This window comes from Ovis aries, chromosome 5 (genome assembly GCF_016772045.2).
Source record: "Ovis aries strain OAR_USU_Benz2616 breed Rambouillet chromosome 5, ARS-UI_Ramb_v3.0, whole genome shotgun sequence".
Taxonomy (NCBI): domain Eukaryota; kingdom Metazoa; phylum Chordata; class Mammalia; order Artiodactyla; family Bovidae; genus Ovis; species Ovis aries.
The window spans coordinates 44,961,766-45,087,147 of NC_056058.1; the positions used below are offsets into that span (position 1 = coordinate 44,961,766).

The 125,382-nt window shown below is 42.5% G+C and overlaps 2 protein-coding genes and 1 non-coding gene across 11 annotated transcripts; 2 read left to right on the forward strand and 1 right to left on the reverse strand.

The window, feature by feature from the left end:
* The first annotated feature begins 33,989 nt into the window (after nt 1–33,989).
* Nucleotides 33,990–52,425, forward strand: FBXL21P (F-box and leucine rich repeat protein 21). Of its 9 annotated transcripts, none has more exons than XM_042249343.2 (6): nt 33,990–34,092; nt 40,029–40,124; nt 40,661–42,843; nt 43,298–43,420; nt 49,446–49,617; nt 50,280–52,425. In XM_042249343.2, exons 3-6 carry the CDS (start codon nt 42,478–42,480, stop codon nt 50,918–50,920), a joined length of 1,302 nt encoding a protein of 433 aa, XP_042105277.1. In that variant the 5' UTR covers nt 33,990–34,092; nt 40,029–40,124; nt 40,661–42,477; the 3' UTR covers nt 50,921–52,425.
* A 1,177-nt stretch (nt 52,426–53,602) lies between these two features.
* LECT2 (leukocyte cell derived chemotaxin 2) lies at nt 53,603–67,004 on the reverse strand. Its single transcript, XM_004008813.6, has 4 exons — nt 66,743–67,004; nt 64,716–64,812; nt 62,999–63,144; nt 53,603–55,126 (listed from the first exon to the last, which is right to left on the reverse strand). The coding sequence occupies exons 1-4, from the start codon at nt 66,786–66,788 to the stop codon at nt 54,960–54,962; spliced, it is 456 nt and encodes a 151-aa protein (XP_004008862.1). The 5' UTR covers nt 66,789–67,004; the 3' UTR covers nt 53,603–54,959.
* Nucleotides 67,005–89,503: 22,499 nt separating this feature from the next.
* TRNAW-CCA (transfer RNA tryptophan (anticodon CCA)) lies at nt 89,504–89,575 on the forward strand. Its single transcript has one exon. It is a non-coding gene; the product is annotated as a tRNA-Trp (tRNA).
* The last annotated feature ends 35,807 nt before the right edge of the window (nt 89,576–125,382 follow it).

Genomic DNA, 125,382 nt, shown 5'->3' on the forward strand with positions numbered 1-125,382 from the left:
TATTGAAAACCTATTATATCCTGGACATTGTTGTAGGCCTTAGGGATAAAGCAGTGAGCAAAACAAAGTGCATGATTTTGGGAAGCCTACATTCTAGAAAGCAGAGAAAGACAACAAATGAATAGCTTGGTAATAGTCAGGTGGTCTTGACTACCTTGAACATCAAAAGCAGGTGAGGAAACAATGAGTGGTAGGGAGTGGGAGCTATGTTTTCAAATTTAAAATTGGAATATAATTGACTTACTATGTTGTGTTAGTTTCTGCTATACAACAGCACGAATCAGTATGTATGCACGCATCGCCTCCCTCTTGAGCCTCGCTCCCGCCGCCCCCCGTCCCAGCCCTCTCGGTCGTCACGGGGCAGCGAGCTGAGCCCTCTGTGCTCTGCAGCTGCGCCCCGCTGGCTATGAGTTATACACATGGTAGCGTACATGCATACATCAGCGCTGCGCTCTCAATTCACCCCATCCTCTCCTTCCTGCCCCGTGCCCACAAGTCCATGCTCTGTGTCTGCGTAGGGAGCTGTGTTCTTCAAGGTGGAGAATGACTTCGTATCAAATCTCTGATACAGTGATTAGAGTAGAGGCTGAAAGAAAGTGGGTGAGCGAGAATAGAAAGTTCGCAGGTCCTGAGGATAGCGTGTGTCTACCATGCAGGAGGAACAGCATAGAGGATAGTGTTTCTATAGCAGAATGATTGACGAAAAAAACGGAAATGGGGTCAGAGAGAGCGCCAGAAGGCAAATCACAAACAGCTTGATTGGCAGCAAGGAGGACTTAAGCGTTTACTAGAAATAAAGTTGGCACTATTGGAGAGCTTTGAGCAGAGGAATAACGTGATTTTACCTATATTTTAGACCGTGAAGAATAACTGCTGCCTGGAGAATAGCTGGGACCAAGAGTGGAAGACTTGATTAGCCTTTAGAATTAGGTCTGCAAGGCTGCTATTGACCAAAGTGATATTAATAGTGGTAGATATATCAGAATTTGGATGTATTTTTTAAATAGAGGCAGTAGATTGTGCTGGTCACTGGCTAAATGATGAGAGAGAAGGAGAAAAGTCATTCAGTTCAGTGCAGTTCAGTCGCTCAGTCGTGTCTGACTCTTTGTGACCCTGTGAATCACAGCACGCCAGGCCTCCCTGTCCATCACCAACTCCCGGAGTTCACTCAGGCTCACGTCCATCAAGTCAGTGATGCCATCCAGCCATCTCATCCTCTGTCGTCCCCTTCTCCTCCTGCCCCCAATCCCTCCCAGCATACCACCTTAGCGGCATGCAAAAATAATCATTAATTTCATCTACATTTACGGGGTTCATGTGAGCTTGCCTGAACAGCTCTGCTGATCTTTGGGCTCACTTATACACCTGCAGGTTTGCAGTAGTAGGTTAATCTAGATTGGGCCCAGCTTCCACATACCTGAGACGATTGGGATAGCCCCATGGGAATGGTCTTCTCATAGTAGTGGAAGATGTGCAGGAATAAGCCCAATGCTTACTTTCTTCTAAGCCTCTCTTTGCATCACTCCTGCCTACATGCCAGCGCCAGAGCAAGTCATATGGCTGATCAATGAGCAAAGCAGGACACCTTGTCCATAGTGAGAGGACATGTTGCAGTTACTGGCAAAGAGGGTGGATGTGGGGAGCAGGGAGGACCTAGGCCAAATGATGCAATCCAACACAAGAGAAAAGCAATCAACGTTTGTATGTTTATCTTGCACCCACCAACTACCAAATCCTCTTGTTAGTTTGAATGATTTTCAATGTATTCTCTTGGCTTTTTTTCCCTGAATCGATGTTTTCATTTGAAAATAATAATCCTTTTGTCCAGGGATAGCAAATTTTTCTTAAATATCCAGTTAGTAAATATTTCAAACTTTGCAAGCCATCTGGTCTCTATCCCAGCTCTTCAACTCTGTTGCCTATAGCAGGAAAATAGAGATATTACATATTTATATTAACAGTTGTGGCTTTGTCCTAATAAAAATTTATTTAAAAATAAACAAGTGATGAGCTCATTTGCTGACCCCTGCTGCTCCAATCAATTTCTTTAGAATACTATGTCTGATTTCTTTTTGTTGTTATTTTATAACTAGGATCAGGAAATGCCATTGTGATCATAGCAAGTCTTGCGGGCGTTCCCTTTACTGGTAATGCTTTCAGTGTTTCTTATTTAAATATCATGTTAGCTATTGATTTCTTCATAAAGAATTTGAATTTCTAGTTTATAAGTTTTTATTAGAAATGATCACTCAGGAATGCATTTGAGTCAGTGCTAATGAGACGGATGAACCTAGAGCCCATTTTACAGGGTAAGGTAAGTCAGAAAGAGAAAAGCAAGTATCATATTTTAACACATAAATATGGAATCTAGAAAGATGGTACTGATGGACCTATTTGTAAGGTAGCAATGGAGATACAAACATAGAGAAAAAAACTTGTGGACGTGGGGTGGAAAGGAGAGGGTGGGACGAATGGAGAGAGGAGCATGGAAGCATATACGCTACCATCTGTATAACAGAGAGCCGGCGGGACTTGCTGTATGACTCAGGGAACTCAGACCAGGGCTCTGTGACAACCTAGAGGGGCGGGATAAGGCGGAAGGTGGGAGGGGGGTTCAAGAAGGAAGGGGTATATGTATAGCTGTGGCTGATTCATGTTGGTATCTGGCAGAAACCAACACAATATTGTAAAGCGATTATTTTTTCAATTAAAAATAAATAAATTTTTAAAAATGAAATCATAGAAAAAGAAAAAAAAAGAAATGATCACTCAGTTTTATCCAGTGTGTTTTTAAATTTCCTATCCAGATCACGAATTTTATTTCTTATCTTTTATTCATGTGCTAAATTATTTTAATAGATTACCAAATGTTGAATCATTCTTACAGTCCTTGAGTGAATTCTATTTGGTCATACTACATTACCTTTTAATACATTGCTGGCCAATTGGCTATTCCTTTTTTTGAATTTTTAATTTGTAATGCACACTGGGAGGTTTTCCTAGGCTCAAACAGCCAGCTAAATGTAGGCTCAACTAAACATTCAGACTCACAAGCCTATCCTAGCTCACACTTAGTACCTAACGTCTCTGAAGGGTAGCAGGTGGACATAATTTGCAGGAGGGCAGCGTTAGTCACTGTTCTCAGTGGGAGCTGTCATCCAGGAGTTGTTCCTTTAGCCTTCCATATGAGATAGTTCAGATGTGAAGAAGCAAGATTCCCAAGGGTAGGGGATAGGATGAGAGTGGCTTAAAGGCTTTGTACTCCCATAGAAGCCGATATCTCTTGGGAGAGATCCCTGGGGGAGTTTCCAAGCCCCCTGCATTCAGGGGACCCCAAGGCTGTGATGTCCCAGGAGGAATTTATAGTTCGTTGGTAGTCCTCCCCATCCATACACGCAGTTGATATTTTACCTTCATCTAGGGTTCAGGGAAATAGAACCACAAAGTTAATGGAAAGGCCAAATTCTCTTTCCATAGGGGAAAATGGTTGTGTTAATACATTACCTACATTACCACATCCATTAGCAAATTCTTAATGTTTCCTTTTTTTGTGCTTTCTTTTTCAGGTTTTGGTCAGGGTTATGCTATCCTCTGGTGGCTCAGAAAGTAAAGCGTCTGTCTACAGTGCGGGAGACCTGGGATCAATCCCTGGGTCGGGAAGATCCGCTGGAGAAGGAAATGGCAATCCACTCCAGTACTATTGCCTGGAAAACCCCATGGACAGAGGAGCCTGATAGGTTACAGTTCATGGGGTCGCAAAGAGTGGGACACGACTGAGTGACTTCACTTTCACTTTCATGCTATCCTCAGCTTCCCAGGGGGGAAAGTGGCAAAGAATCCACCTGCCAGTGCAGGAGATCCAAGAAGTGCGGGCTCAGTCCCTGGGCTGGAAAGGTCCCCGGGAGAAGGAGATGGCAACCCACTCCAGTATTCTTGCCTGGGAAATTCCACAGCCAGAGGAGCCTGGTGGGCTACAATCCATGTGGGTCGCAAAGAGTTGGTCATGGCCAAGCGACTAACACACGCATACTATCCTCATAAAGTGCATTGGGAAGCTTTCCATCTTTCTCTATACTTTCAAAGAGTTTAACTAGTATGAGAATTTTGAGTGTTCCATCATGCCTCATGGAAAGCAAGGGATTTTTCTTGTTCATTTCCAAAAACCTAGTGACAACAGTGCCTGCCTGCATGCATGCTAAGTCGCTTCAGCCCTGTCTGACTCTTTGAGACCCTATGGACTGTAGCCTACCAGGCTCCTCTGTCCATGAAATTCTCCAGGTAAGAATACTGGAGTGGGTTGCTATGTCCTTCTCCAGGGGATCTTCCAGACCCAGGAATCAAACCTGATTCTCCTGCATTTCCTGCATTGGCAGGCAGGTTCTTTACCACTAACTCTACCCAGGAAGCCCAACAACATTGCGTAGGACACAGCAATTAGACTATTTGCTGTCCTTTCCATACTACTCAGAGAGGGGTCCACAGCATTTTTCTAGGTTGCTGTCCTAATTTAATCGGAAACTTTCACAGTATCCAGAGCCCTTCATGTCCTACAAATGAAGAAGGAGAATGTCTTCAAATTTCTTGCAGGAGGAGCCCACTTAGGTGGCACCAACCTTGACTTCCAATTTGAGGAGAACCTGGGAGAAGCTTCTGCTGGCAGCTCGTGCCATTGCTGCCTTTGAAAGTCCTGCTGAGGTCGTGCCATATCCTCCAGGATGACTGGCCAGCAGGCTGTGCTGAAGTTTGTTGCAGCCACGGGGAACCACTCCTATTGCTGGCTGCTTCTCTCCTGGATCTTCACTAACCAGATCCAGACAGCCTTCTGCAAATTGCAGATCCTGGTGGTTACTGATCCCAGGGTTGTCTGATTTAACCTGCCCAACGTTGCTGTGGACAGAGCAGACTCTGAGCCCTGTGGATGTGGCCGTGCAGCACGTGGGCAAGGGCATTATTCACTCCATGGCTCTGCTATAGTGGATGCCGGCTTAGGAAGGTCTGCGCCTGCGTGGCCTCATCTCTCCTCAGCACCCGCCAAAGGTCACACCTGCTCTCCTTCTACGGAGACCTTGAAAAGATGGCACAGGAGGAGTAAGCTACAGTTGCAAAAGCTGTGCCCAAGGAGAAACTTCAGGGTGAGCCTACTGTTTCAGCTCCTGAATTAATGGCCCCTGAACCAGAAGCAGCAAGCTGTGCTGCAGCCTCAGGCGTCCTCTGCTGTATTTCGCGATTCACTGCTGAGGAGGAGCCAGCCCACCTCCCAGGACCACACTGCAGCTAGTTGGTAGGGACATCTTAAGCTCTTCTTCCATAGATTCTCAAACAGAAAATGCAAGTAAGTTTGATGGAAAACAAACCATTTCTTTTTTTAAAAATTGCTGAATTAAATTGTCCCAAGAACTTGTCCATAAAATCTGGTTCTGATGACTTTTGGAGGTTTACACTTTGGCATTTTCTGTTTTTTAGCTTCTTAGTGCTCTATTAGGCTTTTCACAGATTGATTTTTTTTTTTTAATTGTGCATTTTCCTAGAAGATGATCCAAGGTTTGCGCTAACGAAGTAGTGATACTGTGCATGTTGCCCACATTTTCTCTCTGAGGAAACGTGTAAGAAATTTGTATAGTTGCTTATTTTCAGAGAATCAAGTTATGCTTTTATTTCTCAATACTGTGTATGATTTTTCTTATGGTTCTAATTTCGCTTTTTTGCTTCTTTGTAAGTTATTACTGCCTTTACTAATTCCTTCTCCTCACATGATTTAGATTTATTTTATTGTTCCTCTTCGAGCTCCTTGAGTCACACGTTTGCTTCATTTCTTAAACAATGAATAGCTCTGATTACTGAGCACACCCATATGGAAGACACTTGCCCCATGTTTTACTTCATTATCTCACTGAATCCTCATAACACCTGTAAGGCCTCCTAAGTCTTCACAAGGCCTCCTAAGTCTTTAGCATAGTGGTTATGACTGTGGACTTGAGCTACAGTTGCTGCCGTGTGTAACTTGTGACATGACTTCTCTATGCTCCGATTTCTTCATCTGTAAAATGGGAAAATTACATAGTCTACATTATAGGCCTGTTATGGGAGAGAAATAAATGTGTACACATAAAGCCCCTAGGACAATGCCTGACACGTCATTTTCATTGTGGAAGTAGCTGATCTTATTATCTTCAAATAATAAGGAATTGAAGCTTTAGGAAGTTAACTTGCCAGGATCCCATAACTGTCACTAGATAAGAAGCCACTCTTTTGAACACAGTCTGAGCAGCCTTTGTAGACTTGGGGGTATAGGTTGCTCATTCTCATTAATTTCTTAATAGTTTACAATTGCAGTTTTGGTTTCTTCCTTGATGAAGTTTCTACTGGTTTTTCCTCTGTATGAAACCTTTTTGTTTCTACTTATCTATGTGATCTTCATCCTTGGAACTCATAAATTTCACCAGAATTTGTCTAGTTCTGGCTATTTTTTATTCCTGACCAGTACATACTCCATTTGACCTTTAGATCATAATCTTTCTTCCAGTTAATATCTTTTCTATTTTTTTTGATCCCCAATCTTTTTCTCCTCCTATAATTCCTATTGTACATATTTTGAAATGTCTTAAACTTACTTTTCATGCCTTTGTTTTCCCCTTAACTTTCTCATCATTGCTTTTACTCCTGGTTTCTGGGGGGAACTTTTGGATTGGTACTTTAATTCTCAATTCAATTATCTGCAGAATCCAATCTGTTGTTTAGCTGCCTTTATTGAGGGCTTTTTTCCTTACCAGTGAGTATCTTAATTTAAAATTTTCAATGTGCATTTCAAAAAGTATATAATAAGCTCATGAAGCTCCTTATGTACCATTTTTATAAAAATGCTTAATTAAAAATTCCAGCCAAATGTTCATTCCCTTTAAAGTTCTCCTGCCCTGGATACAGCCATCCAGCTTCTCTTCCTCCAAAATCTGACACGTATTGCCAAACCCTAAAACAGATTTTTGGTTCAGGCCCCCCCCCCCCATACCTTACTTCAGCATCTTTCCATCTTCTTTTTTAATCTTTAGTAAAGGTTTTAATCTTAGTGTAACATCTACAACACACTTGTGAATATAGTACAGAAAGTTTTCATATACCCTGTAACAGGTTTCCCTGGCTATTAACACCTTACATATGGATATGGTACATTTGTTATGATTGATGAACCAATACTGATACATTATTATTAACTGAAGTCCTCACCTTATTCACATTTTCTTGGTTTTTCCTTTATGTCCTTGTTCTGATCCTACCCAGGACATCACATTACATTTAGTCGTTAATGTCTCTTTAGGTTCTCTTTGGCTGTGACAGTTTCTCAGACTTTCCTTGTTTTCGACGACTTTGACAGTTTTTTTGTATCATTCTTTTTTTTTTTCTTAATTGGGGTATAATTGATTTACAATGTTTTATTAGTTTCAGATGTACATCAAAGCGAATTTGTTAAACATATAAACATATCCACTCTTTTTAAGATTGTTTCCCCATACAAGCCATTACAGAGTATTGAGTAGAATTCCCTGTGCTATACAGTAGGTCCTTATTAGTTATCTGTTTTATATCTGTTTATAGCAGTGTGTGTGTCGGAGAAGGCAGTGGCACCCCACTCCAGTACTCTTGCCTGGAGAACCCCATGGACAGAGGAGCCTGTTGGGCTGCAGTCCATGGGGTCGCTAAGAGTCGGACACGACCGAGAGGCTTCGCTTTCACTTTTCACTTTCATGCATTGGAGAAGGAAATGGCGACCCACTCCAGTGCTCTTGCCTGGAGAATCCCAGGGACGGGGGAGCCTGGCGGGCTGCCGTCTACGGGGTCACACAGGGTCGGGCACGACTGAAGCGACTCAGCAGCAGCAGCATGTAGTGTGTATGTGTCAGAGAACTGATCAGGTATTTTGTAGACTGTCCATTAGGTAAGATTAGCCTGATGTTTTTCTCATGATTAAACTGAAGCTGTGTTTGGGAGGAAGACCACAGAAGTGTTATTTCTGTCGCATCACATGAAAGTACATGCATCAGTATGGCTTGTCCCTCTGATGTTGACCTGATCATCTGGTTGAGGTAGCATTTTTCAGGTTCCTAGTATTGATTATTCTTTTCTCCTTTCCCCATACTGTACTCTTGGGAAGGAAGTCATCATACATAGTCTACACATAAGGAACAGGGAGCTATGTGCCATTTCCTTGAGGGCTGAGTATTTACATAAGTTATTTGGGGTTCTCCTGCTTGGGAGATTATCTACTTTTGCTTTATGATTATCCCAAAGCCTTTGACTGTGTGGATCACAACAAACTGTGGAAAATTCTTCAAGAGATGAGAATACCAGACCACCTTACCTGCCTCCTGAGAAATCTGTATGCAAGTCAAGAAGCAACAGAACTGAACATGGAACAACAGAGTGGTTCCAAATTGGGAAAGGGGTACATCAAGGCTGTATATTGTCACCCTGCTTATTTAACTTACATGCAGAGTACATCATGAGAAATGCTGGGCTGGATGAAGCACAAGCTGGAATCAAGATTGCCAGGAGAAATACCAATAACCTCAGAGATGCACCACCCTTACGGCAGAAAGTGAAGAAGAGCTGAAGAGCCTCTTGATGAAAGTGAAAGAGGAGTGAAAAACCTGGCTTAAAATTCAACATTCAAAAAATGAAGGTCATAACATCTAGTCCCATCACTTCATGGAAAATAGATGGGAAAACAATGGAAACAGTGAGAGACTATTTTCTTGGGCTCCAAAATCATTGCAGATGGTGACTGTAGCCATGAAATGAAAAGATGCTTGCTCCTTGGAAGAAAATCTATGAACAACCTAGACAGCATATAAAAAAGCAGAGACATTACTTTGACAACAAGGGTCCATCTAGTCAAAGCTATGGTTTTTCCAGTAGTCATGTATGGGTGTGAGAGTTGGACTGTGAAGAAAGCTGAGCATCGAAGAATTGATGCTTTTGACCTGTGGCATTGGAGAAGACTTGAGAGTCCGCTGGACTACAAGGAGATCAAAACAGTCCATCCTAAAGGAAATCAGTCCTGAGTATTCATTGGAAGGATTATGCTGAAGCTGAAGCTCTAATACTTTGGCCACTTGATGCAAAGAACTGATTCATTGGAAAAGACCCTGATGCTTGGAAAGAGTGAAGGCAGGAGGAGAAGGGGACGATAGAAGATGAGGTGGTTGGATGGCATCACTGACTCAATGGACATGAGTTTGAGCAAGCTCTGGGAGTTGGTGATTGTCAGGGAAGCCTGGCGTGCTGCAGTCCATGGTGTCACAAAGTCAGACACAACTGAGCAACTGAAATGAACTGCATGGGAGATTTGTCTCCTCATTTATTTATATTAGTACAAACTCATGAAATTAATTTTACCCTTTGGGTTACAATCCAATATGACTTTATTTTGTTGCTCAGATTATTTCAGCTTGAGCCACTTGGGAGCTATTTCTTTTCTTGGTCATACCACATGGCATGCAGGATCTTCCCTGACCAGGGAATCAAACCCATTGCCCCTGTACTGGAAGTGTGAAGTCTTAACCACTGGACCACCAGGGAAGTCCCGGGAGCTGTTTAAATTGTCCTCTGTGTCCCTTTGGGCGGCATCATTGTGTTTTTGTTTTGGTTTGTATTTTTGATTACTGTATTACTTTCTGGCACTATAAGATATTCCAAGCTTATATTATCTATTTTTTCCTCAATCCTAGAGTCAGCCATTTCTCCAAAGAGAGTTGATACCTTTTATTGGGGGATGGCATTTGAAAGCAAGATTGAAGCAAACTAGCTGTATTCATTGCTGCTGGGTTTTTTTTTTTTCTTTTCCATCATGCACTTATATTTTTATCTGTAAGAATTGTTATATATTGTTTCCTTCCCCTAAGAGCCTGGTCTTACTTTATCGATAAGAATTATTAAAAATGCATACACAGGAAACAGAGGAGGGAAAAGTTCTCTTATGAAGTGCTTTCCATTCAGGGTTATTTGCTCTGATTGTTTCATTTAAACCACTGAGTGTTTTAATATATCTGGTAATTTTTTGCTCTGCTGATGCATATGTTGTATGCATCAGTTATTCAGAAAGATAATCAGGAGGGGTAGCTGAGATGGGTCCCAACAGGCACTATGTAAGCCAATGTCATTTCTTTCTGTCCTTAACAAAAATAGAAGACAGCTGTAGATGTATACTTTTTCTTTAGTGGCTTAGTGACTGAATGGTTTGTTCAGGACAGGAATGGTGCTGTGAGCTGAGCTGCTTGGGTGAAATGTCATCTTAGCTCAAGAGCAAAGTCTCCTTCTTGTCTTGGAAGTTGGACATTACCTGACACAGAGCCTCCCTCTAGGTGACATCTCTGCCATCAGTGACCTCACAGAGTCTCCCTCCACCCAGAGGACAAGCCCTTGTCCTCAGCAGCCTCAAGGATGCAGATTTTAAGCGAGGTTACTAGATTCTACTCCCCTTGGTCTCTAGCACCTGCTCTGGGTACTTTAGGTAAAAATACTCAAAAAAAAAAAAAAAAAGAACTTTATCCCTTCTCACTCCTTTTCAGTAACCTGCTCTAGCTCAAGCTCCCTGAGAGGGTATGATGGCAATCCTTTCACTTACCCCAGGTGAACAGCCTCTCATGGCGGGATGCCTGACTAGCTTTCCCTTACTCCAATCCTACCTGGACCATTCCAACTGAAAACTGATAAAACGACAAGGTTGGTATATTAGTTACTAACTGCTTGTTGTTCAGTCGCTCAGTCGTGTCCTATTCTTTGTGACACCATGGACTGCAGCATGTCCATGGGGCTTCCCTGTCCTTCACCATCTCCCGCAGTTTGCTCAGACTCATGTCCATTGAGTCAGTGATGCCATCCAACCATCTCATCCTCTTTCATCTCCTTCTCCTCCTGCCTTCAATCCTTCCAAGCATCAGGGTCTTTTCCAATGAATCAGTTCTTCGCATCAAATGGCCAAAGTATTGGAGCTTCAGCTTCAGCATCAGTCCTTCCAATGAATATTCAGGACTGATTTCCTTTAGGATGGAATGGTTTGATCTCCTTGCAGTCCAGCAGACTCTCAAGAGTCTTCTCCAACGCCACAGGTCAAAAGCATCAGTTCTTCGATGCTTAGCCTTCTTTATGGCCCAACTCTCACACCCAAAACCAGACTGACTGCTGTATAACAAATTACTCCAAAACTTACCAGCTTAAAAATACACATGTTTATTATCTCATAGTTTCTTCCAGGAATCAGGAATGGCTTAGCTGGGTCCCCTACTTCAAGATCTCTCACAAGATTGCAGTCAAGTGTCAACAAAGTCTGTGTGGCCTCATCCAAAAGCTCAGTTTTGGCGGGGAAGGACCTGCTTTCAAGCCCACATGGTTTGGGCAGGAATCAATTCCTCAGGGGTGGCTGGACTGAGGACTTCGATTCCTCTCTTGGTGAAGGCTGTCAGTTCCTTGTCACAAGGGTCTCCCTAATATAAGACCCATTGTCACCAAAGTGGTCTATAGAGAGCATCTGCTATCAGGAGTCACAATCTGTTATAACCTAATCACAGAAATGATACCCTCACTAGGTCCAGCCCCTGCTCAAGGGGAAGGGGTTACACAAGAACATGAATACCAGGAGATGGGGATCCTTCGGGCTATCTTAGAAGCTGGCCTATCACATGTAAGGATGGGGCCCTCCTCCAGTCTCCAGTTGGGTTACATGATTTTTTCTCTGGTATAGTCGGGTTGATTCTGTGGGATGCTAGGAAAGAACACACATAAGACAAGCGGGCATAAAGCATTGTCTTCGTCCTGGGCTCCATGAGCTCGCTTTTTTATGTGCTGAGTTTGAGATTATGGAAAGAGCTTCTGGTGAAAATGGTCATCCTGTTGTTTGCTTGATGGTAATTCTTTTAACATTTCCTATAAGCCAGCTGTTAAGTTAGATATTCTGTGTATACTCTCTTAAAACATCACACCGGTTGCTTGAGGAAGGCATTGCTAAGTGGAATGTGGGCTTCAGAAAGCTGAGAAATAGGGAATGGTGGTAAGTTCCCAATGTCTGAGCATCCTGACACCCTAAGCAGCTCCCTGCTAGCCCCAGGGCTGGCTGACTCTTCTTAAAGGGAACAGGGCTCTGTGTAGTAACACTTTCGGATTGCAGTCGAGTCCACTTCCTGTGCACCCCTCCCATCTGTTAACTCTGTCTAATTGGCCTCATATGTCAACGATTGCCTCCGTTTCAGCTTCCACCTCTCTATCTGGCTCCCTGATGATGGAATGCATCAAGATGACAGTCTCAGTTCCTGACTCAGCCCCCTTATAGTCACGGCAAGCCCTGCTCCTCCTCCATGACTCCTGACAGGTCTCAGAAGCTCGGCTCACTCAGAGGGCTGGTTTCTCACTATCTACTCCATAACCCGCCAGGTTACTTAGACCTCCTGGGTAACTCAGCTAGTGAGAGGCAGAGCCAGGCTTCAACCCACACTCTTTGTACCATCTCATTCCATTTCTCAGGTTGACCATTAAAGTAAACGGATAGTTCAAACTCCAGCACTGTTTGTCTTGTTCTCTCCATAGTCTGTGTGCATGCTCAGTCACTGCAGTCGTGTCCGACTCTTTGCAACCCCGTGGACTGCAGCCTGCCAGGCTCCTCTGTCCTTGGGATTCTCCAGGCAAGAATACTGGAGTGGGTTGCCGTGCCCTCCTCGGGGAGATCTTCTGGACCCAAAGCAAAGAAACAGAGTCACCTTGCTGCTCATGATGCTGCCTGAGAGGTAGACTGGAGATCCAGTGAAGGACCTTTAAAAGTTCTCAGTGACAGTGTGGATCTCTAATAGCCAGTGATCGTCAGTTCAGTCATTCCCACGGGGTTTCACTTTGGCTCAAAGACTGCAGAAATTGCTGAATAGAGTATCATCTTAGTTAAAAAGGGTTACATGATATTATGAAGTTTTGCTACTAACTAATGGTCCTTTTAGATAAGGTATTGTTTTATTCATTCCAACTCATTCTTATTATCCTTGGGGTCTGAGAAGGGCTGGGATCAGAGTGTGGAGAGGGTCCTTTCTTAGGCTTGCTCCCCTGGGAATGTTTGATTCAGTTGAATACTCCCTTTTTCTGAAGGCTTGCTCCTCTCTCGGGCCCAGTGACAGCACATGCTCGTAACTGTCTCCTATTTCCTGCATGAGTCCTCAGTGTCCTTCACGGGCTCCTGCGGCCTGTCCAGCCTCTCTGTACTGGGTTGTCCCAGCACTCAGTTCTGGGCTCTCAGCTCTTTTCTGCGTGACTTAGCTGCTCTCCCTCAGGCCTAGCTTTATCCCATCCACATTGCTGGTTACTCTCAATTGTATCTCCAGCACTGACAGCTTCAGTGAGCCATACACTTGTGTTTTAAGTGTAATATATTTAAAGATGTCTAGATTGTGTTTCCCTCTGGATAATTATATCACCATTTCCCACAATCCCTTGGCCATACCAATGTGACTGGAAAGAATTTTTATATCCTTCAACATATTAGAATTCTGCATATAGGAAGAAGAGTTCATGTCCCCTACCCCATCTCTGCTATCTGGGCTGTGATGCTTGTTTCCAAGGGCAAGGAAAGAGTGGACCAGGATGAGTGAAACTTGGAATCCCATTTCTTCTGGGTGGAAGGGCTTGTTGGGGAAAGAAGAGGCAGATAATGAAAGGTTTTATTCAGCCTACTTTGGAGGCTAAGAGAGGAGATTATCACCCATCTGGTCCTTATGCCAAACTGGCTGATGGGAAGCAGACGGTGGACAAGCGTATCAGGGTAAAATCAGTGCTGCGGCATAGCCAGGCAGAGACAGCGGTGGGAGGTAGCTCTCTATAGCTACCCTCAGTTCCCATGTGACGAGAATGGGACTCAGAAATGCCCACATGTTACCAAAGTGTCCATGGATTATGGCTGGGTAGAGAGCTAGTAAACACGGTCCGTCTAGTCAAAGCTACGGTTTTTCCAGTAGTCATGTATGGATGTGAGAGTTAGACCATAAAGAAAGCGGAATGCCGAAGAATTGATGCTTTCAAATTGTGGTGCTAGAGAAGACTCTTGAGAGTCCCTTGGACTACAAGGAGATCAAACCAGTCAATCCTAAAAGGAAATAAATCCTGAATATTCATTGGAAGAACTGATGCTGAAGCTGAAGCTCCAATACTTTGGCTATCTGATGTGAAGAGATGACTCACTGGAAAAGTCCCTGCTGCTGGGAAAGATTGGGGACAAGAGGAGAAGGAGGCAACACAGGGTGAAATGGTTAGATAGCATCACTGACTCAATGGACATGAGTTTGAGCAAACTTTGGGAGGCAGTGGAGGACAGAGGAGCCTGGCATGCTGCAGTTCATGGAGTCTCAGAGTTGGACATGACTTAGCGACTGAACACCATCCATCCATAGGGCCACAGTGTGCATTTGGGTCAGGAGCTAGGCAGGTACCCAGAGGGCCTTACAGAGCCAGCTGACCAGAGGCTGAATCAGCCAGGGAGTCCCAGAGCCTTTACTGAGCTCTCACCAGCCCCTGGCCAACCAGTGTCAGCAGTGAACGCCAGCAGGGCGAGCAGTGACCAGGGCCATACAAACAAGGTCCCCTGCTGTGGAGTCCAGAGGTGGCAGAAGACACCGCAAGGTGCAAAGACTCCTCCTAGGCACAGCTGAATGTGCATCGTGGGTACCCACCACCTTGAGGGAGAGAGCAGTGTTGGGGTAGAAAGATGAGAGATTGAATCTGTTTAAATTCTTCCCTCAGTGGAAGAAGACCAGAACCAGGCTGACCCTAGTTCTGTTCCTCAGCCTGTCCCCATCCCACAGTGAGTGAGGAATCTTGAGGAAGATCTAAGAGGCCATGATTTCTTTGCACTTGTGAGTTATATTTAATGGAATGAAAAATGTCCTCAACTCTTAAGTCTGACTGTTAGACATCTAACAAGTATCTTAGGCTAACGTTGCCTAAATTTAATTCTTGACCCCCGTCTAAAAATAACCTGGCCCACTCCCCAGTGTCCCTAGCTCCATCAGTGACAGTAACATACCCCCATGAGTTTAAGGATCACCATTGATTTCTCCGTTCCCCTGGCCCCTCACATCTAATCCATCAGTAAGTCCTGCCATCTCTTCATCCAGGCATATCCTAAACCCATTTTTTTTTTCTTTTCCACCATAATTATTATCTCTGCAAAGGTTATTTCAATGTCTTCCCCTCTGTCCTCATTCCTGAAGGTGCCTCCTGCCCATATGATGCATTGTGTGTGATAGAAAAAGATACCCCTTTCTCCAAGTGAATGTAGCCCCAAGCTGGACACAAGGCTTAGTGAATGGTGCAAAAGCTGGATTTCAACCCCACCCAGCTACTCTGCCTGCCTTCCTTGCATAGGATCCAACCTACATGAACAGTACCAGCAGCTCTTCTCACTCCTGAACTTCTCCCCATCATCCATACCCACCAGCAGCCAGAGTGATCTTTAAAAAACATGAATCAGATATCACTGCTCTGCAAACCCTCCATGTCTTACCCAAGCCCTTAGCACAGAACTTCAGCTTCCCACCCCTGTCACCTCTTGACCTACAGTGTCCTGTGTGCTGGAACCCCTGCTTCCCTCTCCAGCTTCATCATACTCCCTCAGAGTCACTCTCTCTTTTCCGTCCAGCACGATGCCAGAGCGTTCTCTGTGCTCCTGCTGTTCCCTCACCCTGGAAAATGCAGCCTGGCTCCTGTTTGTCATCCAGGTTCAAACTCAAATGTCACCTCCTCAGTAAGAATTTCTCTAAATGCCCCTATTTACACCACCCTCCTCCCACACCCTCTATCATATTACCTGTTTTGTTTCCTTGAGAGGATTTACCAACATCTGGTCCCATCACTTCATGGGAAATAGATGGGGAAACAGTGTCAGACTTAATTTTTTTGGGCTCCAAAATCACTGCAGATGGTGACTGCAGCCATGAAATTAAAAGATGCCTATGCCTTTGAAGGAAAGTTATGACCAACCTAGATAGTATATTCAAAAGCAGAGACATTACTTTGCCAACAAAGGTCCGTCTAGTCAAGGCTATGGTTTTTCCAGTAGTCATGAATGGATGTGAGAGTTGGACTGTGAAGAAAGCTGAGCGCCGAAGAATTGATGCTTTTGAACTGTGGTGTTGGAGAAGACTCTTGAGAGTCCCTTGAACTGCAAGGAGATCCAACCAGTCCATTCTGAAGGAGATCAGCCCTGGGATTTCTTTGGAAGGAATGATGCTAAAGCTGAAACTCCAGTACTTTGGCCACCTCATGCGAAGAGTTGACTCATTGGAAAAGACTCTGATGCTGGGAGGGATTGGGGGCAGGAGGAGAAGGGGATGACAGAGGATGAGATGGCTGGTTGGCATCACGGACTCTATGGACATGAGTCTGAGTGAACTCCGGGAGATGATGATGGACAGGGAGGCCTGGCATGCTGCGATTCATGGGGTCGCAAAGAGTTAGACACGAACTCTTTTTTTTTTTTTTTTTAGGTTTTTTTTTTTTTTTTTTAGTTTTTTATTTTTTAAATTTTAAAATCTTTAATTCTTACATGCATTCCCAAACATGAACCCCCCTCCCACCTCCCTCCCCATAACATCTTTCTGGGTCATCCCCATGCACCAGCCCCAAGCATGCTGCATCCTGCGTCAGACATAGACTGGCGATTCAATTCACATGATAGTATACATGTTAGAATGTCATTCTCCCAAATCATCCCACCCTCTCCCTCTCCCTCTGAGTCCAAAAGTCCGTTATACACATCTGTGTCTCTTTCCCTGTCTTGCATACAGGGTCGTCATTGCCATCTTCCTAAATTCCATATACATGTGTTAGTATACTGTATTGGTGTTTTTCTTTCTGGCTTACTTCACTCTGTATAATCGGCTCCAGTTTCATCCATCTCATCAGAACTGATTCAAATGAATTCTTTTTAACGGCTGAGTAATACTCCATTGTGTATATGTACCACAGCTTTCTTATCCATTCATCTGCTGATGGACATCTAGGTTGTTTCCATGTCCTGGCTATTATAAACAGTGCTGCGATGAACATTGGGGTACATGTGTCTCTTTCAGTTCTGGTTTCCTCGGTGTGTATGCCCAGAAGTGGGATTGCTGGGTCATAAGGTAGTTCTATTTGCAATTTTTTAAGGAATCTCCACACTGTTCTCCATAGTGGCTGTACTAGTTTGCATTCCCACCAACAGTGTAGGAGGGTTCCCTTTTCTCCACACCCTCTCCAGCATTTATTGCTTGCAGATTTTTGGATCGCAGCCATTCTGACTGGTGTGAAGTGGTACCTCATTGTGGTTTTGATTTGCATTTCTCTAATAATGAGTGATGTTGAGCATCTTTTCATGTGTTTGTTAGCCATCCGTATGTCTTCTTTGGAGAAATGTCTATTTAGTTCTTTGGCCCATTTTTTGATTGGGTCGTTTATTTTTCTGGAGTTGAGCTGCATAAGTTGCTTGTATATTTTTGAGATTAGTTGTTTGTCAGTTGCTTCATTGGCTATTATTTTCTCCCATTCAGAAGGCTGTCTTTTCACCTTGCTTATATTTCCCTTTGTTGTGCAGAAGCTTTTAATTTTAATTAGATCCCATTTGTTTATTTTTGCTTTTATTTCCAGCATTCTGGGAGGTGGATCATAGAGGATCCTGCTGTGATTTATGTCTGAGAGTGTTTTGCCTATGTTCTCCTCTAGGAGTTTTATAGTTTCTGATCTTACATTTAGATCTTTAATCCATTTTGAGTTTATTTTTGTAGACACGAACTCTTTAGAACTCAGGTAGAGCGACTGAACTGAACTGAACTGAAAAAATCATCTTTTTAATGTTTTCATTTGTGTCCCCTCTCTCTGTCTCTCAAGAATAAAGGTTCCGAAAGCAGGAACCATTTTTGTCTGGTCTCCCTTCATTTTCAGTCTTGAAGAATGAATAGCACGTATTTGTTGAATGAACACTTAAAGAATGAATGGTGAAGATGCATGTGGTGCTATTGTAGATGTTTCATAAAAAGACTGCACTTGGATCGGCAAAGTGTTTTAGTGTTTCTCTGGGAGACAGTGATGTGGCCCTACGCACATACAGATGGAAGAATAAGACAAGAAATCAGTGAGTGATTTGCTGGACAGTGAACCATGCACTCATGTTATAAATTTCTCAGTAATATGGCGGATTGATATCAGTGACATCGTTGAATCTTTTTTTAAAAAATGTATTTATTTATTGGCTGTGCTGTCTTTGTTGCTGTGTGCAGGCTTTCTCTAGTTGCGGAGGGTGGGGGTTACTCTACACTGTGGCACATGGATTTCTCACTGTGGTGGTCTCTCTTGTTTCAGAGCACAGGCTCTAGGGTGCTGGCTCAGTAGCTGTGCCCCCCAGCTCTAGCGTACAAGAGTTTCAGTAGTTGTGGCTCATGGGCGTAGTTGCCCCTCTGCATGTGGAATATTCCTGGAGCAGGGATCAAACCCATGTCCCCTGCATTGGCAGGCGGATTCTTAACCACTGGATTATTGGGGATGTCCCACCAATGGTGAATCTTAACAAAAGTCATACTTAAGTAAAGTTCTATCAGTGTTTTAAAAGTTCTAGGAATAATTATAATAATGTACTCCGCTTGGAATATAAAACCTTTGATGAAAACTTTTGTTGTCTAGATTACCATATGAGTTAAGGGAAAGCTTTCTTACCTAAAGAAAAATTTATTTGAACAAACAATTCACATATTATATTCTATTTTGCCAATTTGATGAGGGTGAGAATGAAATCTCTCCCCCCTTCCTTTTAACTGTCTATATAACATGGTAAAAGATGCCCTTAGTTCTGTGCTTATGATACTAAGAAATCTTGGTGGGTATTGTCTTTCATTACTGAATTTAAAACTAGAGAAGAGCAAGTTTTAAAGTATCTGGGTACTTTTACAATGTCATGCAAAACATTCTCCTGGTGATCATCTTATTTTCTGACTCTGAAACTTTTTTTTTTCGTTATTTGTCTTCATCCTGTTTGTGGTTTAAAAAGTTTGATCACAAAGAATGATATAACATACACTAAACAATAATTCAAATAGAGTAATCTTAACATCTATTCATCATCAAGTGTTCAAGTTTTCTAAAACATTATTTATCGTGTTACTAAATCCAGGAACTGGCCACTTTCACACAGTTTACAGTCCTTGTAACTGAATATTACTCCTTGTGACTACTTATGTTGTGATCAGTTCATGGAACTACTACAGTTACGGCATTTATCAAGAGTCAGCATCTTCTGTTACCTCATTTGCTCCTAAGGTTCAATCCTCCACAGATGAGCTGTGGCCTGAGTCCTGACTTGACTCACAACTTCTTCTGTTCAATGTAGGAAACACCGTAGTTGCATAACACGCTAGGTTTCATGGTGTTTATTGAGATTACGGTATGATACTAGTCATTAATACATACTCAGTTGAACAGTATAAAAAACAATTAACTTGTGCTTGAGACCCACTCTCCTTTTCTTCTTCTTTCCTCTTTCTCCTCCTTATTGCCTGCTTTCCTTCCTCCTTCCATATGTCTGCCATGCATTAAGCCCGGTGTGAGGCAACTCCACATGAACGCATTCATAAAATACCCTATTCTGTGCCTGGAGCACGGAAGATATTCCATAGGCAAAAGAATAGAATCAAGTACATGGTTTTTGCTTTTGATCCTGACGTTACTGAATCTTTTATTTGGTCTTAACCTGGACAGAAATCAATTAGTCTATACTCGCGTATCCTATCACAGAATCTTTGGTAAATGGTCCTCCATACTTCGCTTAAATAAATGAATTTTGCCGTGATTTGGTATGGTATGCATAAAGACCTGACCTATCGTTTAGGAAGTGCTGAATAACTCACAAGACAGAGCATATAAAGCACAGAGCAGTAGAAAATGTGTTGGAATGGAAATCAATGGATCCGATTTCAAGTCTAAATTTTGTCCCCAGTGTCCTCTGTAACCTTTAGGGAATCACTCCCTCTGTGTAAACCTCACTTTCCCCATCTGAAAAATTAGAAGATATATTACTCAGGACTCTTTTAATAAAAAGTGACAGAAATCCAGATAAAGCTAATTCAGGCGAAAAAAAGAAATTTCCAAGTCAAACATCTTCAGGCACGGCTGAGTCCAGGAACCAAACGGCATTACTGGAACCCTGTCTTCCTCTCTGCCCTGCTTGTCTCTGTATTAGCCTCACCTCTCCTCCCGCAGGTGGACTTCCACTGTGGACTCAAGGGAAGGGGCCACCGTAACCTCAGGCTTGTGCCATCCCAGCTTACTCACTCTAGAGGAAAGGACACGTTTCCCAAGACCTGTATCCCAATCTGAGGAAACTGGAGACTGGGTCTGCTTTAGTTCTGTGGCTATCCTTTGGCCCTCTTTCTGTTGCTGAGGGAGTAGCTATTATCATCTTCCATGTGTAGATACCGTGTCTACCACTGAAATTGGCTTGGTGTGGGATCTTCTTGGCTGCCACCCTGATGTCTGTTTTCTGGCCCCAGAAAATAACTGGAAAGACGAGGGATAGCACTAGTGTGTGCTCTGCACTCAGCCTTTCCAGACAATCTGTTTCTCCAAGTCTTGTCTTTGCTAGATTAGGAGACACCGAGCCAGAGAGCCTTTAAAGTAAAACCTTTTCACCTTGAAAGTAAAACTATTGCCCATTTACTTTGCACGTCTCTCCATCCTGCCCTCGTGGATGAGAGCAAGTTTGATTGCTTACTAGGAGGGTTTCTATTGCCCAAGGAGATGAGTGAAGTGCAAGTCACTCAGTCATGCCCGACTCTTTGTGACCCCGTGGGCTATAGCCTGCTTGGTTCCTCTGTCCATGGGATTCTCCAGACAAGAATACCGGAGTGGGTAGCCATTTCCTTCTCCAGGGGATCTTCCCAACCGAGGGATCAAACCCAGGTCTCCTGCTTTGCAGGCAGATTCCTTACCATATGAGCCACCAGCCCAAAGTGAAATGACTAGATTGCAATGAAATCTAGGCTGAAACTCATACCCGCCTTCTCCCATCCAGTGCCCACTTCATACCACCATGCTTCTTTGCTCATATTGATTTACCTCGTGGTGGCTGGGGTCCTGGGCTTCTCTAGTTTGGAGGCAGATGACAAATAGTTCCTTCTAGGCCCAACTTGAAAATTGTATTAGCTTTTATGACTTGTATTCCTAGAAAACAGGCATCTTTGGAGCATCCTGGCTGTCAAGCTCAATCAGGTAGCATTGCTTTTGACTAAGAAGATGTCCAGAATGACTGTGTTGAATTATGGGAGGTTTTGCAAGTCATATACAAGCACACATTAATCGAGGCATGAAATGTGCACTGAGAGGCCCACATGACTTCTAAGTTCCTCCAGAAATCTGTGCATATATGATTTAAAGCTGCAGGAGTTTCTTTCAGACTTCAGACCCATGTGACAGAGTTTTTTTCAAAGTTTAGAGCAGCTACCTGCTGGAGATGCTTGGGGTGTAGGGGTTGTGGGTGTCCAGCCTACTAGACTCTATCTCCAGGGCACTGTCAGTCAAAGCCCTGACCCCCCAACACAGAGGTCTGGCTCTCTGATTCCTGGAACTTCACCACTGGCACTTTATTCATTTGGTTTCTGGCTTTGATCTCTCCAAAAGGACGTGTAATAACTTTGGAAGAGGCAACTTGTTTAAGCTGTCATCGGAGGCTTTCCTGTGTGCTAGCTTGAAAGCAAGAAGAGTGAGTGTTCTGGGTATCAGAAGAGGGCATTTAAGGTGCTAGAAGCATGCTCTTAGGAAACCAGGGTGCCAAAGCCACATTCTAAACATTCGGCAGCTTTGTAGGGGCTCAGTCTCATAAAGAACACTTGTCTTTATGTTGTAAGTGTGGTTAACACACAGCGTATGTGTCACTCACACTTTGACCTCAGAAAAGCACTTTTGGTTAAGAAAAAAGTGCCAAGAGTGAACCCCACTTCCTTTTCAGAGGCTTCTCTCAGCAATCTGCTCAACTGTGATGTGCTGAGTAGACAGGAAGAGCCAAGGAAAATCAACTGAGGTCACTGGCTGGCCCAGGGTTAGCACGACACTCTATTGATAGTCTAAGTGTCAGTTCACTTTTTCTTATGCTAATGAGCAAGGCAACAATAGACTTTCTAAGGCTTAAACGACATATTGTAAATGTCAGACTGCTGCTGGGGCTTTTCTTGCATTTTTTGTTCCATTACAAAGGTGTCAAAACCAGTGAGATCTTGAATCCATTAAGCCTTCCTCTGCTGCCTGATTTTTAAAGTGATGTATAAGTACATGTAATTATGGTACTCTTTTTTAAAAAAACACATTTTAAGCTGTTACAATGAAAGGTATTACTTAACACTTAATTTCTAAGAGATATAAAATGTATAATGATTATATGCTATCCTAAGGCTAGAATGAGAAGTTCTATCTGTAATTCTGTAGTGGTATTCATCCTACTTTTCCTGGAGCAGGAGTGGGGGAGTGGTAGTGCCAAGCTGTACCAGCCTATCTCTATATAGGCTTTCTCTGTCCATCCATCCATTCACCCATCCATTTTCTATCTATTCGAATGATTTTGTGAGATGACAAGACATTCATTTACTCATCCCCTTTACAATTGCTCATTGAGTACTTGCTACCTGCCAGGCACTATTCTGAGTAGTGAGGATACAGCAGTGAATGAAACAGACAGTCCTGCCTGCCTGGAGCTTACATTCTAGTGGGAACAATAGATAAGAAAAACGTATTTGTGGTTGTTGTTATTGTTCAGTGGCTAAGTTGTGTCCAGCTCTTTGCAACCCATGGACTGCAGCACGCCAGGCTTCCCTGTCCTTCTGTTAGGGGAAACACACTGACTGAAACCGCCCACCCTGGCCAGGCACCCTAGTAACCATTTGTGTGAGTTATTTTATGACAGGAGGTCCTAGGAAGGAATGCTGAACTAACAAGCCATCACCAACCAAAAGAGTTCAAGAAAGCTCAAAAGGACACACCGCATGTCCGACCAGCTCCCAGAATCCTTCTCACTGGCATCCATCTTGGCTGAGCAATGGGTGCACCGCCAGAAAGGACTCTGAGTCAGAATGATTGGCTAAAGACAACCCAGAAACGAATCCCATCACCATAAAACCTGAGACCCTGAGCCACGTGGTAGAGCAGTCCTCCTGGTTCCTTTACCCTATGGCTCTCTTCCTGGCACCTTTCCCAATAAAGTCTCTTGTTTCATCAGCACATGTGTCTCCTCAGACAATTCATTTCCCAGTGCTAGACAAGAGCCCACTCTTGAGCCCTGGGAGGTGGTCCTCTTCCTGCAATACTGCACTATCTCCTGGAGTTTGCTCAAATTCGTGTCCATTGAGTCAGTGATGATATCTAACTATCTCATCCTCTGCCACACTCTGTAGTATATGATATAGTGGTTAGTACTAAGGAGAAAATGAAGCAAATGACATTTGAGTAAAGCCCTGGGCTTTCCTAGTAGCTCAAATGGTAAAGAATCTGCCTGCAACGTGGGAGTTCAGTTCAGTTCAGTCACTCAGTCGTGTCCGACTCTTTGTGAGCCCATGAACCGCAGCACGCCAGGCCTCCCTGTCCATCACCAACTCCTGGAGTTCACCCAAACCTATGTGCATTGAGTCGGTGATGCCATCCAGTCATCTCATCCTCTTTCGTCCCCTTCTCTTCCTGCCCTCAATCTCTCCCAGCATGAGGGTCTTTTCAAAAGAGTCAGCTCTTCACATCAGGTGCCCAAATTATTGGAATTTCAGCTTCAACATCAGTCCTTCCAATGAACACCTGGGACTGATCTCCTTTAGGATGGACTGGTTGGATCTCCTTGCAGTCCAAGGGACTCTCAACAGTCTTCTCCAACACCACAGTTCAAAAGCATCAATTCTTTGGTGCTCAGTTTTCTTTATAGTCCAACTCTCACATCCATACATGACCACAGGAAAAACCATAGCCTTAACTAGACGGACCTTTGTTGACAAAGTAATGTCTCTGCTTTTGGGAGACCTGGGTTCAATCCCTGGATCGGGGAGATCCCCTGGAGAAGGGCATGGCAACCCTCTCCAGTATTCTTGCCTGGAGAATTCCATGGACAGATGAGCCTGGCAGGCTACAGACCATGGGGTCACAAAGAGTTTGACATGACTGAGCAACTAACATTTTCATTTTCTGAAGGAGAAGAGGGAGTAAGCCTTGTAGATATCTATGGAAAGAGCATTCCAGGTAGAGGGGAAAGTGAATAGTGAAGGCTTGAGGCAAGAGTATTCTTACAAGATTTGAGGAACAGAGACTAGAGTGAAGGATGGAGGGAGGAGGAAGTAGAAGATGAAGTCAAGGGGATGGGGTAGCAGAGGACAGATGGCAGGGAGGGTTCTTAGGTCCTTAGGTCCTTATAAGGACTATGTTTTACTCTGAGGGGAAGGACACCACTGGTGAGTTTCAAGCAGAGGACTGACATGAGTTGACATCCTTACAGGAGTCCTCTGGCCCTCTGCATTTAGAATACATTGTAGGACCAGGAGTGGAGGCAGGGAGGCAAATGGGAGGCCACCAAACACTCCAGGTGAGATGGTAGTGGCTTGGACCAGAGTTGTGACAGTCAGGGTGGGGAGAGGTATTCAGATTCTGGACATGTTTTGAAGTTAGAGCTGAAATTTGCTGACATATTTTACATAAAATGTGAAAGACTGGGGCCTGTGAAACTAAAAGCATGGTATTGCTATTTAATGAGATAGGAAAACAGCAAGAGAAACATGTTTTTAAGAAGAGAATCTAGAAGTCACCTTGGATGCAAGTTTGAGATGACTATTGTAAATCCAGCAGAAGCCAAAGGGGGAACTGGATATAAAAGTCTGGAGTTCAAGAGAGAGGGGAGGACTCAAGGTCTAGATTTGGGAATCAATAACATATAGACTGAGCTTAAAACCAGGAGGAGTGATGTCACCAAGAGAATGAGCATAAGTAGAGAAAGAAGTGCTCCTAGAACTGAGCTGAGCCAGGGCACCTCTGCTGTCAAGAGGTTGAGGTAATGGGAGAGTGCGCAGCCAAGGAGAGGGGTTGTCAGAGCAATCAGGTTTAGAAAGCCAGAGACTGCATCCAGACTCTGTGTTGTGGAATAGGAGATAATTAAACAGTGTATTCAAACAGGTATGTTCAATGTAGCACTATTTACAATAGCTAGGACATGGAAGCAACCTAGATGTCCATCAACAGAGGAATAGATAAAGAAGTTGTGGTACATATATACAGTGGAATATTACTCAGCCATAGAAAGGAACACAGCTGAGTCAGTTCTCATGAAGTAGCTGAACAAAGAGCTTGTTATACGGAATGAAGAAAGTCAGAAAGAGAAAAACAGATACCTTGTATTAATGCATATATATGGAATCTAGAAAAATGGTACTGATGAACTTTTGCAGGGCAGAAGTAGAGATGCAGACATAGAGAAGAGACTTTGGACCCAGCAGGGGAAGGAGAGGATGCGACGAACTGAGAGAGAAGAATTGAAACATATACACTGTGCTCAGTTGCTCAGTCGTGTCCGACTTTTTGCGACCCCATGATCTGTAGCCCACCAGGCTCCTCTGTCCATGGGATTCTTCAGGCAAGAATACTGGAGTGGGTTGCCATTTCCTTCTCCAACATATACATTACCATATGTAAAATAGATAGCTAATGAAAAGTTCTTGTATAACACAGGAGTTCAACGTGATACATGGAGAGCCTGGAGGAGTGAGATGGGGTTGGGGGCAGGGGGATTCAAGAGGGAGAGGCCGTATGTGTACTTATGACCTGATGCACATTGTACAGAAGAAGCCAACACGACACTATAAAGCATTTACCCTCCAAGTAAAAATGAATGTGTATAAATGTGTAAAAATAAAATAGTGTACTCAAAAAAAAAATCTTTATATGTTACTGTCCTATATCTAGAAAAGTGTCTGTGACTTGGGTTGAGGGTAGAAGAAACCAAAGCTAAAAGAACAGGCCGATGTGATGATTTCTGGTCAGAGAAAACCGATGCCTTCCCATCATTATTCCTACTTTGCAAGAGGCTGTACATCAAAGTTTAAAATTTGAAGCATTTGGTATAAAAACTATTTGGGGATATTTTTTTCCCTGACATAATTCAGAAGTAAAATTATTATAATTCTCAACATATTTCTATGGAATATTAGCCAAAAGAATCTAAATTAAATTTAGGCTTCTTGGAAATAGATTTTATACAGCTTCCAGAATATGGGGGAATCTGAGTTTGTGCAAAGGAATTTTTACTCAAATCCATGATCTTTTATGAATAATGTTCTAGCTCTGTATTGAGAATAGCTAGGAAAAGTGCTAGGGATGGCATGAATATCATAGGAGAAATGCTGTGGTTCATTAATTAATGTTTTTAGCGTAATTCTCTAGGTAGTTAATTCAAGGAAATGTAGCTAAATTTTACGTGAGTCAGTGACATAATTGCACATCATGACTGTCACTTGTCAAAGGGAACCTATGTATGGCATGCTACAAGCTTGATGTTAGTTATTTTTTTCTGGATTCAAAATGAAACTCCTGCTCCAAAGGGAATACATCAATATATTGACTTGGTTTGACTTGGAGTTTGACTTGGTCCCTGTCTGAAGCACCCATGGAAGTTTTCTGCTAAAAAGAATGAGTCACTTTCAGGATATGACTCAACAGTCATTTGCTCTTAATGAAACACCCTTCATTCAGTAGTAGATGGTGTAGAGATTTTCCTTTCAAAGGTTTGAAAAGTTCCCTAAAGGCAAGAAGTTGTGATTGATGTTGATAAAGGAAAGTGAGTAACCAAATTTTCTCTGAAGAGAAATCTTCTTTTATTAAAGGTAAGGGCAAAAATACTCAGTAAGGATTTGGGGATCTAAAATACACTTTTTTACTATGATTCAGCCCAAACTGAATACATGCTCTGTGAATCATCATTAAAGGAAGAAAATAGCTCCAGCTCACACATGTGATCTGCTTCCCCCTTCTGGAGGAAAATCATTGCCCCTAAGCCCAAAGCTTTGTGCATTCTCAAAAGCTTCATGCATTCTCAAGACTCTTCCTCAAAGCCCAACTCTCGGTTGGGTACCCACACCATGCCATGTGCTGGGTATGTATGGGGTCCGGAAAGAGGTGTCACTTGGATTTTTTTTTTCACTTTGATTCTTATTCAACATGTTTTGCATACCTCATCCTATGTTTATAAAGCTCAAATAAGACTACTCATTTGAAAGAGTCAAAGCTGTAACACTCTCTCTAAATGTTGAGCTTTGCAATTTTACTCAACACAGGGAGTTCACACAGGGAAATATAAAAGCCAGACATGCTGTGCTTGGTTTTAATTTCTGCTGAGGTAATACTTTCATTAACACCACCGTCTAGGAGACGCGGTGGTAGGTGTGTGATGTAAGCACTAGTGGACATTATGGTTGACACTGGCCAGTGTTGTACAGGTGACTGTGTGGCTCAGTTTTGTTTTTTTTAATTTTACCTATTCATTTATTAACTCCAGTACTTTGGCCACCTCATGCGAAGAGTTGACTCATTGGAAAAGACTCTGATGCTGGGAGGGATTGGGGGCAGGAGGAGAAGGGGACGACAGAGGATGAGATGGCTGGATGGCATCACCGACTCGATGAGTTTGAGTGAACTGCGGGAGTCGGTGATGGACAGGGAGGCCTGGAGTGCTGCAGTTCATGGGGTCGCCAAGAGTCAGACACGACTGAGCGATTGAACTGAACTGATTCCTTTATTTATGGCTGTACTGGATCTGTGTTGCTGCGTGCAGGCTGTCTCCAGCTGTGGCGAGTGGGGACACTCTTTGTTGTGGTGTGTGGGTTTCTTATTCTTGCGGCTTCTTTGTCGCTGAGCGCGGGCTCGAGGTGCAGTTGTGGGGCACACAGGTTTAGTTGCCCCACGTCATGTGGAATCTTCCTAGACCAGGCATTGAACCCATGTCCCCAGCATTGGCAGGCAGATTCTGAGCCACCGGACCACCAGGGAGACCCCCCTCACTTTGTTCTCGCTCTGTTGCCATTGCTGTTGATTGGCAAACTCTGTTGATGTCTCTGAGCCTGTGTTTACAGTGTCTCCTCAATACCTTGTAATAAAGATCTATCCTATTTCTGTTTGCTTATTTATTGGTGTGTTTGCTGCCAGTCTACTGCTATCCTGTAATATTTAAAATATTATTTCCCTTAAATATTATAGTATCTTTTCCATTTCGTCTGACAGTTGTAATCAACTGGCAATACAGTGCATCCTTTATGATAATGAATAATAATTATTAAAAACAAAACCTACTTTGGAGCATTTACTTTATAAAGCCAGTACATCAAATTAAACTATTGTGTATTTAATTTCCAATCTTAAGACTTGGCATTTTTCAAAGATTTTAAATTGCCGTAGTAAAACATAATAAAGAGGAAATTTTAACACATTGAAAGCACTTGCTGTTTTTTACAAGGAAAATATTTTAGTATTAAATTTTTCCTCTAATTAAAAAGCTAAGAAATTTTCATTCTTGCTAATGACTACTTTTTGAAAGGCGTTTAAAGATAGCTGATCACCAGGACAGCTATAAAACATGACCTACTAACCTACTTTTATCACATGATTTGAAATGACTGACCTTGTTTCTCTCTATAATCCCAGATTTGTGTGGACAGTCAAATTAATAATATACATTTTGCCTTTCAGGGATGACTACAGAAAATTATCTATAAATTAACTATTTCTATGAAATGTTTAGTTAAACATAGCAATAAATCAGTGTCCTTTTAAAATAAAGTGTATTTGCAGAATCATTTACAAATTTATGTTACAGCTTTTAAAACTAGCTAATCTATGTTACAGCTTTTAAAATCAGTTGGAACAGGTAATTCAATGTTACAGAAAATTATCTTTAAAAATTACAAATTTATGTTAAGCTTTTAAAACAAGGTAATTTATGTTACAGCTTTTCAAACCAGTTGGAACACACACTTCAATGGTACATTTTATTTTAAAGACTTTTCACTATAAAAACTTGACTTAGAAAAGCATTAGTGAAAAGGAAAAGGTTAAAATCATTTTTCTTCTCTGTTTTAAGAAATGATAAGTTCAGATCCACAAGATGGTACAAAACAAGGCTACCTTACATGAGACAGAACACAGTGTTTATGGAATCTTGAGCTCCACACAATCCCCTTGATTTTATTCACTTTTCAAAACAGGATAGTGGCTTTGAATCAGTATTGTCAGGGATGACTAGCCCTGACCCACTTAGAAATGGTCATTTCATAATTCCCTCTCTTTTCAGGGGCTTCATACTGTGTCTGAAAACACTGAAAACAGCAGCAAGTTCTTTCACATTCAGAGACACACTAGCTGGCATTTCTGACTTTAAAATGAAAACCCTTAATTTTTGCTTTACTGATTTTATATTTACTAATTTCCTTTGGGGAAAGCTTAATTTAAAGGAATATGAAGCAAAAGCAAAATGTCTTAACTTGTTTAGAATATAGATTATATTTAAATATTAAACACCAAACTCTTTTTAAAATTAATTAATTTATTTTAATTGGAGGCTAATTACTTTACAATATTGCAGTGGTTTTTGCCGTATGTTGACATGAATCAGCCATGGGTGTACATGTGTTCCTCCTCCTGAAACCCTCTCTCACCTCCCTTCCCATCTCATCCCTCAGGGTGATCCCAATGCTCCAGCTCTGAGCACCCTGTATCATGCACCAAATTCTTAAAGGCAGAATAGATCTTCAGAGTATAATTATATTGGTTTAGCGTTCAATTGGGACAAACAATAAACGGCCTTTATGACATGATTGTCTATGTAGAAAATCCAGTGGAATGTACTAGATGCCAATGGAGGCTTCTAGAACTAAAAATGATTTGAGCCAGTTTGCTCCCTGGTGGCTCAGACAGTAAAGAATCGGCCTGCATTGCAGGAGACCTGGGTACGATCCCTGGGTTGGGAAGATCCGCTGGAGAAGGGAATGTCTACCCACTCCAGCATTCTGGCCTGGAGAATTCCATGGACAGAGGAGCCTGGTGGGCTACAGTCCATGGGGTCACAATGAGTCTGCCATGATTAAGCGACAAAGCACAGCACAGCAAGATACAAGATCAATGTACAAAAGTCACTTATGTTTCTATATATTTGCAATAAATGATTAGCAATTAAAACATAAAAAGAAATACTGTTTACACCAACATTGTAAAAACTATAAATACCTAGCGTGTGTGTCGCTCACTCAGTCATGTCTGATTCTTTGTGTCCCCATGGACTGTAGATGCTAGGCTCCTCTGCCTGTGGAATTTTCCAGGAAAGAATATTGGGGTGGGTTGCCATTTACTCCTCCAGGGGATCTTGCTGACCCGGGGATCAAACTCGCGTCTCTTGCATCTCCTGCACTGGGCAGTTGGATTCTTTACCACTGTATCACCTGGGAAGCCGAAAGATTAGAAGGCTAAGGATTTGTGCATGCTCAGTTGCCTAGTCGTATCCAACTCTTTGCCACGCCATGGACTGTAGACCCCTAGACTCCTCTAAAATACCTAGAGTATCTCTGGGGAAAAAAAAAAAGTGTGCAACACCTGTACAAAAACTCAAACATTGCTGAGAGAAATTAAAGAGGACCTAAATAAATGAAAGCTATATTATGTTCATCAGTTTGAAGACTTGATATTTTAAAGTTATCAATTCTCCCTACACTGATTTCTAGATTCAAGGCAATCTCTAGCAAGATCCCATCAAGACTTGTGTTTTTTTTTGTAGATATTGACAAACTGGATCTAAAATGCAAATAGAAATGCAAAGAATATCAAATAGTCATAATAAAGCCTGGATGGGAGGGGAGTTTGGGGGAGAATGGATACCTGTATATGTATGGCTGAGTCCCTTCACTGTTTACCTGAAACTATCACAACATTGTTAACTGACTATACCCCAATACAAAATAAAATGTTAAACAAACAAACAAACCAATAAAACAAAATAGCCAATATGGCCTTGAAAGAACAAGTTGGAGGGCTAAAATTACCTGATTTTAATAATTATTACAAAGTTACAGAAACAAGGCAGTGTGATATTGGCATAAAGATGGGAAAATATATCAATTAAACAAAATAGAGACTCTTAGACCACATATACATGAACAACTGATCTTCTGCAAAGACGCAGAGGCAATTCAGTGGAGAAAAGCAACAATCTCTTCAAAAGCTAGACATGAAGTAATTGGATATGCATACACAAAAAAGTGAACTTGGATTCATACACAAAAGTTAACTCAAATGAATCATAAACCTACATGTAAAATCTAAAATTATAAACCATATAGGAGAAAATCTTTGTGAACTTGGCTTAGGCAAAAATTTCTTACATGGACATCATGATCCACAAAAGGTCAAATTGATAAATCAGACTTCATCGAAATGAAAACTTCTGCTCTTCAAAAGGAGAGTAGAAAGACAACTCACATACAGACTAGAAAACAAAAAGGTTGTAAGTCATATGTCTGATAGGGGATTTGTACGCAGAATGTATAAAGAATTCTCAAAATTCAGTGAGAAAACAGACAACCCAATTAAAAGTAGGCAAGATTTTAACAGACACATAACCAAAAAAGTTGTACAGATGGCAAATAAACACACGAAGAAATGTTCAACAGCATTATTCACTAGGGAAATGTAAATTAAAACTGTATTGTGATACCTCTAGATACCTATTAGATTAAAAAGTGAGGGTGAGGATGTGGAGGAAATGGAGCTGTAACACACTTCTGGTGGGAATATAAAATAGCCTTGTTGGAAAAGACTGGCAATCTTCTTTAGAAGTTAGTTCAGTTCAGTCACCCAACTCAGTCGCCCAGTTCAGTCGTGTCTAACTCTTTGCGACCCCATGGACTGCAGCACGCCAGGCTTCCCTGTCCATCACCAACTCCTGGAGCTTGCTCAAACTCATGTCCATTGAGTTGGTGATGCCATCCAACCATCTCATTCTCTGTCTTCCCCTTTTCCTCCCACCTTCAATCTTTCCCAGCATCAGGGTCTTTTCCAATGAGCTGGCTCTTTGAATCAGGTGGCCACAATATTAGAGCTTCAGCTTCAGCATCAGTCCTTCCAATGAATATTCAGAACTGATTTCCTTTAGGATTGACTGGTTTGATCTCCTTGCTGTCCAAGGGACTCTCAAGAGTCTTCTCTAACACCACAGGTCAAAAGCATCAGTTCTTTGATGCTCAGCTTTCTTTATAGCCCAACTCTCACATCCATACATGACTACTGGAAAAACCATAGCTTTGACCAGACAGACCTTTGTTGGCAAAGTAATGTCTCTGCTTTTTAATATGCTGTCTAGGTTGGTCATAGCTTTTCTTCCAAGGAGCAAGCATCTTTTAATTTCATGGCTGCAGTCACCATCTGCAGTGATTTTGGAGCCCAAGAAAATAAAGTTTGTCACTGTTTCCTTTATTTCCTCATCTATTTGCCATAAAGTGATGGGACCAGATGCCATGATCTTAGTTTTTTGAAATGTTAAGTTTTAAGTCAGCTTTTTCACTCTCCTCTTTCACTTCCATCAAGAGGCTCTTCAGTTCTTCTTGGCTTTCTTCCAGAAGGGTGGTGTCATCTATTATACCATCCAGCTCTTCCATACTGGGTGTTCACCCAAGAGAAATGAAGCATATGTCCAAAGATGTGTACAATAATGTTCATAGCAGCTTTATTTGTAATAGCTAAATGTCCATCTTCAGGTGAATGTATATATAAACTGTGTTATATCTGTAAAATGGAATACTACACAGCAATAAAAACAAATGAGCTATGATACTCATTTCCCTGGTGGTTTCCCTGGTGGTTCAGACGGTAAAGAATACACCTGCAGTACAGAAGCCCTGGTTTCAATCCCTGGTCAGGGAAGATCCCCTGGAGAAAGGAATGGTTACCCACTCAAGTATTCTTGCCTGGAGGATTGCACGGACAGAGGAGCCTGGCGGGCTACAGTCCCCGGGGTAGCGAAGAGTCAGACATGACTGAGTGACTAACACTATGACACTCAAAATAATTACGCTGAGTGCAAATAACCAGATAAAGAGAGTACATACTCTATGATTCAAATTATGTAAAATTCTAGAAAATGTGAACTAATCTGTATTGTCAGAAAGCAGATGGGGAAAGTGTTGGAGGAGGGATTATAGACAGGCATAAGGAAACTTTTGGAGGCAATGTGTATGTTCAGCCTTATCGAATTGTATGTTTTAAGTATGTGCAGTTTGTTTTGTCAATTAGACCTTAATAGAGTTGTTTGGAAAAAAAAAAAAAAGTATGAGGGGGATCTGTGTTGACAGAGAAGTTTATAGAGAAATATATCCGTGGTGTAGTAAGCAAAAGAAGTTCCAGAACATTATATATAATTTGATCCCACAGTTTCTTTCAAACTTAACATATGAGAGTAACAAAATCCTTGCTTCTCACTGGATACTTCTGTGTATGTACGGAAGGTCTAGTAATTTACACAGAAACAGTGGTTATCCCCAGGGAGTGAGACGCGGCACAGGACAGGGAGTTGACATACACATATTTAACACTGAACTGCTAACACTTTCAGGATTTTAAGTTTCGTGTATCTCTGTGTTAATAAAGGGTTTACCTCCCAGGGAAGTTACGTTCTAGAAGCTGGAACTGTGAATGCACTCCCATTCGGACGGGCTGGTCGTTAAGATTCCACTGCGCAGGTGTCACATCAATTTAGCTGAAGGCCACCAGGCAGAAAAACCTTCCAGTCACCACTTAAGGAGATGGCCCCGAGCAGGTGGGAGCCGGCACGCACAGGTGCCCGGAGACATTTGGAGCTGCGCGCATGCGTCGCCGCCCGGGGGCGGGGCCGGGGGAGGGCCTGGGGGCCGCCCTCGGGCTCTGGGGTCTTCGCCCCGGGACCAGCGCATCCGGTTCCCGGGCAGCCGCGCAGAGCTCCGACCGGGGGGACCTGTGCCGCCGCGGCAGGCCGGCCGGCGAAGGCCCGGGCGCGCGAAAAGACACGCGGTTGCGTGTCTCCAGGTATCCTTTGCTTCTGGGGAGCGCGGAGGTCTGCGGGGGGCTGCGCCTCCGCCAGCTTTGAGGAAGCCGCGGGCAGGAGCGCGGGTCCTGCCCTGGGCGGGCTGATGTTTGGGGACCCGGCTAGCGCGCTTTCTCCCGGAACGAGGAGACGCGACCTGGCGTCCTCAGCCCGGGCTCCCTGAGACGGGGAGCGGGAGGGGGCTCCCCCGGCTAGAGACGCCCCCGACCCCAGGCCAGACTGCCGTGGCCAACCCCCACCCCCGCGTTTGCTTTTCCTTGAGGTGGGGTCTTCTGTCTGAGGTTTTACAGTCTCATGTTCGTTTCTTCCCAGGGTGGTTTTTGTGCCGGTCCCAGCCCGGGACCCAGATTTCCTGAATTTAGTCATTTTGTTCATCTTTGTAGAGTAAGCTCTGAACGGATTATATTCACTTTAACCTCTCTCTTAAACGCGTATTAGTTTTCATTACCTGTATGATTACTGGTTACGCGGTCTCTTTGGCACGACGACTTGAAGTGTTTTCCCTTACAGGAGGAGCCTGTTAAGAGTTTATGTTTGCGAAGGCATGTCCTGGAGAAAAGTAGACACAAGCTTTCCCTGTGATTTGGAAGAATCTCTGCCCCTTTAGGTGTTATTGGTTTTGTCTTTAGTTACCTGTGCCCAGAAATTTACCCCAAAATATGAAGTGGAAAAACTGATTATTTGCTCAGAAAAATGTTGCAAAATGCCTTCTTGAACGCTTCGTATTAATTGTTAAGATCCGTTGGTGTAACCAACACTGAGAAAAGACTCTCCTCATTTCGGAAGCCTTCCCTGTAGAGAGCCTGGCTTGCAGTCATTCCCTTTTCTCTTCGGAGTTGGGAGGAGAGGTGGGGAGAGTTAAGGGAGGGGAACAGCTGAGACTCTCCCCCATCCCAGTTTCAAGGATGTAAACACACTGCCCAGTTCAAGTTTTTAAGAGTCACAGCAGTAGAAAGTTGGCCATCAGTGCTTTAAGAAAGATTTGTTAGACATAAATACATACCAGTTCTTTATGTCCTGTTGGAACTTTGATGATACTGTAGTTTGACTTTCATATATTTTTAAATTGTGGATTTTAGATTTAGAATGGAACTCCGAGGTCATGTGGGTTGCAAAGAACATAAATATTTTTGATAACATTTGTAAAAAATTACATTTTGTCCTCTGGGATATGTTCAGTGGGAAGATTTTGCCCTTTGGCACAATTTTCTCTTTTATTAGTATTCTGTCAAGCAGTCAAGTTTCAAAACTATATTTTGTTTGTTTTTAAATTTTTGTTTTTACTTTACAATACTGTATTGGTTTTGCCATACATTGACATGAATCCACCACGGGTGTACATGCATTCCCAAACATGAACCCCCCTCCCACCTCCCTCCCCATAACATCTCACTGGGTCATCCCCGTGCACCAGCCCCAAGCATTGAAATAAATCTTCTGCTCCCCTGTCCAGGCCATACCTCTCTGGTCATTGCACTGATGACTGCTAGGATTTCAGACCTCCTAACAGAGGTCACCTGCATGTGGGGGGAGCAGTCTAATTCCTCTCAGTGTGCCACTGGAGAAAAGTTGTTCAAGGACATTTGCTCATTTTTGTTCATTTTCATCTTGTTGCTTCCAACAAATTTGTCTCATTTTTCAGATAGTTTTAAATCTTTATTCTTTATCTGTTATTTACATAATATTTCTACTGTCGTGACTCATAAAAACTTGAAGTTTTTAGAAGTGCCTTCTGTGTATTCATTTTATCAATCTGGAAGAACCTGGTGATGGTGCAGAAGATAGTTGCTTTCATTACTGCTTCCAGGCGGGCTTTGGATGTTTGTTTAGTAACCTGTCTTTGATTATCTTTCCCTCAAGAATACTGTGGGAGAGTTCTTAGATACTTTTAGAGGCTCTGATTCACAGGGTCACCTATCTGCCAAATTAATAAATATATTTGAAAAAGGGAAATTGGGTTAGGGTGGTTAGTGAAGCCACCAAGTGGACTTTGAATCATCATTACGTTTTTTCGCCAAGTGCTGATAAACCTGTTTTGTACTTGTGATCACTGTCAAGTTTGCTCATTTCTACATATTTCAAATTGTGGCTTACCACCTGATGGGGTCCCAAATTCTGGTTTTGTCTTCCACCAATCCTCACTATTTGGTGACTCTTAAAACAGCAGTCAAGTTCCTATAGCCACCAGGAAAGTAATTCATCTGAGTTTAGAAACTCCAGTGAGCCGATCTGAGTTAGGTACCTTCACAATGCCTACTTCTGGGTCTTAGGTAGAGACTCCCTATTTGTATATCCTTTCCAGATCTCTTCAGTGTTTTCTAGCATAAACCATGGCCTGCATACATGGAATTAGCCATATTGATAACTCAGTAGAAAAGTTTCTGCGGTAAATAAAACTCTGTGTCCTTTGGTTAGGAAAGTATAAGTCACTTGGCTCACCTCTCTCTTCTTTTGTGGTATTCCTCTGAAAGTGCCCCTGGTGGCTCCCATCTGCTTACTCCTGGAGTTGAATATAAAGGAGAGAGAGCTGACCTTGCCATTATCTGGAAGATAGGGTTTGTATGATAGTAGAGCAACACTTGGCAGTCTGGAAATCAAATTGTGGATATTGAGCTCTAATTCATTCTCCCTGTCTGTCCTCCAGAGCTCTATTTTAGGAGTAGGATTCAGAGAGTAGAGAGCTGGCTGATGGTGGGCATTAGAGATTGAAGAGAAGTTTTTAGTGGATTATTAATAAGCTGTCTCTGCCACCTGGTATGTGTAACTGAGTTAGGCTTACAGAAAGGAGCAGAGTGCATTGATTTAATTTTACTTTATGACACTTATTCATGATGCCCAGACAATGAGTTTTATCCTAGTATTGTGGTAGTTGTTCAGTCACTCATTTGTGTCTGACTCTTTACAACCCCATGGACTGCAGCACCCCAGGCTTCTCTGTCCTTCACTGTCTGCTAGAGTTTGCTCAAGCTCATGTCCATTGAGTCAGTGTGATGCCATCCAACCGTCTCATCCTCTGCCATCTCTTTCTCCTCCTCTCTTTAATCTTTCCCAGCATCAGAGTCTTTTCCAGGGAGTTGGCTCTTCATATCAGGTGACCAAAGGGTTGGAGCTTCAGCTTCAGCATCAGTCCTTCCAGTGAATATTCAAGGTTGATTTCCTTTAGGATTGACTGGTTTGATCTCCTTGCAGTCCAAGGGACTCTCAAGAGTCTTCTCCAGCACCGCAGTTGGAAGGCATCAGTTCTTTAGTGCTTAGCCTTTTTTATTGTCCAGCTCTCACATCCATACATGACTACTGGAAAAACCATAGCTTTGACAATATGGACCTTTGTAGGCCAAGTAATGTCTCTGCTTTTTAATATGCTATTAAGTTTGTCATTGCTTTTCTTTCAAGGAGCAAGCTTCTTTTAATTTCCTGGCTGCACTCACTGTCCACAGTGATCTTGGAGCCCAAGAAAATAAAGTTCTGTCATTGTTTCCGTTGCTTCCCCATCTATTTGCCATGTCTGGTGTAGACCTGTTATTATTTTCTTCTGTGTCCACAGACTGCTCCTAACTCTGATAAGTCACAGAAATTGATCAAACTTCAAAGAGAATATGAATCAGTCATGAACAAATCAATTATGTCTGTCAATACAGGTGAAAAAATTAAAAACCACAGAAGCTTATGTTAACAGCAGACTAGTCAAACTACATTCATATGAGAATGATAAATAATAAAAGTTCTGTCTGCTTATTTAATTATTATAACTGTAGAGGTGTTCAGTTCAGTTCATTCGCTCAGTCATGTCCAACTCTTTGTGACCCCATGGACTGCAGCACACCAGGCTTCCCTGTCCATCACCAACTCCCGGAGCTTGCTCAAACTCATGTCCTTCAAGTCAGTGATGCCAGCCAACCGTCTTATCCTCTGTTGTCCCCTTCTCCTCCTGCCTTCAATCTTTCCCAGTATCAGGGTCTTTTCCAAGGAGTCAGTTCTTCACATCAGGTGGCCAAAATATTGGAGCTTCAGCATCAGTCCTTCCAATGAATATTCAGGACTGATTTCCTTTAGGATGGACTGGTTTGATCTCCTTGAAGTCTACGGGCCTCTCAAGAGTCTTCTCCAATACCACAGTTCAAAAGCATCAATTCTTCAGAGCTCAGCTTTCTTTATAGTCCAACTGTCGCATGCATACAAGACTACTGGAAAAACCATAGCCTTGACTAGATAGACCTTTGTTGCCAAAGTAGTGTCTCTGCTTTTTAATATGCTGTCCAGGTTTGTCATAGCTTTTCTTCCAAGGAGCAAGCATCGTTTAATTTCATGGCTGCAGTCACCATCTTCAGTGATTTTGGAGCCCAAGAAAATAAAGTCTGTCACTGTTTCCTTTGTTTCCCCATCTATTTGCCATGAAGTGATGGAACCAGATGCCATGATCTTAGTTTTCTGATTGTTGAGTTTTAAGCCAAGATTTTCTCCAAGATGGTGGAGTAAAGGGACGTGCTCTCATCTTCTGCGAGAACTCCAAAATTACAACTTGCTGCTGAACAACTATCAACAGGAGAATGTTGGATCCCACCAAAACAAGACACCCCACATCCAAGGGCAAAGGAGAATCCCCAGCAAGATGGTAGGCGGGGCAAAATCACATTTAGAATCAAACCCCATTCCTGCCAGAGACTCTTGGAGGGCTCAAACAAACCTTGTGTGCACCAGGACCCAGAGACCCTGCAGAGACTGAGCCAGAACTGTGTTTGAGTGTCTCCTGCGGAGGTATGGGTCAGCAATGGCCTGCTGCAGGGGCTCTGGGTACAGTAGACCAGGGTATGGCATGTGACCTCTTTGAAGAGGTCACCATTAACCCCACCATAGAGCCCCCAGAACTTACACAAGACTGGGGAAACAGACTCTTGGAGGGCACAAACAAAACTTTGTGTGTACCAGGACCCAGGAAAAAGGAGCAGGGACCCACGAGAGACTCACCCAGACTTGCCCGTGAGTGTCCAGGAGTCTCTGGTGGAGGCGTGGGTTGGCGGTGGCCTGCTGCAGGGTTGGGGGCACTGAGTGCAGCAGTGCCTGCATGGGACCTTTTGAAGGAAGTCGCCATTATCTTCATTACCTCCACCATAGTTTGGCCTTAGGTCAAACAACAGGGAGCGAACACAGCCCTCCCCATCCACAGAAAATTGAATTAAAGATTTACTGAGCATGGCCCTGCCCGTCAGAACAAGACCCAGTTTCCCCCTCAGTCAGTCTCTCCCATCAGGACGCTTCCATAAGCCTCTTATCCTTCTCCTTCAGAGGGCAGACAGAATGAAAACCACAACCACAGAAAACTAACCAATCTGATCACATGGACCACAGCCTTGTCTAACTCAAACTATAAGCCATGCCGTGTAGGGCCACCCAAGACAGACGGGTCATGGTGGAGAGTTCTGAAAAAACGTCCACTGGAGAAGGGAATGGCAGACCACTTCAGTATTCTTACCTTGAGAACCTCATGAACAGTATGAAAAGTAGTGGTGTTATGTGCTTCTAGAAACTGGAACTGAAAGATTTACATAGGCTATTAACATGTAATCAGGGCTACCTTAATTGTTTTGTAGTAACTCCGTATATGTTTTTATTAAAATGTGAATTTTTAGAGCCTTCACTTGACTGTTTGATCCACAGTCTTCTATTTGAGTAGAGCTTCATGTGTAATTCCTGGCGAGTGTTGCACTATTTCTGTTGATCAGGCTAGTGGTATTTTGTTTTTGTTTTTGCTTTAATGGACAGCTTTTCTTCTGAGTGGAAAATAGTTTGGGAATCAGTAAATTTCTAATAATAACTTTCAACATATATAATGATATATAAATGCCCTAAGCATAAAAATTGCTGAATTTTTACTTATATATTCTGATGAATGTGTTTTTGTGGTGTTTTGCCAAGCTAGGAAGTGAAATCAAATGGATATTGGTGAGTACCCTATGGCAGCAGTTACTTCATTTCATTCATTCACCGTGAACTGTAACTTGGGAGCCTTCTTTAGGTAAGAAAGTTGGTAGTTTGAAAACGAAATGATCAGTTTTGAAAAGTGATTGTATATGCTTAGGCTGGAATTTCTATATCAAGGTTTTCAAGCTAATAAAGATCCCTTTGTCTTGTACTCGATCATATTTTCCTGATGCTCATTGCTAAAAAATTATTTCATATAAAATGTATGGTTTGTGGATGGGTTTTCTATTCTGAAAGTTGATGTACATGAGGAAAAAGAAAACTAAGATGTTATTTTTTGATAGAATTATTGGTACATACTGTTATTTAGTTATTTTGGGTGACTCTGTCAGTGAATTGGGAACTTAATGATTTTTAACAGATACACAGGTTTAGCATTTAATCCCTGTTACATGCGGTTTTAATATGTAGCGCAGTTCCTCTATTTAGTATCACAAGGTGGTTTTCAAACTGGGCATTTGGATGAAGTCTTTGTTTTATTTTTGGCTTCACTGCTTTTTTAATGAGGGATTATGTTAGGAATAACTTTTTGGTAACTCCTTAGTAAAATTTTAGCTTTCCATTCTGTAGGCTTCCTAATAGAACAGTTACAAGCAAAATGTCAATAAATGTGCTCCACTTCAGAGGTGAGTATCTAACGCCCGTTCCTTTGCTTTCTTTGGACCATTGTATTTCATTTTAGGGAATTAACCCTTTAAAATAGTACGTGCTCTGAATTATTGGTGTCAGCAGTGGTTCATATTGTGCAGTGTATTGCTCAGTTATGTACGTCAACTGGTTTAGTCAGATTCAGATGTGCACTGGCTCTTTTGCCTGGTGCTTGAGACACAATTTTTTCCTACCCCTCCTTCCCTTTCCCAAACCCTAAAGATGACCTTTCATTTTGCTCAGTGATTTTATAGGTCATTCCTATTTCTGGGATCCATCTCTATGTTGTGGTTAAGAAATATTTCCCACCAGACAGTGACTCATGAGATAGGGATATTTATATATTAAATAAATATTTCATTAGATTTGAAGGTATGTTTCAGTTATGATACCACATCTTTCACATATGCATTCCTAGCGTTCAAGGATGAGAAGAGGGTTAAAGAGTCAACCAAAGTTAAATAAAATTCAGACCTACCTTTATTGCTATTTTAAATCGTATACTTAAAATACTTTGAATCTTATGTAAAATGTGTGTACAGGATAACCCTATATGCTTGGGCATATCTAGACGTGAATCTTGTCTGCGCTTAGTTTTGTCTCCAGCTAATAGGAGTGATCCTTTCTTCCTGTTGGGAAGGAATGCTCATTCCTTCACTATGTTTACGTCAGCTAGTGAGGAGCCAGTACGCTGCTGCGGCTTCCGTCCCTGCCATATCCCGCTTCTCTAGAGCTCCCATGTCCTGGGTGTCATCTGAAAACTGTCACAGGCCATTTGGCTTTCTGTTATAGCTGTGCTCCAGCTTAAGCAACATAATGAAATTTGTTCAGGAAAATGCATTAGATGATTTAGCAGCGAGTGCAACATTTATTGAGCCGTTACTATGGGCTGGCACTTGAGTTACTTTAATCCTCCTAACAACCTTATGAGAATGGTAATGCATTTCTCCCTGCTTTTCAGGTGAGGAAGCTGAGGCTTATGTTAATTTGCTCAGACAGAATCACATGGTTGGTAAATAACAGAGTTGGGACTTAACCCAGATCCATGCTTTTAATTAGGTTTTCTATCTCCCAGCGATCCCCACAGCCCCACCCTGCCGGAGTTCTCAGCACACTTGCAGTGTGATAGTGAGAACACAGTAATTGCCTAGGAATAACCCTGGTACATGCACTGCTCCCTTGGACCTTTCTTCCTGGAAACTCACCCCGACTACCCCCTCTCACATGCAAACTCCAGAACATGCCACTCCCTTAAGCTTCCGTCAGCTGGTCCCAGGTTCAGCGATGGCATCATCACTGTGTTTTGCTGTCTCGCCATAGCTCTCTGAGAACAAACGCCTTCCTATCTGGGGCTTCGCCGGTGGCTCAGGTGGTAAAGAATCTGCCGGCAGTGTGGGAAACCGGGGTCAGGAAGACTACCTGGAGAGGGGAATGACTATCCAATCCAGTATTCTTGTTTGAGGAATCCCATGGACAGAGGAGCCTGGTGGGCTAGAGTCCACGGGGTCGTAGCAAGTCGAACATGACTGAGCGACTAACACTTTGACTTTTCCCTCCTGCTTATCTCTGTATGTCTAGTGCTAAGTAGTGCCTATCAATGCATGAAAGTGAAAGATTCCTGTCAAAAATGTCTTAAGCTGTTTCTCATTTTCTGATGTTGTTATTCCATACAGTTAAAGCGAAATATAGAATGGAAATGTGGGGGAAATTACCACTTACCATTGTTTACTTTTTACAGAATGAAGAGGAACCGTTTATCTTTCATGAATAAAGTTCTCCTGTCCTCACCTGCAGTGAAACAGCCAAGACTTGGGTGCTGTTCTCCTCTCAGCCAGGCTCACATGCGTGCTGCTCGTCTGGACTGGGGGAGTTTGCCCCACCGCGTAGTGTTATGTGTTTTCCAGTATCTTCCTTTAATAGATCGAGCCCGGGCATCTTCTGTCTGTAGGAGATGGAATGAAGTTTTCCACATACCTGACCTTTGGAGAAAGTTTGAGTTTGAGCTGAACCAGTCAGCTACTTCATATTTTAACTCCACTCATCCTGATCTCATTCAGCAGATCATTAAAAAGCATGCTGCCCATCTCCAGTATGTCAGCTTTAAGGTAAGAAAAATAAGCAGTACATAAAAGCAGTGACTTCAGTTTTTTTAGGATTTGTGTTAGATCATTATATTGAAACAGTCAATGAATTTTTCAGAATTCTTATCCCAAACAATTTCCTGTTTCTTTGTTGTTACTTGCATAGATTTAGATGTAGTACTTGAGCTACAATTGAATAAACTTCAGCTTCCTTCATGTAGGTGCTATTATTAAAATTCAGTTAATCTTACAAGATTCGAAAGTATAAAGTGCTTAGAAAGTTCATTTGTCATCATCTCTGCTTTTCCTTTTTTGTCAAATATAGTGTGTATTAGAGAAAAAATACTCATTTATTTTATACGTTGAAGGGATAAGAACAGTTTTGTAGTCGAATATTGAATTCTGTTAAATAATTATATTGCCAATAACCTTCTAATGTTACATTCTTGAAATTAAGATTTTTAAATTGTCTTTGTAGGTTGATAGTAGTACTGAGTCAGCAGAAGCTGCCTGTGGTATACTTTCTCAGCTGGTAAATTGTTCTACCCAGACTTTGGGCTTGATTTCAACAGCCAAGTCAAGTTTTATGACTATGTCAAAGGTAAAGATGATTTTTTTTGTGAGATCGACTACAAATGAAGTAGACAAACATAGGGCTTTCCAGGTGGTACTAGTGGTAAAGAATCTCCCTGCCAGCGTAGGAGACACAGAGACGTGAGTTTGGTCCCTGGGTTGGGAAGATTCCCTGGAAAAAGAAATGGCAACCCACTCCAGTATTCTTGCCTGAAAAATTCCATGGACAGAGGAGCCTGGATATAGTCCCTGGAGCTGCAGAATCAGACACGACTAAGCGACTGAGCATGCATTCAGTGAAACATAATTCTCTTCCTAAAAACAGATCACAACCTTACTTGCATTCAAATAATTACTTAAAGCAGATTTTTGTTGACTAGCACTTAGATACACATTAGATATTTTTGATGAGACATCTAATGCATGGTTTCATTCTTTAGATCTATTTTGTAATAATTGTTTCACAGCAGATGTCATTAATATAAAATCTAGGTGTTACATTTAGAATTTCCAAGTGCCAGTTTACATAGTTACATTGTGTAGAGTGTGTAGGGCAAATAGTGGATATCTTTCCTGTAATTCTATAGTTGCTCCATTGGAGGTGGAACAGTGTAATATTTAACTAAATGTACTATACTGATTAGGATAATGTTGGCATCCTTGCAGTAGAAATTCCAAAGTAACAGTGGCTTGATAACATGACTGAGGGTTATTTCTCTTACACTAAGGAAATCCATAGGTGCCGCAGTCCCTAGCTGTGGACTGGCTGTCCACTAGGACTGTGGAACCCACATTCCGCCTAGGCACTTCCTTTCTCTCCACGGTGTTTTCTCCATTTTCGTTTCCCAAAATGGCTTTCTGTGCTCCAGCCGTCACGTCCTTGTTCTAGACCGCTGGAGGGAATAAATGAGGGAAGAGTGTGCCCTTTCCCTTTCAAGGTGTACAAGACTAGCCATAAGTACCACACAGGGCTTCTGTCTGTCTTACTGGGCAGCTTAGCTCTGTGGCCACAGCACATCTCTGGGAAGCAAGGAAAGTCTTTTAGCTGGGTGGCAGTATGCCCAGCTAAAAATTAGAACCAGATTACTAAAGAAGAAAGGATGATGGTTCTTATGAAGCAACCAGCGGTCTCTGCCACAGAAATTAATGACTGCCTTCTCTTCATTCAGGCTTTGACTTGAATGCCATGTCCTCGGAGAGGTCCTCCTTGACCCATTTTGCTAAAACAACACCCCCTCCTCTAGTTACTCTCTGCAGTGTTTTATTTTCTTTACATCATTTATCAGAACTTGAAGTCACCTTATTTATTTAATGTGTACTCTTCTTCTCAAACAAAAGACATCAGCTTCTTGAGGGCAGGGATTCTCTTCTTCTTATTTACCATAATAAACCCAGAATTAGAATAGTGCCTCATGTATAATAAGCACTGAACTCTGGTCGTCAGTAAAACTGACTAATGGAAACCGTCCTATGGAAGAGGATGGAGGAATAGCAGCATCTCCTTTCTCATTAACTGGGTCATGGCTCTCTTTTAGAATGCATTTCTGCTAGCCTGTTAATCTTTTTAAGAGGTATGCTGAAAAAAAATGGGTCACTTGGGGATTCAAGTAATCAGATGAAAACTTAACTACTTCTAAATAGTTACTTCCTTGTTTATGAGATAGGGAAGCAGATTAGCCTGAAATTCTTAGATTCTGGGCTGTCTCTCTGCTGCACATCAGCTTCCAGGGCCAGCTTCTGGGTTAGCTGAGGCAGTCACCAGAGGCTTCATTCCAAGCCCCGCCTCCACACAAAATGAGCTCTGTGGATTCTGGCAAAGTTGTGGATGTCCCTGTGCCTCAGTTCTTTCATTTGCAGACTGAGGGAAAGTGATACATGGATACAGAATTTGGATCTGCCTGAGAAATACTAACCTAGAGACTTCCATTATGGTTCAGTGGTTAAGACTTTGCCTTCCAGTGCAGCGGATGTGGATTCAATCCCTGATTGGGGAGCTGAGAGCCCATATGCCTTGTGGGATAAGGCAAAACATAAGAACAGAAGCAGTATTGTAATAAATTCAATAAAGACTTTGATAATGGTCAGCATTTTTAAAAAAATCTTTTAAAAAAAGCACTAATACATTGTTACTGTAATGAAATATGTACTCTAATGCTTAAATGTGTCCTTCAGGACTGAAAGAGTCCTATGGAAGTTGATTAAAAGTGAAATAAACCTTACATTTCTTAAGGAAAAAGAGTGAACTGTTTCTTTTCGTCTAATAATTTTTGACACCTTAAAGTTTATTAGAACTATTCAGAACCTTAAAGGACGATGCCATCAAGGTGTTGCATTCAATACGTCAGCAAATCTGGAAGACCCAGCAGTGGCCACAGGACTGGAAAAGATCAATCCTCATCCCAATTCCCAAGAAGGGTAGTACTAAAGAATTTGCCGAACATCGGATAATTGCATTCATCTCCCATGCTAGTAAGGTCATGCTAAAATCTTGCAAGCTAGGCTTCAGCGTTTTGAGAACCAGGAACTTCCAGATGTCCAAGCTGGGTTTAGAAAAGGAAGAGGAACCAGAGATCAAATTGCCAACATTCAGTGGATCATAGAGAAGCCATGGAATTCCAGAAAAACACCTACCTCTGTTTCATCTACTACTCCAAAGCCTTTGACTATGTGGATCATAATAAATTGTGGAAAGCTCTTAAAAGAGATGGGAATACCAGACTATCTTACCTGTCTCCTGAGAAACCTGTGTGCAAGTCAAGAAGCAACAGTTAGAATCCTGTATAGAACAACTGATTGGTTCAGGATTGAGAAAGGAATACAAAAGTGTTGTCTGCTGTCACCCTGTTTGTTTAACCTATACGCTGAGCATATCATGAGAAATGCTGGTCTGGATGAGTTACAAGCTGGAATCAAGATAGAAGGGAGAAACATCAACAATGTTAGATATGAGGGTGAAGGAGGCGAGAGAAGGAGCCGGCTTAAAAATAAATATTAAAAAACTAAGATCATGGCATCTGGCCCCATTACTTCATGGCAAAGAGAAGGGGAAAAGGTGGGAGTAGTGTCAGATTTCCTCTTTTTGGGCTCTAAAATCACTGTGGATGGTGACTGCAGCTATGAAATCAGAAGATGTTTGCTTCTTGGCAGGAAAGCTGTGACAGACCTAGACAGTGTGTTGAAAAGCAGAGACATTACTCTGCCGACAGAGGTCTGTATAGTGGTCTTCCCAGTGGTCATGTATGGTTGTGAGAGCTGGACCGTGAAGAAGGGAGAGCACCGAAGATATGATGCCTTCAAACTGTGGTGCTAGAGAAGATTCCTAAAACTCCCTTGGACAATGAGATAAAACCAGTCAATCTTAAGGAAAATCAGTCCTGAATATTCATTGGAAGGACTGATGCTGAAGCTGAAGCTCCACTATTTTGGAGAAAAAGCAAGAGAATTCCAGAAAAACATCTGCTTTATGGATTATGCCAAAGCCTTTGGCTGTGTAGATCACAACAAACTGGAAAATTCTTCAAGAGATAGGAATACTAGACCACTTTACTTGCCTCCTGAGAAATCTGTTTTGCAGGTCAAGAAGCAGCAGTTAGAACTGGAACTGGTTCATGAAACAACAAACTGGTTCCAGATTGGGGAAGGAGTATGTCAAGGCTGTGTATTGTCACCTTGCTTATTTAACTTATGCCGAGTACATCATGAGAAATGCCAGCTTGGATGAAGTGCAAGCTGGAATCAAGATTGCCAGGAGAAGTATCAATAACCTCAGATATGCAGATGATACCACCCTTATGGCAGAAAGTGAAGAGGAACTAAAGAGCCTTTTGATGAAAGAGGAGAGTGAAAAAGCTGGCCTAAAACTTAACATTCAAAATATTAAGATCATGGTATCCGGTCCCATCACTTCATGGCAAATAGATGGGAAAACAATGGAAACAGTGACAGACTTTATTTTCTTGGGCTCCAAAATCACTACAGATGGTGACTCCAGCTGTGAAATTAAAAGATGCTTGCTCTTTGGAAGGAAATCTGTGATCAACCTAGACAGCATATTAAAAAACAGAGACATTACTTTGCCAACAAGTGTCCTCCTAGTCAAAGCTATGGTTTTTCCAGTAGTCATGTATAGGTGTGAGAGTTGGACTATAAAGAAAGCTGAGCATCAAAGAATTGATGCTTTTGAACTGTGGTGTTGGAGAAGACTTGAGAGTCCCTTGGACTGAAAGGAGATGGAACCAGTCAATCCTAAGGGAAATCAGTCCTGAATAGTCATTGGAAGGGCTGATGCTGAAGCTGAAACTCCAATATTTTGGCCACCTGCTGCAAAGAACTGACTCCTTGGAAAAGACCCTGATGCTGGGAAAGATTGAAGGCAGGAGGAGAAGGGGATGACAGAGGGTGAGATGGTTGGATGGCATCACTGACTTGACAGACATGAGTTTGAGCAAGCTCCGGGAGTTGGTGATGGACAGGGAAGCCTGGTGTGCTAGAGTCCATAGGGTTGGAAAGAGTTGGACATGACTGAGTGACTGAACTGAGCTGATGTGAACAGCTAACTCATTGGAGTTCCTGATGCTGGGAAAGATTGAGGGTAGAAGGAGAAGAGCAGAGAGAATGAGATGGCTGAATGGCATCACTGATGCAGTGGGCACAAACTTGGGCAAACTCTGGGAGATGGTGAAGGACAGGGAGGCCTGGTGTGCTGCAGTCCATGGGGTCACAAAGAGTAAACGCACGGCTGGGCAACAACAGCAAAGTTTAGTAAAGAGGTTTAGCTGTCCACCATTGAAGAATGTGTGTAACTCAGTTTACAGCTGTATAAACCATTGTTTTCTTGTAAAGGAATTACGATGTGTAACCAGTTTGGTCATTCTGATAGGGACAGTAGAGCCTTTGATAGAATCCAAGTTGATTTTGAAAAGGAAAAAATGTGCATAGATTTGTTTTCTAGACTTTCTATCTGTGTCAAAAAATACTGGATCTGAAAAGTTCTGAAACTCCACCCATGATGAAGTCAAACTGTAACTAAAGTTTGTCAGTCTTCAAAACAGAGAGTTTTCAAAATGTATCTTTGTTTAGATAATTTGCTAGAACAAAAAAGTCTCTGAAGAATATGACATCATTTATTCATCGACAGTAAATATTGACTTTTACTATGTGCCAGATACTATTTTAGGTGCTAGAAATACAGGAATGAATAAAACAGATAAGAGTTTATTTATTCTAGACTAGGGTGTTGACTCAGTCCAGATAGTAAATTTTAGGCTTTGTGGGTCCTATCCTTATGCTCACTTCTCGCATTGTAGTGTGAAAGCAGAGCAGTACATAAATGAGTCCCACGTTGCTCTTCTATGGTCAAACTAATTACGGACACTGAAAGAGCTTCACTTAATTTTTACCTATCACAAAGTACTCCTCTTAAAAAATTTTCTTTGAACTATTTGAAAATATAAAAACCGTGCAGTGGCTTAGATGATCAAGAATCTGCCTGCAATGTGGGAGACCTGGGTTTGATCCCTGGGTCCGGAAGATCCCCTGGAGAAGGGAATGGTGACCCACTCTGGTATTCTTGCCTGGAGAATTCCATGATCAGAGGAACCTGGTGGGCTGTAGTCCATGGGGTCCCAAAGAGTCAGACATGAATGAGTGACTAACACCTTTCATACTTAACTCATGAGCCATACGATAAAGTGGACTGGACTTGGCCAGTGGACCATAACTTGCCAACCTCTATTCTAGGAAATACATAAGATTATATCCTTTTAATGTTGAAAAATAAATCCTTAAGATTGAAAATAATTGGAAGATGTGTTTATGAAATCTTTGAAACTTCTTCCTTTCTCACTATTCCATTTAGCAATGATAAAAGTAATAAAACTATACTTTGCTATTTCTCCTGGCTAATGGCACTATGAAAAACAGTAATATGTTGATCACTTTTATTATGCTGTTATAAGCATATATTGGTATATTAATAAACAGTTTTGATGAAATTCTTGCAGCTGTAGATTTTAAAATAATGTTTTTGTAATTTTTTCTTATTGCCATGCTAGTCTCATTTTGTGTCAGCACTTACAGTTCTTTTTGTTAACTCAAAATCATTGTCGTCAATCAAAATTGAAGACACGCCAGTGGATGATCCTTCTTTGAGCATTCTTGTGGCCAATAATAGTGATACTCTAAGACGCCTAAAAATGAGTAGCTGTCCTCATGTTTCATCTGATGGTAGGTTTTATTTTTAAGCTCATATGCTGTTTTTATTATAGTAATAGTAGTAATACAATTTCCTGTTGAACACTACATGCTTATGAGATGTAATTCATCGATCTTTCTTTCAAAAGAACTCAGTGTATTGATGTAAGCTAAATATAGTTTAAATTGCTTCTCCTAAGAGTATCTTACTTATATATATTTTTTTATTGTATGTATAATTATATGGGGCTTTTCGGGTGGTGCAGTGGTAAAGAATCTGCCTGCCAATGCAGGAGACGGAAGAGATGCAAGTTCAATCCCTGAATGGGGAAGATCCTCTGGAGAAGGAAATGGCAATCCACTCCAGAATTCTTGTATGGAAATTTCCATAGACAGAGGTGCCTGGAGGTCTACAGACCATGGGGTTGCAAAAGAGTCAAACACCACTAAGTACACATATGCACACAATTATTTATATATGTATACACACACACACACACACATACAAATACAGATTTGCATGCATATTGTATCTATCTATCTATCTATCTATCTATATCAGCATGCATCTCCTCAGAAATCATTAGATGTCTATTCTAGGAAATAATGAATAACTGATACAAATTTAAATTCACAAAATGTTATGTTAGTATCCATACTCTCTGTGTTTAAAAATTTTTCCCCATTTCCTGCAGGAATCCTTTGTGTAGCTGACCATTGTCAAGGTCTGAGAGAACTGGCATTGAATTATTACATGCTAAGTGACGAACTTCTGGCGCTTTCAAATGAGACTCATGTTAACCTTGAGCATCTTCGAATAGATGTTGTGAGTGAAAATCCTGGACAAATTGAATTTCATTCTATTAAAAGACAAAGTTGGGATGCATTTATTAAACACTCCCCTGGAGTGAATGTTGTTATGTACTTCTTTTTATATGAAGAGGAAATGGAGACGTTCTTCAAAGAAGAAACCCCTGTTACTCATCTTTATTTTGGTCGATCAGTAAGCAAAGAGATTCTAGGACGGCTAAGTCTTAACTGTCCCCGACTAGTAGAGTTGGTTGTATGTGCTAATGGTATTCAGGTCATTGATAATGAACTTATTTGTATTGCTGAACACTGTAAAAACTTAACAGCCTTGGGCCTCAGTGAATGTGAAGTTAGCTGCACTGCATTCATTGAGTTTGTAAGACTGTGTGGGAGAAAGCTAACCCACCTCTCCATCATGGAGGACGTTTTGATACCTGATGATGTTTGTAGCCTGGATGAAATTCACACTGAAGTCTCCAAATACCTGGGAAGAATATGGTTTCCTGATGTCATGCCTCTCTGGTAATTGACTACTGAACCAAAGATTCTTAACTTTTTTTTTTTAATCTATAAGATTAGCTTCTTTCTGTCTATGCACATGTAAATTTTAAGATGCATTGCTGAAATGTGTTAGGTGAAATCTTGTATTGTTTACAAACTGTTTTAATGGATTATAGCAGAAGCATTTGAGAAACTGTGAGAGATTTGAAAAGACAGAAATCGTAAATAGAGCACAGACACTGTATGGTGGGTTAAATAGTTGATAGCTGCTGCTGTTGCTACGTTGCTTTAGTCGCGGCTGACTCTGTGCGACCCCATTGACGGCAGCCCACCAGGCTCCCCCGTCCCTGGGATTCTCCAGGCAAGAACACTGGAGTGGGTTGCTGTTTCCTTTTCCAATGCGTGAAAGTGAAGTTGCTCAGTCGTGTCCGACTCTTCGCTACCCCATAGACTGCAGCCTACCAGGCTCCTCCGTCCTTGGGATTTTCCAGGCTAGAGTACTGGAGTGGGGTGCCTTCTCCAGATAATCAGTTTCTAGATAAGTTCCTCAGCCTTCCTTGAAGGCATATTTTGACTTGCTAAATAAATTTGTAATATTGAGCTTTGGATCCCTTAAATTATGTCACTTATAATTTTATATTGCTAATTGTTTCTTTTTCATCTTGGTATTAATATACTTTACAAAATATTTATATTAGAAACTTAGAGTACAATCAAAGTAGAGATACAGAGGCCGGCTTAATTGTACTCTATTTTTTAGCAGTATATAAGATCATGTTATGATTCAGTAAATAACTTGTAATTTCTAGTGCATTTCAAATTCTACTTTGTTGTATTAACTTGGGAGAAAATGGGCATTAGATTAACATTAAATAACACTAATTCATTTTATAAAGGTACTGTGATTGTAATTGGTTAAACGCACTACTGAGATAAAAAGTAAATTTTTTAGAGGGTGTTATGAGGGAATCAGCATTTACTGGATATGTTTACTGTGTATCTGAAACTATGCCAGATCCTTTGCAGAAGTGGTTGTTTAATTAGTAACACAGCCAAAACTCTTTAATGGCTATGATTAATTGCCTTTAAGATGAATATGGATCCTTAAAATGACCCGTAAGACCCTACAGGTTCTGGCTCCTGGCTTCTCCCTGCTTCTTTGACCTTGTTTCCTCCCACCAGGTGCCCTTTGCCCTTCTGTTCTCATCCTCTTTCAGTTCCTTAAAATTGCCATGCACCCTCCAGTCAGAGCGCATTTGTACATATTCTAGGCAGATTTTAAAGTCATATGTTATTATTAATATGCCCTGAGTGTGATAAATGTTGTCACAAAAATGTAATAATTCTTCCCTGTCCAGCTATGGCCTCTAAAATTGACCACTTATCTTGTTCTTCCATTAAATTACTTTCTTTCAGAAAACTCAAAACATTTTCTAAATAAAGATGGATTTTATAGTCATTTAAGCTAATATCTGACACCAAAATTTTAAGTAGATGTTATAATCACCTTCAATAAAGAAAATTAAGTTACTCAGGGCTGTTACCTCCCTATCATTTGAACCTGTGCAGTACTTTAGACTGAACATGTTAACACTCACACCTAAAGGAAAAGCTTCTGATACAGTGCACCAGAGGGCGCTATATTCTAGTGATTCTGAGGAAAGAGGTCCTTTAGTCTAAAGTTTGCATTTACGTTCAACAGATAGGAGTGCCTGTGGGAGGCTAGGCAGAAAGCAGCATTTTTGCTCTTCTTTGGAGAAGCCGTCTGTGCTGGGTAATGAGTGTGGTTTCTAAAACAGTCACTTCAGAAGGTTGATTATTTAGAAGGCTAAGTGTGTATGTCATTGTTCAAACATTTTAGAGCTCCTTTTAAAATTGTCTTTGAAATCCGTATGCTGTTTCCTTTTTTGTGATCTCAATGGGAGCACAGGCTTTGCCTTTTGAAGAAAAATGCGATCTTTGGGAACGCCCTACAGTTATTTGGCACTAGGGAGATGAATAAGGTGGATGATCAAACCGGACAGTGCCGGCGTTGCAGTTTTCTTCTTTTTAACCAAAGCTGAAACTCTTAATTTGCTGGCCTTGTTAAGATGTTATGACACAGTAGAGAAGAGTATCTAACTGGATATGAGAAAGTACTGATGGTGTTGTATAGACTCTAAACTATCTGAGAGCCGTCAGTGAGTCTTCTTCCTGGATACCCACCAGAGTCTCGTTGTCTCTATAACATCTTATTCATAATGATAAATACTCGTGAAGTCACCTCCCAACCATAAAACTACAGCATTGATAGTAACTTAAATTTTTCTATGTGGTCCTTCCCTATCCAGTCCTGAGATAACTAGTGTTGATTATTTGCTCGATTTCCTTTTTATATGTTTTTATCACATATACATGTGTTCCTAAAAATTCTGTTTTGGCTTTAGTTGCTTGGACTTTATAAAACAGTATCATGCTATATGCCCTTTTGAGCTTTTTTAATGATTCATCTATTTTGTTATGTTTAGCTGAGGTTCATTTATTACGACTGCTGTATAATATTCCATTTTGTAACGAAACCACAGTTTATCCACCTTACTATTGACAGGCATTTGAGTTGTTCTGAGTTTTGCTATGACAAATAGTAATATTATGAACATTCTTGTACACAGGTGCTAGTATACCAATGCAGCCCTTTCTCTTTAGTAAAAAAGTTCAGTTGACTGCATTTCTTTTTTTTTTTTTTAATTTTAGTTTTTTATTTTTTAAATTTTAAAATCTTTAATTCTTACATGCATTCCCAAACATGAACCCCCCTCCCACCTCCCTCCCCATAACAACTTTCTGGGTCATCCCCATGCACCAGCCCCAAGCATGCTGCATCCTGCGTCAGACATAGACTGGCGATTCAATTCACATGATAGTATACATGTTAGAATGTCATTCTCCCAAATCATCCCACCCTCTCCCTCTCCCTCTGAGTCCAAAAGTCCGTTATACACATCTGTGTCTCTTTCCCTGTCTTGCATACAGGGTCGCAGTTGACTGCATTTCTAATAGCATAGCTACACTAGGGACGGAGTCATTCTACTGGAGTTTTCTACATTCCAAAGAGTTTGAGCAAAAATTCATGAAAGTTTCCAGAAGGAGGAATTCACCTCACTCATTTCTTACTGACTGACTAAGATCTACAGAGCTGTATTATTTCTGGTCCTTTGAATAGCCATATGGTCTTATTTCCCTTTTATACTTGTTGTCAGCATAACCAGGAAACAGTCATAAGGATATACAATGATGCGTAAAAATAAGTAGCTGTTACAGGCATATGGCTCGATGAGGCTGACGGGCTTGGTTGCATGAGATACTTCTGGTCAGGGTAGATCTCTTTCTCTTTTTTAGTATTCCTTCTAATGTAGACTTTCTGAAATCAGTGTTCCACATTACCTTGTATTACTATCATTCATTACCTGGAAGATCGACAACTTATATAGAGTGTGGGAATGTGTGGATGTAAAGACTGGCAAATTCTGTCTTATCCATGTAAACCCTTCACCCTCCAACCACTTTGGGTATTGCTGAAATACCCAAAGTGGTTGGGAATACCAATACCAAAACCTGAGGGTATTCCTGAAATTCTTTACTGCCTTAACTCAAAAGAAGCCTCGAGTTTATTCACTTGGTAGTTAGGAACTTTTATGTGTCTAGCATTATTCAACACTCTGATCTTGTGCCCTAAAAACACTTCAGGTTTTTTTTTTTTAATATTTTCAAGCAGAAAGCTAGTTTTAGAAATGTCAACATTGCTGTTGGCACCAGTTTGAATTTGTATGTTTGTCTTTCCTATTTATTTAGGACTGAGAAATCTTTCAGAAAAAACACACCCCTGATCCCATAGGTTATGGATCAAACCTGAGAGATGAACTGACCCTCAAAACATCAAAGTGGCAATGAGTTGAAATCAAAATGCTTTTTTCTTTCTTTCATTCATCATGGTTCTCTTTGAGCACAAATTTATTGAAAAGCAGGATAGGTGCCTAGGTTTTAAGAAGATGGCTGTCTTTTTAGAAGATCGGCTTGTCCTCCATCTATAGGTACACAGTAGGATCACTCAAGTCACAGTTTTCAATATGTATGTGGGACTGTATTCCAGGATAAACTTTTTGCAAGGGCAGCAGAGTGCCCAGTTTTTCTCCCTTCTTGATAGAACCTTTATATTTAATTGGCTTGATGTAGAACATTTTAATGCAGAAACCTAAAAGAAAAGAAGAAGTAAAATTATTCATTTTCTAGGTTTTAGTAGCTTTGAATCAGAAGGTTTTTTTTAAAGAAGAGCAGAAATTAATAAAAAGACAAAAAGAAAAGAGGATTGATTGAACTCAATGAGCGAACAGAAGAAAATGACAAAATCATATCAGAAATGAAGACTAAAATTACAAGATGCTGAAGGAAGAATAGGCTCAAATCAGTAGTCTAAAAAGCCATTGAAGAATAGCTGAGAAACACCAGCTAGCTGAAAAAATTGACCCAGAACAATGTCAACTTCAAGACAGATTCTGATAAAACAGTTAGCCTTTTAAAAGCAAAGCAAAATAGAAATAACAGGCACAAGAATACAAAGCTTTCTAAATACCAGAAGAAAAAAAAGACCTGTCAGAGAAATAGAAATAATATCATTATAATACCATAATTATAAAATAATAACAGTGTTGTGACCAAATATATGAGTGTTATCTATAAATGTTAATTCATGTATTAAAAAGATTTTCATATTGGCTTGAAAAGCAAAATGAAAATCTGTGCTGTATACAATTAGACAGTCACTGAAAAGGTATAAAAATTCAGGGCTGGGAAAGATTTAGCTTGCAAATGGAAGAAAAGGGAAAGCAAGGATTATGATCTTGTTATCTTCAGGCCAAAAAGCATTGAAGCAAGACAAAGAATGACAATTATAATGCTAAATCCAACCAAGATATAATAGTTAAAACTATCCAGGCACTAAATAACATAGAAATCATTATATAACACAAAAATCCTATAAAGGAGACATTACAGGAAACACAAGGAGAAATAGAAAGCCAGTGGTAGTAGAAGACTCCGACACATTTGGTGTCAGTGCAAACCGGTCAGGTGGACAGAAAGCATAAGCAAGGCTATAGGAGTATCCTGTCCAGCACAGTCACTGCTAGCCACTGACTAGTCAGCACTTGAAATGGAGCTAATTTGAATTAGATACACTTTAAGTATAAGATACACATTGGATTTTGAAGACAGTACCCCCCCAAAGTTAAGCATTACTAATTTTATATTAACTGCATTTTGAAATGGTAATTTGGAGATCTTAAAATATTAAAATTAAGTTGTAGTTTCTCTTTATTTAATGTGGATGCCGGAATATTAAGATTACATATGTGGTTACAGATGGCTAACAAACACATGAAAAGATGCTCAACATCACTCATTATCAGAGAAATGCAAATCAAGACCACAATGAGGTACCATTTCACACCAGTCGGAATGGCTGCAATACAAAAGTCTACAAGCAATAAATGCTGGAGAGGGTGTGGAGACAAGGGAACCCTTTTACACTGTTGGTGGGAATGCAAACCAGTACAGCCACTATGGAGAACAGCGTGGAGATACCTTAAAAAACTGGAAATAGAACTGCCTTATGACCCAGCAATCCCACTGCTGGGCATACACACCAAAGAAACTAGAATTGAAAGAGACACGTGTACCCCGATGTTCATCGCAGCACTGTTTATAATAGCCAGGACATGGAAGCAACCTAGATATCCATCAGCAGATGAATGGATAAGAAAGCTGTGGTACATATACACAATGGAGTATTACTCAGCCATTAAAAAAAATACATTTGAATCAGTTCTAATGAGGTGGATGAAACTGGAGCTGATTATACACAGAGTGAAGTAAGACAGAAAAACACCAATACAGTATACTAATGCGTATATATGGAATTTAAAAAGATGGTAACGATAACCTTGTATTCGAGACAGCAAAAGAGACACAGATGTACAGAACAGACTTTTTGACTCTGTGGGAGAGGGAGAGGGCGGGATGACTTGGGAGAATGGCATTGAAACACGTATAGTATCATATAAGAAATGAATTGCCAGCCTAGGTTCGGTGAAGGATACAGCATGCTTGGGGCTGGTGCACTGGGATAACCCAGAGAGATGGTATGGGAAGGGAGGTGGGAGGGGGGTTCAGGAGTGGTAACTTATGTACACCCGTGACAGATTCATGTTGATGTATGGCAAAACCAATACAGTATTGTAAAGGAAAAAAAAAAGATTACATATGTGGCTTTTATTATTACTATTGGTGGACAGTACTGCTGTAGAAAATCTAAGTGAAATCCATAAACTGCATCTTATATACATAAGTTAAACAGAATATGTCCAAGAGTCCTACATTGGTACTAATACAACTACTAGTATAGCAGTTCAAGAAGACCTAAATAATTGGAAGATATAACATGCTCATTGACTGGAAGACCCATTACTTCTCAGACATCAGTTCTTCTCAGTTTGATCTGTATAATCAATGCAAACCCAATCCAAGACCCAGCAAGATTTTTGGTGGAGATTGACAAACTGCTTCTGTAATTTATTTGGAAATTCAGATAACCCAGGACTTGCCAAGGCAATCTGAAAAACAGAGCAAAGTTGGAAGATTTATACTGTTAGAGATGAAGATGTATTTTATAGCTAAGATAATTAGGACAGTGCAGTGCTGCTGGAAGATTAACCAACTGGCCAATGAAACGCAGTAGAAAGATCGTAAACAGACCCACATATATGCAGACCTTGATTTATGACAAGATACTGCTGTGCAGTGAGGAGAAATCGGTATTGGCAAGTTAATGGTATGGAGTCGGTTATCTGTAAGGGAGAAGAATTTGATTCTTCTCATTTCTTACACAAAAGCCAATTCCAGATGGATTATAAATCTAAATATGAAAGGTCAAGGAATAACGCTTGTAGACAAAAGCCTAGGGTGAATATCTTTAGGGCTTCAGGGTGGGCAAATGTGTCTTAAACAGGTGATAAAAACGTGTTAACAGTAAAGGAGGATATTACTAAATTGGAGTGTATTTAAAATAATAATTTTGGTTTATTAAAAAACATTTGAAAAGTGAAAAAAGGAATCCAGAAGATGGGAGAAGATAGTTATAATACATATTTGGCAAAGAACTTGTGTCCAAAATACACAAAAAGCTCCCACATACCTCTAAGAAAACTCTAGGCATTTTGCAAAATATATGAAGAGGCACTTCACAAAAGACAGTATTGATGTTACAAATAAATATGAAAAGGGCTCAATACCATTAGCCATAGGGAAATGCAGATTAAAGTTAAGGGAGATACCATTACACACTCGTGAGAATGGCTGAAATGAGTAAAGCAGGTAACGCCAAGTGTTGTGTATGGAGCAGCTGGAAATTTCACACACACCTGCTAGCACCACTTTGGGAATCCAGGTGGCAGTATCTGCCAGTGCTGCAGATACATCTGCCAAATGACCCAGCATCTCCTCTAGCGTCTGCCAGTTGCTGAGTGTATTGATTCCAGCTATGCATTCTGGACTGGGAAAGTTACTACAAGGGGGTCACGTGGATGCACTCGGTCCACTTGTAAGATGGACCCTAGCAAAAATCTGTCTTGATCACCTGACTCCATAAGCCCTAGTCAGGGACCACAGTGGCCTTTTGTGTCTTTAGGAATTAGTGTCAGTTTTAAGTGTCTTCATCTCCAGTGTGCAGTCATCCTGCTAAAAGTCTAGAGCTGGTCCCTTTGAGAGCGGCTACAAGTAAGGTTTATAGCATAAACTTTTGACTTTGTGACAGCCCTTCCTTAGAAAGGCTCAGCCTCCCTTTCATTCAAGAGAGCCCCAGGACTGTAAACTGACTCAAGTCTGGGAATCAATTGATAGCGTTGGGGGAAGATTTTCAGACCCAGAATTGATTGAGGTCAGAATTTTTTGTTCATCAGACCTAGAGTGTTTCCTTTTACACAAATCAAATAAAGCTTTAGAACGCTGCCCATCTATTTGGTTCTAGGTCACCGTGATTAACCAGACAATGCCATAGATCCTTGATTCTGATGCATCTGATGACTGTTTCACCTCTGCTCCCTACTGGGTAGCCATGCTGACCTTGACTGCTCAGTGGAGTCCTTTCAATGGCAGTAGTTTCTCTTATTTCAAGCCTAGAGAAGATGGCCTCCAGATAGCTCCTTAAGGACGTGGCCTCCCTAGCAAAGTGTTTCTCATAGGCTTGGTGAGAGGAGTGTCACTGGACCCACCCCCAGCTGGAATGCAAATTTATGTTCATGAAAAGACATGTACTAGAAAGTTCATAGTAGCATTTTCCTAATTGCCTAAAACTGGATACTGCCCAAATGTCCATTTAGAGCATGATTAAATAAATAAACATACATGCATGCAGTGGATGCTATAGGTAAATAATGAGTGAATCTCACAAATATGAATGAATCTTGCAAATATGGTAATAAAAGAAGGCCCCCACTCAAGAGTATATGCTGTTTAATTCTATTTAAGTCATTTTCAAAAACTAGGCAAAAACACAAAAAACCTAAAAGGTAGTACAAGGGGCCTCTGGGCTGCTGCTGTTGTATTTTTCTTGAAATAGTGTAGCCAGCAGGTTACACGGGTGTGCTTGCTTTGTGGAAATTCATAGAGCTGGCCATTTTTGCTTTGTGCACTCTGCTGTGTGTATGTTCTACTGCAGTAGATGTAAAACAACCAAGTAAGAAGCCTAGGGCCTGAAGTACCAGGAGACCTGACCTTACCTGGAACAGAGCTTCTGAAAATGTTTTTGTTCAGTTGCTAAGTTGTGTCCCACTCTCTGCGACCCTTTGGACCGTAGCACACCAGGCCCGTCTGTCCTCCACTATCTCCCGGAGTTTGCTTAAATTCATGTCCATTAAATTGGTGATGCTATCTAACCATCTCATCCTCTGTCACCCTCTTCTCCTTTTGCCTTCAATCCTTCCCAGCATCAGGATCTTTTCCGTTGATTCGGCTCTTCGCTTCTGGTGGCAAAAGTATTAGAGCTTCAGCTTCAGCATCAGTCCTTCCAATAAATGTTCCGGGTTGATTACCTTCAGGATTTGATCTTCTTTCAATCCAGGGGACTCTAAAGAGTTCTCCAGCCCCACAGTTCAAAAGCATCAATTCTTCGGCACTCAGCCTTCTTTATGGTCCAGCTATCACATCTCTACATGACTACTGGAAAAGCCATAGCTTTGACTGTATGGACCTTTGTTGGCAAAGTGATATCTCTGCTTTTTAATACACTGTCTAGGTTTGTCATAGTTTTCCTTCAAGGAGCAAGTGTTTTTTTTTAAACTTTATGGCTGCAGTCACCATCCACAGTGATTTTGGAGCCCAAGAAAATAAAATCTGTCACTGCTTACAGCTTTTCCCCATCTCTTTGCCATGAAGTGATGGCACTGGATGCCATGATCTTAGTTTTTTGAATGTTGAGTTTTAAGCCAGTTTTTTCACCCTCCTCTTTCACTTTCATCAAGAGGCTCTTTAGTTCCTCTTCACTTTCTACTATAAGAGTGGTATCATCTGCATACCTGAGGTTGTTGATATTTCTCCCAGCCATCTTGATTTCAGCTTGTGATTCATCCAGTCTGGCATTTCACATAATGTACTCTGCATATAAGTTAAATTAGCAGGGTGACAATACATAACCTTCTCATACTGCTTTCTCAATTTTGAACCAGTCAGTTGTTCCCATATCCAGTTCTAACTGTTTATTCTTGACCCACATACAGCTTTCTCAGGAGGCAGGTAAGGTGGTCTGTTATTCCCATCTCTTTAAGAATTTTCCACCGTTCATTGTGAGTGACACAGTTAAAGACTTTAGCCTAGTCAATGAAGCAGATGTTTTTCTGAAACTCTCTTTCTTTCTCCATGATAAAACAAATGTTTCAATTTGATTTCTGGTTCCTCTGCCTCTTCGAAACCCAGCTTATACACCTGAAAGTTCCTGGTTCGTGTACTGCTGAAGCCTAGCTTGAAGGATTTTAAGCATAACCTTGCTAGCATGTGAAATGAGTGCAACTGTACGGCAGTTTGCATGATCTTTGGCATTGCCCTTTGGGACTGGAACGAAAGCTGACCTTTTCCAGTCCTGTGGCCACTGTTGAGTTTTCCAAATTTGCTGACACGTTGAGTACAGCACTTTAACAGCATCATCTTTTAGGATTTTAAATAGCTCAGCTGGAATTCTGTCACCTCCACTAGCTTTGTTTTTAGTAATGCTTCGCAAGGCCCACTTGACTTCATACTCCAAGATGTCTGCCTCTAGGTGAGTGACCATATCATCGTGATTCTCTGGGTCATCAGGACTTCTCTTGTGTAGTTCTTCTGTGTGTTCTTGCCACCTCTTCTTAATCTCTTCTGCTTTAGCTTACCATTTCTGTCCTTTATTATGCCCCATTCTTGCATGAAACGTTCCCTTGATACTTCCTTTTTTTTTTTAAAGAGATCTTTAGTCTTACCCATTCTATTTTTTCCTCTATTTCTCTATTTTCCTCTATTCCCTGGCATTATTCATTTAAGAAGGCCTTCTTATCTCTCCTTTCTATTCTCTGAACTGTGCACTCAGCTGAGTTTATCTTTGCCTTTCTCCTTTGCTTTTCACTTTTCTTCTTTTCTCTTCTCAGCTATTTTAAGGCCTCCTCAGACAACCACTTTGCCTTCTTGCATTTCTGTTTCTTTGGGATTGTTTCTGTCACTACCTCCTATATAGTGTTATAAACCTCTGTCCATAGTTCTTCAGGCACTCTGTCTCCAGATCTAATCCCTTGAATCTATTTGTCACTTCTACTGTATAATCATCAGGGATTTGCTTTAGGTTATATCTGAATGGCCTAGTGGTTTTCCCTGCTTTCTTCAATGTAAGCCTGAATTTTACAATAAGGAGTTCATGATCTGAGCCACAGTCAGCTCCAGGTCTCATTTTTGCTGATGGTATAGCACTTCTTCATCTTTGGCTGCAAAGAACATAATAGATTTTCATATTGACTACCTAGTAATGTCCATGTGTACAGCTGCCTCTTGCGTTGTTGGAAAAGGGAATTTGCTATGACCAGTGTATTCTCTTGACAATATTCTGTTAGCCTTTGCTCTGCTTCATTTTGTACTCCAAGGCCAAACTTGCCTGTTGTTCCAGGTATCTCTTGACTTCCTACTTTTGCATTCCAGTGCTCTGTGATGAAAAGGACATCTTTTTTTTGGTGTTAGTTCTAGAAGGTCTTGTCAGTCTTCATAGAACTGATGAACTTCACCTTCAGCATCAGTGGTTGGGGCATAGACTTGGATTAGTGTGATATTGAATGGTTTGTCTTGGAAATCAACTGAGATCATTCTTTTGTTTTTGAGATTGCACTCAAGTACTGCATTTCAGACTCTTTCTGACTATGAGGGCTATTCCATTTCTTCTAAGTGGTTCTTGCCCACAGTAATAGGTATAATGGTCATCTGAATTAAATTTGACCATTTCCGTCCATTTTAGTTCACTGATTCCTAAAATATTTATGTTCAGTCTTGCCATCTCCTGCTTGACCACATCCAATTTACCTTGATTCACGGACCTAACATTCCAGGTTCCTAGGCAATGTTGTTCTTTACAGCTTCGGACTTGACTTTCACCACTAGACACATGTACAGCTGAACATTTGAAAATAGTTCACATCAGCTCTTGCAGAAATGCCAACATTTTCCAGTTGTGGAACTGGTAAGTGAAAGCATCTATTCATTATAGCTAATATTGCTGAAAGTGATTTTGCTTGGAGAATGTTAAGCAAAGCCATGTGGACCTCAGGAGGAAAGTGCCCCAGTCAGATATAGAGCTAGGTGGGGAGTGTATGTATGAAAAAGATGACTGTAGTGAAAGTGGTGAAATGTCTTGGAAAATGTGTGGGCTGTTTTAGGATAGTACCCTTGTCCTTTAGTTCCTAGGTTTTGTTCCTTTGAAAGAAGAATGAAACTTCTCTGTATAGAATACACATTAAATAAGCATTAGAGATCTCCACTATATGCCCCAGGTACATACACCACTTCTTACCTCTTCCAGAGATCCGAACACCATTATTGATGGCATTTTTGTTTTTATAAGGTTTTTCCTGGCCCATGATCTTTCCGGTGAAAGGTGCATAAACAGTAGAGCCATCTGAGCACAGGACATCTACACCCTGGTGAAGCTTCTGATTTCTGCGATGTAAATAAGAATGAACAGACTAAAGAACTGCCCTGGGAATTTTATTGCCCAGGAACAAGGGTTAACCCACGGTACCCAGTCCAGGGTATCAAAAATGTTGGGATGTCCCAGGTTTCCTCACTCTGTTCAGTCAGTTTTCATCTCCCTCTTTCCAGGTATTCATAATCATGTAAAGGTTAAAGCATGTAAGATAGTATTTGGTACACAAGAAGTGTTTTAAAAAAATGTTAGCCATTATTAATATATGGCATCTGGGAGAGATGAGGCAATCAATATAAGTAAATGTTACCTGAATCTTTACATCTGCAAGACCACTTAGAAAAGAGTTGACTTTTTATGGGAACCTATTATATAAAAAGAATCATAGTCTTTTTTTTCTCTCTCAGTGATCCATACAGATCATTTATTGTATATGACATTTTAATATAGTGACGGATACCTCCTGCATTTATTAAACTCTGTGGAGCACAAATGCAAAATGATCCCAGGTTGCAAGGTTTCCTGAGGTTGCCTCTAACAGTCCTCACTCTTCCTGCTCTTACCAGGCTCTTCTCCCTTCTAATAGGCCTCCTGAGAGTCAGATTCACCAGGATTGTTAGCATTATGTGTATGGCAACATAGAGCAGGCTCCACGTGAGGAGCCAGTAAGTTATTGAATGAGTCAAGTGCATAAACTTTAGGGTTTATGAACTAACTGAGCCTTAATTTTGGCAATTCAGGGGCCATTCCCCCCCGTGTCCCATTTCTCAGCTCTATTCCATGTATGTGAGGTTGCTTTGTGAATAGTATCTGTGTGAGTGAGAGTTCTGTGATTAGCGTGGTGATTGGTAATGCAGTTGGTGTGTGTGCTATACACACTTAGTCGTGTTCGACTCATTGCGACCCCATGGACTGTAGCCCACCCGACTCCTCTGTCCATGGGATTTTCCAGGCAAGAGTACTGGAGTGGGTTGCCATTTCCCTCTCCAAATGCAGCTGGACATGTTGCTATTTCATCAGAAAGTGGCACTCCCTAAGTAGTACTTGGAATTGTTGAAAATTCATAGTATGTCCCTCGCTGTCTGGAAGAGATTACCTGCTTAGGGCCAGCCTTTGGAATTTACCTCACAAAGCCTGGGTCAGCAATACCATGGTCTGCTGGCAACAAGAGCTAAAGGCCTGAATCCTAGTTCCCCAGCCTTTAGCCACCTTAAACTGTGTTTGGCCGGTGCCTCAACCCTTTGGTGGTGCCCCAGTTCAAGTTCCTCTTCTATAAAATGGGATGGTAAAGTTTGGTTTTCACTTTGGAAAATCCAGGTGAGATGAGTCAACGTATGAAAACATTGAGAGAGAAAACACGGCTCTCCTCTCTGTGGTCCTTATTCAGTGCTCTGTTCTCAGTTCAGAGCCCACAGCTGAAGCCCTGTTCTTGGAAGTTGCTCCAGACATGGTAATGTAACTGGTTTTGCCTCTGAATTTTCCTGCTGTCAGAAGGGAAAGGATGGTGAGCACTGGTGGAAACTTACAGCAAGGACACTGAGCAAAGAGGTTGAGCTGAAAGAGTGCACGTGTGAAATCCCATTACCTCTGAGCTGTGTACTGGCCACAGCCATGAGCATCACATGTCCGGATCTCATTGGAAGACTTGCCAGCACAGATAATAGCCCATGGTCCAGCCAGTGCTGAAAAGGAGAAACACGAGAAGCAGCTTTCCTGACCACATATTCCCAATATCCATCACCCTCATGTCTCCCAGTAGATTCAAAAAGTCTCTTTTCATTATACTTATTCTCTGATTTTTTCTGTAGTTTATGGGGTGGCCTGCCTTTAATTCCTGGTTCAGCTATAAAATGGCCCTTTTTTCCCTGGCCATGGAAGTTTGTTTTCTGACGTGTAGAGTATTTGTAAGTTTATTTACAAGTATTCACCTTTATTGTTATTATTTGTTTTATATTATCCACCAAACAATGTTGTAGATTGTGTTTTTTTCTTTGCTTATGACTTGGAGTGGGGACCTCTATGTTTAGGTTAAACAAAATAATTGAACATCATGGCTCAAAGAAGTGATTCTAGAGTAACTTTGAAATGTTCTTTATTTTTAGTCTTGATCCAAGAAGATGTTTGAATTTAAGGAAAAACAAACTATGAGTTAGCAAAGTTTATTTAACACGAAATGGATCTCTTTCATATTCGCTAACATAGAAGAGGAGATTCTTAGAAATAAGAACATGTCAAAGTAATTTAGCCTAGAGTGGAGTGTGAAGAGAAGGTGGGAAAGTGAGTAATAACAATTATTTGAAAAATTGAGAAGCCATAACACATGGAGGGAGGGGGCTGGCTGTCTTCATGTGTTTTGTGCAAACGTTCTGTGCAACTGCTCGTTATTAGAGTAAGGATTTGATAAATGTTCCTTTAAATTGTTTCCTGGATTTCTAGTTATTTATATTCACAGAGAGTTGCATTAAGAAACTCATTGTTTTACTTCAAAGCAAACTAACAAAAATGGAAGCAAAAGCAGGAATCTGCTAATTTGGTTGTTGATTATATTTAAAGGTGTTTTGCTATTCATTAATATATGTGTTATGAAAAGAAGCTACAGGATATGACCATTAAGCATATTCTTGAATATACCTCTAAAAGGTGGTTTCACAAGTCTTATGCCTTTGGACCAAGCTTCAAGTCACTTTGGCCCTAATAGTTATCCTTCAGAATTGAGGCATATGTAGTTTATTAATGTATTCATTTGCTCTTTTGCTATGACAGGAGAGTGTTCCCCTTGTCCTAATCCATACCAATTTTTGTGTCAGGGGTTTTCTAAATCAGATTCTCATACAAACTTTGTTTTCTAATTTTGTTCCAATTAATTCCAAACTAAGATGATTGTTTTTTCTTTTCTGCTTCTCTCATTAAATAAATAGAACATTCAGGTGGAAATCATTGATAACCACTCCTGACCTTGTGTATTCTTCCTATTCTGCTTTTTTTTTTTATTGTGGTAAAAGTCACATAAAACATACTGTGTTAACCGTATCTAACTGTGCATTTCCGTGGCACGAAGTACATTCATATTGTTGTGCAAGTCTTCATCATCCATCTCCCAGCTGTTCACCCTCCCAAATGGAAACTCGGTCCCCAGTAAACACCAACTCCCCACTCCCCTCACCACCCCCCACCGACAGCATCTACCAGTATACCTTCTATGAACTTGACTATTCTAGTTACCTCATATAAGCGGAATCAAATAATATATGTCTGCACCTAATGTTTATTGGAATGCATTTTTAAAGTTAACAATGCATGTTCTGCACAGAGACAAAGCTGCTTTTTCCCCTATGCAATACGGTAGGTTCTCATTAGATTTCTGGTTTATACGTGGTAGTGTATACATGTCATTCTCAGTCTCCCAGTTCATCCCACCCTGCCGTTACCCTCTTGGTGCCCATATGCTCGTTCTCTGCGTTGGTGCCTCTATTTCAGCTTTGCTTCCTATTCCACTGTTAATAACCAAATATACGTTTCTGTTGTGGTTGTAATGTTATTGCCTTTCAAATCTATCCTTGGAATCGATTTTTAAAAGTCAGCCAGAATTCTAAGACAGTAATTTTGACTTACCAGGTGAAATCAGAGCAGCCAGAAGGAGGGTTCCTGTGGAAAACATTTGTCTTTGTCTCTCTAGAATGCTTCTTCCTCTGACCCTTAGGCTTCCCCCACGTACTCTGTGAAGAATATTCCAGTCTGAATTAGTATTATCTAGCTATTTAACCTTAGCATTCTGCATCTCTCGTATCTTCAGTTTGGTACGAGACCCAAAAATTTATGAGAATGGAAGGAGTCAGATTTTAATACTCTGTGGACGGCTATGTAGGACCTACGTAAAAGCTTTTCATCTGAAGAAGCTAACTTTATTGGAAATGCTGACTAAATATTAACAGACGTGATAAGGCTGGGTAAGAGTGGCTTTTCTCTGGGCTGTGACTGGTGGGGGAGGATATCCACATGAGAAAGTGAATAATTAATATTGTCTGCTAGTAGATCTCTTTCGTTCCCTGGATAGGGTGTATTTCAGAAAAGAAGGTGAATAATGTATGACCTTCTATAGTGTAGTCTTTAGTATGTCCCTTGGGTTTTTTTGGAGAATCAGTTAATTTTATCTGTGTAATGTTTGCAAATGCTTTTATAATTTTGAGAAAATTATCCTTCTTTAAATATGTGACTTTAGATGTTTGCTAGTTTGTAATAATGAAAAATTAACATCCACAGTACCCATAAGTAGAGAAAAGGATGAATGATACAGTCATATGATGGAGTATAATAGCAGTTGGAATATATATTGTCATTCCCATTTTCCAGAAGAGAAAACAAAGGCGCAGTTTGAGCAGGTGAATTCACTCAAGGCCACATGGGGAGGACGTGCCAGATCTGGGATTCAAACCCATGGGGAAGAGGGGAAGTTTTGCTGTGTCAGAATCATCTAAAGAGATTCTCTCTTAGGCATTGGTCATTTATCCACAGCAGTGGTTCTCACCCAGAATAATTTTGTCCCCCAGGAAACACTTGGCAGTGTCCAGAAATGTTTTTGGTTGTCACTGCTACACAGACGCTGTTGGAACATAGTGGGCAGAGGCCAGGGCTACTGCTAAACATCATACCAGACATAGAACATACCCCAGGGCAAAGAATTATCTGGCCCAAAATGTTCATCATGCCAAAGTTGTGAATCCTTGATAGGAAGTATGCTGTGCTGTGCTAAGTCACTTCAGTCATGTCCGACTCTGTGCCCTATGGACTGTAGCCCACAAAGCTCCTCTGTCTATGGGATTCTCCAGGCAGAAATATTGGAGTGGGTTGCCATTCCCTTCTCCAGGGGATCTTCCTGACCCAGGGATGGAACCTGCGTCTCTTATGTCTCCTACATTGGCAGGTTCTTTACCTCTAGTGCCACCTGGGAAGCCCAATCTAAAGTATACCTAACAATTTCTTTGTAACTAGAATGAAGAACATGTTGAATTAAATTTGTCTAGGTGTTAACTGACAATTTTTAAAACATCATGATGGGAATCAGCATGTTAAATTACTTAAACTATATTCCTAAATTTACATAAAAAATTACCAGCTTCCAATAATTATAATGTTAATTATTGAATACAATAATTAAACTCCATTATGTTTAAGGAAATAATATGGGAGTTAAAGCAAATATTGTTTATAAGCTAGCTAACTAAAGATTTGTTCTGAGCAAAGCTGGCAAGTGTCCATTTAGAAATGGGCTCTCAGGACCAGAAGGCACTGTCATTGTTCTTTTTGTATAACCAGTGATTATAAGGTACAATCAGATGGTTGCTACATGATAGAAGCCTTTTGATTAGAAACACTGATCTGTTAATAGACAGCTTTATCTTCTCTAAGCTATACTTCATAAAGAAATACATGTGGAATAACAAATTCTTGTTGGGCTACAATTATGGGTATTTAAGTTTTTCAAGCAGAGAAGGCAATGGCACCCTACTCCAGTACTCTTGCCTGGAAAATCCCATGGACAGAGGAGCCTGGTAGGCTACAGTCCATGGGGTCGCTAAGAGTCAGACACAACTGAGCGACTTCACTTTCACTTTTCACTTTCATGCATTGGAGAAGGAAATGGCAACCCACTCCAGTGTTCTTGCCTGGAGAATCCCAGGGACGGGGGAGCCTGGTGGGCTGCCGTCTCTGGGGTCGCGCAGAGTCGGACACGACTGAAGCGACTTGGCAGCAGCAGCAGCAACTTTTGCAAGATGTAGTCAGCTATCAGCACTGTAAGTTGGTTTCACATTTCTCTCCTACTCACCCCCAGCCCCCTGACACCACCCCCACCTCCACCAACTGTGCCCCGACTTGTACCTTATGCCTTGATATTTTTATTTTTTTTCTTAGCATTTCACTCACACAGAGTCGGACACAACTGAAGCGACTTAGTAGTAGTAGTAGTAGTAGTAGTAGTAGTAGTAGTAGTAGTAGCAGTAGTAGTAGTAGTAGTAGTAGCAGGGAGACCTGAGATGAGAAGAAATGCAAAACTGGCTATAATTCAAATTTGAGGGCAGTGGTGATAAAACTGTTCTTTTCCTATATTGATATGAACTAAGTATGAAATCAGAGAATATGTGATTTTTCATGTCTGGCTTCTTTCACTTAGCATAATGTTTCCGGGGTTCATTCACATTTTACCATGTGTGAGTACTTTATTTCTTTTTTAAGACTCGATATTCCATTGAATGAACAGACTCTGTTTTGTTGCTCCATTCATCAGTTGATGAACAGTTGGATTATCTCCACTTTGGACTATTATGAATAACACTACTATGAACATTCATCTACAAGTTTTTATCTGGACATATGTTTTCAGTTCTCTTGGGCATATACCTAAGAGTGGGATTGCTGGGTCGTATGGTATCTCTGTATTTAGCTTTTGAGGAACTATTAAATGGTTTTCCAAAGTGGCTGCATCAGTTTACATTCCTACCAGCACTGAGTTGCAATTTCTCTGCATCCTCACCAACACTTGTTATTGTCTGTCTTTTTAATTATAGCTATCCTAGTGGATATAAAGTAGTATATAGTTGTGGTTTTGACTCGAATTTCTCTCATAACTAATGAACATCTTTTCATGTGCTTTTTGCCCTTTTGTCTATTTTCTTTGTTTTTTAAATGTCTATTTAAATCCTTTGCCCAGTTTTAAAATGGATTATTTATCTTTCTATTGTTGAGTTGTAAGGGTTCTTTATCTATTCTGGACACAGAATCTTTGTTAGACAGATGATTTACAAATTCTCTTTTCCCATATGTGGGTTGTCTTTTCATTTTCTTGATAGTGTCCTTTGAATCATAAAAGCTTTTAGTTTTAATGAAGTTAAATATATCTTCCTCCTGCTTTGGCTACTCATGCTTTAGATGTCATATTAAGAAATAGTTATCTAATCCAAAGTCATGAAGATTTATGCCTGTGTTTTATTCTAATAATGTTATAATTTTATCTCTTGCATTTAGGTTTTTGATCCATTTTGAGTTAACTATTTTGTATGGGATGAAGTAGAGGGTTCAAATTTATATTTTTTTGTATGTAGGTGGCCAGTTCTTTCAACATTTTTTATTAAAAAGACTATTATTCCCCCCATTTAATTTTCTTGGAACCCTTGTCCAAATTAATTTGGCTGTTCTAGACTCTCAGTTCTATTTCACTGATCTATATGTATATCCTATGGAAGTACCATGCAGATTTGATTTGTAGCTTTATCATAAATATTGAAATCTGGAAGTATGAGTCTTCCAGCTTTTTCTACTTTTTCAAAATTGTTTTGGTTATTCTGGATCCTTTGCATTTCAATGTTACTTTTAGAATTATCTTGTCAGTTACTGAACCAAATTAAAAGGTAGATGAAATTTTAATAGAGATTGAGTTGAATCTGTAGATCAATTGGGGGAATATTGCCATTTTAACATTATAAAGTCTTACAACCTTTAAACATGGCAGGGAGGTCTTTCCATTTATTTAGGTTCTCTTTAATTTCTTTCAATAAGTTTTGCAGTTCCACAGTATATATCTTGCACTTCTTTAGTTAAGTGTATTACTAAGTGTTTTATTCCTTTTAATCCGTTATAAATGAAATTTTTTTTAATTTAGTTTTTAATTGGAGAACAATGCAAATAAGCCATAATTATACATATATCACCTCCTTCTTGAGCCTTCCTCCCCTCACCCCATCCCACCCCTTTAAATCATCACAGAGTGTCTGGCTGTGCTCCATGCATTATATCACAACTTTTCACCACCTATGTATATTGGAGAAGGCAATGGCACCCCACTCCAGTACTCTTGCCTGGAAAATCCCATGGACAGAGGAGCCTGGTAGGCTGCAGTCCATGGGGTCACTAAGAGTCAGACACGACTGAGTGACTTGACTTTCACCTTCATGCATTGGAGGAGGAAATGGCAACCCACTCCAGTGTTCTTGCCTGGAGAATCCCAGGGATGGGGGAGCCTGGTGGGCTGCCGTCTCTGGGGTCACACAGAGTTGGACGTGACTGAAGCGACTTAGCAGCAGCAGCAGCGTGTGCATGTCTGTGCTGCTTTCTCCATTCGTCCCATACTCTCCTTCTCCCACTGTGTCCACAGTCTGTTCTCTTTATCTGCATCTCTGTTCCTTCCCTGAAAATAAGTTCATCAATACCATTTTCATTCCTAATATATAGAAACACAACTGCTTTTTGTATATATGTCTTGTATCCTGTGAGCTTGCCAAATTAGTTTCTTAGCTGTTACAGATTTTTTTCATGAATTCCTTAGAATTGTCTATATACAAGTTCATTTAATCTGAAGACAGTCTTTTTTATTTATCTGTTTAATGCCTTCTTTTGTGTTCAATAAATATTTTCTATTGTACTTTATAATTTCCTTGCCATTTCTTGTTGCAGCATGGGAACTCTTAGTTGTGGCATGTGGGTTCTAGTTCCCTGACCAGGGGGTTCTAGTTCCCTGCTTGGGGAACATGGAGTCCTAGGTGCTGGAGCACCAGGAAGTCCCATCCTTGTCATTTCTTTTGCTGTATACTTTTGAGTTATTTCCTTAGTTCTTGCCCTGGTGATTATAAATTAACTTACAATGATCTAGTTCAGATTAACACCAAATTAACTACAGTAGTATACAGAAACTTTGTCCCTATATGGCTCCACTCTTTCCCTCTTCCTTTGTGCTTTGTCATATAAATTATACCTCTGTACACTGTATGCTCATCAGTATACAGATTTATATTTGTTGCTTTATTTACTTTTGTAGTTTTATCAGTACACTCTGTTTTTTCCACAGAGATTCAAGTTACTGACTGGTGTCCTTTGATTTCAGCTTGAAGGAGTTCCATAACAGTTTTTACCTAGGAAAGTCTTAACTTATCCCTCACTTTTTTATCCTTCATTTTTTAAAAGGATCAGTCAGTTCAGTCGCTCAGTCGGGTCTAACTCTTTGTGATCGCGTGGACTGCAGCACACCAGTCTTCCCTGTCCATCACCAACTCATGGAGCCTACTCAAACTCAAGTCCATCATGTCGATGATGCCATCCAACCATCTCATCCTCTGTTGTCCCCTTCTCCTCCTGCCTTCAATCTTTCCCAGCATCAGGACCTTTTCCAGTGAGTCAGTTCTTTGCATCAGGTGGACAAAGTACTGGAGTTTCAGCTTCAGCATCAGTCCTTCCAATGAACATTCAGGACTTATTTCCTTTAGGATGGGTTGATTGGATCTCCTTGCAGTTCAAGTGACTCTCAAGAGTCTTCTCTAATACCACAGTTTGAAAGCATCAATTCTTTGGCACTCAGCTTTCTTTAGAAAGCTGGATGTGAGAGTCCAACTCTCACATCCATACATGACTATTGGAAAAAACTATAGCTTTGACTAGACAGACCTTTAAAGTAATGTCTCTACTTTTTAATATGCTTTCTAGGTTGGTCATAGCTTTTCTTCCAAGGAATAAGCATATTTTAATTTCATGGCTGCAGTCACCATCTGCAGTGATTTTGGAGCCCCCCAAAATAAAGTCTCTCACTGTTTCCATTGTTTTCCCATCTATTTGCCATGAAGTGATGGGACCAAATGCCATGATCTTAGTTTTCTGAATGTTGAGTTTTAAGCCAACTTTTTCACTTGCTCTTTCACTTTCATCAAGAGGCTCTTTAAAGGATAATTTTGCCAAATACAGAATTCTTGGTTGACAAGTTTCTTTTAGTACTTTCGATATGTTTCTTCTGTATCATACCACTGCCTCTGGCCACCATGATTTCTGATGATAAATCAACGGTTAGCCTCTTTAAGAATTCCTTGTTTGTGAAGAATTCCTTCTCTCCTCTTGCTTTCAAGAATCTATTTTTGGCTTTTATTTTTGAAAGTTTGATTATGATGTGTTCAATCTTTGCATTTTTCAGTTTATCTTATCTGGGTTTTGTTTATCTTCTTGGATGTGTAATTTAATGTTTTTCATCAAATTTGATAAATTTTCAGTTATTATTTCTTTAAATATTCTTCCTACCCCTTTCTGTCTCTTCCCTGTCCTCCTGGGACTTCCATTATGCATATACTGGTATTTTGGGGGGTTCCCCACAGTTCTTTAAACTTCTAAGTTCATTTTTCTTCACTCCTTTTTCTTCCTGTTTCTTGGACTGGATCATCTCAATTGACCTATCTTCAAGTCTCTTAATTCGTTCTTCTCCCTGCTCAAATCTTCTTTGAGCCCCTCTAGAGAATTTTTTAATTCAGTAATTGTGTTTTCCAACCCTAGAATTCTTACTTGGTTCTCGTACATAGAGTTTCTGTTCTTTATTGAAATTCTCTATTTGTTGAGACATTGTTATCATACTTTACGTCTTTATACATGATTTCCTTTAGTTCTTTGATTATTTAAAGTAGCTGATTTATAGTCTTTGGTATGTGGGATGTCAGGTTTTCCTAAGGGCCTTATCTATTGGTTATTCTCTGTGCACAGTCCCTACATGAAGTTGTATGGCCATGACCCCAGGAAAATGCTTATACCTGTGTAGGATGTAAAGGTCCTCCTTTTTTCTGTCTACTGTGTGCTAAGGGCAGAGGGTCAAAAATGAGAAGGCTGCTCCTCACAACTCTTAATTTACCATGTCTGCCTTCTCTGCTCACAGCCATTAATATTTTACCTAAGATTGCTCTCAAGAACACTTGCGAACCAACTGATTCTCTGTCTCTTGCATACCTTTGTAGCTAAAAGACAGTGGTGGTCATCTATGCAAAACAAGATCATTCTAGCCTTTGAGATTTAAATTGGACTTGAACTTTTACCAGTGAAGCTGTTCTTTATCTCACTGGATACAAATATGCGAAAAACCTATTCTTTATTTAAATCTGCTTTTTCAAATGAGAGTCTCTTGATTTTAAAATCCTGCCAGAGAGTTTTGTGTCAGAACTGACCATTTGATTTTAAGTTTTCAGAATGTACTAAGCCCAGTCAATAGATGATCCTTACTCTATCAGATACTTACAGACCCACAGTGGGCATATTTCCTCACTTAGTTTCACCATCTGCTAGTACTTTGACCAACAGAAAGCAAACATCCCAGGGCCACCTAGGGAAACAAAGACTGATATTACCCCCAAGCAATGGTAAACAGATGCGACTGGCCCACTGAGCTTTGAACCCTGAAATTGCACCACACACAGACATAGAGTGTTGCCAGAGGTTACAACACACACATTCTTGGCGCCATTGTTCAGATTGACTCAGAACAGCTGAACATCTTAAAGTGAGTAATAAGTGAATTATGACAATGGAAGAAATGATGCTGTCCTGTTTGGGGACTACACTGTCTCTCTAGCTACTGATACCTTCTAAAAAAGGAACGGTCAACATAAATAGCTCTCAGAGTTACAGCACTGCTTCACTGTTCAACAACTCTGGCTCATGCTTAGTGAGTGGTTTGTACAAGGCACTCAGCTAAGTGCTGTGAGAATGCAAAGATGATTAGGGAGGCAGGCAAGCAGGAAAGACTGAGAACAGGGAGGGGTCAGCCCTGGATGTGAGAATGAGGGGGGTGCAGATGTGGCTGGAGGGAAACAGCTAGGGGGAGTGTTGATGGTCCTGTCATCAGCCGAGCCCATGAGGCATTTCAGACGGCCTTGTGAATCAAGACTAATCCCACTGTTTGCTTATTTCTAATAAAAAAGGTGGAATTTTAAAATTTCTTTTCGTCCTAGGGAGATCTGGAATTGCTGCAGGAATACTTGTGTTGGATGCTGTGAGAGAGGACAGGGAAGTCATTGTTGGGTGTTTAGATATTTGTGCAAAGACTAGATACACTTGTGTTTTCAAATTTTACTTTTAAATTGTTTTATCAGAATATATACCAGAGACATAAAACAATTTTGTCCTGTTATTGCTAAATAGGAACTATCAAAGAAAGGAACTTGGTTGGACCTGATAGAGAGTGTGACCTTCAGACTAGATGACTCTACCTAAACCTTTGCCAGACAGCAAGGTAAATAGAACTTTTCAGGGAAAGTATAACAGTCCCAGCCTGGAAAGTATCCTTTGTAATTCCAAATCCAGAGAACTTATTTCTGCTGGAGATGTTGTTTTCTCTCTGCAATTAACAAAATGATTTGCACTTTTATTAGGGTTCTGCAGAGAAACAGCACCAGTAAGGGGGGAGGTGTGTACACAAAATAACAATATATTTTTTCTATATATATATATATAGTAACTCTCTGTATACTATGGGCTTCCCTGCTGGCTCAGACAGTCAGGAATCTGCCTGCAGTGCAGGAGACCCGAGTTTGATCCCTGAGTCGGGAAGGATCCCCAAGAATGCGAAATGACAACCCACTGCTATATTCTTGCCTAGGCAATCCCATGGACAGAGGAACCCTGGTCAGCTATAGCCCATGGGGGTCACAAGAGTTGGACATGACTCAGCAGCTAAACCACCACTACCATACTATATTCTAAAAGAGAGAGTGTATGTTATTTTAAGGAATTGACTTATGTAGTAATGGAGGCTGGCAACTCCAGAATCTCCAGGACAGGTGGGCAGGATGGAGACTCAGGGATGAATTGATGCTACAGGTTGGAGTCCAAGGCAGTCTGAGGGCAGGTACCTAAGGTACCTTCTTTAGGTACCTCTATCTTTTTTCCCTCAAAGTCTTCAACTTGATTGATTCAGACCTTCCCACATTATAGAGTAAGTTACTTTACTCAAAGTCTGCTGTTTTAAGTGTCAATCTAAAATATACCTTCACAGAGACATTTATATAGTCTTTTGACGAAATATCTGAGTACCATGACCTGTCCAAGTTGATACACAAAATTAACTAGCACAACATTGTAGCACCTTTGCTTCAGGAATTAAAAAATTAACTCTGTGGTTTGACCAAGAGTTGAACCAGGACAGAAGGAAAGCTTGGCATGCCATGGGAGCTTTCAAGGGACTTCAGAAAATTTCATTCTGTTGGTTTAATTTATGGACACTTTATATACTCAATTACAATCTCACTGAAAACTTATCTTATAGCCTGTTCAATTTAAGACCTTTGATGAGGAGTTAGAAGAGAAATAAGACATAATGAAAATAATGGAGCCAGAGGGGGAAAAAATCCCTAATCCCCACGTCTCATTAGCATGCTTTTTTGCATTTTGTGAGCACGCCACACATCTTTCTGTTTGACCTGTGCCAAATCATACAGAAACAGAAGGGCTGTTAGAGCAAAGAGTGGGTGGTATGTGGAGCAAACAGAGACTCTCACAAGGGAGGGAGCGTGCATTGAGGTTAGCCTGCAGCCCCTGCATTTTCATAACAAATAGCAAATAATACACTGTTCCAGTTTATCATTTAAGAGCAAAAAAAAAAAGAAGAAAAAAGATTAGTTAAAAAAAGATTTTCTACCCCATAGTTTTTGAAACAGAAATCTGCTACATGAAACCAAAGTGAAGAAGTGAAGTGAAGTGAAGTAGCTCAGTCGTGTCCGACTCTCTGCGACCCCATGAACTGTAGCCTACCAGGCTCCTCCCTCCATGGGATTCTCCAGGCAAGAATACTGGAGTGGGTTGCCATTTTCTTCTCCAGGGGATCTTCCCGACCCAGGAATTGAACCCAGGTCTCCCACATTTCAGGCAGACGCTTTAACCTCTGAGCCACCAGGAGCAAAGAACCTAATTATAGTCTGAACCTGAGGATGTGATGTGTGAAGGTGAGGGGGTGATCTGGAACATGGAAGGAGAATAAATGGCAATAAACATTTTCAAGAGGGACAAGTTACGTTGGAGCCCATGTAGAAGGGCCTCAATCTTCTGAGATGAAAGGCATAGGAAATGTGAGGGTGGCAAGGAAATGTCCACAAGAATGAGACTGAACGTGGTTTGGACTGGTCACTGATAAATGGGAAATGAAGAAAAGGATTGCCAAGCAGCTGGGACTCAGGAGCTCCGTCTCTGTGATGCCCCAGGAGTGTCTGACTGGCCAGGACTGGGAGCAAAGGGAGGCCCCAAGATAGCTAAAGCATAGAGTTGACAACCTTGATTGGAAAGGCTGACTGTGAGATCTAGCCTGGATAGAGAGGCAAGAGAGGAGCCAGCTAGGGATTGGGAGAGGTTTGGGAAGCTAAAGTCACGAGGCGATGAGCCATGAGAGGACTGCTCTGAACACCCCCTTTCTCTCTGTGGAACTTCCTCCTGCCTCGGCCCCCACTCTGCATCCTTGTGTGTTTGCCTTTTCTGAACGCTTGTCTTCCTTTCTACTTCAGTGCCCGTCCCATCCTTTAAGGTTGGGAGACCTGTCTCAAGTTCTGTCTGCTCCATGAAGTTCTAGCTGTTTCCAGATTTGTCAGTAGCCCTTCTTGAGACTCCCTCTAAACTTTTTTCTGGGGCATTTAATTTATTTCAGAATTACAGTCACATACTGTATACACTGTGTATATCTCATTTCCTTGTGAAGATATGCAGCTTCTCAGGGTATAAGAGTTGAGTCACATGCTGCTTTTATTTTCCTAACATGGTTAAACACTGTTTGAACACATATACTCTTAATGTTTCAACTATTGTTAATTATCCAGAAAATAAGTGGCATTACTACCATCATACTTGGGGGCTTCCCTGGTGGCTCAGATGGTGAAGAATCTGCCTGCAACACAAGACACACAGATTCAATCCCTGGTTGGGATATCCTCTAGAGGAGGAAATGCGACCCACTCTTTCCCATGGACAGAGGGGCCTGGCGGGCTACAGTCCATAGGGTCTCAAAGAGTTGGACATGGCTGAGTGACTGACTAACGCACACACACATACACCATAATACTTGAGATGACTTGCTGGATTTTGTCAGATTTTTTATACTTGAGAGTTAGTACTATGCTCTCTGGTCACTCATGAGAAGTTCAAAGTATCTGTCAAATAATTCTTACTTCCAATATAATTTTTCTCCCTGAATGATTCTGATTCCAATAAAGTATTCATGGGGGTTCTGATTCCAATAAAATATTCATTAATAAAATATTCATGGGATCCCAAGCATTTATTTGCACAGCTATTAAATGACAAAAATCAGAAGACCTAAGACTTTGTCCAGACATTTTATATTTTCTTGGGTTAAGGATAGAGCAAGTTTCTACTTTCTTTTCATATGGCGATCAGGATCTTACAACAAACAAATATGAAATGGTAGGTTATGACAGAGAACCATTGGTTGTAGTACAAAAGATAACTTCTCCGTGTTGACCAGAATGGCTGCCAAAAGGTCAGCTCTGTCTCTAGCTAGCTGATGGCCTTGGACAAGACACTGCCTTTTTCTCCTGTTTTCCTAGTCAGGAGATGCACGCGTGGACTTTGGGCTTAAACAGTGTGGAGCTGTTGGAACCCCAGCAGCCAGCAAGTCTGCCTCGCCACCGCGTGGCCTTCCGCTAGTGGGCGCCATGGAGCAGACTTCAGAGCTTCAGCCTCTTCCCCGACAGAAAGCCTGCATGCGATTCCCATCTGGACTGACTTACTTGGGTCTCACACAGAGCAGGATTGTGAAAGTCGTTGGCATAATTCGATTCCATCAGCTCTTCTAAAGGTCTTCCCTGGCCCTCTGGTTTTGAGTCATGCCCACTCTGGAGGCTTGCAGTTTTGCTACCACAGCCTGTTGCCATCGAAACAAGAGTTGATCCTTTGTGGAAAATGCTGATCCTTTCAGTGCTTGGCTCTCTTTCTTAATAGGGCAGTTAATCTTTTTCTACACAGTGAAGGAAGCTTTCAGCTTCCCTGGGCTCCTGGACTGGTTTTCACAGGCAAAATCTTAAAGGTGACTTAAATTGTAGAAATTCAGAGCAAAGGGAAAGTTTAGGAATCATTCCAGCCAGAAAAATGTCAGTCCAGAGAGGGTAAGTGATTAGTCCAAAGCCACACATCCTCTCAGGGAGTGATCCAGGGATGCTCCCCGGGGATAACTGTGAAGCAGAGATAGAACCAAAAAGGGACCCTTGACCAGGTTATCTTTCATTACCTTAACTGTCTTCTCAGGCACCTTCAGTGATGTGGAAGGTATGTGAGTTGCAACTTGCTGTAGTCTGTTTTTGTGTAAATATCCTTCATTTTACCTTTAATGGCGACTCATTAGATGCCAGGTGCGTGACAGTTACCATAACGTAGTGTGTGTGTCTGATTCTTTGCAACCCCATGGACTGTAGCCTCCTTTGTCCATGGAGATTCTCCAGGCAAGAATACTGGGTTGGGTTGCCATGCCCTCCTCCAGGGGATCTTCCCAACCCAGGGATAGAACCCAATCTCCCATTTTGCAGGCGGATTCTTTAGCATCTGAGCCTCCAGGTAAGCCCATGAATACTGGAGCAGGTAGCCTCTCCCTTCTCCAGGGGATCTTCCCCACCTAGGAATCGAACAGAGGTCTCCGCACTGCAGGAGGATTCTTTACCAGCTGAGCTACCAGGAATGGCTCAGCTCTAACTACTGTGATACCCATAACACAATATGTTTCATTTAATCCCAGGCTTACAAGGATGGGCTCTGGAGCAGGCAACCTGGGCTTAAGACCCAGCTGCACTTCTCAAGGGCCATGTGGGTTGGGGCAAGTGACATATCCTTCCTGCACCATACTTTTGTCTGCTGAGCCTGGGGATAACCATAGGGCCTCTTTCTGTTTGGTGAGATAAAGCATACTAACCGCTTAGCACAGGACCTGGCCCATAGAAAGTATCCCGCCCAGAAATGGAAGCTGTCACGTTTATCAGCCTGAGGCATTCGTTGTCTTCATCCTGCTGCTCAACATAAGGACCATCTAAATGTTCCATTTCTTTTATAATGTGAATGAACTACTGTGTGTGTATACCTATCAATGTGTTAACAACCGTATTGTTTTTGCTTCATCATACCAGTGATGTTTTTGTGAGATGAATATGTAAAACCAAAATGATATAATCATCCTTAAAAAATCTATTATTCAAAAACAGCTTATTTTCTCACAATGCCTTTCTTTACCCTCAAATTTTAAAAAGAGAAAAACAAAAAGAAGAAAATATTTCAGATAAAGGTCATCATCACCCTTTTTTCTGGTAGCTGTTTTTTGCTTATTTGTTTATTCTTTTAAGGATTGGCACTCTGTTTATGGCTCTAACCAAATACCTTTTTGGCTTTGAGATTATATACTTTCTAATCTATAGCAGATAACTAATCACAGTTAACTTTTTTTCTTCATAGAAGAGAACAGCAAAGACTGATTTCCCACATCAGTTAATGTGGCGGTGTTGTCCAGAACCATGAGTAATGATAGACCCACTTGTTTACAAGTTACATAAGACTTTGCCTCCTGACAACCATCAAAGTTAACACCTCACTGCCTGAGGATTCTGCTTGAATTTTCAGTAACAGGCTCAGCATTCAAAGCAATAGCTGTTTGCAGCTTGATGCATTTTAAACCTGAAAGCTGGGTTTCTAGATATAAATAGTATGAACAGTTGGACAACAGCGTTACCATCAGGGTGAGATCACTTCCAGGAAACCACTGCAGTGTAGCAATGGGAATAACATCTGGCTTTCCAACAGTTGTGTTTGATTTAGACTTGGACATCCTACATGAAATAGAGGCTGTACTTATTAATGACTTCAGTTTCCGTGTAGTCACTCACTTTAACTTACAAAGCAAGACCTCCACAGCCTATTTATTCAACCTACTATGTTTAGGATATCGATGCAAAGCTCCCTTAACTTAGTAATTGCTTGCTTGCCTGTTCCTCCTTGCTGTCCCCCTTCATACCATGCCAAAGGAACACAGACAGAGGGGATCCCAGAGGGCAAATTCTGTCTTTTTTGTTCGATGGTAATAGGCTGGGGCTGGAGAAAATGTCCATTAAATAAGATAAAATGTGAATCTTTTTTACCCCTCTCTATTTCAATATCTGGATATCATTATAATTTTCCCTGTGTAACAATCAAATAAATTTTCAATTTTTTTTTTTTTCACTAGGTACATGGCCAACCAAAATAAAGACTATTCCCAGCCTTTTGTGGAGCTAGGTGTCAAAGTAACTAAGTTCTGGCCAATGAGATATAAGTAGAAATAGTACTTGCAAATTGTAGAAAGTGTATTTAAAAGGAGGTTATGAAATCCTTCTTCTCCTTCCTGTGTTTGCAATGTGATCCTAATAGCCGGAGTTTTCAGCAGCCACTTTGGACCGAGGCAGCCTTCAAAATGGAAATATATATATAGTGGAACAGCAAAGTAGAACAAGGCTGGGTTTCTGACACCATGAAGGGTCTTGATCCTAGGTGGAGAACCTCTAAAGTATTGTGGAAAGTAGTACAAAAGCAGTAATATAAATTAAACTTTCAATACAGCTCAATGATTGATAAAAAAGAAAGCTCTGTGTAATACCACTTGAGAGAATAAAAACGTGTCTTGCAGTGTGAAGTGTAGGAAATGTGTCCACTGTGTCAGTTTGCTCATGTTGTTACCCCTCCTGTATTTCTACCAGCTTTTTATCTCCTTGCTCTTGCAGTTACTGAAATTGGTGTGCAATAGTTTCCACTATGACTGCACATTTCTGTTTCTCTTCATGTTTGAAGCTTGATTCGTGCACTAATATTTTGAGGCTCTTTTATTAGAGGCTACAGTTTTAGAATACTTACATTGTCCTCGGAACTCAAAGTGTTTTTGAAAGTATTCTCTTGATGTCTGGTAATGCATTTTATTTTGCAGTCTATCTTTGGAAAAACCAAATATATTTAGTGACTTCCATATTATCTTTTTCAATCCTTTCAGCCTTTCTGTATGCCTCTGTTTTAGACACAGCTCTTGTAAATGGTATGTATTTGGGTTTGTAGTTTTAATCAAGTCTTGTAATCTTGGTCTTTTAATTAGAACTTGTTCAACTGTTTTAACCATCCTGAAGAAGCAGGATAGACCTCTACCCAGATTTTGGTTTGAAAGTGGAGACCAATGACAGCATACATACACATCAAGAGGATGTGGAAGATTTATTGCTTAAATAATTGAGACTGCCTGGGAAAGCAGATGAGACCTCCCACGCAGGCCTGAAATGACTTGAGAACAAGGAAAGGAGACTCTAGGTAGGAGATTGTGTTGGTACTGGGATGTCCCCAAACAAGAGGGCTTGTGTGGCTTGAAGCTCCCACTGGCACCTTAGGAGGGAGCACCCATATTTTTCTTTGACGTAGAACAGAGGGCAAGAGGGAAGGCAGAGACTGAAGAACTGTCAGCAAACATCCCCAAATGGAGGCAGACTTTTTCTACCTAAACCAATTCACTTAAGGTAAAAATTGATACATTTTGAATGAAATCTACCATCTTACTCAGTGTTTTCTATTTTCTTTGCCTATTCTGTTTATTTCTCCCCATTTTGGCCTTTCTTTTGACTAATTATTTATGTATGGCATTTACCCCTCTATTAACTTAAAAGTTTTATATAATGTATAGTCATTCTTTTAATAGTTATTCATTGTAGAGATTATAATATATATCATCAAAGTCCAGTCTTCACTGATATCTCTTTCTGGACACTGTTGGTTTTATTTAATACTTTCACTCTGCTGTCTGTATTTTAATGCTTATATCTTTTAAACATACAAGGTATTATTATTATTTTGTGCACTAGAAAGTAATTTCGATTTATTTACATATTTTCCATTTTCATTGTCTGTTTCCACATCTCCAGACTCCCATCTGGGAGCATTTTCCTTCTACCTGAAAGATACTTTTTAATATTTCTTTTAGTGCCAAGTAGCTGGAGAAGAACTTACCTCATTTTTTATTTGTCTGCATTTTAGCATGTCACAGTTTCTAAAGAACATTTTTTGTGGGTATAGAATTCTAGGTTAGCAGTTATGTTTCTCTGGAAGTATCATTCCAGAATCTTCTGGCTCCCAGTCTTTCTCTTTAGAAATCAGTGTTAAGGTCAGTAGGGACTCCATTGAAGGTAATCTGTCTTTGTTGTTTTTGTCTTTGGTTTTCAACAGGCTCATTATGATATATCTGTGTATGGGTTTTCTTTCATTCCAGTTTTGGGTGCCTAGAGCTTCTGGAATCTGTGGCTTGATATCTTTTACCAGTTTTAGCAAACTCCTAGCCATGGCTTCTTTACATAGTGTGTCTCCTCCGTTCTCTCTGTAACCCCCTTTGGAGACCACAGCTGTGCTCATGCAAGACTCGCATCTCGTCGTCTGTATTCATTGTCTCTGCTCTTCCTCCTGTACGCTCTTCTACATGTTTATTTATTTATTTTTGTTTATGCTCCCTTCTGAAAGGTTTTCTTTTTCTAATCAACACTTCTCAAATTTTGATGTCTTTGAAATTACCCAGGGATTGTTTTAAAATAGAGATTCTGATTAACTAGATCTGTAGTGGGGGCTAAGATTCCACATATTTAAAAAGTTCCCAAATGTTAAAAGGACAACACTTAAAAACTAGGGAAGGATGAATAAAAGTATGGGCTTCAGTCATTAGGAATGTATCATCCTGCTGGTAATGAGTAGAACCCAGAGTCAAATTCAAGTCTGTCTGATTCAAGAACCTGTATTCTTTCCATCCAGCTACATAATTTCACTAAATCCACATTAAGAAACTAATTACTAAATGGAAAAATAGGAATATACCAATGTTAACTCATTAATGTAATAAATGTATTATCTAATAATAATTGGGTGTGGGATATATGAGAACTATGTACTACCATTGCAGCTTTTCTGAAATCTGAAGCTATTCCAAGATAAAAAGTCTGCAGGCACACCTTGTTTTATTGTACTTCACTTTATTATGCTTCAGAGATATTACATTTTTTTTTTTTTTTATGAATTGAAGGCTTGTGGCATTGTCAGATGACGGTTAGAATTTTTAACAATAAAGTATTTTTAAACTAAAGTATGTACATTGTTTTTTTAGACCTAATTCTATTGCATTACTAATAGGCAACAGAATAGTATAAATAGAACTTTTATATTCAATGAGGAACCAAAAAATTCGAGTTGCTCTCTTGCTTTGTTATGGTGGTCTGAAACTGAGCCTGCAGTATCTCCAAGGTATGCCTGTATGTGGAAAAAAAAAAAAAACCACACTCTACATCAGTGCTGCTGCTCTACAGATCGTAGTTTAAGTAAAGCATTTTGTCAGTTTTTGTCAATTTTCTCTTCAGTTATGTCTAATCTACTGTTAAACCCACTCATTAAGTTATTGATTTCAGTTACTGTATGTTTCATTTCCAAAATGTACATTTGTTTCTTTTTTAAAAGAATTTTTAATTATCTGACAAAAATTCTCAAGCTTGTATACAGCAGAGCTACCTTAAAGTTTGCGTGGTGACTCTAATGTCCAAACCCTTTTCAGGTCTGTTTGTTCTGTCTATTGTTTCTCTCTCATGCTGTCTTGTCTTTCAGTGGCTCTGGTTAATTTTAATCTTGTGTTGGACATGGTATTTGCAAAATCTTTTGTAGAAATAGAGTACTGAGATGAGGTTATAATTCCAGAGAGGAATTTTCTTTGCCTTTGCTAGATCCCTAAGCATCCCATCAAGTCAGGATAAGCTCTGAAAAGCTCAATCCAAGACTGTGATGCACTCCAGTCCCTGCACAAACTTACCTCCTTTTCTTTCCCTCTACTCTCGGGGTACAACTCTTCAGTGTCTCAATCCAAAGTAAGGGGAATTACTTCCATCTTATTCTAGACGGCAGGCCCTAGATTTCCACTGCTTGATGCCCTAGTCTGTGAAAAGTCTTTTCAGACTCTAAGGGTAAACAGTGGGTTGGATTAGTTCCACCAGAGGCCACTGAGAGGAATGTCCTTCCCTGGTTTAAAATGATCACTCTAATCCGGGGTCTTCCCTGGTGGTCCGTGGCTGAGATCCCACGCTCCCAATGCAGAGTGCTTGAGTTTGATCCCTGGCCAGGGAACTAAGATCCCTCACGCCACATAATGTGGCCCATCAATAAATGAATAAAACAATCCCTCTAATTTTAGCAAGACACTCCTCTCCCAGTTCCTCATAATGTATAAGTCTCTTTTTTTAGCCCAAATACCAATGACTTTAAACAGGAGATTCAAGAAGACCATGGGTTTCATTATACATCCATCTTGCTCCTTATCCCCAAAAGGTACAAATTCACACGGAAAAATAAACTTGGAAATGATATGAGCCTTAAAGGCAGAAATTTAAGTCCAGCTGTGTGGTTCTCAAATGTTAGTGGACATCAGAATTCTTTAAAAATATATGTATTTATTCATTTGGGTCAGGTCTTAGTTGCAGCACACAGGGTCTTTCATTGTAGCGTGTGAGCTTAGTTCTCTGACCAGGGACCAAATCTGTGCTGCCTGCATTGCGAGGCGGAGTCTTAACCGCTGGACTATCAAGGAAGTTCCTAGAATTCTCAATAAGGTTATTGCTGTACATATGTCTGTGTCCTGCCCCAAAGGGTTCTGAGCCCCAGTGCCGTGCTTCCCACACGCTCTGTGGAGTTTTTAATGCAGGTGGTCCCTGCAGGGGGAGAGAAGTGGGCAGAATTCGGAAAGACTGAGGTGGGAATGCAGGCCGCAGAATGACAGTGACGCTTGTCTTTCCTGGGCTGTGCTTGCTTACAGTCTCCGTCACAGGCAGCAGGAGGTATCTGGGTGGATGTGGAGAGGCCTGTCGACCTCTCTGATGAGCCCAACACAGAATCCAGAATGGTCCCTTCCCAGCCAGGGTTTCCAAAGAGACCGAAGGGCAGACATTTCCATCTGACCCAGCTCAGGTGTGCGGAAAAGCTGGTAGCTGAGCACAGGCCCTCTGCATGTGGCACCGTAAGACAGCAAGTGGTGGCTGGCACATGGCTCCCTCCTTCGTGAGTAGAGACAAGGCCATCTCCCACCTTCTCGCTGAGCCACAGCTCTCCTCCTGTCACCCCTGTTGTCAGCTTGCTCTGTCAAGCGTGCTTATCCTCTGTTCTGTACCCTCTCCCGGGAAGTGGTTTTGGTTAGACTAAACGTGGCGGCGCCCTAAACTCTGAATGGGTACAGTCACCCCAGTATATTTTCTCCGTCGAGTGGTGGCTCTCCACCCTTCTCATTGTCCTTATTTTATGCTTCCTCTCTCTGCATCACATTTTTTATGTTGCTTTTTCTCTGGATTTCCCATCCATGCTGAGAACAAACGACATGCTAACGTGTTCAATTGGTGTACGCGGTTGCTGCGAAAGAAAGAGCCAGGATGTGTGAGGGGGGATGTAGGGTAGTGGAAAGTATCCATGGCAGTGTTGCCATGTTTAGCAAACATGTTAAGGAAACTTATGCTGGGATAATCAAAGCATGATTTAGAGGTACACTTTGGCAGGTCCACATTCAAAACTGGTATTTTCCACTGGTTGACTGCATAGCAAAAATAATATTCATGCACTTTTGTGTCTTGCACTTTATAGCAACAGTGAGGCAGGCTTTCTCAGACTATGGATAATTACCAAAGTGCCTTGTGACTTAGGGGTGTATCCGTGACTCATAACAACATCAAATTTCATTTAGGAGAAGAACACACCTTTTTCCCTATGGTAAGATGACCTTTGGCCATCCCTAAATCACCAAATATTTCATTTTTTTTTTCTTTGCGAACTCTGCAAATATGGTAAGATAGAGACCTTTCTATGAAATCCAAAAACACTGAGTTAGTGCAGTCATAATTTCTAAGGAGAAGTGCCTGGCCACTAGTCACCAGAGCACATCCCCAGTGCTGCTCATCGGAGTCCTCAGCTTCCAGCAGGAGGTATCTCTGCACGCCTCAGTGCCTTTGGAATTACCTGGAGTGGATGTCTCTTGTCTAAACTTGGCTCAAGTAAAAAGATTAAAAGCAATAGCATGATGCAGTTTTCTGGTTGAAGGTCTGGCTTTTGTGGCTTTGAAACTGACGTCAATTCAGTTTTCTTACACATACAATATGTCAAAACAAGTTAGGCTCTGACATATGACTTCTCTGGGATTTGAACCCTACTTGTCTGCCTAGGAAGTGTGTACTGCAAAGGAATTATGAAATGAGTCTAAGAGGATCTGAGCATGGGGACTTCCTAAGAGGTAGAAATCTCGATCAGCCAGCTTCCAGTAGCAGATACAGCAAGCGACCACTCAGTAAAACGATTTGTGTCACTACGGCAACAGATAACATGCTGCTCTTGCTAGTTGTAGATGACTCATTGTCGGGAGGACTTTTTCCTGGTAGCCTGAGTTAGACATATCCTCAGTGCTGGTACCTATTTTTTTAAATGCTGTATAGACATAAAAACTGCCCATTATCCAAAGAGCTATAGCTAACATTTTGTAATTTTGTATTTTCTTACAGTCGGTGTGTTTTTTTGTGATTCAAACTAGTTTGTTGCATCTAGGAATATATTATAAACACTACACTGTGCTGATGAAAATAACATGAAAACCTGCTTAGTTGGGATGTCACACAATTGCTGGGCATAAATGCTGAGTACATAGTAAGCATTCAGTAAATATTTGAGGCAATAAAATGGCAAGGGCAGCCAGGTCTAGTTTTGGCCTCGATCGTAATAGACACGCATAAGGTTCTCTGTATAAAAGAGGTTGATAATATATACGCTGTTTTCAGTGATTCTTGTAGTTAATTACGTCAACCAGAAAGGATTTTCCGATTCATGGCATTTTTGTCATTCTTCATTGTCTATCATTCAGTCTGCCAGACTGAGCCCAGGCAACTCAGGTGGCACAAGCCAGGTGCTGGGTCTGTGACTGCCCTTCCAACCCCAGGGTGTTCCTGTGAAAACATAAATCGTGGGGCCTCAGCCCCACAAGGAGAGAGGCCTGTTCAGCAGCCACCATTCCTGAAACCCCACTGTGCACCCTGGGGGCACATTGTACAGTCCTGCTTCTTCTGCCCACCCACCTCATCTCTCCCCTGAAATCACAGATAGTCACTCAACTGAGGATGGTGTCTGCGATTATTCAGACACCTAACCTGACTTGGGATCAGCAGAATCAAACCACCTTATCCTGTGTTAGAAAATCTGAGTCACTATTTAAATCATTTTCCAATCCATTTATACACCAGACCTCCCATGCTGAATGCTGTATCTTTACCTCTTCATTTTCCAAGTAGAAAATCTGGAGCTCTGTGATGCTCAGTCGCATGAAAAGGAGGAAGAAAAACAGAGAAGCCAGAGGCCACATGGAGCAGACACCACCTACTTTATCTTTGAAGCACAAGTGTTTGCCTTCAGAATGACGTATTGCAACCCTAGAAAATCATGTCTTGAAAATTATTCCAAACAAGGTTCAAAACATAAACATCAGATGAAACAGACTCAAAAGAGTAAAAACCAACAAAACAGAGAAGTTAAAAAATATTTGAAATGCACACAAAGAGTTGTTTTCTGTACTTGGTGGAGTTTCGGTTTAGCTTACATGTATCACTTCCCTCTCAAACAAAAGTTTCTGAGGCTGCAGGGCCATGGAAGGCTACTGTGAAAAGGCCCTGGAACATCTCCATTGGCCAGCAAGAGGAAGAAGAGCCCAGGACACACGGACAGAGAAGGTACTGTGAAACCTCCCAGTGGCTCACTCCCCTCCGGCCTGGAAATGCCTGCACACCCCAATGTCTGATTTCCCTAAGACCAGACAGTAAGCAACCACATTTGTTGATTAAATGTCAACCTGTCTAGAATGTAAACATTCCTTTCAAGTAGCTGTATTACTCCATCCGTGAGACATGTAGGAAGTCTGCTGTGTGTCATTTTTCCATTAAAATGCAGTCTTCACAGAATTCCAACCACCCAATACCATCTGCTCCAAATTTTCCCATGATTTATAGGACCATGTGGCCAACTCCATGTATAAATATAGATTTTGAGAGGGATCTTGTTCTAATACAAGTAAAAGTAGAAAGATAGGTATTTAATGACATCATCAGATTTGTTTTAGATCTTAGGACATCATATTGTCAACCAGATGTCCATATATCCACGTTTATTATTTCATGTCAGCGGAACATAAGAGTGCTTTGGATGTCTACATTCCTTGTGATTAATTCTGAATATTTTACAGAAGTTATTGCTGTAACAGCTGCTGGCAAGAGAAGAAGATGACCCTGTGAACTCTGCTCTGTGGCCAGTGAAACTCAATGGCCATGCTACAACTCAAGAACTGGTCACATCCCATTCTTTGATTCTCGGATTACCTTTGGGTTGATAGTTTCTTCTCAATGTTATATTAAAAAAATAGAAGTAAGAAGGAAATATGTGGTCATATTTGATGGAGGGCAGAGGGGAGTGGCAAGCCGCTGAAATATCAGGAAGTTCCTGTATCAGGGTGGCCTTCTACTCTGGCTGGGAATTTTGTGTTCACTTACTCTGTGGGCTTCCCTGGTGGCTCAGAGGTTAAAGCGTCTGCCTCCAATGCAGGAGACCTGGGTTCGATTCCTGGGTTGGGAAGATCCCCTGGAGAAGGAAACGGCAACCCACTCCAGTGTTCTTGCCTGGAGAATCCCAGGGATGGAGGAGCCTGGTGGGCTACAGTCCACGGGGTTGCAGAGTCGGACACGACTGAGCTACTTCGCTTCACTCTGGCTGCAGTGTGGAGAACACACTGGACATTTGGGGAGCAACAGTAGAAGTGAGGAAGTTGTGCCACCATTCCAGGAAGAGACTGCTGTTGCTTGGACTTGAGCGCTTGGGTGTTCTCATGCAGATGGGGAGCAGGAGGCCGGCTCAAGAGAGGAGGAGAAGGCTTGCTGATTCTCCTGAAGCTGAAGGAGCACGTGGGAAGGAGCTGGCTCTCAGGTCCCTGAGTGGTGGTTCCACTAGTCATTACAGGAAGAGACCCAGGCTCAGAACAGGAGTTCAGTTTTAAATGCACACGCTGATGAGACTTGGCTTCCCAGGTGTCTCAATGGTAAAGAATCAATCTGCCAGTGCAGGAGATGCTGGCTCGAGCCCCTGGATTGGGATGATCCTCTGGAGTAAGGAAGGGAAACCCACTCCAATATTCTTGCCTAGGAAATTCCATGGACAGAGGAGCCTGATGGGCTGCAGGCCATGGGGTTGCCAAGAGTGGGACACAGCTGAGTGACTGACCACACATGTACCTGTATCCTGGTGGGACTTGAAGAGGAGGTGTCGGCAAGGAGAGCAGGCGGGGTGCTGGCCTCACCCCCGTGCACATCTGGTAAGCTCTGCTGTTTTCTGGGTGATGGGTGAGTGTCTGTGTAGAAATTTTTTGAGATAATAGACTATGGCAACAGCAACAATAAAAATTACTGAAAAACACTGCAGTAAGTAATGGAGGGTTGAAAAGGGATTTTAGTCAGGGAAATGAGTTAATGGCTCTACAGTTAAGCAGAGCCACGGGAGCTGTGAGGAGACCCTGGAAAGTGTCTTCACTGGCCCCTCACCAGCTGTTTGGACTTGGGTTAATTGAGCTAACCCTCTGAGCCCCTGGTGCTCTGACAGCCAAGTGGAGGCCAGGCTGCCTCCTCAGGAGGGCTGCTGGGAGAGCTGCAATGGACACACCTAGGACAGTACACACTCAACACGCCTGGGTTCCCTTCTCCGTGACTGAGCACCTCCACACGGTTCAGCGAGTGGGCAGCAGGAGGTTCCTTCTGGCAGCATCCCGTGGAGAGGCAGGTAAGTACTGGCCTGCGAGAAGGGAGCCGAGTCCAGGCACTGGGCTGTGGCTGGTGGGTCAGGGAGGGGCTGGCAGTGTGGGTGATGTTGACGGCTGGGGCGGCGAGGGGGAAGAGGAGCATCGGTGAGGCGGAAGGTGGCCCAGCAGCCCTGTGAGTGAACAGGCCCTGGGTCCCTCGCCCTGGATTGCAGAGCTGTCTCCCCTTCTTTCCTCTATCAGCCTCTCTTCCCCTTTTCGTCTCTGCTGCAGCTCCTGGCCTCAGCTGACCCTCTCTTCCTTCCTCTTCCTGTCTCCTTGCTCCCTGGCTCCCAGGCCTCTCTGTTCTTCAGTTCGCTTTTCTCAGAGACAGGACCTCTCTCTTTCTCTCTGGTCTCTCCAGGACTGAAACCCTGCTTTCTGCTCCTGTCCAGCTGCCCCCTCACCAAGACTCAACTTGCAGAGGGTGTCCTGAGTGACAGCAGGAAGGCGGGGTCGTGGCTGGCTAGCCAAAGGCCACATGAGACAGTGTGACCTGGGCTGTGGCCCTCCAGCACTTGGAGCAGACAGGGGTGCCTTTCTTGGGTGGGGAGCCCCATGCCCCTTTCCAGGACTCGGCTCCTTTGGCAGTCAGACCATAAACGGGCTGGTGTCCAGGGCATGTGGATTCAGAGCAGGGGCGTGGGGCTGGACCCACTCTTCCTCTGGGTCATGGTGAGGCCTCTGCCAGGGCCCTCCAGGGTGGACAAGATACCCTTTGGACATCCACATCCAGGCCTCTCTTCCTGAACACGTGCCCTCTTTTGCCCTCCTCTCCCCCTCTTTCTGGGCTTCCATTGATAAACAAGTCCTCTTTAAGTTGGTTAGCTCACCATTGAAGCTCCTCTGCTGCCGGCCTGGGAGCCCATCTGTCTGGGAGAGAGGCCTTTACCTGTGTTCTAGAGACCTCCATAGGCATCCTCCTGGGCTTTATCTTTACAGGTCACATGAGACCTCCATGTCAGAAAGGTTTGTTCTGTGATGTTTCCAACAGAGTCTGCTTTGACTTAGAATATACAAAGAATTTTTGAAGTCAGCTTTGAGGCCTAGTTTACATAGGATAAAATGCCTTTGTTTTAAGTATAGAGTTTGATGTGTTTTGACAAATAGATACATCATGTAGTCACCACCACGATCAAGGCACAGGACATTTGTTGCTGTTCAGTCACTCAGTTGTGTCTGACTCTTGGCAACCCCAGGGACTGCAGAACGCCAGGCCTCCCTGCCCCTCACTATCTCCCAGAGTTGGCCCAAGTTCATGTCCATTGTATTGGTGATGCCAGCTAGCCATCTCACCCTGTGACGCTCTCTTCTTCTGCCCTCAATCTTTCCCAGCATCAGGGACTTTTCCAGTGAGCTGGCTGTTCACATCAGATGGCCAGACTCCTGGAGCTTCAGCTTCAGCATCAGTCCTTCCAAATAGTCCCCTTGAGTCCCTTTGTTACCATTCCCCCGATCCTGGCGCCAGGCACCCACTTATCTGCTTTCTGTCCCTATAGATTCATTTCACTTTTTCTAGATCTTTAGAAAAATAAGTAATATAATATTATTATAAATAATAAAGCGTCATGTTTTTCAGATTCATCCACATGATAGCATGTTGTTAACAATTTATTCCCCTTTAAAAAAAACTGAGCAGTATTCAATTGAATGGAAATAAAAAATTGTTGATCTGTTCACCTGATGATAGATCTTTGGGTTGTTTGCAGTTAGTTATGACTACAAATACCTTTTCAGATTCTGAATGTAGCACCTGGAGTCACGATGGTTATTACCCTTAGAGACTTTGAAATCTTGGCAGGAAGAAATTTAAATGATGTGATACTTGTAATGACTGATTATTGGATGGACTCAAGTGCAGAAATGCCTAGTATTTGTGCCAGGTGTGATGGAACAGTCGGAGAATGAGTACAGTGGGTGGGACTCACTGTGTTGGGGGCTGGTTATATCATTGAGGGGGAGGGTGTTAAAGAGCCATCAGATGAACAGGGACCAGGGGTCGTGCCTTTGAGAGCAGGCTGTTGCGGGTGAGCATGGAGTGGAACAATCTGGGCAGATCCCCTCAGACCTAGATGAGAGTGTGTGTTCTGTGAGGGGAGATAAAGAGCTGGAAGGCCTTGAACACTGGGATTAGAAGCCCAGTATTGATGTTCCTGGACAGGAGGTTGGAGTTGCTGCAAGTTTTTGAGCAGGGAAGAGAATGAGTGAAAGCCGTGTTTTTGAAAGATTCCCTCATCTTTGGCATGAGATGGTTTAAATGAAACACAGGCTGCAAGAAAAGAGACTTGTTTTCCTGATGGCTTCATGGGTAAAGTCTGGTTGCCTCCCCAGGTGCAAAGGTGTGCCTGGTGGTGGAGTTCAGCAGAGAAGCTGCTAAACTTCTAGAAGTTCAGTTCAGCAGCTGGAAGTTGCAGAGCCAGCTGCTGCCATGGCATATTAGCGTGCTGTTGCTGCATAACAAATTAGTTCCAACTTAGTGGCGAAAATAATGTTGTTTTTTAATCTTGTGGTTTTCATAGGTCATGCCTAGGTTAGCCGGATTCTCAGCTCAGGATCTGAAATCAAGGTGTTGTCTGGACTAATGTTCTCACTTGAAGCTCAGGGCCCACTTCCAGGCTCATTCAGGGTGTTGGCGCAATTCACGTCCTGCAGCTGCAGGGCTGAAATCCCCATTTCCTTGCTGCCCTAGAGGCTGGCCCTGGTCCTGGCCAGGTGGCCTGCTCCATAGGCCATTCACAATATGCCTTTTTGCTTTCTTCCAGGGCGGCAGCGCAGTGCCTGCTGCCACTGTGTCTCTTTTACAGGCGTTGAGGTTAAGTCAAGCCCACCAGGATAACCTATCTTTTGGTTAACTCATGGGACCTTAATTACATCCACAAAATCCTTTTTGCCATGTAAAGTAACATTGATTAGAGTGGTTAACATTGATTTATAGGTCTGCTCATGTTCCCGGGTCGTGGTTCCTGGGGGAGGTAGTGGTTCCTGCAATGTGCCCATGGTGGGGTGGCAGTCTTGGGGACCATCTTAGAATTCTGTCTGCTGCACATGGTGGCCCTTCGGACTCCCTGTTTCTCCTCCTGTGAAGAGAAGGAGGGATTCTGGGTTAGGTCCTTCCAGAGGTTCTGCCCTGTGTTTCCCTTATTTTATGATTATAGAGTCAAGTTGGGAGCACAGTTACCTATCACGTCATCCAAAATGTGGTTGAAGATTGTGGGGACCAGCTGGGTAGAGATGACTGAGAATCACTGAGAAGGGTTTGAGCCGCTGGGAGGGACAGCCATGTGACGGGCAGGAGGGTAACTGTGGACTGGATGGCTGGTGTAGTGGGGGTGCTCACAGGCACTCTTTCTTCCCTTTCTCTTCTTGTCTTCTATCAGCACACGGTACGAGTGCACCTCCCCAGTTCCGGGTCGTTTGGCGTGGCCACGCAACTTGCTTTGGCCGGTGAGATGTGAGCAGGTGTGATGGAAGTCATTCTGAGCAGACGTTTTGCAAGGGCGTGTGTGTATGTGGTCTCAGTCTCTTTTCATCTGCTGCAGTGGCTGGCAAGGTTTGGAGTGGCTCCATCTGCCTGGCTCCCTAAGGGGGATGCAGAGCAAAGCTCCAGCCAACCTGCCACGAGCATGAGAAAGAAGCCTTTGTTGTTAAATTAAGCCCCTGAGATTTGGGGTTCTTTGTTACTGCCACATAGCATAGCCTACCTCTGACTGATACAAAGGAGGGTGTCACTGTTAATCTTGCTGCCACGTCTCTTTTTTGATTGAGGTATAATTAGCATATAACATTATATTAGTGTACTACATAATGATTGACTATTTGTGAATATTGTGAGATGAGCACCACAGTAAATCTAGCTGACCACAGTTACAATTTTTTTTCTTGTGAACAGAGCTTTTAAGACATGCTCTCTTAGCAACTTTCAGATATGCAAAATGGTATTATTAACTGTAATCACCATGTTGTTTATTAGATTCCCCAAGACTTTTTTTTTTAATAGCTGGAAGCTTGTACCTTTTGGCCCCCTTGATCCATTTCACCCACCCCCAACTCCTTGCCTCTGGCAACCACTGATCTGTTTGGTATATCTATGAACTTTATTTTCTTTTTTATGTTTTTAAGATTCCACATATAAATGAGATCATATTTGTCTGTCTCACCTATTTCACTTAGCACAATGCTATTAAGGTCCATCCGTGTTGCAACAGTAGCAGGATTTCTTTCTTTTTATGGCTGAATAAGACCCGATTGTGTGTATAGATTACATTTTCCTTATCATTCGTCTGTTGGTAGACATGCAGGCTGTCTTACCTAAGGACTCTTATCTTAGCCAGGCCCCTGATGTGGTTACTGCTGTGAGCTATAGCTGAGGATCCAATCCAGAAGAAACCTGGAAAAGTGATCATGTTGCTCTGTGCTCAGGTATTTTCTGGTACTCAAATAGAACCACCCACCTTCTCACTGAGGGAAGATGCTCACTCACACCCTCCTGACAAAGATGCTATTTTCGTTTGAGAACAAAAAAGTGTAATTAGCACATTGAGAGGAAGCTGCCAGTCAACATCGCCACACCTGATCTGGTGCGTTAGATGCTGTTTACTCGTCATCTCTTTCCAGAAATCTCGATTACCAGGCAGTCTGCCCTGAATCCTCGCTCTCTTCTTTCTTTCCACCTACCATTTGTCTGCCCATCATGTAAGCATCTTTTTTAAAAAAATTATTTACCATTTTTATTTTTATTGTTGTGCAGTTACTCAGTCATGTCTGACTCTTTGCAGCCTCGTGGACTGCAGTGTGCCAGGCTTCCCTAACCTTCACTATCTCTTGGAGTTTGCTCAAATTCATGTCCATTGATTCGGTGGTGCCATCCAACCATTTCATTCTCTGTCACCCCCTTCTCCTCCTGCCCTCAGTCTTTCTTAGCATCGGGGTCTTTTTCAATGAGTCAGCTCTTTGAATCAGGTGGCCTTATTTATTAAATTGGCTGCATGACTTGTGGGAACATAGTTCCCCAACCAGGGATTGAATCCAGCCCACTGAAGTGAGGGCACCAAGTCCTAACCACTGGACTGCCAAGGGAATTCCCTAACCATTATATTTTTTATTATTTTTTAAATCTTTTGGCCACACTCACAGCATGTGGGATCCTAGTTCCCCAACCAGGAATGGAGTCCCATGCCCCCTGCATTGGCAGCACAGAGTCTCGGCCACTGGATTGCCAGGGAAGGCCACAAGCATCTTTATGACCCTCGTTTTTCTGTGCTTGCGTGTTGAGGATGCTTTCTTTTATGGTCTTTTCTGCCACCACCTCCAGAAGGTCACTCAACTGTTCCCTTTTCCTGTGCATTGTGAAGCTTGGTCCCTTCTCTGATGTCGTCTCAAATCGCAGCCACCTTCCCAGAGTCCAAATGCTCTCTGTGTGCTCCCCTCCTCTGGGGACCACTCCTCTTTGTAGACTTGCCTTTGCAGCCCTCTGCTCCAGGGCTTCTTCTCATCCTCCTCTCTGTTACCTGAGGGCTTCAGGGTGGCTCCTGTTTACCGGGACTATGTACAGTCATTCTCTGACTCTCAAGGCTTTTGTCCCTGTTATGCAACAGCTGGAGGAGGGAAAATCCTGGATCTTGCTGGGCTTTCACACAAGGACCACATGCAGTAATCCGAACTCATCCCAAAGACAGCATAAATCACTGGTGTCTGCAGGTGGGGACCCCCACAAGGAACACAAGCAGAGATCTCCCTGGAGAGCAGGTGCTGCTATGAGAAGAAATGAAGCATCAGAGCATGTCCCCCTGTAAATTCCACCTCTGTGTAAAGTGAATGGAGAGAAGACAGAGAACCTGCCAGTTAGAACAGTGGTAACAGCCAACATTTAATGAGCACTTGGCATGTGCCAAGCACTCCGTAGATGCTTCCTATGGGTCATCTCCTACACTCACCATGTTTCCTGTGACATTGCATCAGTCTCGCCACCTGTCTGGTGGGAAACAGGCTCAGAGAGTTTAGGTAGCTTGCCTAAGGTAACACAGCAAGTGAGCAGAGAGCTAGGATGAGACCCTGGATAGGACAGTTCCGGAGCCTGTGCTCCTGCCCAGGGAAGGAGGGGCCCCACATGCAGGAGGGTGGCCCCCTGGTTGCCAGTGTTTACAGTGATTCCCTGGGGTGGGGGTTGAAGCCTGCAGCTCCTCGGGCCCTCCACTGTCCTCTCAAGCTCCTTTACACAGTGCACACTGAAGAAGCTTTGGACTCCTTCCCTGCTGGTCCTAAGAACCTGGAGCCTCAGGATCCAGGCCACAGGTTCCGGAGTTGGCTTGCCTCCCACCCACCAGAGGTGGTGAGAGGTGAGCTTGGGTTTACAGCCCCGAAGCCACAGGCATCCTGCTGGGTTGGACTGCCTTGTCTTTCAGAGTCAGGGAGAATTGAATTATTCTTGCATCAACTCCCCTGACACCCTGAAAACTCTAGCCTCCCTCCCTCCTTCCTCTGCAGCTTTCCTCTGCTTATAAAATGAAAAGCAGATTGCCCTGGGGGCTCAGGCAGGCCCAGCATCTGAGGTGTGTGAGGAAGGGAAGAGCCATCTGCTTCTCATTGACCACAGAGGAGCCTGGTTAGACAAAGGGCCAGTGTGCAGCCCGCACCCACCGGAGCAGCCGCAGCCGTGACCCTGGGCCTGCTGCCGGGCAGGCTGGGGAGGGGCCCTCCTCTGCCCCACAGGCCGGACTGGGAGCGCGTTTCCTAGAGTGTGGGGGTGGTTCCACCTCATTGGGCTGTTTCTTCTTTCTCTCCTTCCTAGAAAGATGGGTTTCAGCTGTTTCCCCAAGACTTCTGGTAACCTGATAAAGTGATACTTAGTATGTGTGTTTTAATGTAATGGAATGTAAGCCACATTCAACGCAGAAATCCTAAAAGAATAAAAAGCAGCAAAAACTAGTGACTGTCCCACTGCCAAGGGTCTTGGTGTGTGTTCTGCCTGTCTGTTTTCCATGAGTATTTTCAGCATTGTTTTTAAAAATAAGAACCACCTAAAGCAATGGTCCCCAACCTATTTTGGCACCAAGGACCAGTTTCACGAAAAGATGATTTTTCCACAAACTGGGGACGAGTGAAGGGGATGGTTTGGGATGGTTCAAGCACATTACATTTATTGTGCACTGTATTTCCATTTTTATTACATCAGCTCTACCTCAGATCATCAAGCATTAGATCCTGGAGGTTGGGGACCTCTGACTTTAAAGCATATTGCAGAGTTAGGCACTGTGCTAAGTACTTTGCCTGGAAGATCTAAAGGCTCTAGGCTGTAAATTTAACCCTGTAGGGTCAGTCCTTTTCTGAACACCATTTTTATAAAGGAAGATACTGCAGTGTAGAAGGGGCAGAAAATCCTCCCGGGGAGGTGGGTTGGGGTCAGGGCTCAGTTGCAGGCTGGATGCTCCAGACTACACGGCCCCAAACTAGCCCACAACATACCTGCGCATGGAATGTGAACTGGTTTGTGCTGTTTTCCAGTAAACAGTAGGTCAGGACCACTTTCCCATTCAGTCTGTAGTCCTCTATACAGGTTTCTAGCTGTGTATGTCCCATTCTATAGATTTGCCTTGGCATGTTTAGCCAATCCCACTATTTTGGATTGTTCCACATGTTATCATTATAATCCCAAGATGATCACTCAGTGCGGAGGTCTTTAAGCCCATCTCTCACAATTTGGCAGTAATGGGATTTCTGTGAATGGGCATGCATACAAGGAAGAGTTTTGAAAGGTTTGGCCAATTGCACTTAAGAAAAGCTGTAATTGCAGCCGTGTGTTTTATAATTTTTCATCTATCATATAGGCAAGGGTTTTTAAATATCTTTATTTAGTTAGTTTTGGCTGTGTTGGGTCTTAGTTGCAGCCCACAGTCTTCTCTCGCGTTGTGGCACATGGGCTCCAGAGCAGCCTCTGGGCTCAGTTATTGTAGCGTGGCCCCCATGCTTAACTGCCCTGCAGCATGTGGAATCTGTTTCCTGACCAGGGATCAAACCCTAGTCCCCTGCATTGGAAGGCGGATTCTTAGTTACTGGACGACCAGGGAAGTCCCCAGCAAGGATTTTTTTTTTTAGTTTTTCATTTTTTCTAGTGATCAAACTGCTCTTTCTCATTCATTCATTGCCAATTTTAATTTATTCTTTTAGAAAGTTGCTGCTCATGCTCTTCACACAGTTTTTGCTTTAAATTGATTTGCAGAAGCTTGTGGCATTAAGGATGTGGGGTTAAGGACCCTCTGATGCCTTTGCAGATACACGTCTCAGTTTGTCGTCTGCCTTTTCTTCTTGTGTTGTGTTTGTCTTTTTGTCAGGGAGTTTTAAAAATGCTGTGAAGCTGGTCTGTCAAACTTCTTTGTACTTTCTTCCTTTGCAATTTGATTTTTATCAAACTTCCTTGTGTCTCCCCAACAGTATTATATAAACATTACTATTGAATATAACATTTAGCCTGTTGTTGAAAATCAGACTTGTCACAACATGAGTTAAATTACTGAGATGTCAACATGGGCAACTCTGATGGAAAAGAGTGAAATGAAGAAAGCTTATCAGCTCATGGCCCAGGAAAACAAAACTGAGAAACCCATGGACAGTGACACCAAGATTTCGACTCGCATAGTTGTTATTTTATTTTATAATATAAGATAAATTTATTTGTGTTTGTTTTTTAGTCTGATTTTTCAAATTTGTCAGGAAGAGCTCATTTCTTATCTAATTAGTAGAATCCATAAATGTTTTCTTCAAATATTAGAAAGTACTGCTTCATTTAACACATAATTATTTATAAAGCTAGCATTTAATGACTTTAAACATTTCTTTGCATAGAACCACACTCAGTGTCTGTATGTTCAGATTTAAGATATAATCTCTGTCCTGTCACAGAATTCAGATTCAGGCAGTGCCATCCCAACCTCAGCATCCAGTCCTCAGTCCAGACCGCTGGGTATCTTCTCAGGTTCTTCCCCATGAGAAGGAAAAGAAACATTACGGGCGAACAAGTTTTACATAATTTCTAACTGTGAAACCTTTAAAAATGATGTAACTTATGCATATACATGAGGAAAGACATCCAAAAACACAGGATGTCTTTGCTGTTTTGAGTCGCTCAGTCATGTTCAGCTCTCTGCAACCCCATGGACTGTAGCTCACCAGGCTCCTCTGCCCATGGGATTCTCCAGGCAAGAATACTGGAGTGGGTTGCCATGCCCTCTTCCAGGGGATCTTCCCAACACAGGGATTGAACCCGGGTCTCCCACATGGCAGGCAGATTCTTTACCATCTGAGGCACCAGGGAGGCCCTTAGAGATGATGTAACTTACTCATATACATGAGGAAAGGCAGCCAAAAACCAGAAAGGAGCGGCAAAACGTGTACATGAGTGATCCATGGTGCTGCTGGGAAATGCCGTGGCACAGCGTCTGTGTTATTCCAATGTTACATTTCCCTGGCATCTTTCCTTCCTCCCTCTGATCTCTTCTAATCACATCCATTGGCTAAACCCACCCAGCAGCCAGAAAGCAAGAGAGCCCAAGCAATGTGCCCTATAGGCAGTACAGATTCGGGGTCACTAAGCAAGGTAGAGAAAAGTGAAGAATGGTCCTGGTGGTAAGCAGGGGCACAGATAGGATAAATCATTTAAAAAATTAAAAATCACTCAAAAGTCCACCTTCCAGAGGTAACTTTGATTAATCCTCTGGTAGATTTCATCAATGACTTTGTAATATGCATTACATTTTTATAGCCAAGATACTAGTACATAGTTGCTTTTTAAAGCATAGTTAATGAAGGAACAGAGGTCCAAATGGAAAACTATTGAAAGAGGGGCTTGATTACAGACAATAATTAGATTTGAGTGGTTTATTAACTTTCCCAGTACATTAAAACATACACATATGTTCAATCGCTCAGTTGTGTCCAACTCTTGGCGATTCCATGGACTGTAGCCCAACAGGATCTTCTGTCCATGGGATTTTACAGGCAAGAATACTGGCTTAAGTTGCTGTTTCCTTCTCCAGGGCTTCTTCCTGACCCAGGGACTGAACCCATGTCTCTTGTGTCTCCTGCACTGGCAGGCAGATTCTTTACCATTGAGCCACCTGGGAAACCCAACACACACACACACATGTACACAGTGACCTAAGTCACCCAACTGGAGTAATTTTTTTTTCTCATTGTTTTTTGGAGTACTGTTTTTTTTTTCTCATTGTGAATTTTTTTAAATATAGGAAGCTAATTTCAAGCTTCGTGACATGTAGATAGTCTTCTTTATTGAACTATGCAGCTGTTCTTTTGTGGACAGAATTAACATTTTTTTATTTATTGGTTTTTAAACCACAATATCCTGAGTGTGTGTTGGGAAAGTGAATGAGTGACCCCTGTATACTGCCTGCTCTGTTTTTTCCCCAGCCCCGTGATCACTCATTGATCCCCTCATTGTTTCCCATGGAGTTCAGATGTGGTTCAGAATCCTATCAGCAACCCTCAACACACTGACTTTTTCAAGGTGAGACATATTGCTGTCCTATATGTTTAGCAGTCATTAAGATTAGAACTGTAGTGCCTAGTAGTTTAAGTGGCTATCAACTGTGACAGAAGATTCCTCCTAAATTATGGGGTGAAAAATATGGCATGAAAAATTCACTTCTTGGTCTCAGTAACATGTCAGAAGCAGAAAAAACAGCCGAGGGAAATGGTGAAGGCCTAAGCCTGAGGTTGCAGAATTCTCCAAAAAAACAATCCGACTGGATCTTGAATTGGGAATATCCATAAAAGAAGTGCATATCCAGAATTCCTTATTCTCACATCCTGCAAGTTGATGATCTTGCTCACTGGTAAGTCATTCTGAGTGCTTATATATCCCAGAATGTCAGTCTGTTACCTTTATTCTGAAGGCTACAAAATTACTGGGTCCAACATTCTTCCTTCAAAACCCTCTGAAGCCTGCAGCATATAAAGTGCTCAAGGAAAAGTCTTTATATTCTATGTAAGAAGTTGTTTTTTTCCTTTGGTTCTTATAATGTCCAAGTAAGTTATTCTTTTTAAAATTTATTTAATTGAAGGATAATTGCTTTACAATATCGTGTTGGTTTCTGCCATACATCAGCACGAATCAGCCACAGGTATACATATGTCCCCTCCCTCTTGAACCCCTCTCCCATCTCCTGTCTCACCTTTCTAGGTTGTCACAGCCCCCTGAGTCATGTAGCAAATTCCCACTGGCTGTCTGTTTTCCATATGGTAGTGTATATGTTTCCATGCTGTCTTCATTCATCCCACCCTCTCCTCCTGCTGTGTCGACAAGTCTGTTCTCCACGTCTGTGTCTCCTTCACTGCCCTGCGAAAGAGGTTCATCAGTACCATCTTTCTAGATTCCACATACATGCATTAATATATGATATTTGTTTTTTTCTTTCTGACTTACTTCACTCTGTATAATAGGCTCTAGTTTCATCCATTATCAAGGCTTCCCTGATAGCTCAATTGGAAAAGAATCCCCCTACAATGCAGGAGACCCTGGTTTAATTCCAGGGTCAGGAAGAACCCCTGGAGAAGCAATAAGCTACCCACTCCAGTATTCTTGGGCTTCCCTTGTGGCTCAGCTGGTAAAGAATCCACCTGCAATGTGGGAGACCTGGGTTTGATCCCTGGGTTGGGAAGATCCCCTGGAGAAGGGAGCTGCTACCCACTCCAGTATTCTGGCCTGGAGAACTTTATAGTCCATGGAGTTGCAAATAGTTTCCCCAGTGAGTAAAATGGAACGTGTGATGTGTCTGCCCAGGGAGTCCTATTAGAGACTTGGTTCTCAAGTTTTTTAATTGGTGTCTGATCGTAGAGGCACTCTACCTAGCATGTGTCGGAAGTCCAGATTCCCAGCAGGAAAGCAGGTGTTCAGCTTAAACCAGTGTTTGTGAAAACACTTCAGGCAGAGTGAGTCACTCTTACTTACATTTAGGCTTCCCAGGTAGTGCAGTGGTAAAGAATCCACCTACCAATGCAGGACATGCAAGAGGCTTGGGTTCAGTCCCTGGGTCAAGAAGACCCCCTGGAGGAAATGGCAGCACGCTCCTGTACTCTTTCCTGGAAAATTCCATCGACAGAGGAGCCTAGTGGCCTATGGTCCCTGGGGTTGCAAAGAGTCAGACACAACTTAGTAAATGAGCATGAACCGTTTAGGTCAAATTTTATATCAATGTAGGGAGCTATTTACCAGCCACGTTCTCAGATCCCAGGAAGCAGCTGGAGGTCTAAGGATAGCAGCTTTAGGCCTGTTTTGTGAAGTCTTTCCTATGCATCCCCATTTAAATTTAATTTTACTTACATTACAGTGAGCCATTTCAGTGTGCATGCTAAAGTTGTCTTTCATTATTGCTTTTGTTCCAAGTGTGTGTGTTTCTTCCTTAGGAAGTTCTGTACCTCTTGGGTATTTGATAGAAAAAGAGGAGAGTAAGAAAAGAATCTGTCCTTTCCTTCCTATTTTTGTCACCACTTTGCCCTTCTCCTCTGTGTTCTCCTGGTCTCATGCCCATCCTTTGTGCTTGTGTGTGTGTGTTATTTGCTCAGTCGAGTCTGACTCTTTGTGACCCCATGAACTGTAGCCCGCCAGGCTCCTCTGTCCATGGAATTCTCTGGGCAAGAATATTGGAGTGGGTTGCTATTCCTTTCTCCAGGAGATCTTCCCAATCCAGGGATCAAACCTGGGTCTCCTGCATTGCAGGGAGATTCTTTACCATCTGAGCCACCAGGGAAGCACCCTCTTCAGTTGCTACTGATGCATTTTTCTATGTTATCAGCTCAGCTTCTTATGGACCTAATACAGGGCTATTTTTTTTTTGTTGGTGGTTTTTTTTTTTTTTCTCAGTATTGCATGTAAAACTTTTTCATTGCAAACCTGAGTGCTTTTATTTCAGATGTTCCATGATTACTTTCTCGTTGTTGTTTTTCCCCTTCCATTCACCCTCCAGCAGTTGGAGCGTCTTTCTAGTTCTATTAATTTCTAGTAGAGACGTTGTGGGGGCTCCTGCTTGTTTCTGCCTCTGTCTTCAGGGGTTTCTGTTAAAAGCCCTGCTCAGTAGTTGAGTCATAGATTGTGGCGCAATTTTCTGGCCTTGTTCCTGGTGGCCAGCAGGTTTTTATTTACTGAACATCTGTTAGCTGAAATCCTCCTTCTCCTATGTCACTGTATAGCTAGCTCTCTGACACATTAAAGAAATGAAGCCTGTAGAGAGGACTGCGTCCTGGCACTCCTGCCCCTAGGCTCTGCCATCCATAGGCTGGCACTATAGTGCCATGTGGGTGAAGGCTCCCTCTGGGGCTATTGTGGAGCCCAGCTCCTCTGCATCTGCTGTTCACAGGGCGTGAGGAGAGGGTGCCCTTGGAGGCAGAGAGCACTCTGGACAGCATCTTGGTGTTTTGGACTGTGCTAGCCCTCATGTTCCTGGTTTTAGGGCCTGGCTCCCCAGTTTCTTGCCTTACATTTGGTTGAGTATTGATCCCAATTCGCCAAATGAGACTTTTACTTTTTTCTGTGTTGTATCATTTTCATGAGAAGTTGGGAGTGGCTCAGTAGGGGGCTATTAACCAAGCATTGTATCAAAACACAAAATTCTAAAGAAACTTCCAATTAAGGGACTTAACGGGGATCCAAAGACTGAAGCACTGCAAGCAGCATGTGGAGCCCAGAGTCCCATTAGGGCGCTGGGACAGATGCGCACAGACAGTGACTCACATCACTCGTGTATTGTGATGGGCACACCGGGAGCCCAGCGGGCTGGGGGTCAGGGACTCTGGCTTCTCGCGCCAGACTCCAACGTGGACTTGCTGTGTGACCTTGGATGAGGCAGGGCTCCCTTCTGGAACTCTCTTGCCTTGTTTACAAATGAGGGGATTGGTCTTGAGAGTTTCTAGCATGCCTCCAGCTCCAATATTCATCATCACTTTAGACTGTTGGGATTCAGTGGGAACACTGTAGAAAGGAGGAAGCTGCTGACCTTGGCCTGATTCACCTCCTCTAGGGACCAAAGAAACAGAAACTAGAGGTGCCTCCCAGGATCCAGTCTGGCCCCTCAGGGCCAGGAAGTGTCCTGTGACCCACCAGGGTTGCCCGTCTCCAGCCTCTCCAGCTCATCTCCTTGTTGCTAGATTTTTTTTTAAAGAAAGATGGTGCATAAATTGTATGACTTTGCAGTTTGCAAAGGTCTTGTCTATTTGACTCATCCAACTTGTTGTATGTGTGTGTTTAATATAGCAGGAAATGGATCTCAGGCTTTTTCCCCCAAGTGAAAAGCCCTTTCATGACTGATTCCTAATTTAAGCATAAGGAGTTGGATGATGCCTCATGTTGACAATGAGCCATGATCGTTTTGTTAGACCAAGTTTAGACAAAGGGTCTAAGGCAAGAGTGAGTAACGTCTGGGACATTAGGGTGTGCAAAGACCTCAGGACTAGGCCCAGAGCCTCCTGTGCTCCGGGTGGATTTTTGACTTGTATTGGGAATTCCATATTCTCTGTGAGTGTCTGCCGGGCAGAGGTGAGTCAGCACCCATGGTGAGGAGTAAGGTGGCACCCTGCTATCTCATGAGGCTGGTCTTGGATGTGAACCCCCTTGGGGCAAGGGGATAGAGACCTGGAACCTTGGGGACTCCTGCAGGGACACCGTGGACTAGCTGTCCTCCTGAGTACGCCACAGGCACAAGGCCCTACTACCTCCTGTAATATCTCCTTACCTCAAGCCAGGAGAGCAGGCGCAATTGTTGAATCTAGCAGATTATAAAACACTGCCAGAACCAGATATTCAGGTTAACACAAAATCCACTTGAGAGGCGTAAAGAATCTAATTGGTGCTTGACATGCAAGCAGAATAGATGATCACAAGCCCTTTCAAGTACATGGTGTTCCAGCTCTCCCTTCTTTCAGGACAAACAGCTGATACTCCTGCCATTTATACTGGATTGGCCAAAAAGTTCATTTGGGGTTTTCTGTCACATCTTATGGAAAATCCCAAACAAACATTTTGGCCAACCCATTATACACGTGTGTGCTAGTCACTCACTCGTGTCCAACTCTGCAACCCTGTAGATCGCCAGGTTCCTCTGTCCATGGGATTCTCTGGGCAAGAATACTGGAATGGATTGCTATTCCCTTCTCCAGGGGATCTTCCTGACCCAGGGATTGAACCCCAGTCTCCTACATTATGGGCAGATTCTTTACAGCCTGAGCCACCTGGGAAGCCCATATATATCTCCATACTTTAGGGAGAGAAAGGGTGGAGGAATTGCTTTTCAGTTCATATCTGAGAAATGTTGCAAGAGAAGACAATATACACATTCCGTAGGATCTTCCTCCATGGCGTCCCTTGATGTCGCTGCCTGAATGTCTTGTGCAGCAGGAAGACGGTGCTCTCCTCTTTGTTTCCACAGCAGGAGCGCAACACTTCCCACACTGACTCGTGTTTGTCTATGTGTCTGTATCTCCCATCAGTCTGCACTCCTGGAGGTTAAGAGCCACATCCAGTTATCACCTCGAAAGAGGCTATGCAGAGGGCACGCTCAGTAGTGACCTTTTAAGCCAGATAAATGTCAGCTCTAGACAGCTAAGGAACTAGGAGGATGACATTCCCCAGAAGACAAGCTGTATCTGTCAGTCAGAGCACCCTATGTACATTTGATTTATGTGATGGATAATTACTTATTAAGCACCTACTATGTGCCAGATAGGGCTTCCCTGATAGCTCAGTTGGTGAAGAATCTGCCTGCAATGCAGGAGACCCTGGTTCAATTTCTGGGTCAGGAAGATCTGCTACAGATGGGATAGGCTACCCATTCCAGTATTCTTGGGCTTCCTTTGCGGCTCAGCTGGTAAAGAATCTGCCTGCAATGCAGGAGACCTGAGTTTGATCCCTGGATTGGGAAGATCCCCTGGAGAAGGGAAAGACTACCCACTCCAGTATTCTGGCCTGGAGAATTCCACGGACTATATAGTCCATGGGGTTGCAAAGAGTCAAATATGACTGAGCGACTTTCACCTTCATGTGCTGGATAGTCTTTAAGATACTAAGGATAGCGTAGTGAATAAGACAAATAAGATTCCCACCCACAGAGTTTAAACACAATGGGGAAACAGACAATAAACAACCAACAAAACAACAGTTGTTAAAGGAGTGAAAATAGGATGATAGAGAATAATTGGGGTCCAGGAAGACCTATCGCCTTTCAAGGAAGATGTAAGGATGAAAAAAAGTGGGAGAGAGGAAGGAGCATTATAGGGGAGGAGAGAGCTAGTGCAAAGGCCCCGGGGCAGAATGAAATGTGGCGTCCTAAAGAAACAGGGAGAAGTCCAGAATGGCTAAGGAGTGCAGGGTGGGAGTGGGGAGTGGATGGCATGAGACCGAAGCAGCAGGCAGGCTAGGACCACATCACACAGATTACTCTAAACGCACAAAGGTGCTTTGAGCTGGGTGGAGAAAGGTGGAATGCATCAGTGCCTGGAGCCATTTTGAGAAGATATCATCTGATATCTTGATAATGATATCAAACCAGGGTCTCATCCTTCTATGGGGATGATCCTTCATACTCAACTTATGCTGTTTTTCAGGGAGACAGGTGGGCTCTTTCCTGGGCTTTTTCCGGGGCTTGCTCAGCCCCCGATGCATGTTTGAACTTGTGCAGTAGTGGGATGGCCCTGGCCCTGGGACTGGGAGGAAGGGAATGGCTATCTTGAGGATGGAAGCCTCAACTTTAGTCTTGAAATCACTGAACACTCTGGATTGTCCAGGGCTGCTGTTTGAGTTGAAAGTGACAGAGGTACTTTGCAAACTTGCTAAAGTCAGAAAGGCAATGTGTTGCCTGCCAAAACTGACTTTCAGGGTTTGAACTGGCCTCCAGGCCTCAGCATCGGCTGTTGGTTTCCCCACTCCGTTTTTCTCTTTGTATTGGCTTTATTCACTCACATTCTAGGAGAGCTTGCTCCCAAACGCCGTTAGTCCTAAAAGTAGGGTTTGTGTCCTGAAGACCATGCTTTGGAGTAACTTCCTTGAAATTTACTAAGTTCCCTCTCATGCCTCGGAGAAGGCAATGGCAACCCACTCCAGTACTCTTGCCTAGAAAATCCCATGGACAGAGGAGCCTGGTAGGCTGCAGTCCATGGGGTTGCTAAGAGTCAGGCACAACTGAGCGACTTCACTTTCACTTTTCACTTTCTTGCATTGGAGAAGGAAATGGCAACCCACTCCAGTGTTCTTGCTTGGAGAATCCCAGGGACGGGGGAGCCTGGTTGGATGCCGTCCATGGGGTCGCACAGAGTCAGACACAACTGAAGTGACTTAGCAGCAGCTGCCATGCCTGGGGCCAGCTGGAGCCCTGGGTTCTATCTGTTTGAGCTCTGGTCCTCGTTTCTTCTGTTTAGGGTGCTCTTTGACTCCTTCATCTTATATGGGGGACACCACATGCTCTGAGAACATTCGGGACTCCCATCCATGGCATTATCCTGAGGGCACCTGGATGGTACCCAGCTCTAGGAAATGGTTTGGGGAATAGATCACTGTCTTAGGGGAGCATGGTATTTCTTCCGTAGAATCTCACAGAATCGGGCCCCCAGAATGGTGCCAACATGCTAATTCAGGGTGACTTTTACTCCCATCTTGACATAGAATGAGTTCCGAGCTCTGGGCTATTCTGACCCCTGGGCTCTAGCTGGCTTTGAAGGCCTGAGTGTCAGTCTTTCCTGTTCAGGTTCTGGTTGTAGTCTGTAGTACCTGTGAGCAGCAGGTTGGTGGCAGGGGTCCTTCATCCTCTTTCCTGCTTTTGCACCCAGGTTGGCCACTCCAAACTACATCATGTGTCAGGGCCCTTGCAGTGTGGCCATGCCTGTCACCTCCACAAGTTTCTTTTCTTTTTTTTTTTTTTTAATATTTATTGATTTGACTGCATTAGGTCTTAGGGCTTCCAAGGTGGCACAGTAGTAAAGAATCTGCAGGTTCAATCCCTGGGTCGGGAAGAACCCCTGGAGTAGGAAATAGCACCAAGGAAAGATCCCCATGGGACTGTAGGTTGCAAAGAATTGGACATGGCTGAGCATATTGGATTTTAATTGCGCCACAGTCGATCTTCAGCGCATTGGGGGAGCTTTCATTGTAGCGCACAGACTCTCTATTGTGGTGCGCAGGCTCAGTAGTTGTGGTGTGTGCAGGTTTAATTTGCCCTGAGGCATGTGAGATCTTAGTTCCCCGACCAGGGATCAAACCCAGGTCCCCTGTATTGAAAGGCAAATTCTTAACCACTAGACCATCAGGGAAGTACCTCCTTCAAGGGTTTTGAGCCCATTGCTCCTTAGCACCACTGGGCCACAACAATTGATACCTTCTTTTGCACCTACTTGATGTGTTAACTTCATGCCCTCCTGGGTCCTGGGTTGGTTGTGACCCATACCAGACAGGGGACAGGTATTGCTTGTGCAAACGTAGGTAATATACATATAGCTCGCCTCTGCCCACACCTGCCAGCATCTTTCCACTGTACATTTTCATTTACCTCTCCCCCATCCATGACTGGAGATGTATCCCTGGTAAATCCAGGACCTAGTGGTCCAATTTGAAGAAACACAGTCCATCTACCCACATTAATTTCAAAATAACTCAAATACTCTATTTTTACATTTTGAAGAATTTGAAAGGGATCTCAGTGTACAATCCACAGCTCTTCCCTACATTTCTCTGGCAGTGAACTCCTAAACCCACGGCTGCAGGGCTTTTCTTCCTCATTTCTCCTCCTCTTTCCCAGTCATTTCTTATCTTGATTTGTTCTGTCCAGTATGGTAATCATGAACCATGTGTGGCTAGTAACCACTTAAAATGAAAGCTACAATGAATTGAGATGTGCTTCAAGTGTAATATACATACAAGATTTTGAAGACTTGTTATATAAAAATATAAGTAAAATATCTGATTAGTAATTTTTATAGTGCATACACATTCAAACGATAGTTTTAAAATATTTTATAAAATATTATATTTGAAGAAGATTTTACCCGTTTCTTTTTGCTCTTTTGATATAGCTACTGTGTGTGTGTGTGTGTGCACACACGTATGCATGTGTGTGTTCATGCTCAGTCACATCCAACTCTTTGTGACCCCATGGACTGTAACCCACCAGGCTCCTCTGTGCATGGAATTTTCCAGGCAGGAGTACTGAGGCAGGTTGCCATTTCCTACTCCAGGGGATGTTCCCAACCCAGGGATCGAACCCACATCTCTTGCGTCTCGTGCATTGCAGGCAGATATTTATGTTGAGCCACCAGGAAAATTTAAATTACATGTTTATATACATTTATTACATATTTATAAATATTGTTGTTTAGTCGCTAAGCTGTGTCTGACTCTTTGCAACCCTGTGGACTGCAGCACACAAGGCTCCTCTGTCCTCCACTATCTCCCAGAGTTTGCTCAAATTTATGTCCACTGAGTTGGTGATGCTAACCATCCATCTCATCCTCTGCTGCCTGCTTCTCCATTTGCTTTCAATCTTTCCCAATATCAGGGCCTTTTCCAGTGAGTTGGCTCTTCCCACCAGGTGGCCAAAGTATTGGAGCTTTGGCTTCAGTATCAGCCCTTAATGAACATAGTTCCTGTTATATTTCTTTTGAACAATGCTGATTTAGATCAATGAAACCTTTATAGTTTTCTCCTTTTCCTCCTCTTCTCTGGTTCTTTTTCCCTTGCTCTGATGTTTTGTTTCAAAAGCACAAAACTTAATGGTCTGGCAGAAACGAAACTCTCCTCAGATGGAGATGTCAAAGGGCAGAGGCTCTAAGAAATACAAACACATTAATTATCTTTGTCCCACCACACATAGATTAAATAGTGTTTGGACCAAAATAGACATTTTAGGAAATAACAGACTTCACTGTTTATTGAAATGGCTGTCATAAAACTTTACAACATGGAAAACAAAGTTTGATGGAGGAAAGACACTACATCTTTCCCTCCTAGAACTCTTACCAGTCCACATTTCACTCTAGCGTTTAAATTCTTTCATTTACGAGAGAGCTGCTCTCCAACGTCTTCTCTCCAGGCTCTCCCACCATCCCATACTTCTTAGCTGACGCAACTCACAGAAGACAATTAGCTCTTTTGATTTAAAATCAGCAGGCAACATTTTCCTATGTCTTTTTTTCTTTCCTTGAGTAAATGTCTGGTTCCCAATCCATCATCACCAATAACTTAAGACTGCCGTTGATTCTTCGTTCCAAGGGGACTGTCCCAAACCATGAGCAATGCTGCCATGACTCACCCTTCACAGAAAATATGTCTGGGTGTTTGGGCAAACAGCCAAAAGGATTGTTTAATCTCACCTGGTGATAAGAGATACTAAGTACTTGGGAATACAATAAGAGGATTTGTTTTAAGCTTTGAAATAGTTTTTTGATAATCTTTTAAATCTCTTTTAAAAAATTGAAATGTAGTGCACAGTGACAGCTAATAGGAAACTTTTTCCAATGTCTAAGTGTTCACACATGTGAAAACTTGAATGTGGACTGAATAGATGCATTTGAAACAAAGCATGGCTGAGAAATAACAGAGCATCTTTACTTGATAATTATTCTTTCTAGGTTAAGAAACAATTTACTCTGGGGAGTTCGTTGTAGCCAAAGATATAAAAGCTAACTATTGTTATTAGGCTGTGGTCTTAAAAATCAGAAATAAACTTAGAAAATGGTCTGCTAGGTTCTCCAAGAAACTCGGAGAAAGTAAAGAATCTCTCCATGATCTAGTCTCTTCTTACTATAGGCTTTTCTTTGCCCATAAAGAGCACCTGTATATCATTTTAGGATTTCTTAGTTATTATAGGGTTTGTTATTATAGTTATTATAGGTCAGGAACGGCGGCGGTAAGGAGATACCCCTCATCCAAGGTAAGGAGCAACGGCTGTGCTTTGCTAGAGCAGCCGTGAAGAGATACACCCAAGGTAAGAGAAACCCAAGTAAGATGGTAGGTGTTGCAAGAGGGCATCAGAGGGCAGACATACTGAAACCATACTCACAGAAAACTAGTCAATCTAATCACACTAGGACCAGAGCCTTGTCTAACTCAAGAAACCAAGCCATGCCTGCAGGGCAACCCAAGACGGGCGGGTCATGGTGGAGAGGTCTGACAGAATGTGGTCCACTGGAGAAGGGAATGGCAAGCCACTTCATTATTCTTGCCTTGAGAACCCCATGAACAGTATGAAAAGGCAAAATGATAGGATACCAAAAGAGAAACTCCCCAGGTCAGTAGGTGCCCAATATGCTACTGGAGATCAGTGGAGAAATAACTCCAGAAAGAATAAAAGGATGGAGCCAAAGCAAAACCAATACCCAGCTGTGGATGTAACTGGTGATAGAAGCAAGATTCGATGCTGTAAAGAGCAATATTGCATAGGAACCTGGAATGTCAGGTCCATGAATCAAGGCAAATTGGAAGTGGTCAAACAAGAGATGGCAAGGGTGAACATTGACATTCTAGGAATCAGCGAACTAAAATGGACTGGAATGGGTGAATTTAACTCAAATGACCATTATATCTACTACTGTGGGCAGGAATCCCTCAGAAGAAATGGAGTAGCCATCATGGTCAACAAAAGAGTCCAAAATGCAGTACTTAGATGCAGTCTCAAAAATGACAGAATGATCTCTGTTCGTCTCCAAGGCAAACCATTCAATATCACAGTTATCCAAGTCTATGCCCCAACCAGTAACGCTGAAGAAACTGAAGTTGAACGGTTTTTTGAAGACCTACAAGACCTTTTAGAACTAACACCCAAAAAAGATGTCCTTTTCATTATAGGGGACTGGAATGCAAAAGTAGGAAGTTAAGAAACACCTGGAGTAACAGGCAAATTTGGCCTTGGAATGTGGAATGAAGCAGGGCAAAGACTAATAGAGTTTTGCCAAGAAAATGCACTGGTCATAGCAAACACCGTCTTCCAACAACACAAGAGAAGACTCTACACATGGACATCACCAGATGGTCAAAGCTGAAATCAGATTGATTATATTCTCTGCAGCAAAAGATGGAGAAGCTCTATACAGTCAACAAAAACAAGACCAGGAGCTGACTGTGGCTCAGATCATGAACTCCTTATTACCAAATTCAGACTCAAATTGAAGAAAGTAGGGAAAACCGCTAGACCATTCAGGTATGACCTAAATCAAATCCCTTACAATTATACAGTGGAAGTGAGAAATAGATTTAAGGGACTAGATCTGATAGATACAGTGCCTGATGAACTATGGAATGAGGTTCGTGACATTGTACAGGAGACAGGGATCAAGACCATCTCCATGGAAAAGAAATGTAAAAAAGCAAAATGGCTGTCTGGGGAGGCCTTACAAATAGCTATGAAAAGAAGAGAGGCAAAAAGCAAAGGAGAAAAGGAAAGATATAAGCATCTGAATGCAGAGTTCCAAAGGATAGCAAGAAGAGATAAGAAAGCCTTCTTCAGTGATCAATCAAAGAAATAGAGGAAAACAACAGAATGGGAAAGACTAGAGATCTCTTCAAGAAAATTAGAGATACCAAGGGAACATTTCATGCAAAGATGGGTACAATAAAGGACAGAAATGGTATGGACCTAACAGAAGCAGAAGATATTAAGAAGAGGTGGCAAGAATACATGGAAGAACTGTACAAAAAAGATCTTCACGACCCAGATAATCATGATTATGTGATCACTAATCTAGAGCCAGACATCTTGGAACGTGAAGTCAAGTGGGCTTTAGAAAGCATCACTACGAACAAAGCTAGTGGAGGTGATGGAATTCCAGTGGAGCTGTTTCAAATCCTTGAAGATGATGCTATAAAAGTGCTGCACTCAATATGCCAGCAAATTTGGAAAACTCAGCAGTGGCCACAGGACAGGAAAAGGTCAGTTTTCATTCCAATTCCAAAGAAAGGCAATGCCAAAGAATGCTCAAACTACCACACAATTGTACTCATCTCACATGCTAGTAAAGTAATGCTCAAAATTCTCCAAGCCAGGCTTCAGCAATACGTGAACCGTGACCTCCCTGATGTTCAAGCTGGTTTTAGAAAAGGCAGAGGAACCAGAGATCAAATTGCCAACATCTGCTGGATCATGGAAAAAGCAAGAGAGTTCCAGAAAAACATCTATTTCTGCTTTATTCACTATGCCAAAGCCTTTGACTATGTGGATCACAATAAACTGTGGAAAATTCTGAAAGAGATGGAAATACCAGACCACCTGCCCTGCCTCTTGAGAAATCTGTATGCAAGCCAGGAAGTAACAGTTAGAACTGGACATGGAACAACAGACTGGTTCCAAATAGGAAAAGAAGTACATCAAGGCTGTATATTGTCACCCTGCTTATTTAACTTCTATGCAGAGTACATCATGGGAAACACTGGACTGGAAGAAACACAAGCTGGAATCAAGATTGCTGGGAGAAATGTCAATAACCTCAGATATGCAGATGACACCACCCTTATGGCAGAAAGTGAAGAGGAACTAGACAGCCTCTTGATGAAAGTGAAAGAGGAGAGTGAAAAAGTTGGCTTAAAGCTCAACATTCAGAAAACAAAGATCATGGCATCTGGTCCCATCACTTCATGGGAAATAGATGGGGAAACAGTAGAAACAGTGTCAGACTTTATATGTTTGGGCTCCAAAATCACTGCAGGTGGTGATTTCAGCCATGAAATTAAAAGATGCTTACCTCTTGGAAGAAAAGTTATGACCAACCTAGATAGTATATTCAAAAGCAGAGACATTACTTTGCCAACAAAGGTCCATCTAGTCAAGGCTATGGTTTTTCCTGCGGTCATGTATGGATGTGAGAGTTGGACTGTGAAGAAAGCTGAGCGCCGAAGAATTGATGCTTTTGAACTGTGGTGTTGGAGAAGACTCTTGAGAGTCCCTTGGACTGCAAGGAGATCCAACCAGTCCATTCTGAAGGAGATCAATCCCGGGATTTCTTTGGAAGGAATGATGCTAAAGCTGAAGCTCCAGTACTTTGGCCACCTCATGCGAAGAGTTGACTCATTGGAAAAGACTGTGATGGTGGGAGGGGTTGGGGGCAGGAGGAGAAGGGGACAACAGAGGATGAGATGGCTGGATGGCATCACTGACTTGGTGGAAGTGAGTCTGAGTGAACTGTGGGAGTTGGTGATGGACAGGGAGGCCTGGCGTGCTGCGATTCATGGGGTCGCAAAGAATCGGACACGACTGAGCGACTGAACTGAACTGATAGGGTTTGCTGTGATTTTGTATATTTAATATTTAGGACAACTGCTTGCTTACATTCGATGAAGAAGAGGAAGTGAAGTATTGAGTAATTAAACAGAATCTCAAGAATTACGCTGGTATTTGGTAAGCCATTTCCTCTTCTCACTAGAAGTGTCTAATTCATGCTTATCCTGAAAAATAGCAAACTTGCATTCTCATCAGAAACGTTGAACTCAAACTATAAATTTCTGAGTGCCCAGAGATTTTGAGGTGGCATTTTCTTTTTTTTTTAATAATCTTTAAAAAATTTATTAGTTTTGACTGTGGTGGGTCTTTGTTGCTTCAAGGACTTTATCTAGTTGTGGCGAACAGAAGCTACTCTTTAGCGGCGGTGCTGGCCTTATTGTGGCGACTTCTCCTTTTGCAGAGCACAGGCTTAGGGCATGTACGCTTCAGTAACTGGGCTCCTGGGCTCTGGAGCACAGCCTCAACAGTTGTGGCACGAAGGCTTAGTTGTCGCAAGGCATGTGGGATCTTCTTAGACCAGGGGCTGAACCCACGTCTCCTGCATTGGCAAGTGGGTTCTTTACCACTGAGCCGCGGGAACACGAGGTGGCATTTTCTTTAAAAGTTTTTGGAAACAAGGAGCAGTTCAGCATTTAGATCTTTGGTGATTGTGTTGTCCATGAAGAGCTGAATGTATAGGCACATGCAAACAAAGCTTTCTAGGTGTTTGGCCCAGGGGAACAAAGCTCAGTTTCTTTCCCCCTCTGGGCTGAAGTTTCTGTGTGGAGTAAAAATTATACAGCATGCTGGAAACTTTTGTTGAAATACAGGTACTTAAAGTTGGAGGACAGCTGCCTCACCTGGCTCTGAATGAGGCTGGTAGCACAGGTCACAAGTCCCAGGATAGAAGGAGTCTTCAGAGGTCCCTTCCCCAACCCCTCTGCTCTCTGTGCTTGTCCTCAGCCAAGGGTACAAGGTGGCTGTATGCTCCTAAAGACCTCAGGACATCTCCCAGCAGCTTTTGCAAGCTGTTCCAAGCCTAATACTCAAGAGATTCCTTTAAACACATGCTATCAATTTGCCCTGCTGTAACCTGGGGCCCTGCTGGGGTGCCTTATTACCACATGTCTAGGTAAGACTCAGGGAGAGACTGACTCATTTCAATTTTTGTCAAAATTCTTCCTCAGAAACAATACTTTTCTAAAACACCTCTTGAGACCTTTGATTTGGTGCTAAGCAGATAAAAATGCAAAAAAATTGCTAGCTCCTTTGTAAATCCTATCATACAGCCTTGTCAGTTCAAATTTGGATTTCAGAGAAAAGTGAATTTTGAATGTGACCTACACTGATATGTATCAGAACTCTTGTCTGAAAAATGGGCTGTTAGAGCCATAAGGAGAGTGGGGACCAAAGCACTAACTCAAAAATACGTCTGCACCCTCATGTTCACTACAGCATTTTTTACAGTAGCCAAGACATGGAAATAACTTCAATGTCCATGGATGGTTGAATGGACACAGAAAATGTGATATGTACATTTATGTAATGTGATGGATTATCATTCAACCATGGAAAGGAGGGAAATCCTGCCATTTGGGAAAGCACGCGTGGACCTCAAGGGCCTTATGCTAAGTGAGATAAACACAGACAAATACTGTATGATCTTGTTTATATGTAGAATCTTAAAATAAGACCAAACCAACTTCTAGAAACAGACTAGATCAGTGGTTGCCAAACGTGGGGGCGGAGGTGAAAGGGGTCAAAAGGTACAAACTTCCAGTTATAAATAATAAGTCCTGGGGCTCCAACACCATTATGACCATAGTCAATGATACTATTTTGCATAGGATTACTAGTTCTTTACCAGATATGTGATTGCAAATATCTTCTCACATTCTGTGAGTTTTGTTTTCACTTTCTTGATATATTTGAAAGTTGCTAAGAGAGTAGATCTGAAAAGTCCTTACCACAAGAAAAAAGGATGTAACTATGTGTGGTGATGGATGTTAACTAGACTTTACTGTGGTGATCATTTCACAGTATATATGTGTGTATATATATATGTATGTGTGTATATATATATCTCAAATCATTATGTTGTACACCTAAAGCTTATACATTGTCGTATGTCAATTATAGTTAAAAAAAAAGAGTGGGTGCTTGGCAAAGGGTGGGAAATGAGGGGAAGAAGGCCAACAACGCTAAAGGAACAGAAGCTGGAACCCCAGTTCCCTGGGGAGGAAAGGCACGTGGTCAGCCCTGCTCAGAAGCACAGGGATGGCAGTGATGTGAGGTGGGGTCCCCCTGTATCCTGTTTCTAGACACTGAATATCTGGCCCTCTGCCTGAATTTTATAAGAGCAAATCGCTCAGTGATTCCCATAGCATGAAGGGAAAACAGAAGAGCAGTCCAAGCCCAAATGCTAATGCAAGTTTCTGCATTAAAAGAGCGTTTATTCGGGTCTTGAACCGAGGCCAGGCCCAGGCTGCCAGAGTGAGCTGGGCAGAAAGATGGAGGCTGTTTCTTTTGAAGTTTGGTGGTCAGCTTTCCGCTGGCTGTGGTAGTGAACGTATCTTATCCCACCAAAGTAAAGCTGTTATTTAGAAGGAAGGGAGCCCACATTTGAAGTTCTGTATTAACATTGCTACAAATGATAGAAAACTTTTTGTTTCTAGGCAACTTTTATGTTGCAGAGACCAAAGCAGCTTGCCTAATATGGGTTTTGTCCACTATCTCTACAGTAGTAATTTTAAAGAGCTTGAATTAAATGGAACAAATTGGCTCGCCAGATCATCCCCAGCTGTGATGGAGATGCCCCGCAATGCTAGAAAAGCTCTCAGGCCCAGTCTGAATTTTCCATGCTCCGGAGTTCTCCTGGGCTTGCCCTTTGCCTGGGAAAGGAGCAGGGCAGGGGGCGCAGTTGTGGACCAGAGGTTCTCATGCCGAGCCAAGAGCCAGGATAAACAAGTATGCGTGCGACCCCAATCTGCCCTTGAAGCCTTCAGCCTAAGGGGGCAGCTTGGAAAGGGGAAAGAAGATAGCTCAATGTGAATCCAAAGTAGAGAATAGTTCAGGCCATGTGAAAGCCATATAGAACATATTGGGGAGATGACCACCACACAGAGGGAGGCAAGTGGAGGAGGTCTATTTCAGATGTGCCTCAAAAGATGGGCAGGATTTGGGCGAGCAATAGTACAAAGGATAGATCAAAGTGGGTGAGCATGTGGGAAACTTTGAGGTATGCCTGGGAAAGAGCAAGTCCCCAGTTTTGTTGGTAGACGGGGGATCCTTTGGAGCAAAGGCTAGGTGGAAGAGCCAAGGCCAGGTTGGGAGAGTCTGGCTTAGGGAAAGGGCTGTGGCCACCATGGTAGCCCTGGGGAGAGGAGGTGAGTGTGCGGAAGTGAGGCCCACCAGTGCATCCACGACAGTGACTCAGCATCGGCTGTACCCGGGGTTACCCAGGGAGCTTCGAAGCTGTGCTGGGACCGCAGGACCAGAGCTCTGGCTTAACTGGCCCCAGGCAGTAGGATTTGTGAAAAGCACCCCCTGAGCAGTGATTCAGAGATGCTGCCAAGGTGAAGAACCCCTGGCTTGTGACAGATGGTGATTCAGTGAGGTGGGGCTGAATCCGAATCTTTGTGTAGCAAGGGTCTGTAGAACTTGGCCACACCACATCAGCAGAGCACCTGCCTGCAACTTACTCCTCCTGTGAGGAAAAAATGAGGAAACCTTTTGCCTCTTTCACCATTTTGCTCTGGGATGCTGGGTCCCTGCCGAGGAAGAATAGTTATGCTCACTGATTGATTGGTCATTGACCTTCAAGGGCAAATGAGGACTTTAAGCTGAAACATGTAGACCCGTGGGTCCCCAGGAAGCCCTTCAGGGGGTGTGTGGGCACATAGTGTGAGCACAATCAATTTACTCAGCTTCCATGTGTACACTATCTGCCTGAGCACCCTCCTACACAATACTGATTCTCCCATCTGCCTCCCCGCTCCCACTGCCTTGCACATACTCCAAATACAGTATTCTGCATCTTTGGCAGTTACTTAAATGTATGATAGAAAGAAACCTTTAAATATCAACTTTAAACTTTGGCTCTGTGACTCTGCGGTCTTGGCCCTGTCCCACCCTTTCTGAGGTTCCCTGCCTCCTCTGTAAAAATGGGGCCAACCAGCTCTGCTCTGCAGGGTGATTGAGAGATCAAACGAGGGAGCCCCAGAAGTGGCCTGGCCTGCAGCCAGCTCTGGGTGAATAGTGGATGTTATTTGCATGGTTGGCATCTGGAAAACCATCTTGGCATGTGGTCAGGGCTCCTTGACTGTGAGCGCCCTTCCCTCTTATTAATGGCTCCCAGATTTTATCCCCATGGAGCCCAGCTGTCTCATGGAGGTTGGGAGTGTGAGGCAGGAAGGTTCCAACCTCTCTGGTCTCCCCTTTTCCAACTTTCTCCAAGAAGACCTCACAGTGCATCTCTCCCAACAGGCCTCCCCTCTAGTAAGGAAGCCTCATGATGGACATTTCTCCTCTTTGATCATCTGACAGGCTCACTCTAGGTACACCATAAATAAGTCAATGCATCAGTGAGTGAGTACTGGAAACAGGGGTGTGAATGAGGCAGGCATTTCCCCCGCCCTCACCAAACTCATGGTCTAAATGTCACCAGACAATTACAACGCCAATAGATGCCACAGTAGTAAAAAAAAAAAAATAATAATAATAGAGGCCATGCAAGCCCACAGAAAAGGCATGAAGGAAGGGAGGGCTTCTTGGAGGAAGTGTGGTGTAAACCAAAATCTAATGGCAAAGTGGAAGCCAGACAGCAGGCTTGTTTCTGAGCAGTGGGTTCATGGGCCCGGAGGCAAGAAAGAGCACGCCAAACTCAGAACAGAAAAGACTTCGTAAACTTGGCTGTGGAGACGAAGGCTGACCAGTGTTTTCTTCCCTTTTTTTGGTCCCCCCCATATGATGGAATGCTCTGGAAAACACAAAGAGTCTTCTACAACTTTTGTGTGTATCCCGTATTTGCTCCGCTCTGCAACACCACTGCTGACACTTGAATAAATGCTCACTGGGCGCAGACATGACTAGAACAGGAGGTTTCCTGGAGCTTCTTTGGAGGTCTCCTCATACCTCCTTGAGCCTGGGTAGCAGTGCATGGAACCCAATCTAACCAGGAAATGGGCTAAAAGAGCCCCATGCACTGGCCTCTAAGACTTGAACCCCTAGGAAGCCATGCTGTGAAATATCTTTTCATGCATTATTCCAAGATAGGGATGATATAGGTACATTTCATCTTCAGGGAGTATGCACCCCCAGTGGTCCTGGGACTCAGGCCAGCAGCCTGGGCGGTGGATGAAAAGTGTGGCTTGAGTCAACTTGCCATTCATGTCAGAGACAGGGAAGGGCAGAGAGACAGCAGCAGAGACGGGGGAGCAGGATCATCCATGTAGCCTCTGGCTCCTTCCCTGGCAGGTCCGAACCCATTACCAGCAGACAGTCGCAGCCTCTCCTGCTTCCTCACACTGGCCCTGGACACACACTTTCCCCCTGCTCCCTCACACGCTTCAGGGCTTTCTCTTCAAGTCCTCATAATTTACTTCTGCTGATGACTTAGGGAAACAAGTTCTAGGTCACTGACAAATCAAAGCCAACTGAGAACAGATTATCTTTTGAGGCATGGAAGCAAGGATTTTCTATGATCTTTCGGAGGATTCCCAGTCATGGCATTTTCCTGGAAATCCACAAGTAAGTGCTACTTGCAGTTTAGAAAGCAACAAACTTCATTCTTACGGTTGTCTCCCAAGGTGGTCAACGACCACACAGTCCAGCTTACTCCCTATCTGCCTGTGGGAGAAGGCCAATGGGATGTCAAACCAATTTATATGCTTCCAGCTTAAAATATTCAGAGTTGACTTTCTCTGTGGTTGGATGAGCAAGGTTGGCAAGTAAAAATCAACAGAAGAAGGAGGCTTTCCCCCAAAAGTCGAAGAGGACAGATGGAAACAAGATGCGAGAAGCCTGGGCTCCACTGGCCTGGCCTCACTGCCTTGGGTCTCTTAGAGCCTGGCTGGTACCTTGACCATTATCTGAAGGTCCAAGGCGAAGTTCCCCATGTGTGGAGATTGGCCACGTGGACTACGCCAGAACCTGCCATTTCCTCAGAACACCTCTTTTTGCTGCTGAAAGAGGCCCAGCTGTCCAATATGAGTCCTTCCGTGAGCATGCTCTTTAGGATGTCCTCCCTGTTAAGTCTCAACTGGCCTAGTCACTTCTGACTTCGTTTCATGGTGTATGCATGCTGCATGCTTCAGTCGTGTCCGAATCTTTGTGACCCCATAGACTGTAGCCCGTCAGGCTGCTCTGCCCGTGGGATTCTCCAGGCAAGAACACTGGAGTGGCTGGCCATGCCCTCCTCCAGGGGATCTTCCCAACCCAGAGATCAAACCTGCATCTCTTTACATTTCCTGCGCTGGCAGGTGGGTTCTTCGCCACTAGTGCCACCTGGGAAGCCCTCGCCTTAGACTGTAAGCACCCTGAAATCAGAAGCAAGCCTGCTTCCTTCCCTCTCCTCTCAGTAGCTACCGAGGAAACATCTCAGCGATGGTGGGGAACGGTCCTGAGCTAACAGCTACACGTATGCCATTTCCCTAGTGATGAGACGTTAGTCCCAAATCCAGCTCCCATCGTTCTCCATCATTTAGGGTACTCTGATAAGGATGCAGTTCTTTCAAGAGATGCTTTGCCCTGAGGTTCTTGTGTCTGACAGGAATAAACTCCATGGTCTGTGCCCACTACACACCCTGCAAGGGCCATACTTCCAGCCCAGCAAGTCCTCTGAAAGGAACACACTAATAGGCCATTTTGCTGGGACCAGTAGCTGCCTGCTGAGAGCTGGGGAGGAAGGGCTTTCATTAGTTACTGTCACCGAGCTGACACTATGCCAGCCCCCACATCTGGAAACAGTTACAGGAAAGAAGAAGCACGAAAGCCCAGGCCTCATGACCCTGCAGGCTTCCTTTCTGCTGCTCTATTTATTAATTTACTGGTTTGGAATGATTAGCTTGGGTCCCCAGTATAAATTATAGGATCTGAAGTTAAAAAGAGGCCACGATTGTCTCCATACTCTATGAAAATAGGCCAAGGTCTTTTTATGGGGTCTTGGATGAACTTTGTATCTAAATAAAAATGTTTTGAAGTTGTGTGTTTTGTTGGACTTCAGTCATCAAGCCAAGCCTTTATAAACTCTGTCTTAAGCCTGGTGTCCCTCTCCCCAACTTGGCACAACTCGGCCACATCCGTCTCAAGGACTCCATAAGATTCATACCTCGTGGGTCTGAACACACACAGCCCGCTGTTTGCACATCACAAAAACACACTTAGAGATTCACACTTCTTGCCCTGCCCTCCGTTCCACCCCACTTCCTTTAAAATGTAAGCAAGTAGAAGGTTTGGAAGGAGCCTGAACATGTTTGCACATCACCAGTGCCATTCGCTGCTGATGGTGCCTTGGAGGTGAAATAGAGCCCCAAAGGCCTAGGGGCCCACTCCTGTGTGTATCGGTTTTGAAATGTGAAAAGGCTCACAAAGAAGACCTGGTCTGTTTTTGAGAGGGACCAAACATTAAGTCTTAGGATAGTTAGTTGATTTCTCAGTAACGGAGGAAAAAAACCTCAGGATGAGCTTAAATGGAATAATCAAGATGGCATTTTTCTTGGCCACTAAGAATGGGCCCACAGGAAAGCAGTTCTTTCAGGCTCTTCTGTCTCGGGACCTGGAAAGCCCTAACGAGAACCAGAAACTCAGACCAGCAAGTATGTCTCTGGTACTAACACAGTCTCCGGTTTCTGGTTTGATGAGTTGCAGTCCACCTTGGTGACTTGGCCTCTGTTTCAACCAGATGATGAATCACCTCTTCTGGGAAGAATCTCCGATCCCCTGCCACCCCTCCCGCCCTCCGCTCCCCCCGCCCCTTCTGCTGTCTGCACCCCCTCCCCCCGCCGTGTGGTTGGGTACTTCCCTTTGAAGTTCCTTCCATATAGAGCCATGTATTAAGCACTTATTTCATTGTATATGCGCCTGGCTCCCCGACCAGACTGAGTGCCTCGTGTTTAGAGAATGAACGCCTGACTCATCCATGCCGAGCTCATAGCATGAGTTTAGGGAGTGTTCGTAGACTATGTCCAGAACTACTGTCTTAGAGCAATTTGGTTGTCCATACATTGTCAGAGGTATTTTTCTATATGATGTAAACCAGTAGGACTAACTCACACTGTAGTTCAACTGTGACTTTAGAAATGTGCTAATTAATGTAGGCAAATCTTTTCTACAGAGCCTGGGGGTCATTTTAATTCTTTTGTCATCCTGGGATTTTGTTGTATTAAATGTTATAATAATTTAAAAAAAAATAAATGTTATAATAATTAAAGCGATCATAGGGCTTCCCTGGTGGTGCAGAGGTTAAAGCATCTGCCTGCAATGTGGGAGACCTGGGTTCAATTCCTGGGTCAGGAAGATCCCCTGGAGAAGGAAATGGCAACCCACTCCAGTATTCTTGCCTGGAGAATCCCATGGATGGAGGAGCTTGGTGGGCTACAGTCCACGGGTCGCAAAGAGTCGGACACGACTGAGCAACTTCACTTCCACCATTTGTTTAAAGAATTCTTGGGTACAGATAATTAATATTTTATCAGTAATTTAAAAGGGAATAAAAGGAATATTTTTTTTTTAATGTGCCCTGCCAAAGTGTTGTCACATGGAGTTGTGCCAAATTACCGGAAGAAAATTACCTTTCACTTCTTACTTTACACAATTTCAGGGTGCTTTAAGAGAAACAGTAACACCTTAGTCCACATTAGTCCACCACCAAAGTGAAATACATTAGGAAAGAAATTGACCCGCGGGCGCTTCCCTGGTTGTCCATTGCTTAAGAATCCACCTTCCATATGTATAGTTGAATCACTTCACTGTCCACCTGAAACTATCACAACATTGTTAATTGGCTGTACTCAATACAAAAGAAAAACAAAAAATGAATCTGCCTTCCAGTGCAAGGGACTTGGGTTCAATCCCTGGTCAGAGAACTAAGATCCCACGTGACTCAGGGCAACTAAGCCAGAGACAGAGCTACTGAGCCCATGTGCTCTGGAGTCTGCATGCTGCAACAAAAAGATCTAATAGTCAAAAAATGAAAAAATGAAGAAAATGACTCATCTTTCCCACCAGAGTCAGACAGGGGTCTCTGTGGAAGCATAGAAGGCTGTAAGAGAGGTCTGGATAGTTAAGGCAGAAGGGTGGGAACTTGCCAGCTCCTGCTGCAGTAGGTTTAAGACTCCCATGTGAGCTGAGAGCATAAATGAGCCCTTGGAGCCCAGAGGAGACCTGAATGGGGTGTGGCTGGGGGGACCAGGGTCAGTGCTGCAGGCTCCCTTGGGTATCTCTGGGATAAGACAAGGCTGCACTTCCCATACATTCAAGGAAAATTTTCCCCTGTTGCTGAGGCTAGCTGAGGAGCGTTTGTTATCTGTTTAACTCGAATCCTAGAGACTTCATCACAGGGAGACCCTGCAACTGGATGATTTGTAGGAGCTGAAAGTCAAGGCTGCCAGAACATCAGTAGCTGGGCTCCTCACCCCCTCCCTCCTCTGTGCCTGAGAAGCATTGGCCCCTCAGATACACTGAGCGGTAGATACAGGGTACTGTTTTTGCAGGCTGGGAGTGGCCGTGGCAAGATTGTTAAGGATTACTATAATAACTCTAGATGATCTGTTCCAAGGAATACTGACTTGGTGAAAATAAGTCGCGGTTCCAGCAGCTCGGCTCCCCTGCCTGTCTCGGAGAGTGGGCAGTGTCTGTGCCCACTGCTTCCCTCACCAAGGCTGCCTCCTCCTCCAGAGTGGCTTCTGGGGACTTGCAGGGATTTGCTCAATGAACATCTGTGCAAGAGAGAGAAGGTTCCAGGGTTTTCCAAAAATGTGCATCTACCTGGAGAGGGGCGTGATGCAGTGATGATCGGGGCAGGTGCTGGGAGCTAGGCGGTTCCCACTCACTCTGTCTTCTGCTTACTGTCTTCCTCACTGCTCTGGCAAGTTGCTTCACCTCTCCTGGCCTTGCCTTCCTCACCTGTAACAGGAAAAATAATGATACCCAACCCACAGGATTATTTTCAGGATGGAATGATTTAATGTACGAAAAGTACTTAGAAGAACACCTACCATTGGTAAGCTCTAGGCTCAGATTCTTTGTGCACCTGTAGGCACGTGTCCACTCTCCTCTCTGATTGCTTCTCTGCATTACCGTCAAGCTCACAGACATTCCTAGACACAGTCTTACCTGGGGGGAGCTCAGAGCCAGAGATCTCTGCT

Coding starts and splice junctions, on each gene's coding strand:
- FBXL21P (XM_042249341.2), top strand. CDS start 42,478: ATGAAGAGGAACCGTTTATCTTTCATGAATAAAGTTCTCCTGTCCTCA. Junction 42,844..43,297: donor TCCAGTATGTCAGCTTTAAG/GTAAGAAAAATA, acceptor TTGTCTTTGTAG/GTTGATAGTAGTACTGAGTC. Junction 49,618..50,279: donor TCCTCATGTTTCATCTGATG/GTAGGTTTTATT, acceptor CATTTCCTGCAG/GAATCCTTTGTGTAGCTGAC.
- LECT2 (XM_004008813.6), bottom strand. CDS start 66,788: ATGTTTTCCACAGGAACCCTCCTTCTGGCTGCTCTGATTTCACCTG. Junction 64,813..66,742: donor GGCTGCTCTGATTTCACCTG/GTAAGTCAAAAT, acceptor TCTCCTTTTCAG/CACTGGCTGGACCATGGGCT. Junction 55,127..62,998: donor TGTTCGGATCTCTGGAAGAG/GTAAGAAGTGGT, acceptor CTTTTCTTTTAG/GTTTCTGCATTAAAATGTTC.